Here is a 144,179-nt window from a genome sequence, read left to right on the forward strand (position 1 = left end):
AGTTTCTATTTCATTTATTTATGCTGTGATCTTTCTTATTTTTTTCTTTCTACTAACTTTGGGCTTTATTCTTTCCTAGTTCTTTGAGATGTAAAGTTAGTTTATTTGAGATTTTCCTTGTTTCTTGAGGTAAGCTTGTATCATTATGAACTTCCCTATTAGAACATTTTTTGCTGCATCCCATGGATTGTGAATTGTTATAGTTACATTTTCATTTGTCTCAAGGTATTTTCTGATTTCCTCTTTGATTTTTTTTTTGTTGACCCATTGATTGTTCAGTAGAATGTTGTTTAATTTCTACATATTTGTGATTTTTTTTTTAGTTTTCTGCTTGTAATTTTTTTTAGTTTCATGCCATTGTGATCAGAAAAGATGCTTGATAGGATTTCAGTCTTATTAAACCTATTGAGACTTGTTTTGTGGCCTAACATGTGATCTATCCTGGAGAGTGTTTCATGTGCACTTGAGAAGCATGAGTATTCTGCTGCTTTGGGATTAAATATTCTGTATTTAGCTATTAAGTCCATCTGGTCTAATGTGTGGTTTAGGCCAATGTTTCCTTATTGATGTTCTATCTGGATGATCTATCCGTTGATGTAAGTAGGGTGTTAAAGCACACTACAATTATTGATGCAGACAATTTCTTCCTTTAGATCTGCTAATATTTGTTTTATATGTAGGTGCTCTTATGTTGGGTGCACAAATATAATTTTTATATCCTGGGTTGGGTTGACTGCTTTTTTAACAGGTAATGCCCTTTGTCTTTTATAGTCTTTGTTGTAAAGTCTGTTTTTTCTGGTATAAGTATAGTTACACCAACTTTCTCTTCATTTTTATTACATGGAATATTTATTTAATCTCTTCCCTTTCAGTCTAGGTGTGTCCTTACTTCTGCAGAGTTTCTTTTAAGCAGTATATAGATGAGTCTTGTTTTTTTTAAGTCCACTCAGTTTCTCTGTGTCTTTTGATTAGAGAATTTACATTTAAAGTAATTTTTTTATATTTATTTTATTTTATTTTATTTTTAATGTTTATTTATTTCTGAGACAGAGACAGAGCATGAGTGGGGGAGGGGCAGAAAGGAAGGAAGACACAGAATCAGAAGCAGGCTCCAGGCTCTGAGCTGTCAGCACAGAGCCCAACTCAGGGCTCGAACTCACAAACCATGAGATCATGACCTGAGCTGAAGTCGGTTGCTCAACCGACTGAGCCACCCAGGTGCCCCAAAGTAATTTTTAAATTTTAACTTGTTTTATTTATTTATTTTTTAAATTTACATCCAAATTAGTTAGCATATAGTGCAACAATGATTTCAGGAATAGATTCCTTAGTGCCCCTTACCCATTTAGCCCATCCCTCCTCCCACGACCCCTCCTGTAACCCTCAGTTTGTTCTCCATATTTACGAGTCTCTTTTGTTTTGTCTCCCTCCCTGTTTTTATATTATTTTTGCTTCCCCTCCCTTATGTTCATCTGTTTTGTCTCTTAAAGTCCTCATATGAGTGAAGTCATATGATTTTTGTCTTTCTCTGACTAATTTCACTTAGCCTAATACCCTCTAGTTCCATCCACGTGGTTGCTAATGGCAAGATTTCATTCTTTTTGATTGCTGAGTAATACTCCATGGTATATATATACCACATCTTCTTTATCCATTCATCCATTGATGGACATTTGGTCTCTTTCCATACCTTGGCTATTGTTGATAGTACTGCTATAAACATGGGGGTGCATGTGTCCCTTTGAAACAGCACACCTGTATCCCGTGGATAAATGCCTAGTAGTGCAATTGCTGGGTCGTTGGGTAGTTCTATTTTTAGTTTTTTGAGGAACCTCCTTACTGTTTTCCAGAGTGGCTGCACCAGCCTGCATTCCCAACATTTAAAGTAATTATTGATACGTATGTACTTATTGCCATTTTGTTAATTGCTTTCCAGCTGGTTTTGTATTTCCTGTTTGTTCCTTTTTTCTTCTTTCACTCTTTTTCTCTGTGCTTTAATGACTTTCTTTAGTGTTATGATTAGTTTTTTCCTTTCATTATCTTTTGTGTATCTATAATAGGTTTTTCCTTTATGCTTACCATGTGGTTCACATATAATAATTCACATATAATTATATATATATAAAACAGCATATTTTAAGTCAATAGCAACTTAAATTTTTACATATTCTAAAGCCTCTACATTTTTAGTCCCCTACCATGTTTTATGTTGTTTTTATTAAAAAAATTTTTTTAAGGTTTATTTGTTTTGAGAAAGAGAGAGAGCAAGAGCAGGGAAGGAGCAGAGAGAGAGAGGGAGAGAGAGAGGATCCCAAGCAGGCTCCATGCTGTCAGCATGGAGCCTGATGTGAAGCTCGATCTCACAAACTGAGAAAGTATGACCTGAGCAGAAATCAAGAGTCAGATGCTTAACTGACTAAGCTACCCAGGTGCCCCCTCCCCCATGTTTTATGTTTTTGATGTCATATTTTATATCTTTTTATTTAGTGTATTTGTTAACTAGTTATTATAGTTATGTTTGCTACGTTTATCTTTTAACCTTAATCCTAGCTTTGTAAGTGGTTTGTCTCCTGCTTTTACTATATATTTGCCTTCACCAGTGAGATTTTTATTTTTATATTTTCTTGTTATTAGTGTGTTTTCTTTTCTGCCTAAAGATATCCCTTTAATATTTCTTGTAAAGTTGGTTTAGTGATGATGAGCTCCTTTAGCTTTTGCTTGCATGGAAAAATCTTTATCTCTCCAATTCTGAATGATAGATTTACTGGGTAGAATATTCTTGGTTGGAAGTTCTCTTTTCTTCAGCACTTTGAATATATCATGCCACTCCCTTCTGGCCTGCATAGTTTCTGCTGAAAAATCAGCCAGTAGTCTTAAGGGGTTCCCTTGTACCTAATTTTTTTTTTCTCTTGGTGCATTTAAGACTTTTTATTTAACTTTTGACATTTTAATTATGATGTGTCTGGATGTGGATCTCTTTGGAGTTTTCTGTCCTTTTCTCTCTTCTCCTTTTGGGACTCCTACACTACTAATGTTATTCTGTTTGATGTTGTTCTGTAAGTCTCCTAATCTATCTTCTCTTTTTAAATTTCCATTTTCTTTTTGTGGCTCTGTTTGAGTGAGTTCCATTGCCTTGTCTTCTTGGTGACTGATCCATTTTTCTGCATCATCTAGCCTGCTGTTGAATCCCTATAGTGTATTTTTCAGTTCAGTTATGTTCTTCAGCTCTGTGACTTCTGTTTAGTTCTTTCTTATATTTTCTACCTCTTTGTTGAAGTTCTCACTGTATTCATCCATTCTTCTCCTGAGTTTGGTGAGCATCTTTATGCCTATTACTTTGAATTCTAGCAGGTAGATTACTTGTTTGCATCTCATTAAGGTCTTTTCCTGAGGTTTTGTCTTGTTCTTTTATTTGGAACATACTTTTACTGTTTCCTCTTTTTCCTTGACTCTTCATACTTGTTTCTGAGTATAATGCAAACTAGCTACCTCTCCCAGCCTTGAAGGAGGTATCTTACTTTGAAGGAGATAGGAGGTGAAACTTGTTGTTCAACCTTGCCCTAGATCTTATTTGTCTTTGGAATCTTTGTGATTGCCTAAGTAGACTGATTTATTCTTGAGGGGTTCCAGTTGTTGACGGTGTGCTAAGACCTGTGATCTCAGTCAGCACCCGGGTTCAGGCTGATTGGAAGCCAGATCCTTAGGCAGCAGCTTTTAACATATGTAAATATATATAGTCCTTTGGCACACAATTGTAGACCCTGCTGACCTCTAGGTCAGGCGATCTGGAGGGTTCTCTTGGGTAAGAGTCGTAAAAATCAGGACTTCAGATGAGTGTATAAACTCCTTTCTGGGAAGTACCAGTAAGCTGTGGTGAAGTCAAGGGAGGGTGCAAAGATGGTGATTCCCTGCCTACATTCCCAGGTAGTGCCTCTGTGGTCTGTAGATATCTGACAAACCTAAGGCCTGTCCATCAGGTTAAAGCTACAGAACAAGTAAATAGGGCTTATCTGCAGGCAGTCAGGGGTTGTGTTTTGGTCAGTTTTCTACGTAATGCTCTTGGTATAGTACCTTGCCCTGAAATGTTTTTCTAGTTTTTACAATCCTGTGGTGCCCAGGAACATAAGCCCTTTTGGCCACCAGATTAGCCCCTCTGGTCACCAGAGTCAGGTATTCCACAGGTGCTCCCTGTGTGGAGTGTGTTTACCTGCAGGCTTTAGCAAGGCTTGGGACAAGTGCTGGGAACAGGAAATGCCTGTAGCTTTAGTGAGTGGGGATTCTTTTATTTCTGGTTGACACTAGGGAGATCTGTTGCAGCAGCATCTTCAACTGTCAATCTCAACCCGTAAAGGGCAACGACCATCGATCTTTTCAAAGATGTCAGGCCTCCTCACCAGTGCCTCCGTGAAAGGAGTATCATCAGGGCCATCCATGTAACAATCAGGTGGTGGTTTCTCCAGTCTCATCACAAATCAATTCCAATTCTAAGATCAGCAGGGCAGATAATGGGAGTAAAAGGGTGAGAGAGAAAGCCAAAAAAAATGGTAGATTTTTAAGTGGGCCACTAGACTTTATCCAAAGGGATATTCTAAAGGGACTTCTGAAAGTTTTTTTTTTTTTAAAAAAACTATTGCAAAATAATGTCACACTTAGAGAAAAGTTACAAAAATAGTACAAAAAATTTTCATCTACTTGTTACCCAGATTCCACAAATGTTAACATTTTACTACATTTGCTTTAATCTCTCTCCATATATGTGTACTTACACATGAACACACACTTGTTTTTCTAAACCCTTTGAGAGTAAATTGCCCACATGATGCCATTTTACTACTAAATATTTCAGTGTGTACTTCCTAAAAACAAGGATATTGTCTTTCATAATTACAGTGTAATGATCAAGATCAGGAAATTAAGATTGATACAATATTATCTAATCTCAGATTTTATGCAAATTCTACCAAGTCCTTTTAGTGCTCTTTAGGTCAATAGACAATTTTTTTTTTCTTGTCTGGGAACTAATCCAAGATCACATTGGATTTGTTGGATCATATGGTCATTCTGTTTAACATTTTGAAGAACTGCCAAACTGCTTTCCAAAGTGACTATCGTTTTGCATCCCCACCAACAATGTATAAGGGTTTCAATTTCTCCACAGGCTACTAGCACTTGTAATTTTTCTTTTCTTTTTTTAAACAAAGTTATGGCCAACCTAGTAGATGTTAATGAGTATCTAATTCTGGTTTTGATTTTCATTTCCCTATTGACTAATGACATTGAACATCTTTTCCTGTGCTTGTTGACCATTTTTATATCTTCTTTGAAGAAATGTCTTCAAGTCCTTTGCCCAATTTAAAAAAATTTTTTTTTTTAACGTTTATTTATTTTTGGGATAGAGAGAGACAGAGCATGAACGGGGGAGGGGCAGAGAGAGAGGGAGACACAGAATTGGAAACAGGCTCCAGGCTCTGAGCCATCAGCCCAGAGCCCGACGCGGGGCTCGAACTCCCGGACCGCGAGATCGTGACCTGGCTGAAGTCGGACGCTCAACCGACTGCGCCACCCAGGCGCCCCACCTTTGCCCAATTTTTAATTGGTTGTTTGTCTTTTCTATTTGTAACAGCTCTTTGTTATATTCTGATACTATATTCTTTTTTTTTTCTGATACTGTATTCTTATCAGATATATGATTTGCAAATATTTTCTCCCATTCTGTATATTGTATTTTCACTCTCTTGTGTCCTTTGCTAAACAAAATTTTAAATTTTTGATAAAGCCTGTTAACCCATTTTTCCTTTGCTGCTTATACTTTTCTTATTAGGTCTAAGAAGCCATTGCCAAATCCCAGGTAATGAAGATTTATGTCTATGTTTTCTCCTATGGGTCTTATAGTTTCATGTTTATAATTTAGGTCTTTGATCTATTTTGAGTTAATTTTTATATATGATGTGAGGTAAGGGTCCAACTTTATTCTTTTGCGTCTAAATATCCAGTTCTTCCAGCACTATTTGTTGAAGAGACTGTTCTTACCTCATTGAATGATCTTGGCATTCTTGTTGAAAATCATTTGACCCCAGATTTATGGGTTCATTTCTGGATTCTCATGTCCATTCCATTCATTTATATGCTTATTCTTATGTTAGTACCACACTGTTTTGATTAGCAGCTTTGCATTAATTTTTGAAATCAGGAAGTGAGTCCATCAACCTTGTTTGTTTTTGTTTTTGTTTTTTCTCCAAGATTGTTTTGGCTCTTTGAGGTGCTTTACAATTTAATGTGAATTTTAGGATCAACTTTTCTATTCCTGCAAAAATCTTTCCTTTTGGGAAGGATTGTGTTGAATCTGTAACTTCTTTTGGGAGGTATTGTTATCTTTATAATATTATGTAATGATGAACGTGGAACATCTTTTCATTTATTTAGGTCTTCTTTAATTTCTTTTTGTAGTTTTCAGTGTATAAGCCCAGCACCTCCTTGGTTAAACTGATTCCTAAGTATTTTATTTTATTTTTTCATGCTACTTCACATAGGATTTTTTCTTAATTTCTTTTTTATATAGCTCATTGCCAATGTATAGGGGAAAAAAACGGATCCTGTATTCTGCATCTTTGCTTATTTCACTTATTAGCTCTAAGGTTTTATTTTTCCTGATATTTTAGATGTAATCATGTGCCTGTTGCTTGTATTGCAAAAGGGTATTTAGAAATCAAAATCTGGGTGCTAAGTGTATTCACAACTCCTGTAATATAATTGCTTTTAGCATATCTTAGCAGACACTACTGGAAAGTACATACATACCTGCATATCAATATATAACCCTATTCCTGTCTAGGTCTATGTGTTAAAAAGCATGAGTTCTTACTGATACCTCCAATTTCAACCCTATTAGTGATACTGGAAACTGAGATTCTGCATGTTTCAAGCAGCAGCCTGCATTGTCACAGAAGCCCCAGGGTGGGAATCAAGAGGTATGCTGTGACCAGTTCTGTGACTAGAGTAAGTGGTATAGAGGATTTTGATTTGATACACAAAATGTATTCAATATATTTAGTTTCTGTAATTAACTTTTTCTCTTTGTTTTCTTTTTACCTCTCTGGGCACTCTTTTCTCAGACTTCTTTAACGGAGTGATCCTCTGGGTTTTGTACCAAGCCCCCTCTTTGCCCACGTAGTACATTTTCTAGACTACCTCAGTGACTTTCATGTCTTTGAGTACCCTTTGTGCAATAGCTTCAGTTCATGTCTTCTGTGCTTCAGATCAGCCTATTCAACTGCACACTGAACAGTTGCACTTGTATGTTCTCCTGATGCCGATATGTCAAAGTTAAAATGTCCTAAACTTGTTCACTATGGCCAAATTTACCCTTTGCAACAGGGCTCTCTTCCTTTTGCTCAATGGTTCCTAGTTACTGAAACCAGAAATGGGCATTTCCATAGATTTCTCTCTCTCCCTCATCTACAATCAAGTCTTCTTGATTTGTTCTCCTAAATATCCCAAATCTGTTTATTCATCTTCATCCTCATGATCACTGTCTTAAGCCAGATTAGTGTTATCCCTTACTTGGATTTCAGCATGCTAATTGGCCTCTGAAACCCATTCTTAGCCTTATAGCCATTTAGAAAATGAGTTCTAAGTTCTAGTCCTGGCTGTGCCACTTTCACCTGTATGATCTTGATCAGGTTATTTCATTGCTTTAAGGCTCAGTTTCCTTATCTGTGATATAGAGACAGGAATAGTACTTATTTCAGAGGGCACTTGTGAGAAGTATATGAGGGCATATATGCAAAGTTCTTAGCATATTGGCTGATTCGTAGTAAATGGTCAGTAAATGTTAGCTATTATCATTCTAATCATTCCAGCGTTATTTAAAATCCAGCCTCTGCTATTCCTCCAGTTTCTTCTCTGATTGATTCATTCTACTCAGTTTTTCAGCGTTTCTGGACTTGTTTCAGTTGCTCTAATATCTGATGCTCTCTTCTGCCTCCAGGTCTTTCCTCTGCTCTCTTTTCCTAAAATTCTCTTCTTTATCCTCCTACCTTATTTATCCTTCTTAATTTATGCAACAGTTTCTCTAGGGAATTTTGATTTGGTGTCACTTATTTGTGTCCCAATAACACTCTAACTTCCATTTTCAGGGATCTTATCTCACCACACTGGAGTTAACCTGCTTACTTGTTGGTCTACCAAGCCACTGAGTGTAGGGACCAATTTACCTTGTTCACTATTGCATCTCCAATTCCTAGCCTGGATTTAAAATTCAGTGAATGAAAAGATGATGAATGGGCCACATTACCATTGTCTGTTTTTTTGATCTCCTGCTAGGTAAACTCCTGGTCACAGCTCTGCTTGGCTTCAGGAGTGGGGAGGATTGAAAAGGAAAACTCTCCTTGTATCATATCAGCCATTAGCAATTGCTGCATTGATGGTCCTCCAATTATTAGCTGATCAGTAACTCCCAGGACTGTTCCTTTACACATGAACACGGGGCTACTTTTCCTGTCTTAGCCTCCGGAATTACTCGTATGATGGCCTTTCTTACCTGGGGAACGTCCTTTGACACTATCACCCTATGATGAAATCTGTTATCTCTAACTTTGAGATTACTCTGCTAAATTTGCCTAGAAATATTAGATTGGATGCATATTCAATATTTCACAATTCCATATGTTTTGTCCTGTAAGCGATTTTGTCCATTGGACACATACCTGAGAAGCTAATTATATTGCAGTGCAGTCTGTGAATAGCTACAGACTGGAAGCATGATGGGGTTGGGCAGGTGGGCCTGGAATGGCTTGAACTTGTGGTGGAAGTAGACCTAGATCAGTGAGATGGAACAGAAGGTAAAAGAAGCTTGATTAGAGTTTTCAATCATTTGGTTCTGCTTAGAAGTGGAATTATTTGGTTCCGAGGTGCTGTGCCTGAAGAGCCCACGGAGGCAAGCCCAAAGGCCACTGTCCATACCCCGAGGCCACTGAAGGAGAAATTTGGCTGCCTCTGAGTGGTAGTCTGGGGGGGAACCGGCTTCACAGCTGCAGGTTCCAAGCAGGGGCACATAAACCCGTCCGCGCTGAAATAAGGAAGCCGCTGGGGGGCAGCAAAGGCTCGCAGATTTCTCCTCACGCGCTATTCTTTATTTTGCTGTAGTTTGCCTTTTTTTTTTTTTTTTAACGAATTGCTCTCTCTTAAAATTTAGAGTGATTTTATAATCCGAACGAGACTGTATGAACAGAGACCTCGTTTGTCATTTCCTCTCAGAAATATATTTTTTCCTGCCAGAGTTTACTTTTTCTCTATCGCGTCATTTCCAAGAATCCCAGAGCCTTCCCTTGCCCCAGGAAGGCCAGGTCCAGGCCGATCCGAGGGAGGAGCTGGCGAGGTGGGATGGACAGTGGCAGAGCCGGACGTTCGGCGCAGATCCCGCCCCGGGGAGCCGGACCCGGGAGCATCTGGAGCAGGAGCATACCGGGCCTCGGGAACCCCGCCTCGGGCCGATTTTGCAGCTGCTCCGCACCCCCCTGGCTACTACGGTGGAGACACTGATGTGATGCCCTGGAAAACACCTTTAAGAACATGGCTTTGGTGGGGGAGGAGATTTGGCGAGAGTCACCAAAGCACACCTCGCAGCTCGCGGGCCCCAGAGAAGTTTGTAAATGTGACCCCTGTGTCTCAACACGAAAACAACTTTCTAAGGTTTCACACTTTCCAGGAAAGGGCGGTGGAGACCTGATATGGGCCAAAGGAAGCGTGCGGGGGCCTTTTCGTGGCTCACAAGAGGAGTCAGGCGTAGGTGCGGCAGGTGCTGCGGGCCTGGGAGCGGCGTGCGAGGAGGAGCCCGCAAAGCGCCCTCGCGGGGTCGGGCGGGAGTGCTCCCTGAGGTGACAAGAGGAAGCGGGAGGTGGAGGGTGGAGAGGAGGTCCCGCCCCCACCTCGCTCTCCTCTACGGGAAGTGATGTGGGGCCAGACGGAAAATACCCGCCGAGAACCCAAAAAGGGCCGGCAACGGGTGGACGCGGAGCGCGCGTAAGAGGAGCTGCGTGGGGACAGCGAGGTGGAGCCAGGTGAGCCGGGCGGCTGCGGGTGGTCTGGGAGGCGCTGCTCGGTCCCCGGCGTCCGAGGGGTTCCGATTCAACCCGGAGGGCAGAGCGTGGTAGCCGGCGAGTGGCTGGGTTGGCCCTGGGGCTGGCATTGAAGGCTGCGATTCCTCGTCCCCCTTCGGGGGGTCTGAGCCTGCCGGAAAAGCTGCTTTGCTTCTCGCAGGCGCGCGGCACAGACCCTACGTTGACAGCCGCCGGGGGTGGGGGACAGCTTGGGCGACGTGCTGCCTAGGTGCAGTTCCAGGTTGGCACGGGGCTGAAGTCACCTCCGGGTGGCACCCGGCGCGCTGGCAGGAGAGGAGTAAAGTCCGAGACCTCCTGCGCTGCCCATAGTTCTTCCTCCCTCCTGTTGTTTTCAGTTTGATTACTCAACGTCTTTACACCCTTGTTGGTGAGGGTCTGGGCAGCAAACTGGCTGGGTGCGAGAAGGTTCTCCTGTCAGTCAGACCAAAAGCCCTACCTGGTGACAGGCCCTTGGGTCTTGACTGGTGGTAGGACTGAAGGACAGGTTTTGGTAACTATTGCCAAATCCTTATCTCTCTTCCAGGAGATCACCAATTAAGCAAAGTCAGGCCTGAAATGAAGGAAACCTTGTGAGCCCTTAACTTCATCTTCCCGGACTTTTAGCTCCTGCTGGCCACATGGCCTCAGAATGTTCTGCCTCTGGTTTTCTTCCTTATCTCTTTGGGCTAACAGCTGTTTTTTATGACTCCATGGATTTTCACTTTATCTTTGGCTCATCGCTCAGAGTTGGGGAAGGGGGAGTAGTGTTATGCTATATGATTTCTGTAATTATTGCTGATTTAATTTGTTGGTAGTCCATTGTTACTATCCCCTTCCCTGTTTTCTGCCTTCTTAAAAACTTCTTTAGAGGGAAAACAGTCTGGAAAACTGTTCTGCAGATGATTAGAAATTAAGAAAGGTTAATAAAATGCTGAAAGAACTGGACTGAAGATCATTCTTTATGTTAGTTTTCACCTACTTTCTAACTTTCCTTCCTTCCTTTCTTCCTCTTTCTCTCTCTCTTTCTTTCTTCTTCCCTTTCTTTCTTAAATTACATGGCTTGCCTTGATTTTTAATTTTGATGAAGTATAATTAATTTTCTCTTTTGTCGTTTGTGCTTTTAGTGTCAAACATAAGAAAGAACTTCCGAATCTAAGGTCATGAAGATTTATGCCTGTGTTTTTTTTCCTAAGAGTTTTATATCTTTAGCTCTTACATGTCAATCTTTGATTCATTTTAAGTTTATTTTTGTGTATGGTGTGAGGCAGGGGGTCTAATTTAATCCTTTTGCATGTGGATATCCAATTCTCCCATCACAATTTGTTGAAAATATTATTTTTTTCCCCTTTGCATGGTCTTGGCCCTTCTATTGACAATCAGTTGGCTGTTCATGTGGGGGTTTATTTCTAGAGTCTTAATTCTATTCCATTGATCTATTTGTCTATCCTTATGCTAGTATCATACTATCTTTATTATTGTAGTTATGTAGTAGGTTTTGAGGTTGGGAAGTGTGAGGTCCTCCCATTTTGTTCTTCTTTTTTTGAAATTGTTCTGTCTGTCCTGGGTCTCTTGAATTGTCATATGAATTGTAAGATCAGCTTCTCAATATCGGTATCTTTGGTTTTAGAACAGATTTTAAGGGTTTTGAAGTGTGCCACAATCTCTAGGAACCAGACTCTTGATTTCCCCCTCCCAAATCTGCTTCCACTTGGTCTTTCCCATCTAAGTCAATGACAACTTTACTCTTCTAGATTCTCACACTAAATATTCTGGAGTCACCTGATTCCTTTCTTTTTCTCATTCCCACCTCTAATCCTTCAGTAAATCTCACTGGTTCTACTTTGAGAAAATATAATATATATGGGATAAAAACCATTTCTCACCATTTCCACTGCTTCTACCAAGATCCTATCATTTCTGTCACCTGGATTACTGCAAAAGCCTCCTGCAGGGCCACCCTGCTTTCACCGTCACCACTCTACAGTCAACATAGCAGCCAGAGTTCATTATGCCACTCACTCCTCTGTTCACAACTGTGCAGTGGCCTTTTTTTTTTTTTTTTTATCTCAGAAGAAAAAAAATCCTCATCATGGTCTGCAAGGGTCTGATGTGGTGTGTGGCTTCATCTTCCATTATCCTCCTCTTTGCTTGTTCTGCTTCACCCACACCTTAAGACCTTTGCATTTGCTCTTTCCTCTGCCTGGAATGTTCTTCCTTCAGATGTCTGCATGGCTTTCTCACTCATTTAATCCAAGTCAAAGATCATTTCTTTAGAAAGGCTTTCTTGAACCATCCCATCTAAAATAGCATCCTTCACCCCACCTATCATTTTTTGCCCCCTTACCTTACCTTAGTTTTCTTTTCTTTAGAGTATCTATAGCACTGTCATTACACACACACACACACACACACACACACACACACACACACCTGTTGTTTCCCACTGTTAGAATAGCTTCATGAAGATTATGAATTTGTCTTGTTCTATGGTGTGCATAGCACCTAGAATGGTTTTTTTTTTTTAATTAAAAAAAATTTTTTTTTTCAACATTTATTTATTTTTGGGACAGAGAGAGACAGAGCATGAACGGAGGAGGGGCAGAGAGAGAGGGAGACACAGAATCGGAAACAGGCTCCAGGCTCCGAGCTATCAGCCCAGAGCCTGACGCGGGGCTCAAACTCCCAGACTGTGAGATGGTGACCTGGCTGACCTGGCTGAAGTCGGATGCTTAACCAACTGCGCCACCCAGGCGCCCCGCACCTAGAATGGTTTTTTGGCACATATTAAGCTCTGAAAAAATATGTGTTGAAAGAATGAAAAGGGAATGAGAGACTGAGAAATGGAGATCATTCTACTGTTGCTTCCTCTCTGTTCCTTCACACTTCACCTAAGAGAAGCAATGTCTGTAGTTACTTGAACATCTCCTATGACTCCCCTATTCTATCCTCCTATTCCCCCAAGAGAATAGCTTTGGATTCTTATCACAGTGGCAGTGGGGAGCCCTCTTCTCTGTAGCTGGGCAGACTGTGTGGAGGCATTCAGTACCTGTCTCCAGGGATACCGCTTCTTGTGCTGAATTCAAATTCAAGAAAATGGAATTCATTTCTTGATGAATATTTTGCACTATAGTGAATTAATCCTTCTCTGGCTTCTAACTGAAATTGCAATTCTGAGACACATTTTGGCATTTAATTACCTAGCTACTTTAGACTGGAAACTGTTTATGTATATGTTGTCATACACGTCTTATGGCTAGATTGTAATATCCTGGAGGCAGAGCATGATGACTTCGGCTTACTTTTTGAGTCTTATGCTGCAGGGTATCTTAGATAAAAGAAATGTTCAATAATAAACTCTTGCTGAATGTACCAGTAAGTTAATGAATAAACCTGGATTTATTTTTATCATTGGAAACTTCTAGTCCTTACATTTAATTTTTTTAGCCAATAGCTATAAATATCTTGTTTTAGTTCATCTTATCCTGCTGCTTCTGATAGAGCAATATTGGCTGCAGTTGAACAGGGTTTCCTACTGCCATTTCTCAGTGAGAATTAAATTACTTCGCCTAGAGAGTATGGTAATTAATCTTATGAGTTATTTAAAAATTGAATCAACCTTCAATTATTTAAACTATATCTATATTTGCAAAATATGGAAAAGGATTATTTTTACATATACATGGGATATATATAAATATATTTTCCCTAATAAATTGTGTTTAAAACCTCCCCCCAAAATAAGACAGAGGTTGCATATTTCAAGTCTGAGCCCCTAACTAGATGGGGGGGAAATCCTCTCAAAATGTAAACATACATCAAATTAGCATGAAGTACACTTTAAATGTCTTGGAATTTTATATGTCAATTATACCTCAATAAAGCTAAATTAAAAACAAATGTGAACTCCTTGGAAGCAAGATTGTGTTGCCATTATTAAAACAAGATTGCCTTCTGAAGAGAGTAATTTTTCCCTTTCACTGATTTCGCTTTTTATGCCTTGTGCAGTTTTTGCTTGGATCACATTTATTCTTCTGCCTCTTGATGAGGAAGTTTAAGTTTATGATCTGGTTTCCCTTGAGCTGATTACCTTGGGAGCAGACCTGAGCACTGAATTGGAGGAAGAGATAAAGGCTTTGTAATTAACTTTATGTCCAGAGAGGGAGATATGTGGACCAGTGAGCATCCAGCTTGTTTGGCCTCCTGTCTTGTCATGCAGCACAGAAGGCACACCACATTCTCTTCTTGTATTATTGAGGTCTACTAACACTCATATTTTATTTACTGTTAACTAAAATTTGATGCCTTGCTTACTCAAAAAGAAAGTTGAAAGCTATTTCTCCTTTTATTTATTTTTGTCTCTGTGTGTTACTCTTTAAAAAAAATTTTTTAAATAAAAAAGTGTTTGGCATGGAGCCATACATGGGGCTTGAGCCCCTGACCCTGAGATCAAGGCCTGAGCTAAGATCAAGAATCAGCTGTTTAACCAAATGAGCTACCCAGGCACCCCTCCTTATGTGTTATTCTTGAGAAGGCCTCCCATTTAGTGCCTCAGACACCTCATAAGTACTCACATGTATGGAATCAGACTTTTGTTTCTTAAAATTGAACTTTTGATGTGGGGTTGGAGGTAGGGTGCTAGGTTTAGCAAGTAAAAAAAAAAGAAATTTGCATCTTGAATAAACAACGAATAGTTTCTTACTATAAGTATGTTCCATAAATACTTATACTAAAAAACTTGTTTTTTTTTTTAATGTTTTCATTTATTTTTGAGACAGACAGAGACAGAGCATGAGTAGGGGAGGGGCAGAGAGAGAGGGAAACACAAAATCCGAAGCAGGCTGCAGGCTCTGAGCTGTCAGCACAGAGCCTGATGCCGGGCTTGAACTCCCAGACTGTGAGATCATGACCTGAGCTGAAGTCAGACGCTCAACTGAGTGAGCCACCCAGGTGCCCCCCAAAAACTTGTTTTTATGAAATGCAAATTTAACTGGGTATCTTGTATTTAATCTGGCAATTCTAGTCTGGTAAACCCATGTTTATGTGTAGGAAATGCATTGATCATGATAATGTCCAAAGAATGACTGAGCTATGGCTCGTTCTGGTGACCATACATGTGTTTATCTTAAAGACAGAGAGGGGGTGCCTGGCTGGCTCAGTCGGTGGAGTGTGCGACTATTGATCTCAGGGTTGTGGGTTTGAGCCCCAAGTTGGGGGTAGATTACTTAAAAAAATAAAATCTTTAAGGACAGAGAGGACTCATAAACTCAAGGAGTATAAGAAATGGAAGGAAGTTGAAGAAGATTGAGTTTTACTTTAGTCTTTTGTAATAAGGAAATTCATATCCGCAGACATTAAGTGACTTTGTAAGATCACAGAGTTACTGGCAGAGTCAGGACTGAAATTCCAGGCACAGTGGTTGGTCTACTGCATAATGTCTCCCATAAGATATGTTACTTTGTAAGTTTCTTTCTTTCCTTTTCTTTTCTTTCTTTCTTTCTTTCTTTCTTTCTTTCTTTCTTTCTTCTAGGTTTTCATGTTGACCCTTAATCACTTTTTTTTTTTTTAATTCCAGTATAGTTAACATACAGTGTTATATTAGTTTCAGGTGCACGATTTAGTGATTCAACAATTCCCACCCTTAATCACTTCTGTTGTCACTCTCCCATGATCACTCCCTTATCATGCTGTCCCTTCCAGTCTCCAGATCCAAATGTGGCAGGCACATGAGACACCCTTGTCTTTTCTCTGAGATCCATATGACTGTTGAAAGCCACCATTTGGTTGTATTCCCTGTGACAATGCCAGAAAGCTTGTCATTCAATGTATTTTTATTCCTTTTGAGGTCTTGTTAATATTTTTGTCACTTAAAAATTTTTATTATAAGATATTTTGATGCTTTTTTAAGTCCACAACAACCAAGTGTTGTCTTACTGACAACCTGCTTGCTTTGTAGCCTACTCCTATGAAACCTCTCACCCCCTGGCCTTGTGGCAGAACAAATATGGAAGATATATGGTAAGGACAAATGTATTAGATAGATAGAGGTGACTTACCCTTTAGAGATGTGTTGTTATAAAACACTGGGTTATTTTTTTATTATTTAAAACTTATGTGTACCTATTTAAGAAAGCAGCTTTGAAAATGAACATGCTTCCTCTGCCACTGGAGTGCCATATTTCAGAGCCACTAATCTTGTTTTTTCATGGGTTAATTGATTAATTCATCTAAAGCCTTACCAGCTGCCAGGTCAAAGCATAATAATAAAATTGGTTGCCAAGAGACTGAAAAATCTGTTCATTTTTATTAACTGTAGTTTATCCATCCTACCCTGATCCCACCACATGGTTGGCTGGTCAAATCTTATCTGGGTATGACTGGTTACTTATCTCCTGTGTATTTGTATCATTAAGAACAAAGACAGGGTCTCAGCTAACTAAACTTTATGATAAGGCATTTTTATTCTTGTTATACTAGCCCTAATATGGGGAGGAATAAGACACATAGAAATAGATCATGACTTAAATGTTCTTTTGAGATACCCAAGAATTTAATTTTTTTTATTTTTTTAAAAACTTTTTTGAATGTTTTATTATTTATTTTTGAGAGAGAGACAGAGACAGAGAGACAGAGTGAGAGCGGGAGAGGGGTAGAGAGAGAGAGGGAGACAGAATCCAAAGCAGGCTTCAGGCTCTGAGCTGTCAGTACAGAGCCTGATGTGGGGCTCAAACTCACAAGCTGTGAGATCATGACCTGAGCAGAAGTTGAATGCTTAGTCGACTGAGCCACCCAAGCGCCCCTTAGATATCCAAGAATTTTAAAATTTAATCTATGGTGGTGGTCAGGATTTCTTTGTTTCTTAAAATGTGATTAATTTTCATAATGAATCTCACTACTACAAGGGAATGACTTCAAGAGTGAGTAAAAAGGTCTAGCAGCCCTTGAAAAGATAAGGCATTGTTCCAGTCAGTTACTAGAGACCAAATGTGGCCCAACAAGCTACTGACTGTTCCTGACTAGGCTTCCATTGTCAGGAGCAAGGCCAAGTCTCCATCGCCCTGCTCTGCTTAGGCACAGAAAGCCATGAAGTGGGTTTTGGTGCTTCTTCAGGGAGTGACTCATACCTGTGTTCTGGAACTCCTGTGTGAATGTGGAGGAGCCAACATAGCTGGGAACTAATAGGCTGGGTTTTAGTCTCTAATATGGCTGACAATTTACTATGTGATACTGCACCAGGGGTTCTCAGGGCTGATTTGACCCCCTCCTCCCCTGAGGACTCTTGACAGTGTCTAGAGATAGTTTTGGTTGTCAGAGCTAGGGAGTTACTACTGGCATTTAATGGATAGAGGCACAGGACAGCCCCTCAGGACAAAGGATTGTCCTGCCCAAAATGTTCATGGTGCCAAGGCTGAGAAGCCCTGCCTTAGACAAATCATTGAATCTCCCTGGCCTGCAGTTTCATGACTGACATGTTCTCTCCATCATGTAAAGTTAACTAAGCATGACTCCACCATTGTTGTGTTTGTCACCTCTCCCTTACCCTGATTCTAAGTCATTAAATGTGGAATAGGGCCCAGGTATTGATACTGTTTTTAAAGTCCCCACAAAGGATTCTGATGTGCAATTGGACTGAGAAACCACTGCCCTCAGGGATCACATGGGAGGAGATCCTTGTAGAGGTACCAGGTGGACCGTTTGAGAGGAATGGACCCTGTGGGGACAGCTGTCAGTAGCAAGTCTGCCACATGACTCAGCATAGGTGGAAGCCTGCTAGAAACCCACAGAGAGCATTGTGACTGAAGACTTGGCCTCTAAATTCCTCAGAGACCTGTGCTCTCAGCACCTATGCATGATGAGCTCTCAGCTGACTGAGAGTGTCTGCTCCCCAAATTTCCAGCCGGTAACCATACCCTTGTTTCAGATTTGCCTTGGACATTAGGGTTTTCTAAGGAAAGTATAAGAGTGGACAGTGTCTTCATTAACACCTTCATTAACTGTAGCTTCTCTGAAAGGTTAAAAGTCAACAACAGAAACTCCCTACCCTAAGTCATCAGCCCATTTTGCCACCCAGGTAAGGACACCACATTTATTAAACTTACAGCATCACGTAATTCAAGGGCTAGTAAGCACTCTAGAAACCAGGTAACCTCAGAGATTCAGAAGAGGTTCAGATTGATAACAGAGAAGGTTCTAGAAGACAGGCCTGTCAGCCGTTTCTCCACTGTGTTCTTTCCATGTCCCTATGCTAATCATTCTTGATTGTAACCAGGTGTAAGATGGGCAAGACAAAATTGTGTTGTTTTGTTGTTTAAACGAAATGACTTTCAGATGGAATTTTAACAACCAGTGTCTTTTCCTTGACTGTTCTGAAATATCACCGGAAGTGAAACAAGTATATTATGATTTTTTTAAGTTTATTTTTTTATTTTGAGAGAGCAAGAGAGAGCACGAGCATGGGTGGGGCAGAGAGAGAGGGAGAGAGAGAGAATCCTAAGCAGGCTCTGCACTTTCAGCATGGAGCCCAATGCAGGGCTTGAACCCACGAATGTAAGATCATGACCTGAGCTGAAACCAAGAGTTGGACGTTTAACTGAGTGAGCCACCCAGGTAAATTATGATTTTAACTTAAGTTAAAGCCGTCCAGAAACATATGAGTGCCTGCTATGGGTATGTGCCAGCTTTCAGTTAAAGGCCACCATCATTTCTTCTGTATATGGCTTCTTTTCTGGTCCCATTCTTGCCCCCCACTCCCTGCTCCTGCCACAGCCCATTCCTTGCAAAAAGCTGGTGATCTTTAAAAATCTAAATCAGATCATATCTTCCTTCTCTTTTAAATTTCCCCGCTATTTGCTACTACGGTTGGTATAAGGTTCAAACGTTCTGACCATGGTCTGTAGAGGTCTCCATGATCTGGGCCCTGCTGGACTCCATGACCTCAGCTCATCCCTATGCCTTCATCTTTCAGCCTCATCTTCCTTTCTGTTCCTTGGAAATGCCAAGCACATTCCTTCTTCAGAACGTCTTGCCCTCAATGTGTTTTTCTCCAGATCTTCATGTGACTGTTTCCTTGGCACCATTCAGACTTAATTTCAAATATTACCCCCTCAAAGAGGTGGGTGATGGGGGTGGATGGGTGGCTCAGTCAGTTAAGTGTCCGACTCTTGGTTTCGGCTCAGGTCATGATATCACGGTTAGTGAGATTGAGCCCTGCATTAGGCTGCAGGCTGACGGCGTGGAGCCTGCTTGGGATTCTCTCTCTCCCTCTTTGTCTGCCCCTCACTGGCTCGTGTGTACACACATTCTCTCTCTTTGTCTCAAAATAAATAAACTGAAAAAAAAAAAAGAGGTGGGTGATGACTTTCACCCTGATGACTATTAAAAGTAGCCTCTGGTCACTCACTATCCTATGATTGTGTTATTGTCTTCATGGTATTTATTACTGTTTGAAATTATTTTATCCTTATGTTCACTTATTTATTGTGTCTCTTTGCATGCTAAAATGTTCTCTCAATGAGGACAGGAACTTTGTTTTGTTAACTACTATGTGTTTAACACCTAGAATCATACCTGGTACATGACAGATGCTAAGTTAATGAATGAATGACAGAAAGTAAGCAGTTGGTGTTAGAGAAGATTGCTTTACAGATTCAGTCCTATGAAATTCCTGTATTTCTTACATGTTGGCCTTTATTTTATTTTTTAAACTAAAACTAGAACACTAGTTTATTAATACATGAGAATTGGAATTGTTAAGCAGACTGGATTCTTTGAGAACTAATGTACTTGCTTCCTGTAGTAAAACTCCATGCGGAGCAAATATAATAGAAGAAAGCTACTTGGTAAGCACAGACTCAGGGCACAGGGACTTAGAAATCAAAAATATCTTGCTGGAAGAGGCCTGAAAGATCACCGTGGTAATGGTTCCTCACAACTGGCTGCCTGTGAAGATCACACAGGGGGATTTATTAAAACATACTCACACAAAGCCACACATTTTTCACTCTCTCCTTTGGAAATACTGATTCGTTAGTTTGCAGTCAGGGCTGAGGAATCCATGTGTCCTTTAAAATGCTGCCAAAATTGGGGTTCTTGGGTGGCTAAGTCAGTTAAGCATCTGACTTTCGCTCAGGTCATGATCTCCTGGTTCATGGGTTCAAGCCCTGCATTGGGCTCTGTGCTGACAGCTCAGAGCCTGGGACCTGCTTTGGATTCTGTGTCTCCCTTTCTCTCTGTCCCCCTCCTGCTCACACTCTGTCTGTTTGTCTCAAAAATAAATAAACATGAAACATATGTTAAATGCTGCCAAAATGATGGATGGTATATGACCAGGTTTGGGAGCTAGTGACTGAGCCCACCCCTGTTTCCAGATAAGTAAACTGAGGCTCAGAGAGATCAAGTGCTTTACTCAGGGTCACACATCGGGTGAGCAGGGAGATGGCACTCAAATCTCCCAGGCTTCTCTCCTTGCTGTTCACAAAATATTGCAGCAAAGATTCTCAGGTTCAGAGGCAATATCACTTCAGAAATTGCTGGTTTATTACTTTTTTCTTTATTTACTTGTAACTAAGCAGTCTGGTGTCACACAGGAAATGCATACAGCATAGTTTTCCTTTTTTACCACCAAGTGTCAGATCAATTTGATTTTAGACTCTGGGGCTTCAGAATGACCATCAGAGTGTGGTTCTGGGACCAACACCGTCAGCATGACCTGGAACGTATTAGAAATGCAGATTCTCAGTCCAGACCTACTGGATCTGAAACTCTGGAGGCAGGGCCCACAGTCTGTTATTTTAAAGCCATCCAGAAGATTCTGACACACACTCAAGTTTGAGAACCACTGTCCATAGGTACATTTTGTGGTCCAACCTCTAGTTAAAGCAGCTGGCCTCAGCCTTTTAGTTGGTGACTCTTTAACATCAAGGGCTCAACTAAAACTAGTCATCTGCTTTCTTTGGTGACATTTATTCAAAACAGGGCCTAGTGTTATAAATCTTCATCAGAATGACATACACAAGAAAGGAGGGGGAGCGATTAATTATTGAGCACCTGCTGTGTGTGAGGAACCATGTTTGAGACGATTACTTATCTCATTTAATTCCCACTACCATTCTGCTAGGTCGGTATTATCCTTATTTTACAGATTTGGAATTTGAGGCTGGTAGAGGTTAAACAAGATCTTCCCTACAGGTTGACACAATTATAGTTATAATTGTGCATTTTGCTATCTGTTGTCTCCCTAGAACAGCTGCTCTCAAACTTTATTATAGATAACTGGGAATCCCCTGGGAAGCTTGCATTTATAAATGTAAATTCCCTAGTCTCTTTCTCAGATCCTAATTTAGAGGCCTGGATGGAAGCCAGGACTTTGGATTTGCATGAAGTACTCTAGGTGATTCTGCTATCAGTGGGCTGCAGACCATGCTTGGTGAAATCCTGTCCTGGCTCCAACCCCAGTGGTTGGAACTGGGTGCTCCTCAAGGTTTTGATGAGATTGTGTGGGTCTCCAGTGTTTCATGCACTCACAGGCCTTGGGCACCTTGTTAGGGATGTTGGCAGAATATGAGCATGGGAGGAGGGAGTTTGGGAGCCAGTATAAAGTAGTGTCTTACATTTCTGCTCTACCTCTCACAGGGTTCCCAGCCCATGTTTTGGTTTTGTGTAACTTGATCCTTGCTGTTATCTACCCAAACTGTGCAACTTTTCTCATAGCAACTTCACCCTTGTGTTGATGGGGTGCACAGTTGTGAGCAATTTCCTCCAGGCTGTAATTAATATCTATCGAATAATGAGTTGCTTCAGCTTTTGAGGTCAGAAATGGTGTTTCATCTGTTTGATGATAACATAGATCCCTTATTTTTCAGGGATGGAGTTGGCATATTTAATGAATGAGTTGTCAATCCATTAGGACACTGAGTGATTTGGTTCCATTATGAAGGAAAAAAGTAAGATGCAAATTAAAAAGAATGTCAGGTGTGATGCCTGATGGCTGTCTTGGTGGGGTGGCTTGCTGATTGGTCCATAGGTTTGGAAGCAGCTACTGACATAAATACCCCAGGTCTCCCATAGTATAAAAAAGATGCATGTGTCAAAAGATGGCAAGAACCTCCTAGGACTTTGCCCAGTGGAGAAATTAGCAATATTGAAATACTGAATTTCTCTAATATGTCTTAGTTCCTAAAATAAAATTGTGTAGGGCAAGGGCAGAAGGAAATTCACAAAAGCACACATTTCAGTCTCCTGAGATCTACTGTATATAAGGCAAGTTATTTTTGCCAGTAAGAAAATAACCAAGTTACAGGGTAGGTATCTAAGAATGATTTGCCACTGATATTAGAGTGGATAATAATATGTAACTAGTACAGTAGCTCGAGCTACCACTTATTGAGAGCTTGTTATGTGTCAGGAAGTATACAAACATTCTCTAATTTAATTCTCACCAGACTTTTAAAGTAGATATTATCCTTTATTTTACAGATGATGAAGAAAGCTCAGAAGGATTAGGTAATCTTCTCAGGGCTGGGACTGAGGTGTGCAGGGGTACAAGACTGTCAGTGCTAAAACTAAGATAATCCTGGGGAAACTGAGGTGGTTGGTTACCCTGAGTGTCACCCAGCGCGCTGACCCACAGTTGATAGTTAGGAAGTAAGCCCATAGGGTTCTGAGGGGTCAGACAGATGGCTCATATTGAAACTTGCCGATCTGCCTCACAGAGAGGTTTTCAGGACATTTCTGGGTGCCCAGTTTCCTCCATTTTACATGCAGTTTTAATAAGATTGATTAGTTGGTTTCCAGGTGCCTTGTCAATTAGAAACTGAACACTGGAAGGGGAAGGGGTTATTCTAGAAAGGCATAGGGATTACTATGGTGAGGGACATCTGGCTGAAGGTGGGAGCAAGGAGAATGAAGTATAAATGAGTAAAAGATGAAATCAATGCAGTGGTCAGGAGGCATTTATTACAGGGGCAAACATACCTTAAAAATAGCTATTATTGAGCACTATGTGCTGAACACTAGTTTAAGCACTTATAGGTATCACATAATTCAGTTTTTGCAAAATAATCCCATTATTATCTGTTCCACAGATGAGGAAACTGGGGCACAGAGAGGTCACACAGCCAGTGAGTGGTAAAGCTGAGATTCAAAGTCTCCAGAGCCCAGATCTTCAACATCCTGCTTCATTGTAGGTCCTAGATGCTGAGGAGATAGCACAAGTCGGTGGTGTTTATTGTGATGTCCTGAATTATCTAAGAAAAAAATTAAAGCATGGACATTACATTTTATAGTAGTTCCCCCCCCTTATCTGTGGGGAATATGTTCTAAGACCCCCCCATGGATGCCTGAAACCATGGATAGTACTAAGCCCTATATATACTATGTTTTTTCCTATACATATATACCTGTGATAAAGTTTAATTTATAAATTAGGTACAGTAAGAGATTAACAACAATAAGTAATAATAAAATAGAACAATTATAACAATATACTGAATAGAAGTTATGTGAACATGGTGTCTCTCTCTCAAGATATCTTATTGTGCTGCACTCATCCTTCTTGTGATGATTTGAGATGATAAAATGCCTATACAATGAGATGCAGTGAAGTGAATGACATAGGCTTTGTGATATAGCATTTGGCAACTATTGGCCTACTGACGAATCATTAGGGATCATCTGCTTCTGGGCCATTACGGACCCCACATTCCTGAAGCCCTGGAAAACAAAACCATGGATGGGGTCGGTGTACTACTGTATTTTGTATTAATTAATTTTTTTAAATTTTATCAAGGTTATACATAGACATAGTGCTATGGGCCTGTTACAAAAAAAAACATCAGTTCCTCCCCACCCCCGCCAGCTCATTTCCTGCTCCCCAGAGATGACTGCTTTCAATTCTTGTTAGTAAGATGACTCTTACTGGTAGTTACATCCCTTGTCTCTAAATGACATACTGATATTTCTGTGGTCAGTTTTCAGTTTTAGGCATTATTTAAATGCCTATGCCTAGACACTTTACCATGGAAGAAGAGAATGTTAACTCATTTCCCCACCTCCCTCTACCACACACGCCTGCCTCTACCACACACGTATGCCATTTCCGTCCCTCCTCTCAACAGTTACGAAATAGTTTTAGTCAGATCAGTATGTCCTGGGCTTGTTGTCTTTATCTTTAGGCCTTCCCTCCGGGGCTGGGCAGATTCTCCAGAGAAGAACATTTGAACCACCTGCCTGTGGAAGATGCCTGCATTCTGGAAGTTCCAGCATGTAGGTAGGGGTGGAGGTATATCAGTATTTAGAGGATTAGGACTTAAGTAGACTCCCACTGTTTTTAGCCTTAACTTTACCCTCCCTTTACCACCGGCAGTGTTTCTACAGAATCTGTAATGAGTTCCTTTTTGGCTTTCCCTAGTGGCAGATAAGGGGCCACCTTTCCCAGGTCTGCTGTTCAGTTACCTCTTATCCATTTACTTTCTAGCTTCCACATTTTGTAACTGTTCTTTCCACTCACTTTGTCTTTGTGTCTAAAAGAATAAAACCCAGCTTTTTATCGTTATGTTAATGAGATTTGGGGAGGTAGCAGAACTAAGGTGTGTGTTTAGTGTGCTACTTTATCCTGATGTCAGAAAGTCATTTCAGAAAGCTTTCAATGTAGAGGAGGTAAAAAAAAAGTTTGTGTTGCTCTAATGGGAAGACCAATAGTTCTATAAAAAATGGAAGCTTTACTTGATACTCAAAGTGTATTTCTAGGACTAGAACCATCAGTATTACCTGGGCATCACCTGCGTGCTTGTTAGGGAGAGTCATGGGCCCTACTCAAACTTACTGAATCAAAATTAGCATTTTCACAAAATCTCTGGGAGAGTCCTATGCATTCTGAAGGTTGAGAAGTGCTAATATGAAACTTTACTCAACTCCTACTGTAATTAGGATAAGTTAATTCTAATGAGTTTTAATCTGGGATTTAAAAGTCTTGTTACATTACCTTAATAAATTATTCTCTGAATTCTAGAGGTTGCTGTGAGATAATATAGAGGAGTAAGTTTTCATGAAAATATACCTTTTCTCCCTTAATAAACCATGTCTGTAAATCTGAGTCAATATCAGATGTGAACCAAAAATTCCATGCCATTTGCCACGAGAGATGTCAGACTGGTTATGTTCAGGCTTTTTTAGTTGCCCACAGTTCTTGAGGTTGGTGATAAGATTTTATAGATTGGCTAGGTTGAGTTTTCAGTCACACATCAAGCTGCCAAAGTGAGAGGGTGGCTTCCCCTAGAGGCAAAGGATAGATTAATTAGTTTATGCCCAACATCTGACCCAGTGAAAGTATATGCTCAGCAAGTGACTGTGGGATGAGTGAACTAAAGAAGATACAATTCTTGTCTTCAAGATATTCACCAACCAACACAAAATAAATTGGATGTCACCACACAGGGTTGACCAGCTCTAGGAAAGCATAAGCACAGAGAAGAGGCATCTAACTTAGCATTGCTGGCACAAAGAGGCAAAGGGCTATATGTTTTGATGAACCAAGCTTGGATGGTTTAGAGCAGTGGCTCCCAGTTTAATGTGTATTAGAATCACTTGGTGGGCTTGTTAAAACACAGACCCTCTGGCCATCCTGACAATTTATGATTCAGTAGGCCTGGGGTGGGCCTAAGGATGTGCATTTCTAACCATGTCCCAGGTGATGCTGATGATACTGATTTCACATTTTGAAAACCACAGGTTTTAGAGAATTATAAATAGTTCTTGTGGCTGGAGTCAGGGGGCCAGGAATTGTAGGTGATACTGAAAGCAGAAGTCTAAGAAGTAGGGATTTCATTGTGGAGGTTGTGGGGAGTCATTGACAGGTTTTATAGAGGAGAGTGATGGTTACCCATTTGCAGTTTGGAAAGATCATTTTGGTGTGGTGTGGAGGATGGATCAATGGGGCCAGAAAACCAAGTAAGTGGTTGATCATAGCCATCCAGATGAGAAAAAATAAAAACTTGGAATAAAGGTGGGATGAAGAAAGATCCCTGGGACTTGGTGGCCAGATGGAAGTGGGAGGGGAAGTGAGGGGAGGAGTCTATTCGGACCATCAGATTTCTGGCTGGGTAGGTGTTGGGATTGGTTACTCAAGACACAGTCAGAGAAGGCGGCCTGAAGCAGAGTCTGTGAAAGAAGAGCAAAGGAGGTAAGTTGAAGGAAGGACATGTTGAATTTGAAATGCTAGAAGAAATCTGGGTGGACCCTTCAGTAGACAGTTTTATTTATGAGTTTGGAGGCCAAGAGCGGGAGGCTGGTAAATCATCCAGTCCCATACTTTCTGCCACTTTGATTTGATCTCCTGTGTTGCTTGTTTAGATCAGGCACTGAATTTGTGAAGAAACAGTGTTAGTATAATTTTTAAGGGCCTGGAGAATGCAATACTTTGAAAGATTCTTTCTCAAGAAAACAAATGTTCTAGTCTTTTGACTGGAAGAAAACAGAGTTTGTACTAGTCTTCTTACATTAGAAGAGGTTAATACAGCTGCCTTCTGCTGAAAGGCCAGTGGAATTGGGTTTTAGTAAGCTTGAAAGGAGCAAAATCACTTGACTGGTCTGCAGGCCATATGACAAACAGCTGAGACTAATTAGCTGGATTGTGGGTTTTTACAGAGATGCCTGATTTTGAAAGTTGATGGAGCAGACTGCTTTTCAAAAGATTCTTTTGAAAAACTTTTATAAGTAGACGATTCTGACTTTAATATTTCTTTTTACATCACATAGACAAAAAGTAATCTTTTTGAAGAGGACATGTAATTGGAAGTTGTCTAATTGTTGAAGTTTGGGAACAGCATTTCTAAAGTTTTAGAAGAACACCCAACGATTTATACTCCATCAGGTATAGTTTTGTGTTTATCTTTGTTTTTTGTTTTTTTCTTTTTGGAGAGGTTTTGAAAATTGCCAGGCCAATTTTCCTGTACTTAGAGTATATACAATTTGACATAGAATACCATTGCACATATTAACTTTTTTTTTAAACCGAAGACTTCAAGACACCTGCTAAATTTTGGGGGTGTGGTTTGAAAGTTGCATTTTCCATTACCAGAGAATGGGTATGAATACTGACTGCATTTTTCCTTTTCTGTGCGTCAATAAAGTAACAAAGGTTTTTTTCTCAGTTAATATATTGAATAAGGGAGCTGATTAAGGACTTGAATTTGCTTCCAGAGTCTTGCTCATCCTCTGAGGATTTTATTCACAAACATTCATGCTTATTGGGATTTTGTTGTTAATATTGTTAATAGCTTTAATGGAGGAAAGCTTTATGTAAGGACGTGTTTTTGTATAAGGTATATTTCTTCTGTAAATTAAATTTGCCCCCGAATGTTAATTTTGTTTGATTTGGCAGTGGCATTGTGGTTATGTAAGGAAAGGTCCATATATTTTAGAGATGCTTAGTGATAGTATACAGGAGTGAAAGATCTGGGGACGGGTCTGCTGGGAAGTTGCTTACACAGTTCTCTCTACTTCTGGATATGTACTAGTTTGCAAGGACTGCTGTCACAAAGCACTGCAAACTGGGTGGCTCCAACAGCAGACTCTTATTCTATCAGGTCCAGGTGTCAGCAGGGTTCGTTCCTTCTGAGGGCTGTGAGGAAGAATCTGTTCCAAGCCCCTCCTTGGCTTATTGAAGGCCAAGTCTCCCTGTGTCTCATCTTGTAGCCTTCGCTCTGTGTGTCCTTCTGTGAAGAAGGAACCTGGATACAGACATGCAGGTCATGCAGCTGATTGGTATCAAGGCAGTCTCCTCACCTCCGTTCCAGGGTGCTGACCATCACCTCCTTTTGTTTTCTTTGCTGCAAGTTCAAGCTTTTCTCCTAGCAGTGAATCCAGAGCTCCTATGATCACATATCACCATGGGAAAGAACCTTGATTAAAAGTTGACTTTCTCTGTCTAGATTCTTGAATTATAAATACAAAAAAATAAAAAAATACTTTGGGGAGGAGAGTTTACTCATGAGGCGTCTTATCCATAGAACATCCAGGTTGGATTTAGTACATTCCAAAGGAGTTTATCCCCATCTTGGTTGCTTTCTGTCTCTTACCGCTTTCTCCTTGTCCTTTCCAGTGTTGAGTGACCCAGAAGCCATTAGAATACAAACAACAGTTTTTTTTCTTTTCACTTGCCGCGCCCACAAGACAGGAACTGTGGCAGAAAATGCTGATGAAACCTTGCGGCCTGCAGGATGGCACCATAGCAACCAAGATCTGTGCATGTGTTAGCAGGTCCCAGAACCCAGGGCTGACTCTGCTGATGTTCCAGCTTCTGCCCTCTCCCGACCCTCAGTCCCTGCGAGCTCAAAGAGGAGATGCTTGCCACTTCCCTCTGTTTCTGTTTTCTCTGTTTAGGATTAAAGCTTCCTGAGATATCCGTTCACTTTTGCTTTCATTCCTTTCCTCTTCCCTCTGAACTGGGTTGATTTATAGATAGAGCTCCAGGCATAGCATACCTGATAGCTGATGAGTCATGTAAAGCCCATTAAAAACAAAAGCTGATTTTCACAGAAGCCCTAATTCATTTGTTCTGTCTTTGCAAGAGGACGTCTTCCTGCTTGCTTCTGTGCTCCTGGTGTTGCTGCGGTATGGCTGGGGCCCTGTCCTCTCAGCAGTGGTGGGTTCCTTGAGGGTTGGAGGGTTGGGAGAACGTGAGTGAGATCAGGGTGCTGCTCATGAGATGAGTTTGCATAACTGCTGGTTCTCTGGAGGCAGGAGTCACTTTGCTGAAATACAGATAAAGCTTATCCTTCCAAGAGCTGAGTGCATCAATTTTTGTTTGTTTGTTTGTTTTGTTTTCCCCATTTCATACGCTATTAGGCATCTTTTCTCTCTGATGTAATCTGAGCAGGGAACATTTAGCTTTGAATGCTAGATTGGATGGATCCCTGCTTTCACAAGAAGGAGGAAGTCCAGATTTCTATAAGCTGGCACCTCTGTGCTTTGGTGACTATGGACTGTTGTTGAAAAAATCTCCTTCCTAGTGTCCTTCTTGGTCTCTCTTGATGCTCAGGAATCGTCTTCTCTCTCTTATGGCCTTAGGAAATCAATTCTGTTGATCACTCTAAAATCCATATTGTTAACACTGATTTTTCTTTGGAACCTTACTCTGTTTTCCAAATGCCAATTAAACATTTGTCTAAGGGAAGTCCATCATGTCTAAGGGACATTTAATTGGTCCTCTGCAATGTAGTAGAGTGTGTTTGGGTTCAAATCTTGGCTCCACCGCTTACTGGTTGAGTGACCTTGGAGAAGTTATTTAACCTTTCTGTGTATCAGTCTTCTCATCTGAAAATTAGAGCCCTCATAAGGTTGTTGTGAGGATTAAATGAGTCGGGATTTTAAAGGGCTTAGAAAAGTGGTCAGCGTTAGTTATAATGATCATTTCAAATGTTTTTGCCTGTTTTCGTTAATGATTATAGCATTCATTCTGTTACCAGAGGAAAAGTTTGGGTTCTTTAACTCCTATACCAGTCAATTGAGAAGTGAAACTGATTTTTCTACTTCATAAATATATCTTGAATTAATCCTTGCCTCTTCATTCCCACTGTCACTGACAGAAGTCAAATCCCTACCTCTCCCATCCCCTCCTGACCCTATGTTGTATATTCCCAGTCTCCGTGTGGCTGTCCGAAAGATCTCTCTAAGGCACGCACCTCATGCTCCTCCCCTTCACAAAAGTCTGCAGTGGCTTTCCGTTGCCCAGATGATAACACAGACTCTTTATGTTATGGAAGACTCCTTTCAGGCCTAGGGGGTTGCAGAGTCTGTCCCACCTTTGTAACCTCTGTCTGGGCACCTCCTCCAGTCCCCATGCACTGGTCTAGCCATCCATTTACTTAGGTCCCCTAAGTGCACTATACCCTTCTCCTTATACTTTTGCAAGTACAAATGCCTTCACTCCACTCCCATCCTCTCAGACTGTCTGTCACCTAGGACTTGTTCCCGTCTCATGGCTGTAGGCCTTGTCTGGTTTTGTACTTTGAATGCCAGACAGCCCTTAGCTAATTCCATCAACAGTGATTTGCACCTTTCAGATCGGCATCAATGATCATTTTGTTGATAGTCTCTGATATCTTTAAAGGGTGATGCTTATTTGCCATGTGAAGTCCTTGACCACATCCTTCTGTGAACTGTGTGATTTTTGTCCCTTCACTTGTGTCACTTGTCCCTTTGTGTACCAATTTTAGTTCTTGGCTTGGATGCTGCTCTGCGAAGTTTTCCCGATTGCCCCACGAGGCATTCTGGGCTCTCCTTCTAGCCCTTTCTGCCCCAGCCTCCCACCTACCCAGCATACTGTGCATATTTCTATTACAGTTCTTGTTTCACTGAAACATTGCATCTTGTTCACTGAATGTTTTCTGTTCATTTCCACAGAGTGCTTCTTTTAGACGATTATTCTTCCAGAGCAATGTTTTCAGTCCTTCACATAGTGGTGAGCACATGGCATGTTCTCAGTGCTTGCTTATTAAATGCATGATGTTTAAACTGATGTGCTTATAGGCTGCTGCCTGAATTTAATCATCAGAACCAGGCTCTCCCTCCTCAGTGACTTCAAGCTTTTCTGGTATACCTTTTGATTGTTGCCATAGGCCACTCTACTTACCAAATTTTGAGATTATTAACACCTTTTGGGTTGGTATGTATGTCATTTTTCATTTAATTTCAGTTATATGTAAGGGACATTTTGTGGAGTTTCTTGGGAAGTACTTCCATACCTGACCCAAGTAGTACTACCCTTCCCCATATCCTCCTGTGCTTTGTAATATTTGTCGTTCACATTTGTCAATTGAGCCAAGTTTATTTTTCTCTAAAACACTTAAATGTTCTGTTTAAAAAAAAATAGATTTTGCCCTTGTCTAGTCTTTAATAGTTCTTAAAAATGTGTAAAAACTAAAAGTGATTAAGGGTTTGTAGAAATCACAAAATGAAGACCCACTTTTTTTTTTTTTTAATGCTGTTGTAAAACTTGTTCACTGCTGCAGTGGCTTGGGAGCTCTTTAGAGTCAGGTATAGACTCCAATACTATATATTTTTTGTGATATTTAATGTGCTTTTATTAGAAAAAAGACTCTAGAGCTTTGTTACAGAGTTGCTTGCTGATTTCTATTTCCTTTGCATAAGTGTCCCTTTTCATTTCTAGATATACCTTGTCTAACATCCTTGGTCAAATAGATGCACTTCATGGAGTTAAATGAAAGAGATGTTAGGATAATTGCATAGGCCATCCTAAATGGAGTTTAGAATTTGTAGAATTTAGAAATGTAGTTTCAAAGTGATATGATCACTTATTTACTAGCAGAGGGAGATGGCAGAGTTGGGTAGGGCCTCGAGCATAGCCCGAGGCAAGAAAGGTGAGGAACCTGTTTGATACTCATCTTCAGTCATTTCTCCAAGTATCTGGAAAGAACCTTGTCTTTTTTTTTTTTTTTTTTAACTGTAGCCTCCTGGGTTGTATGTGTATATGGGCAGTGGGGTAGGATGGGGGCAGTGTATGGATGGGGGTCAATAGATCCTTCAGCTTTTTTTTTTCCTCTCTTGTTCTACACCATTGGACTAGAGTGTTCTTCCCCAGAGAATGCTAGCCTTATAGGTACTGTTTAGGACTGCACAGTACTTAGAGAACTTCTGCATCCCAAGTCCCCAAACCACTCATCTACTTCCCAGAAACCTCTCCTAACCCACCTGATCCATATCAGGGTTAAGTGTTAATCTCATGAGATCCTTCCATTATGCCTACGATAGGTAATAACCATACTTGGCATCTTGTTTCAGTCGTCCCTGTCTTCTATTAGATGGTAAACTCTCTGAGGGCAAGTGCTGTACCTGTCTTATTTGCATTTCTATCACCTTGCACAGCATGCAGTGGGTACTCACCTATTAAGGGATTATAGGATTCTTTATTCATTTGTAAAGACAGAACCTGCTCCGACTTTTCTAGAGGTACAAACCCTCTTGATGCAGCCTGGCAAAAAATCAGATTTGCTCACCCCACCTTATTTATTTATTTTTTTGTAATTTAAGAGTGAGTGTAAGAGAATGTGAGAGGGGGAAAGGGGGAGAGAGAGAGAGAGAGAGAGAGAGAGAGAGTGAGTGTGAGTGAGAGAGAATGAATGAATGAGAATATCCCAAGCAGGCTCCATACTCAGGCTGGAGCCCGATTTGGGGCTTGATCCCAGGACCCTGGGATCATGACCTGAGCCAAAATTAAGAGTTAAACACTCAACCGACTGAGCCACCCCAGCTTTAAGCAAGAGGAAATGCCAATATTTTCCCCTCTGTCTCCACATTGTTTGTACTATATCATCATTGGGGCTAGTCTTACTTAGATTCTGAACCACGGTTTTGAGGCATGGCCTGACCCCTCTGACTGATAATGTTGAGTTATAGAACATATATAAGTAGCATTTTGTATTTCTCTAAAATGCCTATTTTTGAAATGTTACCTCTAATTGGTGTGTTATAATGGGGGAGCTTAAGCTCTAGTGCTTAAAATCAATAATAGTTTTGAAAAGAAAATTTGAAAGGTAGCTAATGACTTTCTGATATTTCTGTAGGGAGTGAAACACTATTTCACTTGAAAAACTTTCTATAATAATTACTTCTGTCTCTAAAACACTGCATCTTAAGTAACCTTTTTTTATTTAGCTTCAAAAGAGCAACTTTATATAAATGTAATGTGTTACATTTGAAGATTAGTTTTGGGTAATCACATCAAATACCTGGTACTTACTAGATAGTTCATTTTTTATTCTTTCAAATAAATAAGAGTGACTCTGAGAACTATGGCCTTTCCTGCACCCCTCCCAGGATGGGAATGACCTGGGTAGAGAGTATAAATTTAAAAATCAGGAAGGGGGGCGCCTGGGTGGCGCAGTCGGTTAAGCGTCCGACTTCAGCCAGGTCACGATCCCGCGGTCCGTGAGTTCGAGCCCCGCGTCAGGCTCTGGGCTGATGGCTCAGAGCCTGGAGCCTGTTTCCGATTCTGTGTCTCCCTCTCTCTGCCCCTCCCCTGTTCATGCTCTGTCTCTCTCTCTGTCCCAAAAATAAATAAATGTTGAAAAAAAAAATCAGGAGGGTTAGATAAGAAAAAAAAACAACTAGAAAGATCAAAGTCACAATAAATGCAAAAGCTTGTCAATTACTTGCTTAAAAGAAGCATTACATAATTTTGCATAATTACAAATAAACACCAGATTGAAAGAAGCATTACATAATTTTCCCAATAGATGCCAGAACAAACTTGATAAAACTGATACTCATTTGTAATACTTATTCTTAGAAAATTAGGAATAGATGGACAACTTCCTTATCCTGGTCAAGCATCTACCAAAAATCTATAGCAAATGTAATTATTTATTTATTTATTTATTTTGAGGGAAAGCGCAACAGCACGTGGGAGAAAGGGCAGAGAGAGAAGAAGAGAGAGAATCCTAAGCAGGCTCCCTACAGTTAGCACAGAGACTGATGTGGGGATGGAACCCATGAAGTGTGAGATCATGACCTGAGTCAAAATCAAGAGTTGGATTCTTAACTGACTGAGCCACCCAGGTGCCCCAGAAAATGTTATTCTTAATGGTAAAATGTTAGAATCAAGACAGGACTGTCTATTAAATACTTTGGGACATCCTAACTGGAACATATAGAAGATATATACATTTTTAAAAGATGTCATAATAGTGACAGAAATATAAAGTATCCATAAGTCTGGAGATTTATAAAGTCTTTATGAAGATAATTTATTTATTGATAGCATTTTTAAAAACAAAGAAGGCCTAAATAAATGGGAACAGTAAAATGTACATGCACAGGTATGTTCAATATTGTGAATATGTCAGTCTTCTCAATTTGATCCATATATTTTTCATGCAGTACCAATCAGAATTCCCATAGGGTTTTTGAGGAACTTAGATCAAAGTGTGAGAGGTTAAGAATGTCCACAGTAAGGTGGAGGAGACTGGACCTCCCAGATACTAAGTTGTACAGATGATCCTTGACTTAGGATGCTTGGACTTAGGAGTTTTGATTTTATAATGTGAAAGCGATACACATCCAGTTGAACTGCACTTTGAATATTGAATTTTGATCTTAGGCTAGGGATATGGTAGGAAGCTCTCTTCTGATGCTGGGTAGCCAGAGTGAGCCTCAGCTCCCACTTGGCCACATTCACAAGGGTAAACAACTGATATACTTAAAACCATTCTGTACCCAGATAACCACTCAGTTTTTCACTTTCAGTACAGTATTCAATTACATGAAATATTCAACATTTTATTACAGACTAGGCTTTGTATTAGATGATTTTGCCCAACTGTAGGCTAATGAAAGTGTTCTGAACATGCTTAAGGTAGGCTAGGCTAAACTTTTTTTTTATTTAATTTTTTAAATGTTTATTTTATTTTTGAGAGAGAGAGAGAGAGAGCGAGAGGGAGGGAGGGAGGGAGGGGGAGAGAGAGAGGGAGACATAGGATCCAAAGCAGGCTCCAGGCTCTGAGTTGTCAGCACAGAGCCCAATACGGGGCTCGAACCTATGAACTGTGAGATCATGACCTGAGCCAAAGTCGGACACCCAACTGACTGAGCCACCCAGGCACCCCTAGGCTAATCTTTGAAGTTCAATAGATGAGGTGTATTAAGTGTGTTTGTGATTTGAGATATTTTCAGTTTGCGAGGGGTTTATTAGGATATAACCCTATCATAAGTTGAGGAATACCTGTATAATGAAATCATAGTGATTAAGGCCTTGTGACATTGGCCCAGGGATAGTAAAAATGATCAAGGAACAAAAGAGCCCAGAAACAAGCCCTTATAGAGTGAATCACTAGGGAAAGGATAGTTTTGTTTTGTTTTTTTTTCAGTGAATGGTACTATGACAATTAGATATCCTTCAGGGAAAAATAATGAAATTGGATCCCTACATATACCTTAAAATGTTTTCAACAGATGAGAGACTTAAATGTGAAAGGTAACATGTTTAGGGAAGTAATGTAGAAGAACATCTTTATCACTTTAGGCAAAGAAGGATTTCTTTTGACCAGTTAAAGAGCCATTAAAAAAGTGAAAAGATGAACTACGAACAGGAAGAAGATAGTTGCAACATCTGTAACTGACAAAGGACTACTATCTGGAATATGTGAAGAACTCTTGCAAGTCCATAAGAAGATAACCCAGAGGAAAAATACGGAAAGGACATAAATATGTTTCCAGAAGAAGAAATTGAATGGCCAAGAAATTAAAAAATATGCTCAACTACATTTGCAGTCAGAGAAATGCTAATTTAGATAACAGTATGTTACTATTTTGAAAAGTCTTAGAACAAACAGCAGATCTTGGTGAAGATGTGAAGTTGGGAGTGTAAAACAACTGCATTGGACAATTATTTGGCATTATCTTGTATTCTTGAGCAGGCACATACCCAAGCCCCAGGAGTTTGACTTTTTGGTGTTTACCCTAGAGCAGAGCTTCCTCTCTCATATGCCCTGAATTGGCTGAGATGGGTTGAGATATTTGAAGCCCTCTTCCCCCAGCATGGGTGAGTAGATTCTGGCGTTGCTGGAGCCCCCAAATCTGTTGCCTTTGATCATGAGCATTTGCTCCAGCTTGTCATACAAATAGCAGGGAAAAGGTTGGAAAACACTTTTCTAGACAAACTCTTGCTAGCATGTATCAGGAGATGTGCACACACATATTTATAGCAATACAATATTGTTCCAAATGAGAACAAAAACATGGAGGATATGGTTTAGTTCCGCTAATTCTCATCTGAAAACCCACAGGCATTAAGTAATTAGAGAAGGGTTTTGGCATGTCATTTCTTAACATCAGCGGTAAAAGCGGTAATAATTGCAAGCCAAGTGAGACAGGCAGAGAAAGAAGCTGAAGGAAAATTATGTTTTTTTTCTGGCCAGTATGTGTTTTCATCGACATGTAGTCGGATGAGTGGTATATGATGATGGGCAAGATCTGAGTTTTGAAACTGAGCAGATGCCTTAATGATGGCTCCCCGAAGGAGAGAAAGTGGTGGAGGCAAAGGGACATCCAGCTGTCTTCCCTGATATTTCCCTCTTACTCCCTGCCAGATAAAGTACCATACAACAGGGGCATGATGTCTGCAAACAAAATTTTGTCAGAACAGCAGGGACTGGCCATCATGTTCCATGTAATTTTCTTTGGCTGAGAATCCCTGCTGTGATCCTTGGTCTTAGGTGTTCCCTCTCCTGTGGTGGGTACAGGCCTGGCCTTCTTTTTTGACCCTTCACCATTGGTTCTTCTGCCTCTATACCAAGGACAGACATAAATGTGGGACCATAGGGAATGGAGAGGGTTTTTGGCATTTCTCTGTGGTGCAACTTTCCTAATCCAAATCTCATCATCTTTCCCCTCCAAAAACCTGATCCCCACCACAGAAACCTTATGTCCACTCCAACTTTTTCCCTTCCCCCATTTCAATGGCCTCTTTCTGTCTGCAACACTACTTCACCCACTGTGATTCTTTGGAGTGCTTTGTCTGCTGCTTTCTCTTCAACCCACTGTGGCGCTGCATTATATTTTTAAATTAATGTCTCTTGGGCTCCTTCCATCTCATTCCCACTGCTGGTGCCTCTATCTAGGCTCTCATCTTTAAAGAGTGAGAAGTGATACAAAGGACAGCTGCTACCATGAGTCCATTTATCTTTCTCATTTGTCATGGCGAAACCCTGGACTCTGAACCTAGAATCAGAGAATAGAATGTTTTCTCAGAGACCATGGAGTTGAAACCTCCTTATTTCATATTTGAGGAAACAAGGCCTAGAGAGGGATGGTAGTAGATAGTATTAGAGATAGCCGTAGAGCCAGAACTAGAAACCCATCCACTGACAGGTTAGTCGTTCAGCCCTCTTCAACTTGCCACATTACCTCATAAGCATTCCTTTGAATTCAGTTACTTGTCTTCTGTCTCTCTGACTAAATTTTTAGGTGAAGAATTATTTCTTAGTCTTATTTGTAGTCTTTTCAGTATTTAACAGGGCTTCTCAATACTTGTTAAATTGAAGTCAGACCATGCCCTTGTACCACACATACGGTCTTCCCTATTCCTGACCACCTCACTAAATCCTTCTTGGCTTGGAAGGTATTCAGCTCAGGCCTTGGTTCCTGCTTGAAGCCTTGGTCAGATAGTTTCCCCGCCTTTTCTGACCTCCCAGAGTCTACTTGTCTTGTAAACCACCATCTTACTGTACCTAGCAGTTTATAGTTTATAAAATACATTCATGTAATGTATCCTTTAATACCAACAATAATCTTGCTAGATAAATATTCCCGTATTGAGGAAACAGTCTCGGAGAGGTTATGTGACTTGCCATAGGTCATACAGCAAGGAAGTATGTAACAGAGTTCAGGTCTTCAGACTTTATGCCCTTTGTACTTTTGATGTCCTGTGCTGGGTGGTCTATGTGGCATACTAGACACTTTGCTTCCTGATAATCTTATTTTTCCTATGTTGAAAATGAATTCATTTTATTTCCTCACTCCAATACCAACTTCTTGAGGGGAGTGGCTGGGTCACATATTTCTTTCATGCCATTCATAGTTGCTAGCACAGTACTGGGCAACATAGAAGTTGTTTAAGTATGGTTAAGTTGAAACCAAATACAATTTAATTTACCAAAAAAGACCAGCTTTCACTAGAGTTCCAAGACCCTTTTTGAGTCACCCCTGAATGAAATCAGCAATGAACAGAGGGAACCAGAGGAAGGAAGAGGCTGTTAGAGAAAGCCAGATGGTAGACATAATTAGCAGTTGGGCGACAGCTGGCCTGTTGTCAATCTGGTGATGAGGGGTGGTAGACCACCAATACACAAGACCATCCTCAGGAATTGTGCAATTTTGCTGAAGACTTTAGACACTTTCATGAGAAAGGAGAGAAGTACTTAGAAGTAGCATAATACCCATACAAATTAAGCAGATAGAGCACTCATACATATTGAGAAAATGTTGGTTAAAGAAATATCCAGAGTAGGATGTGGCTTATGAAGACATGTTTCCAGGGTGAGAGTGGAGTGGGTAGAGAAGCATTTGGCTTGGTTTGTGATCATTCCTTTACTACCTGAGGCTGTGAGAAAAGGGACATATAGGTAAGCATGTTTCCTTTAAAACAACTTTCCTTCCCTTTTCCCTTCTATGGCAATCAGTAGGGCCTCACCCCTGAGCCCTGGTGTCAGAAGAGAAGCGAGCTCAAATAATCACACACCATCTGTGCATAGAGATGTGTTGTGATGACTAAATCCATGGATATCTCTGGGACTTTCTCATTTCACATATTCTTGTGCATTTGCCCCATAGATTAGTGAGATGGTTCAGAAATTCCACTACTTGGACAACCTAACTATATTTCTAAACTATATTAATTTTTCTCAAAAGGATCACAAAAATGCACTAACATCACATGCCCCACATTTTGGTTTGGAAATCACACTGCATCTCCTGAGTTCTGTAGCATTTTGCATCTGAATAAAATGTAAAACCTCTTCTGCTAGAATGCATATGAAAGATGTCCAATGTCCTAATGGTAGAAGCCTACACATGTTCTTTTATGAGCTTCTGTCTCTTAAGGGAACATAAAATTAAATCATTTTAGATTAGTAGTAATAGAACTTTAACATCTGTTCCTTCCTGTGTCAAAATGTCCACAGTGTAGAATTACTTAATAGGAGCTGAAGGAATGTGTATGTCAACTACTCAGAGATGCCAGCAATTAAGGGAAATTATTTCAAATCAGAAATTGTAATTTATATGCAGTAGACTCTGAAATGTAAGTATGTAAAACCTTTTCTGTGATATTCATATGTGAATTTTTAAGGTAAGTGCTCATTAAAAATTGATTAATATCATTGGGGTTTATTGTTAGAAGTTTTAGTTTATTTTCAATGCTTGATACCTATACAGCAATTGTATTTTTATGTGATGTGCAAATGTATATGGGAAAGTTCTAATTTAAAAAGGATACCAGGGGCACCTGGGTGGCTTAGTCAGTTAAGTGTCCAAGTTCAGATCATGATCTCATGGTTTGTGAGTTGGAGCTGCAAGTTCAGGCTCCTCTGTCTTTGCTTCCCTTCCTCCCTCCTTCCCTCTTTCTTTCTCTCAAAATAAACTTAAAAAAAAAAAAAGGATACCATTGGTAACACTGTTTTTTGTCTTTTTTTTTTTTTTAATGGAAGCGTAATTCCTGAGGTCTAAACATTCAACTTAAAAACTTTTACAGTCAAACTTGTGGGTATGGGGAAGTTAACTTTATATTTAAAAAGTTGACTTATTAAAATATGATTATGGAATTGTGAGATTGATTGTCATGGTGGCTTATAAAAACTTTTTCTTACTACTTTACAGTTACCTCTCATATATATAGAATCTCATTTCATCATCAACATTTTTAATATCACTTGTTTCTTTAATGTCCTCCAAGCACTCAAAAAAATTTCTAACGTTGCTTATCAATTTCTTAAAAATTCATGGATACATACATTCTCATGGTATTTTGTCATGTGCTTTATGCTCCTCTTGTCTATAATTCTCTTTACCCTACTGACTTGTTCTCTTGCTGATTTACAGTCAACATTTTTATTTTGTGTTAGTAAATTTATATTGAGATTTTTTTTTATCCATTCCTTTTTATTTATTTATTTTTTTAAATTTTTTTTCAACGTTTTTATTTATTTTTGGGACAGAGAGAGACAGAGCATGAACGGGGGAGGGGCAGAGAGAGAGGGAGACACACAATCGGAAACAGGCTCCAGGCTCCGAGCCATCAGCCCAGAGCCCGACGCGGGGCTCGAACTCACGGACCGCGAGATCGTGACCTGGCTGAAGTCGGACGCTTAACCGACTGCGCCACCCAGGCGCCCCTATTTAAACAAGGTCTTTTTAAACATTCCTTTTTAAACAAGGTCTTCTAGATTTTTTTCTGAGTGACCATCTTGCCCACTCACTTTATCCCCAATATATTTAGACTCCTGCCTTAAAATATTATTGAGAAAACAGGGACTTGGTTCCCATAGTGCCCTTATTTTAGGCTTGGCTGATGACAAAGACAGGTATGGCTTTGGGGAACCAAATGATAATCTGGACGCTTGGCCTTCCATATGCCCAATGTAGGAAGAGGAAACTTAGTGAAGGAATCTGGTTGGAACAATTAGGGAGCCTTTGAAATTGGATGGGCTAACAAGAGAGAGCAACCAGATGGAAAAAAATTGCCCTGACTTAGAAGGTAATCTCTCAGGTTTTTGATAAAACAGCAACTACTGAAGGCCTTTTCTAGGTGTTGTCCCTACTGTCTGTAATTAGCTAAAATGTCTCTCCAGTCTCTAGGACTACATGTTCTCCTGAATTCCTGGGACACTCTTCCATAAATCCATAAGCCACTTCTCTCCTTTTTGATCTGTTCCTTACTTTGTTGGTGTTTGACTTTGATGTGACCTTGACCACCTGTCTGGGAACCTCCATTTGTATTTGGCCCCTTGTGTCTTGAATTGGTTCTGTGCCACCTACACATGAGCCTGTGTGCTCTGGTAGGGAGGATAAGAAGTTGTTCTTTTCCCATTTTCCCACCACTCCTTTCTCCTTCCCTGGAACTTTTGAATAGTTTGAAGTAGCAACGTTTTCATGACATAGCCATTAGCTGGAACAAAGCATTTTGTGGATAAAATATAATACTAGCAATTTTTCCTGAATTAATAGAAAAAAAATTAAGTTAGCAGAGAGAATTTTCAGTTTTTCTCTATCACTATTAAAAAGAAACTTTGTGCCTTTTTATGCTACTCTGGTTATAGTTTAGTATAAAGTGGCTTTGGATATAGCACAAAATAATACATTATCAGTTATTTTAAGTTTGCCATTTCATTGTTTCGTTATGTTCCTCAAAACATATCTTGACTTTTTAGGGTTCCACCCCAAGCATAGCTTCTTGAGTCTGTTGAGACTAATCTGGATATATTTTCTGATGGCCTCAGTGTGTCCAGTTAGTCCCATTAGCAAGGGATCACCAAGGTAGCTGGTTATAAACATCCATGTAACAATTCTCATTTTCAAGGACACTGGTACCTGTCCCAAGGTGGGGTGTGACGGGTGCTGCCTTTTGTTCACTTTTGGCCAGTTTGGTGTGGATTTTTCCACGACTTTTTAGACTTAGACACATAGACCTTCATTTCCTGTGAGTGACCCAATGATCATTGTCTCCAAGACTCTATCTTACCTACTTACCTTAATTCTCTCAAGCTTTAGGTACCCCTACTTGGAGTTATTATCAGGGACACCCAGTATATTTTAGGTTTTCCCTCCCAGGTGAGACGAGTCCTAAGAATGTGGTAAGTGGGGGAGATCTGAGAGGTGGCATCTTAAGGAGATGTTCAGTAGAAAAGCCTAGCAGGCCTTACAAAAATGTGTTGTTGATCTAAGGTGTTTAGGCAGACAGGAAGTGTTTGTGTACAAAGGCAAATGAGATGATTCAGTTGGGTGGAAGGTAGAGCTTTCCTCACTGGTTTCCGAATGTGTGCAAAGGGCCCTTGATAGTCCTTGTGGGGGCCACAGGCTTTGGAGGTCAGGTATCATGTTCATCTTATTATCAGAATGGTTCCATTTTCATTGGTTTTGTATATTGGAGTGCCATGTAAGATTTCATTTGAAGAAACTTGCTAAAGACAGTTTGCAACTGGCTGGACCAAAGCAATTTTCTGAGGTAGTGAAAGGTTTACTGCAATGACCTGATGTAGGTTTTCTGAGACCCTGTGCAGGAGTATCCAACAGGCTGTGAAGATACTAATCTGCAATAGACAAGAAGTAACCCAAACTTAGAATAGCTCAATCATATTTATAGAAGTCAAACAAGAAGCTCTCCAAACATAAAATCATCTCTACAGTGATCTGTAATCAAATGTTTTGGTGCAACATATTGTGTTCATTCCTTATTGCTCAATTGACTGTCCTAATGGGATGGAAGCAAACATGCTAAACAGATGTGCCTCAGCCTTGCTGTCGTGTATGGAGAGTGGCTCACATATGCCTCTTTAAATAATTTCACAAGAGGGGCGCCTGGGTGGCGCAGTCGGTTAAGCATCCGACTTCAGCCAGGTCACGATCTCGCGGTCCGTGAGTTCGAGCCCCGCGACGGGCTCTGGGCTGATGGCTCGGAGCCTGGAGCCTGTTTCCGATTGTGTGTCTCCCTCTCTCTCTGCCCCTCCCCCGTTCATGCTCTGTCTCTCTCTGTCCCAAAAATAAATATAAAAACGTTGAAAAAAAAATTAAAAAAAAAATAAATAATTTCACAAGAGTGGACCCAGGGATCTACTCTGAATTTTAAAAAAAGAGAAAGAAAAAGGGGAGAAAAGCCTAGTGCAAATTACAGCCTTCTCCATTAATAACACATTTATAGATATTTCAGGTAACATATATGCTCTAAAGACAGAAGCAAATAACTTAGGCAAGCAGTATAAATGAATAATTTGGATGTCTCTAAATCTGCTGTATAACTTGTGTGACTATATGAGTTTTTATTCCAAATCAAAAAAATAATGATAAAGGTAAAACAGACCTTTGAATAAAAATTTACCAAACTCTTAAAGTACCTCCATGGATCTCAGTGTTCTACATAACACAAAGGCCACAGATTGAATGCCTCATGAATAAGGACTGCAATGCCTTGTTCTTTTTTTTTTTTTTTTTTTTTAAGTTTTTTTTTTTTTTTCAACGTTTATTTATTTTTGGGACAGAGAGAGACAGAGCATGAACGGGGGAGGGGCAGAGAGAGAGGGAGACACAGAATCAGAAACAGGCTCCAGGCTCTGAGCCATCAGCCCAGAGCCCGACGCGGGGCTCGAACTCACAGACCGCAAGATCGTGACCTGGCTGAAGTCGGACGCTTAACCGACTGCGCCACCCAGGCGCCCCAATGCCTTGTTCTTTTATGATGCTTTATATTCATCTTCTTTAAGATATTATCTTGTACTTATTTTATAAGAAAAATCCAGTTTCTTCACACACCTTTCTCAGAAACAGATAAAGTAGTAAAATGTAAATAAAGGTAATATCAGATTGAAAAACATAACTAGCATACAACTAACAGGGTATATAGATCATTTTCAAACAGTCATGGAACATTCATAAAACTTAAGAAATCCCTCAAAATTTGATACTATGCAGAACAATTTTGCTGACCCAAGATGCAATAAAATTAGAAATCAACAGCAGTAGCTAAACAGCCAACTGTGACGAGACAGGTTAATTTAGAAATTGGCTGGATGGTTGCAAGTACATTGTAGTTTCTCGGTCCTTTTGCATAAGTAAATCCAAGGCACACCCCATTCTATAAACAGCTGCTGACAGAAATGCAAACAGTCCTTTCCAAGACTGCACACTGAATGGGTGGAACAAGGAAAGACTTCCTGAGAATCCATAAGAAGTATATCCGATTAGACCTTGTCAATTGGGTGAGTTTCTTTTCTTTCCTTTTGATTCAGCTATTAAAGAATATGATACTTTTTAGGGAGCAATTAAACACATATTCTAAATATATTACTGTAGAAAGTAGACTTGAGAAGGACCCAAAAGACCTATAACTAGCTGTCTGTAACTTACTGACACCCAATGGGCAGGGCTGAGAATCCTCGTGTCATTGTTTGAGTTGTGCTAAACCATCAGGAAATAGCTTGATTTTTCTGAGCCTATTTCAATATTCTTTTTATAATTTTTTATTTAAAAAATCTTTAAAATTGAGGTATAATTGACATTCATTGTATTAGTTTCAGGTATACAGCATAACTTTTCAATTTTTGCATATGTTGCAAAATGATAACCATGGTATGTCTTGTTACCACCTGTCATATATGGTGATAGAATTTTGTGTGATGAGAACTTTTAAGATTTACTCTCTTAGCAAGTTTCAAATATGCAATACAATGTTATTAACTGTATTTACCATGCTGTATGTTACATCCCCATAACTTATTTATTTCATAACTAGACATTTGTATCTTTTGACTTCCTTCACCCATTTTGCCCTCCTCCACTCCCTGCCTCTGGCAGTCACTGATCTATATTCATGAGCTTGGGGTGTTTTTTTTCCCCACATATAACTGACATCATGCAGTATTTGTCTTTCTCTGTCTGACTTATTTCATTTAGTATAATATCCTCAAAGTACATTCATCTTGTCACAAATGGCAAGATTTCCTTTTTTATAGCTGAGTAGTATTCCTTTGTGTGTGTGTTATATTTGTGTGTGTGTGTATTGATATCATTTTATCATTTATCTTTTGACAGATATTTATGTTGTTTCACTATCTTAACTGTTGTAACCAATGCTGCAGTGAACATGGGGTGCATATATCTTTTTGATTTTGTGTTTTTATTTTCTTTTGACAAATACCAGAAGTGGAATTATGGGGTCATATGATTGTTTTATTTTTAATTTTTTGAGGACGCTGTATACCGTTTTGCTCAGTGGTTGCACCAATTTACATTCCCACCAACAGTGTACAAGGGCTTCCTTTTCTTCCTACCTTCATCAACACTTGCTATGTCTTAACTTTTTGATAATAATCATTCTAAGAGGTATGAGGTGATATCTCATTGTGGTTTTGATTAGCATTTTCTTTGATGATTAGTGACGATGGACATCTTTTCATGTACTTGGTGGTCATCTGTATGTCTTCTTTGGCAAATGTCTATTGAGGTCCTTGGCTCATTTTTAAATCAGATTATTTGTTTTGTTTTGTTTTTTGGTGTTTTGTTGTAGGACTTCTTTATATATTTTGCATATTAATCCCTTAACAGGTATATGATTTGCAAAAGTTTTTTTCCCATTTAATATGTTGGCTTTTTATTTTGTTGATAGTTTCCTTAACGGAGCAGCGTTTTTTAAAAGAAGAAAGTTGGTATATGGTAGGAATATTTACAGCTGTTTAAACTCAGGATGGACTTGCCTGTTCATTAACATTATGGGAAAACCAAAACTAGTGCAGTACTGAGAAGAATTTATGTTCCTGAAATGGCTCTATTCCCAGGAATAGATGGGGCAAATCTCTTTTCCTTATTGGAAAAGTAGAAGTCCTTGAAGACACAGCAGCACTTGAGCTTACTGAGAGGGTCCAATACCTTGAAGTTAACATGGCAACTCACTGTGTTATAAGGAAATGTGCATTCATTGACTGGCATTGTTGGTGTAAGGTCAGTTTTTGCACACACAAATTGGTGTTGGGGAAAAGTACCTGAAAATGAGAGAAAGGGGAAAAGAGAGTACAGAGGTCATGGCACAGGGGTAATTATTAGAAACAGGGCTGTTAGAACCCAACATGGGGGGTGGTTGAGGGTGGATGTTAGACTATGGAAAAGAAAACCAGTTATGAAATGATGGAATCCTGTGTGTGTTAATAAGCCACCACGTAACCAAAGAGCATATTCCTGGGGGCTGAGAACAACCAAGCTCTGATGTGGTCAGCAGGGATGAGGATGTGGGGTAGGTAGGACAAAGGAGAAGTGGAACCATATCTGGAACATCTTAGTAACCATTGTAAGCATCTGTGTGCCAAACCAAGGGTTCAGTTTAGCCTTTGGAGTAGGGCATGTGGGATGGGAGCTCCCAACATTCACAGTTCCTGCAAGTGTGTAGGTAAAGTAAATGTCATCACAGAAAAGTTAAAGTATGGTCCCTGTCCTTTAAGAAATCAGTGAAATGTTTTCACTGTACTGTAAAAATCACCCTTATAAACAACATTGAAAATAATATCCTAGTGTGTAATTGGCTGGATCTGGAAGGGCAGAGTGGTATTTATTCTGGGCACACTTTACCTACACGGTGAATAATACAGAGTGCTCACATTCTCATTTTTTAAAAAAAGGCAATTAATGGAGCTCTTCACTTCCCCAGTTATTGTCAACTCAGGGATATTTATCTAACTGTTTTTACTATTTGGACAGTGATCCTCAACAGGTCTTCCTTCTTCTAATTCCTAAATTTTTTCTATCCTAATGTTTTTCTTGGAATGAAAGAAGCATCATTGCTACTTCACAAATTAAAGTTCTTTGCTCCTTGATTTGGCGTGTTTCTCCTGACAGATTAACACCTTTGCTGTGTTGCAGTACATGAAAAACTTGCAGCAGGTGAGAGGCCAGAGAGCCAGGCTGTGCTGGTCAAAGGCCTCACCACACATGTCCCATGTTCTGGGAGGACAAGTATTGGGAGAAACACCACTGACTCCATTTCTAGGTGAAAAATGTAAAGGTGTTGTGTGTTTTGTGACCTTGGAAATGCATATTCCAATATCAAGTCCTGCAAGTCTACATGATTTTTTTATCCTTGTAGTCCTGGTTGGGGTAGCAGTACTGTCATTCGTAGTATTTCTGCCTCTGAGTCCAAGCCCAGAATTTGGTGGCACTCCGACACAGCCAAATGCCATCATTTAGCTTGCGACAGCAGAATTCCTTCTGTCAACCAGTTGACTTGCAGATAGCCCACCTTCCAAGTAGCTGAAGTCACTCCTCCTTTTCTATTTTTGGAAAACATTTTCACTCCATTCTTGGAGAGTTTTATAAAGTTTTCAGTGTCCTTCTTAAGGTATTGTGGAAAAAGTACCAGGCTTAAAGTCGTAAGATCAGTGTTCACGCTTTAATCTGTTGTAATCATACGAGAGCTGTGACCTACTGATAGCTATTAGGCGTTTTGCTACTTATTTTACACAGGTAGGTGGTGGCGTCCTGTTGTTTGAATATAGGAGGCCCTGACTCCAGTGTTTGTTAACATCATCTTCTATGTGCTTTTAAAAAGCAGCCTCTGTGTCGGAGTAGACTTTACAGATTTTTCACTTCTCTCAGATTCTTAATTTCCAGCTTCATGGTGTCATTAAGAAGCACATTTAGCCATGGGTTGGACATTGCAGTGACATATGGTTGTGTCCATTATGTGGCTGCTTTCACATTGTTTGAGATATTACTCAGCAAACCAAACAGCCACTCCTATTGCCATAGTATGGCCTATATTTTACAAACGACATATTCTACAGTGTACCCTTTCCTTGTTACCTTGTATCTCTATAAAACAAGAATTACTTATCACAAACTACAAGTAATATAACACCCAGTGTTTACTTTCCATAAATTCCTATAAACACTCATATTTTGATCCTAAAAGAGATTCAAGCAATAAATAAACTCTTTTAAGTAAATGAATCAATGGTCTCCATAAATTAAAAAAAAAAAAAAAGCCAGAATTTCATTTGAATCATTCCACAATGGTCTTCCAGAAGAACACTCTCCACTTTGAAGAATAATTCCAATGTCCCCTTCTTTCCTAATGTGTCGTTGCTTGTATTTGTTTACTGGGTTATGTTGCTCACATACTGAAATGATGGTAACATTTCAGAAATAGGTCAACGCCTGGATTGAGACTGTTTATTCTTTATTTACCCTAACACTTCTCTTTAATACTCATAAAGAATTTGCAAATGTCTAGAGGAAGATTTTACAAATGAGGAAATGTTTGGATGTCCTGCAAGTTTTTTGAAATGTATATTTAATCTCATGGTATTTGCAGATCACTTTATTTTTTCTTTGGATAACTTGCTATGCTGGAATACTACCATCTGCTATAAGTCAGTCTTTTCACTTTGTTTAAATGAGGAGAATGGAATATTCCTATGTAGCAGGTGCATCTATAAATATTAAGCCAAATGATAAACAAATTTAGATTTTTAGCCAGGGACATCTCCCGTTACTGTTAAGGATGGCTCCATGATATTCTACAAAACACTGTATTGATAGGAATGTATGTATGAATCATAGGTGATAGGTGAATATCTAATGCAGTTTATAATATTCAGAATTTAGATAAAATCAAACTCATCCTTCAATAAAGTGTCAAGGAAGAGCTAGATTCCAATTTCCTTCTGTTTTTCAAAGCTGTTAGATTTCCACTTAGTTCTCTCTACCCGAGATCTTTTCACAAACAAGACCAGCTCCTACTCAAGAGGGCAGAAACCTATCTCCTCATACTTAGACAAGAAATCGAGAAGAGGAAGCCTACGTACAGGGAAGGCAGAGGCTGTCTTCTCTTGTGGAAATGGAGCAGTACACATGTTGTTTCTGTAGTGAGAGTGGATGTGTTTCATTCCAGGATGTAGGAATTGCAGTGGTCTGAGACCGTTGTAGCCAGGGCTTCTTTGGTAAACACAAGTTGACCCCACTCATATCTTGGTACGTCTTAAAATGCTTTTTCTACCCTGCCTCACTCTGTATGATTTCTCTTTCCTTTTTCTGCTGTTTCTATTATGTTTGTGCTTCAGAATGCCAGGAATGGGTCAACAGTGGTTCCATAAACAAAACAAAGTAAGACAAGCCTCCTGATTTTTAACATTAAAATTTGAAAACACTGATAGACTTTACTGTTCTATGCCAGTCATTGGTACGTGAACATTTTTATCTAGATGAATGCTTGGATAAGGGGATATTAATATGTACGACAGAACATGAGGCGATAGAGTTCCCAGAAATGCTGATGTTTTATGCTTTATCAGAAAAACAGTTACATTCATATGCTTCAGTTTCTACATAGAAATCACTTTGGGCAAGACAAGTGGAATCCATAAGCTCTATAGCAATACTGTAATATTTTATTAACCTAAGAAGTTCAAAATCTTTTCCAGTAAAAATTCTGGACATATACCTCATGTTTCTCTTTTAAAAGTTTTCTCTTTATTGGCACACCTAGGTGGCTCAGTCAGTTAAGTGTCCAACTCTTGATACTGGCTCAGGTTGTGATCTTGTGGTTGTGAGATGGAGCCCTGTGTCAGGCTCCATGCAGAGCGTGGAGCCTGCCTGGGATTTTCTCTCTTCCTGTTGCCCTCTTTCTGTCCCTCCCCCCTTTTTCAAAATAAGTATTTTTTTTAAGTTTTCTCTTTATTCTCTATTGAGCTTCACATTTTTCTTCGTTTGGCATCTTTATATGCATGCCACACGTGTGGCTTGTGCACATATCGGCAGGGAAAAAGTACTATGGGGATATGAATTTTGATGTCAATTGTGTTATGTTTAGAAAGGAAGATTAAAATATTCATGAGGATTGGCTTTTTTGAAAAACCATAGAGGTGGGTATAGTCAATAGAAGAATATACTTTAGGATGTGTCTAAAAGTGTAAGATTTCCATGGTGAGTATTGGCTCTCCATTGTGCTCAGGCAACAAGCACAGAAAAGGCAGTCAATAAATATTTGATGAATGAAAGAGAGAGTGAATGAGCCAGAAGTATCCTTACAGAGAACTTAAGGCAGCACTACAGAAAATAATCTTGATTTGAGAGAAGAGTACTAAGCTCGAGACCAAACAAGTTTGTAAGGAAATGAAAAACTTGATGATTTTTATGCTCTTTCCGCTTTGAAACCACAAGAAAGAAAGACCTAAAGAAAGGATTTACAGGAGATGGTACAAGTATCAAGATACTTAATTGCTTGGATTTACTATGACCAATAAGAGGCAGACAAGCCCTCCGTTTCTGACTTCTCTTCTTGAGGGAACCAATCAGAAGGAAGGGCTTTGTGACAGAGACGCAGAAGTACAGGCCTTTTATCCCAACTTCTCTGAGTCTAAGCCTTGGTTATAAAGCAATTCATCTCTATAAGAGCTGGCACCACAGAAAACTTTGGTTCCTGAATCAAAGCAACTGTAACTGAGGTTCCTGGCTTTTAAGGAAGGAAAGGAATACAGAGAGAACAAAAATCATGATATGTTAGAAAAGGATACAGTGCTAGAATTTAGACTAGGGATCTAGCTCAGTCCCACATCTAACCTGCTGGTTGATTTTATATTATTCACTTGTCTTTTCTGAGCTTCATTCAGTTTCCTCTTGTGGAAATTAAAATATTCAACTGACGAACACTCCAACTCTGAAACTGCCAAAAATCACACAGATAAAACTTAGTGTTAGTTTGGAATGCCAAGATAGCTTTTGTGATGGATGAAGACCTCATGAGTGATTGTACCTAAATTGAATGTTTCCTATGATTTTTCTAAAGGTTCAGGTACTGGGTTAAATAAGAATAGATTGTAAAATGACATGCCTTGCTGAAAACTTGATGAGACTATTTGGAATAGTATTGCTAAAGACAAATTTCAATTACTGAACGCTTAACACAGACAAAGCAGTATGCTAAAAGCTTTCTGTAGATAATGTCACTTAATAGCCATTATTATCTCCACTTTATGGTTGAAAGAATGGAGGTTTAAAGAACAAGGAGTCTCACACAAAGAGTCAAAATTTGAACCCAAGCCTACTTCCCATCATATTAAGAAAATATCACTCTTTATGTATTATAACTCTTATACAGACCATTGAGTTTTCTTTAAGGATGATGACCTGATAAAATCATGTATATCTATTTCTGTTTGTGGCACATGGTGATTATTCAACTAATATTATCCTTCCCCCCCCCTTTTTTTTTTTTACTTTCTGTACTAAATATGGGTGATAGAGGGAAAATTTGGCTTTCAAGAAATGGCTGACCTATCTGGAATAGTTTTAGAATGATTCTGCCAAATGATAGGAGATCCTAAGGTTGGAGTCTATGATTGACTTTAATAGGAAGCTTTATGGAGAATTTGGGCTAAGGTTGTGTGTGGGGTGGGGGGTAGGGAGAGAGGGAGAGAGATGGATCTAATTCCTTTGCTCTTAACTAAAACCACTCTCCTATCTTATTCCCTGAAAAACAATTAAAATATGTTTGTTTTTTAAATAAGGAAGAAGACCATTGACTTTCTCTCAGAAGGCAATTATCACCACTTAGTGAATGTTGAGGAAGTGGGTGTTTCTTGCTTTCTATTGTTAATCTGATGAGAGTGAGGGTGGAGAGCCCTGTGAAAAAATATTTGTATAGGGAGGAGAGGTAGAAGTGAACTGAGTAAGAAAGTCTTTTGCAAGTCCCAAATTAGGGTCATTCTTGACTTTTTAGAAGACACTTCCTTGAGGTATTTCAGATTCTACTTCCTGAAGGAGATCTAGAGTTTAAAGAAGTGAAATTTTTGGGTTCAAGTGTTCTTCATACATAGATCCTTATTTTCTTTTTCATTAATTTTTAGGGACATAGTTCTTTCTTACAGTTCTAAGAAAGGAATATTGCCTGCATATTGACTGTTGGAAGCTAGATTGCGATATGATGACGCTAATAGGAGTTAATACTAATACAGGATTTACTCTGTGCCAGACATTGTTCTAAACTCTTCATGTACACATTAGCTCAGTCCCCACAATAACCCTCTGAGATAGGTTTACTGCTTCATCAAATCTAAAATGTGTTGATGGTGCATTTGTGATGTTGCTAGAAGATGCTAATGAAAGGTTTTCACACAATTATCTCCAGTACCACCTCATTTAGTAACAATCGCAAGATGTCGTGGGTTGTAAGACTGTAAAATGTAAGATGCACCCCAATTATAAAGAAATTGAAATAAGAAAGCATATGCATGATAGAATTAATAAAATAAAAATTAATTAAAAAAAATCATTCCTAATTTTAAAACTGCAGAGCCTGAGGCAAAAGGGTTAAATTTTCTAAAGTGAAATGACTGGATTCACATCCAGGTAGTTTGGTTCTAGATTCCATGCTCTTAACCTCTACTTTTTCCTGTCTCTCAACAATGTGCTGGAATTGAGCCCATGTTAGCATGTAGATAGACTGCCCAAGGCCCACTTACTCATCTTCTCATTGGGATATCCATGACAGAATGGTACTGAGATCCTTCTGAGGGAAGAAGTGTGTGTAGTATGTAGCACCTGCCTTTAGGGCTGTGATAAAGATTATAAAATACTTAGTGTGTGGGCTTCCAACCCATTTTTAGCAAGAGCAATGCAATTGGAAAGAGCTTTCATGAACTGGCTTCTGAAGCATCGGTAGTTTGGAATACTGACTGCAAATAGTTTGCACAAAATGTTGTTGGGGTGTTCCGAATGTAAAATTCTGCACTGTATGTTTTCAGCTGAAACTTAATGTTAAGTTTTCTTCATCTGGTGGTAATAAGCATTGGTGAAACACACACATGTGTGTTTGTACTTGTAGTTTCCTAAGCACTAGAATTATCTTCTGCTGAAAGATGGAATGGTTCCATTAATTCTAGGCTTTAACTAAATAACTGCAAACTCAGAGAAGAATCTTGTTACCATCAATATACCCTGCCCAAACCCTGAAAAATCTGTTACCAGTTTGAAGGCCTGCCTCTTTTCCTGAGTCCTTTTATTTCCTTGCAGCTTCCTTCCTTTTTAGAATTCTGGTCTCTGTTAACCCAGACTAGCCTAGTCATTGTGACCAATTTAGGGCACACTTTACATAGCCTCCAAATTTGATGAAGGTTTTCCTCAACTTGAAATCTCTATTTTATTGTTGGATCATGGATCACTGTTTTGCTGCTAGGTCCCTTAGATAAAATGAAGGGTGAGTTCTCAACCAAGGAAGACTCTGGCACTCATCACACCTCTTCCTATTGTTTATCGTATTCTCTGCCAGTGTGCCAATACTCCTTTCTCCCAACCTGTTCTCTATTCTCCAACACATACAATTGAGGTAATTATAAGTAAAAATTTAAGTTTGTTGGTTTAGTCTAAGTGTAAAGCACCAAACCATTGCTTTTTGTGCTTCTGTTTATCATTTTACATTTCTAGCCTTAAACTGTTTGAACATCTGATAAATCAACTTGGACTAGTTTGAGCCAGTTTTTAATCCATCTAAGACCATAAAAAACATTTGATAGATGACATGAACTAATTTACAAGAAGTTTGATAAAATTAGAGCAAGTATGACTTAGTTGGAGAGATTTAACTGATCAGCACTAACTTGATTCAGTAAAATATACTCTGAAACAATCAAACCTAATGTGAACCAGTCAGAACATGCTTGTCCAGGTCAGAACTTATAGAGCTAGGTAAAACTAGTTTGAAGCAGTTTGAGCCATTCAAACCAGACCCAAGTAATGTTCACTAGATATACCTAATTTTAGCCAAAGTGGCTTTAGGTCAGTAAAAAGGTGGACTCTGAACTCAACTCTTTGATTCTGAACTAGAATGAACCATTCAGATTTTTTTGGAACAAGTATGAGCTTATTAGAATGGATTGCAATGTCTGATACAGATTTGAACCTGTTTTTAAGCTAGTCATAACTCTTTTGCAATAGACATATCAATTTACAATGAGTTGAAAATGTTTTAAACCAGCCAAAAAAGATCAGAATTAGTTTGAAAGTGATCTATGTTGTGAACTAGATCTAAGTGATCTAGTTCAGCAAATGACTCTGAACCAGTCAGAAATACTTTCTGCTAGAAATATGTCTTGAGCTGATCAGGGGCAATTTCAGAGATTGTTCTTGGTCTTCAGAGCCAGTCTGATCTGTCCAGAATGGGGTGAAGAGAGTGAGCTAACATCTGCTGTGTACCCAGTGTATGCCAAACACTGTTTGTTCTGGGTGTTCCACAAAGAGCATCCCTTTCAATCCTTAGAACAATAGTGTGAAGGAGTATATATTCTTTTTCACAGAATGGAAACTTGAACCAAGGCTCAGAGACGTCTGAGTAGCTGGCATGTGGGAGACTTGGGATTCAGCCTGGCTCTCCTGGACTTCAGAGGTCATGCGTTTCCTATTAGGCTACCTTATACAGTATCGTACCCAGTTACTGTTAAGCCCAACATGCATTTGTAGAAACTTGAGTAACAAGAATAAGCTTGGAGATAGAGTGGACATTGGACTTAGAGTTAGGAGATGTATATGCTAGACTGTGCAAATGAGTTCATCTCTATGGGTTCTAATTTTCATCCTTTGGAAAACTGAACCCAGAGAGTGAAAGGTCTGGATCTTTATCTGCCTTGTTAATCTGAAAATAATTGCCTAGAGGCATGATCTGAAGAGTGCAAACTATGATTAATAGTGATGGTGGTTTTTATACCTTTAGTTGTGGTATTTGGTTTGTTAATACCTTCATTTATGATGGCTTAGTTTGTGAATAAACTGTTATGTATTGCTGTCAACATGAATAGAAAACGAAACCCACAAAGAGCATTTGTAGACTTATCTGCGTGACTGTTCTCCCATGATAACTAAACACATTAAATTTTGGTGCAGCAGAGGTAGTTTAATCTGTCTTTGAATTCCGTTCAAGTGGATTTAGAGAATTACAGAAGAGTGATGCCATTGATGACAACATTTTCTTCTGTACCTTAAATGACGTAAAAACACAGATATAGAAATGAGCAAACTTTGTTCAAATTAAAAATAAAGAAGTAAGATAGCTGTTATCATTGCAGACTTCGGAGTTGCTTTCTGCTTGGTCATTCATTTTGAGGGGAACCTCTAAAATGATTTAACACTATCTAGACCTGCTTTTCAATTCTTAGCTCTTATTAATGAATCACTGGGAGCCAAATGAGATGCTGTAGTGTGATAAACTATTTGTACCCTATTGGTCATCTTCTGGAGAGGAATTCTGTTATGTACCATTAATACTGGCAACCAACCTGTACATACTGAAGCTATAGCATAGGAAGGTCATCATCTGTGAAGTATCATTCTTTATAGTGTGCAAATAGAATTATGAATGTTAGTGGAGGCTCTGCCCTTATCAGCTGACCAGCCATATCTGAATATGAGGTCACAGTCTTCGCTAAGGCATGATGAGGAAATAAATTGCAGTGGCTCTTGGGGGTCGGCATTCAGGATTTTTGGCCATAAGGTGAGTCATCAAATTGAAGATAGGGTGGGGGAGGCACCCTTGAAAATCAATAAATGTCCTTGCTTAAGCTTTTATGAATTTTATGGATCTATAGAAATAATTCCATAGGAAGCATTGAGAATTGTGGTAAAGTTTCTCGATGTGAGGCTGGGTGAAAGTGCATAATGAGAGGAAAATCAGCATCTAATGTAGGCATTTGATGTGTGTGTATGGGTAAGTATGCATGTTTGAATGGGCAGATAGAGTGGTCAGTGGTAATGGTATAGCTGATTATTTTTCCGATTTTCAGAACGGTTTATTGGTATCATAAATGCAAAGATAAAAAGAAGTAAGCTTTCCCTGGAGGCAGACTACATTTTCAGTTGGACTGGTATTTTGAGTAGTTTGAATCTATTTAGAGAATAAAAACAAATCATGAAGAGTGCTGATTGCAAAGGATAAAAATAACCATATTTAGGTCTTGGTGGTAAAAACAGAATTTTTCTTCTGTAAGGTGGACTTTTGTTTTAGTTACTATTGAAGACCTGAATTGGCAGCATTTCTTGTTCAAATACCAAGGCAAGTATGGGTAGGTGAACCCTTTGTAATGGAACTATGGTCTCTAAACAGTGACTGCCCAAATCTGGAACTCCGTTCCCAAGGGAGAAGTGAATTCTAGCAAAGCCCTGACCTAATTGCAATATATAATAACAATAAAATAAAAGAAGCTGCAAGCCAAATTTTACTTGTGAATTTAGCATTGTCTTTGAAGGAATTAACTATAGTGACATTTGAAAATGAATAGGATAAATGAAATTGCCTAGATGTCCACATAAAAGAGAAAACCCAAGGATCTAGTGCTAGGAGACTCTGAAAAAGAAGGGGGGGGGTGGTTAGAATCACTTGCACTCCTAATTTTTATTATTTCTGTAACATTCTCCTTTCTCCTTTTATAATTTTTGTTTTATAGGATCTGTATGTAAGACTGAGTGGTTGGGGGCGCCTAGGTGGCTCAGTCAGTTAAGTGTCTGACTTTGGCTCAGGTCATGATCTTGCAGTTTGTGAGTTTGAGCCGTCAGGCTCTTGATGAAAGCTCAGAGCCTGGAGCCTGCTTTGGATTCTGTGTCTCCCTCTCTCCCTGCCCCTCCCCTGCTTGTACTCTCTCTCCTCTCAAAAATAAATATTTTAAAAATTAAAAAAAAAAAAGACTTGGTAGTGGTTATCTTCTTGATTTTCATTCGCACTTGGAATTTTTGTCTTGATAGTACTATAATGTGCATGTTAAATTTAAATTAAAATGTTATTTCAGTAGTACCTCATCTAGCAAAATATTAGGTCCTTGGGGGCAGTAATATCTAATCCTCTTCACAGAACCCTTAGGCATGTAGGTGTCACATAGTACTTATTGAGCTGGATATTAAAGTAACTCACTTTATTCATGGAAGATTCTAATATTTCCTAATGGCTTTTTCATAAATATGCATTTGTTTGTATTTTGCAGGTGAACCACTGAGTTCTTCATTATGTCTGATGGAGATTATGATTACCTCATCAAGTTTTTAGCTTTGGGAGACTCTGGAGTGGGGAAAACCAGTGTACTTTACCAGTACACAGATGGCAAATTTAACTCCAAATTTATCACAACAGTGGGCATTGATTTCAGGGAAAAGAGAGTGGTAAGTTCTATATAAAAATATCTGAGTCAACATTTGCCTTTCTGTTTAGTCTACTTGGTAGGAATTAGAAAGACAAAGTTTGGAATATACCAGTAAAGGGTGCATATGAAAATGCATTATGTTCAATCTAGGCAATGTGATTTCGAAGGTTGTGCTGAAAAACAATATAAAACCAAGGAGATAGGCGCCTGGGTGGCTCAGTCAGTTGAGCATCTGGCTCTTGAGTTGGTCTCCAGTCTCGATCCCAGGGTCTTGGGATCTAGCCACATGTCAGGATCTGTGCTGAGCTTGCAGCCTGCTTGAGATTCTCTCTCTCTCTCTCTCTCTCTCTCTCTCTCTCTCTCTCTCTCTCTCTCTCGCCCTCCCTCCCTCCCTCCCCCCCCTCCACCCCTCTCCCACATTCATGCACTCAACCTCTTTCTCTGAAAACAAAACCAAGGAGACAAAAGTGAAGATTTCTTTTAATTTTCTCTTGAACACCCTTTCGGCTTGTGTCTTTCCCTGGACCTTCACAGTTACTTGTCTAACTTTGTTATGAAACCTACAAAGCACCCTGACCCTGATACTCCTGTTTTGTGAGCTATGCTCTTCCCCCTTTGATGTCATTTTTAATGGCCTTTTTCTTAATTCAACCCCGCTAAGTGGCAGAATTCATCACTGCTGCCAGAAGGGTGAGGTTGGAGTTGGAGTGAGAATGCCAGTATTGCGTTTTGATCTGGAAAGTAACCAAGGGAACAGGGAGGTTCCTCAGAACACTGAAGGAGGGGGCTCTTTCATTTAAGGAACCACAGGACTGAAAGTTATTCTGGTGATGGAGAGGAGGGCAGGAAGTCACTGTGTTAGAGTTGCAGAGAGAAGATGGTCTTCTCTGTGAACTACATTTCTTGCTGAAAAATCAACCCTTACCATGAAGCAGGTCCACAAGGAGTCAGGAGATTAATAACAAAGATCTTTCAATGGGGAATATTCTTCCTGGAAAAGATACAAGGTCTCTGTCTTCCAGGGCAAAAGAATTCATTACCTCTTAGTCACCCTAGGTCTTTTTTTCCACTTCTAGAGTCTTAAAGGCCCACTGAGTAAGAACAGGACTTTATAAAAATTTTAGTATTGACATGTAATTGGTAGAATCAGCATGTGTATATGTGATTATATTTATCAATTCCCATTTTATAACCTTGTATTTTAAAAATGACTTTATTGGGGCGCGTGGGTGGCGCAGACGGTTAAGCGTCCGACTTCAGCCAGGTCACGATCTCGCGGTCCGGGAGTTCGAGCCCCGCGTCAGGCTCTGGGCTGATGGCTCAGAGCCTGGAGCCTGTTTCCGATTCTGTGTCTCCCTCTCTCTCTGCCCCTCCCCCGTTCATGCTCTGTCTCTCTCTCTCCCAAAAATAAATAAACGTTAAAAAAAATAAAATAAAAATGACTTTATTGAGATATAATTTACATAACATAAAATTCACTCATTGAAAGTGTACAACTCAGTGTTTTAGTATATTCACATTTGTACAAACCATCACTGCTATCTAATTTTAGAACATTTCACCACCCCAAAAGAAACCTCATACCCTTTAGCAGTCTTTTCCAATTTACCCTCCTTCAGGCATTAATTCATTCACCATAGGTTTTGAGTTAATTTTGTGTATGGTGTGAATAGGGGTCCAACTTCTATTTTTTTGCATATGGGTATCTAGTCCCATTAGCATTTATTGAAAGTTCTTTCTCTTATGTATGTTCTTTCTCTTATGAATGATCTTGGTGCTCTTGTTGAAAATCAGTTGACCATAAATAAAAATACTTATTTGTGGACTGGAAATTCTGTTCCATTCATCTAGATGTCTATCCTTAAGCCAGCACTATCTTGACTACTTCTGCTTTGTAGTACGTTTTGACATTGGGAAGCATGTCAAAGTCTTCCCACTTTGTCCTTATTTTTCAAGATTATTTTGGATACCTTGCAATTACATTTGAATTTTAGGGTCAGCTTATCAATTTCTACAAAGAAGCCAGCTGAGATTTTGGTAGGGATTGCACTGAATCTGCAGATCAATTTGGGGAATATTGGTATCTTAACAATATTACACCTTCTGATCCATGAACATGAGATGTTTTTCCATTTATTTAGATCTTCTTTAATTTCTTTCAACAGTGTTTTGCAGCTTTCAAAGTATGTTTTTTGTTAATATTATTCTTAAGCATTTTACTTTTTTATGCTATTATTTTTAAAAACTATTACTATTTTAATTTTAGAGACAGAGTATGAGTGGGGGAGAGAGGTAGAGGAAGAGAGAGAGAGAATCTTAAGCAGGCCCCACGCTCAGCATGGAGCCCTGACATGGGGCTTGTGCCTGGGATCATGACCTGAGCCAAAATCAAAAGTTGGACGCTCAAAGGATTGTTTTTATGCTATTGTAAATTGAATTAAATTTTAAATTCATTTTGAATTGTTCATTGCCAGTGTATAGAAATACAATTTATTTTGTAAACTGATCTTGTACACTGGGTACTTGTTGAACTTGTTTATTAATTCTAATTGTGTGTGTGTGTGTGTGTGTGTGTGTGTGTGTGTGTGTGTGTGTATTTATTCCTTAGGATATTTTATATACAAGATTGTGTCATCTTCTGTTTTACTTCTTCTTTTCCAATTTGGATAAGTTTTATTTTTTTCTTGCCTAATTACCCTGGCAAGAACCTCAGTAAAATGTTGAATAGAACTGATGAGAGAGAACATCCTCATCTTGTTTTTGATTTCAGGGAGAAAGAAAGCATTCAGACCTTCACCATTACGTATAATGTGAGTTCTTGGGTTTTCCATAGATGCAGTTTTTCTTTTTTTTAATTTTTTTTTTCAACGTTTATTCATTTTTGGGACAGAGAGAGACAGAGCATGAACGGGGGAGGGGCAGAGAGAGAGGGAGACACAGAATCGGAAACAGGCTCCAGGCTCTGAGCCATCAGCCCAGAGCCCGACGCGGGGCTCGAACTCCCGGACCGCGAGATCGTGACCTGGCTGAAGTCAGCCGCTTAACCGACTGCGCCACCCAGGCGCCCCTAGATGCAGTTTTTCAAGTTGAGGACATTCTCTTCTATTTCTAATTTGTTGAGTGTTTTTATCATGAAAGGCGTTGGATGTTTTCAAAGGGTTTTTTTTGTACATATTGAGATGGTCATGTGATTTTTGTTCTTTATACTACTATGGTGTATTGTGTTGTATTGATTTTTGTAAGGCCAATCAACATTGCTGTCCTTGTGATAAATTTCACTGTGTCATGGCATATAATCCTTTTTATATTTTGTTGGATTCTATTTGCTAATATTTCGTGTCTATACTCAGAATGGATGTTGGTCTGTAGTTTTTTGTTTTTGTTTTTGTTTTTTCTCATGATATCTTTGGTTTTGGTATCAGTATAATATTGGCCTTATAAAATGAGTCAAGTATTTGCACCTTTTATCTATTTTGGAAGAGTTTGGGAAAGATTGGTGTTGATTCTCCTCTAAACATTTGGTTAAATTCATCAGTGAAGACATTTGTGCCTGGCCATTCCACAAAAACTCTATTTGTCTCCTTATTAGTTACATGTCTATTTAGATGTTCTATTTCTTCTTGAGTTAATTTCTGGTATTTGTGTTTAAGAATTTCTCAATTATAGATTATCTAATTTTTTGGCATACAATTGTTCATAGTATTACTTTATAATCTTTTTAGAAATGTAAAGTTGGTAGTTTTGTCCTTTGAAAATTTTTCTAATTATTTAAATTTTTATTATTTTTTAGTGTATCTGGAGATACAGAGATCTTTAAAAAACTTTCTGATTTTAAAAGTTTGAGTATTCTATTTTTATTCTTGGTCAATATAGCTAAAGGTTTATGAATTTTGTTGACCTTTTTAAAGAAAAGACAATTCATTTCCACCAATCTTTATGATTTCTTTTCTTCTGTTTGCTTTTGGTTTAGTTTATCTGATTTTTCTAGTTTCTTAAAGTTGAAAGTTATTTATTAGAAATCTTTATTCTTTTTTAATATAGGTGCTTACTGCTAGAAATTTCCCTCTAGGCAATGCTTTAGCTTCATTTGATCATTTTTTGTAGTTGTGCTACAACTACAGTAAAAAAGTATTTTAGTAAAAATACTAAAAGTATTTTTTAGTTTCCCTTGTGTTTCTTCTTTGACATATTGGTTATTTAAGACTGTGTTGTTTATTTTCCACATATTTGTGAATTTTCCAAATTTTGGTTTACTGTTAATGATTGCTAATTTTACCCATTGTGGTTAGAGACACATTTTGTATTATTTGACTTTTGAATTTATTGAGGCTTGTTTTATGATCTAACATATGGCCTGTCCTTGAGAATGTTTTGTGTGTACCTGAGAAGAATGTATGATCTGCAGTTGTTGAGTGAAGCATTCTGTCGATGTCTGTCATGTCTTTGATTTATAGTGTTGTGCAAGTCTTGTATTTCCTTGTTCACCTGCCTACTTGTTCTATCCATTACAAAAAGTAGAGTATTGGAATATCTCAATATTACTGTCGGCTTATTTTTCTCCCTTTTTCTTCATATATGTTCTTAATGGAGTAACCTTTTTATCATTATAAAATGATAAATAACAATTTTTGCTTTAATTTTACTTTTTTCTGATATTAGTATGGCCCCTCAAGCTCTTCTTTTAGTTTTTGTTTGCATGGATTTTTTTTCCCCATCCTTTTGTTTACAGCCTCTTTGTGTCTTTGAATCTAAAGTGTGTCTCTTGTAGACAGTACATTGTTGGATCATGTTTTAAAGTCCATTTTGCCAATCTCTGCCTTTTATTTGCAGTATTTAATCCACTTACATTTAATGTAGTTACTGAAAAAGTAGCATTTATGTTTGCCATTTTGCTACTTGTTTTCTATGTATCTTTTTCTGGTATTTATTTATGTGTTTATGCATTTATGTATTTATTTTTGAGAGAGAGCACAAACAGGGAAGGAGGAGAGAGAGAAGGGGACAGAGGATCCAGAGTGGGCTCTGTGCTGACAGCAGCAAGCCTGATGCGGGGCTCTAACTCATGAACTATGAGATCGTGACCTGAACCCAAGTCAGACACTCAACTGACTGAGCCACCCAGGTGTCCTTGTTTTCTACATGTCTTATTTCTCTTTTTGTTCCTCAATTTCTTCATGACTACTTTATTTTGTGTTCTATATTTACTAGTATACTATTGTAACTCCCTTGCCATTATTTTTACTATATTTTTACTATATTTACTATATTACTATATATTACTATATTTACTATATTTTTACTATATTTACTATATTTACTATATTTACTATATTTACTATATTTACTATATTTACTATATTTACTATATTTACTATATTTTACTATATTTTTACTATATTTTTACTATATTTTACTATATTTTTACTATATTTTACTATTTACTATATTTTACTATATTTTACTATATTTTTTAATAGTTCCACTAAGCATTACAATTATCATCTTAATTTATAACAATCTAGTTTTGATGAATACCAACTTAATTTCAATATTATAATGAAACTGTGCTTATATAGGACTTCATTTCCTACTCCCTCCTCTGCACCGTTATTGTCACACAAATTACAACTTTATATGTTGTGTGCCTATCAACAGGTTTGTACTTATTCATGAAGTTGTACTTAAATCAGATGGAAGAAAAGAATTACAAAAATGCATTTATACTTTCTTTTATATTTATGTAGTTATCTTTCTGGTGCTGTTTGCTTTTTTATGGACTTTATTTGCTGCCTAGTGTCCTTTTATCTTAGCCTGAAGCATTATCTTTATTATTTCTTATAGGGCAAGTATGCTAGTGATGAATATTCTGTTTTTGTGCATCTGGTGATGTCTTAATTAATCATTCAATTTTAAATGAAAGCTTTGTTGCCTATAGAATTATTGGTTGATTAGTCTTTATTCTTTCAGCACTTTAATTATGTCCTCCTACTGCCTTTTGGCCTCTATTGCTTGTATGTGATGAATCACTTTTTACTTGCTGCTTTTAAGATTCTCTCTTTGTCTTTGGATTTTGACAGTTTGATGATGATGTGTCTAGTCAGTCTCTATGAATTTATCCTTCTTGGAGCTCACTGAGTTTCTTGAATGTGAAGACAAATGTTTTTTGTCAAATTTTGGGATGTTTTTGGCTATTATTTCTGCAAATATTTTTTCTGCCTCTGTCTTCTTTTGATATGATTGCTAGTTTGCATATGTTGGTATGTTTGATGGTTCCATAGGTCTCTGTAACTCTGTTCATTTTTCTTTACTCTATTTCCTTTTGTGCCATGGCCTAGATAATCTCAACAGACCTGTCTCTTCAAATCAGTGGTTATTTCTTTTGCCATTTCAAGTCTGCTATTGAGCCCCTCTAGTGAATACTGCACTTCACTTACTGTATTTTTAACTCCAGAATCTCTATTTACTTTTTATAGTATCTATGTCTTTATTGACATTCTGTATTCAATAAGGCATTATTCTCATACTTTATTTCTTTAGATATGATTTCCTTTAGTTCTTTGAACATGTTTATAATAGCTGATTTCAAGTCTATGTCTAGTAAGTTCAACATCTGGCCTTCCTTAGGGATGACTTCTGTTGATTCCTTCACTCCCTTCCCCTGCCCCCCCCCCCCCCCCCCCCCGCCGCCATGTATAAGCCATACTTTCCTGTTTCTTTGTGTGTCTCATAAACATTGTTGAAAACTGGACATTTTAAATGATAAAACCTGGCAATCAAATTCTTCCCCTTTCCTAAGAGGTTCTTGTTTGTGCTCTTTATTTTTGTTGCTGTTGTTCCTACTGTTTATTTAGTGACATCCCGGGACTAATTCTATCCCAGCACTAATTCTAGTGCTGAAGTTAACTGAAATCTCTGTTCAGTTAACTCAGTGATAAGCCAATGAGTGGACAGGTTTCTTTGAACCAGTAAGTCTATCAGCCTTTTCCAACAGATTGTGTATGTGCATGCATGCACCCATTGTGGGACATGTGCCTAATGTTCCTGCAGGCAGTTTACAACTCTGCCTTAGCCTTCATTTCCTGCTTGAGAGAGTCTCAAAGTCAGCCATAGAGAATTGGGTCTTTTCAAGTCTTTTCCAAGCATATGTATGGTCCTATACATGAAAGTGGCCTAGTAGATTCCAAGGAACATTTTGGAGCTTTTCAAGACTCCCTATGGACATCTCATTTCCTGTTTGTTTGTTTGTTTGTTAGATTTAGCCCCAGTTGGTATTGCTGCCTTTGGTAGCTGTGATGTTAAATAATTGCTGCTGATTGTTTTCAACAAATGTCCTAAGGGTAAGGTTATCATCATAGAGCAAGCTTTGAGTCAGGCAAAGTCAAGTGAAGGCCTGGGAATGGAAATTTACAGGTAACTTTCAGACAGTTCTCTGGGGATGAGACTTGGAGAGCTCCAAACCTGTTCTGCCTCCTTTCAGTGGCTACTATGCTAATGGTTTTCACAGCTACCATAGTTATGCATCTGTTGGTTTTCAAAGCTACTAAGGAGCTGGGGAGGGTGGGATGGGAATAAGATAAATTGAAACAGCACAAAGTTTACTGTTTTTACTGATATTCAGCCATTTTTATGGAATAGATTCTTCTTGGGATGTTGCAAGCCTTTGTTAATTCTCAGAGTTTAGAAAAAGTAGATTTTGACATTTTTGGCCAGTGTTTCATTGCTTTAATGGAGGAAGAGATCTTAAGATGTCCTTCCTATAAAATTGCTTTAGAGTACTTTTTAAAGATGGGATAGGGAAAAATCATAGAGAGGTAGTATTTTCTGAAACTAGTGACCTGAGGGAACTTTGAGGAAAGGTGAGTGGATTAATGTTTTGTTTCTTTCTTTAATATTTATTTTTGAGAGAGAGAGAGAGGGAGAGGGAGGGAGAGAGAACACGTGCATGTACAAGTGGGGGAGGGACAGAGAGAGAGAGAGAGAGAGAGAGAGAGAGAGAGAGATGGAGACAGAGGATCCGAAGTGAGCTCTGTGCTGACAGCAGAGAGCCTGATGCGGAGCTCAAACTCAAGAACGGTGAGATCATGACCTTTGCTGAAGTCGGACGCTCAACCAACTAAGCCACCCAAGTTCCCCAGATTATTGTTATTTATACATATTATATGATATTTATATATATTTCATAATATACTTATAAAAATATATAACGTGTATATTTATGTTTTATTACAAATTACTGTATTACCCAAAGATAATTGTTTGGAATAACATACAAACAAGGTTGTATTCCAGAGGGGTTTTTTTGAGTCTAGAAGCTTATGGGAGTTTTACTGAATAGAAAAGTAAGAAGAGTAGTGTTCTCAAAAGTTTTCTTTTTCATTTTGCTATTTTAGGTGTACAGAGCCAATGGGCCAGATGGAGCCATTGGCAGAGGTCAGAGAATCCACCTGCAATTATGGGACACAGCAGGGCAGGAGAGGTATGAGACCTTCAGTTATGTGTTTCTTACTGGAGGAAAGGGAAAACCAGCTATGCTCTTCATACAGTGCCTGAGCAGGAAAAGGCCAGCTGATGGATTGATTTGTACTTAGATAAGACATACTTACAAATTAGCAGGAAATTTATCAATCCGAAATGGTAATGATGTGTCCTTCATACAAGGACAGAAGAAAAATGAATCCTTTTCAAAATAGACCATCTTACTTACGGTCTTTCTTCTTCTTTCTTCTTCTTCTTTCTTTTCCTGCTTTCTCCTCCTCCTCCCTCCTCTCTCTTTCTTCCTCCTCCTTTCTCGTTCTACTCATTTGCTTAGACACTTTCCACCATTTACTTTTGCTATTTACTCAGCCACAAAGACAATTGTAGAATTGCATGCATTATTCTTGATTGTTGAAACCTCATGGAAAATCTGATTGGAATTAACTCATATGGTCAGAGGTTGCTTGATCAAGATAAGTCACATGAAATCTTGATAAAAATTTAAGTTAGCTAGAAGCTGCTGTTTTCTCTAGTTTTCTTGAAGTATTCTTTTGTTTTTTAACTTTTTATTCTGGAAATATTCAACTATATACTAGAAAGGATAGTATAATAAAATCATGTACACATTTCCCAGCTTCAACAGCCATCGATTTGTGGCCTATCTCATTTCATTTATACCTCTACCACTTTTTACCCCCACTCCTAAATTATTTTTAAGCAAATTCCAAATATCAGATTTTTTCATTTATAACTACTTTGGTAGGTATTTCTAAAAGATAAGGACTCTTTTTTTTGTAAAAATGTTCACTAGGAATATTTGAGAAAATTTAAAATATATTAGATGACAAATTCACGTCAGTATTCTTTTCCGTAGAGCCCATGCCTGTCAGTTGCAGGCTTTGCATAAAAGTAAAATGGAAACGGACTTGAAACGGAGAGAGAAAGGATATAGCTGGATAAAACCTTGGAAGAGAGCACCAAGAAAGGCTAGGGACTGAGTCAATAGTACTCCCATCTTGAAGCCAAAGAAATGTTTTTCAGAGTTATTAAACTTCTGTAGAGACTGAAATTAAAAGGTTATGGAACCCATTGCAATGTCAGGTCAAGTTGAACTTTCTCAGGACAAGGAAAACCTACACAGCAGGCACCATTGCTTTTGGCCTAATTAACTGTTAATTGTACTGTGCATTCTTGGTTCAGACTAATGTATCATGAGCTAGTTCTTGTGGTCCCTGTCCAGCAGACTGTTTTTTCAAATCACATGCTCCATTAACACATAAACTTATGTAAGTGATAAATAACTGTAGTATACACTTTTGGAATATCATTATCTTTTTTTTAATTTTTAAAAACTTACACAGATTGTTTTTATTTTATTTATTTTTATTCATTTAACTCCAGCATAGTTAACATACAGTGTTAAATTAGTTTCAGGTATACAATATAGTGATTCAGCAATACACTATACTGAGTTCGATACATTACTCAGTCCTCGTCATGAGAAATGTACTCTTAATTCCTTAATCTATTTCACCCATCTCTTCCCCCACCTCCCCTCAGGTAACGATCAGTTCTCTATAATATTGTTTTTATTTAAATTTTTTAATGTTTATTTATTTTTGAGAGAAACACAGAGACTGCACGAGCAGGGGAGGTACAGAGAGAGAGAGAGGGAGGGAGACAAAGAATCCAAAGTAGGATCCAGGCACTGAGCTGTCAGCACAGAGCCTGTTGCAAGGCTCAGACTCACAAACTGTGAGATCATGACCTGAGCTGAAATTGGCCACTTAACCGACTGAGCCACCCAAGTGCTCCAAGATTGTTTTTATTTTAAAAGAAAATTCCAAATATAATTTTTGGAAAGTATCAGTATGTTTTGAAATATTCTTCCTAGCTCTGGATATCTCTTTACCATATTTTATAAGATACCCAATATCATTGATTATATATATACCTTTATACTGATAAAATGATCTATTATAGCACACTTTGTTAAATCTTGTATAGTTAAGAGGTACCATATGCATGTATAATGTGAAGTTATTAGAAATTATGGCACATTATTAAACACCTAATTTGTTATTGATGAATTATGGGAAGAGCTGAGGGAATTGCTGCCAGTTTTATATTTCAGGAGTGAGGCCATGATTTAGGTGACCAATCTGCTTTTATGTTCCTAGGTTTCGTAGCTTGACAACAGCATTCTTCAGAGATGCTATGGGGTTTCTTCTGCTTTTTGATCTGACAAATGAGCAAAGTTTCCTCAATGTCAGAAACTGGATAAGTAAGTGTTACTGTTTCCCTGTCTCCCACTGCCCACTTCCCATAATAAAATGCCCTCTTATATTCTACTTTTGGTGCAAGTTGTTTTGGAGGAGCTCCTAAGGTTTTACTTTAGGGGCAAAGATAACTAACATTCTGTGCTTTTCCTGGTAATGTTAACTTTGATTTGCTCACTTCTTTTTTTATTTTTTTATAAGTGTTTTAAAGAAATGTTTATTTATTTTGAGAGAGAGCGAGAGCAAGCAGGGGAGAGGCGGGGAGAGGCAGAGAGAGAGAGGGAGAGAGAGAATCCCAAGCAAGCTCTGTCAATGTGGAGCCTGACGGGGGGCTCAAACCCACAAGCTGTGAGATTATGACCGAGCTGAAATCAAGAGCCAGAGGCTTAACGGACTGAGCCACCCAGGCACCCCTTTGCTGGGTACTTCTTATCCTATAGGCACATGGCAGCACTTTGCATGTAATCACTTTGGCTTTTCCACAGAGGGTGCTGTTAGCCCCATTTGATAGATAAGGAGACAGAAGCCCAGAGAAGATAAATCTCTAAGTATCTGCTTGCCTGTCGTATACTGTGAGGACTTGTATCATCCCAGGGCTTAACATATACATCACATAGATATAAATATGTTTTGAAGGCTTTGCAGATCATACCCCCAGCTCCATGTCTCTTCTGTACTCAGAGGTCCCTTTTCTGCTTTTAGGGCCAGAGCATTGGGCAGGAGGATCCCATGATGGAAGACTCTAGAATTACATTTGCAAAAATGGTCACCAGTACTACACACACACACACAAACACACACACACACACACACACACACACACACACACACACACACTCTACATACACACACATATATACACACATATATATATACACATACACACATACATACATACATACACATACACACACACAATGGAGTATTACTCAGCAATCAAAAAGAATGAAATCTTGCCATTTGCAACCACGTGGATGGAACTGGAGGGTATTGTGCTAAGTGAAATTAGTCAGAAAAAGAAAAAAATCACATGACTTCACTCCTATGAGGACTTTAAGAAACAAAACAGGTGAACATAAGGAAAGGGAAACAAAAATAATATAAAAACAGGGAGGGGGACAAAACAAAAGAGACTCATAAACATGGAGAACAAACTGAGGGTTAATGGAGGGGTTGTAGGAGGGGGGGATGGGATAAATGGGTAAGGGGCACTAAGGAATTTATTCCTGAAATCATTGTTGCACTATATGCTAACTAATTTGGATGTAAATTTAAAAAAATAAAAAAACAAGTTAAAATAAAACCAAAACAACAACAACAAAAAAACCTGATCCTTGTACTTAATATTAATGAATAAGATCTCTTGAAAACTATCCTAAATCATTAATATACATTAACACTTTTAGCTCCATTTTCAGACAAGCACAATAAGACAGAAAGATACTGGTTTATCCAAGATTATGTGGCTAGTAAGTGAATGTATAGCTCCTGGGACCATGCTCTTAAGCATGACACCCATGGTTCACAAGTCTATCTCTGACAGTTTCTAGACTAGATTTTCATTATTTCTTACCTGACCTAGTCTAATATCCTAATTTGTTGTCTTAACTCTAGTTTCATCTCCCTCAAATCTACTCTCCACATGGCTGCCAGAGTTATCATTCTAGAAGATAAATATGATCTCATTAAAATGTTTCAATGACTTCCTGTGGCCCATGATAAAGTACCAGATATTTTACATGCATTACAAGATGCTTCAAAATGTGCCACTGGCTGTCATTCTCATCTTCAGCTGATGGCTCACTGATCTTTGCTTCTGTAATTTTACTTTTGTTTTTACCACTGAGTTGCCCTTCTCCTATGTCTCCTGAGGAAGCATCTCCTTATTTTCAGAGTGTTTGCTTAAATGTAAATTTCACGACCCCCATACACTATTATGCATTTCTTCTTTAAATTGCCGTAATAGTTTGTACATATTTTTATTATGATGTATGCTAAATTGCTATACTTGTTAACATGTCTTTCTTACATGAATCTGTTAAACTCTGATTTGTGTATGTCTTTTTAGCACCAAGCATGTTGCCTAGAATACAGTAGAAATTAAATGTGCTTTTTATGTATTGATGGAAGGAAGGAAGCAAGGAACAAATGAACTGATTTCTGGAAATATAAATCAATGTCTTTAATATTGAATATAGCAGAGTTTTAGAGGAGGTTATTAAATATGTTTCTAAATGTTAAAAAATACAACATGACCATTAAATCAGAATACAAAAAAAAAAAAAAAACCTACCATTTAAAAATGACTTGGTGTTTTGGTATTATAAAAGGGTCATTGGCTGTGATTTTGATAGTAGAAAACCTTGTTTTTAAGAACCAGTTTTGAAATAAGTAATTTCTGTGGTGCACTGTGATTTTAAAAGGTTTTTCCCATACTTTGTATCTGGTCCTCACAAGCTCTGGGAGAAGATTCAGGCAGGTGGCGTGTCTTTATTTTAGGATGAGGACTCTGGGCCTTAAATAGTAGTTGACTTCTCTGAGGACATGGAATTTTTGCTTTCAGATCAATAGGCTTTTTAAAATTTTTTCTTTACATTTATTTATTTTTGAGAGACACAGAGAGACAGAGCACAGAGAGAATGAGACGCACAATCCAAAGCAGGCTCCAGACTCCTAGCTGTCAACGCAGAGCCTGACGGGGTGGGGGTGGGGGGGCTGGAACTCACAAACCATGAGATCATGACCTGAGCCCAAGTCAGACGCTTAACCAACTGAGCCACCCAGGCGCCCCAAGTTCAGTAGCCTTTAATGCACTTTCTCAACTAAATTGATCATTACCAGTTGAAGAGCTATTTAATATTTTACGTATAGTTTCCCCACATTTAGTTATGCTTACTGGACTTGACTTTGTTAATGCCCGTGTTGCATACCTCATTATTTCTCTTACAGCTGAATGATGGTGGCTATTTTTAGTCCTTTATTTTCACACCTTGCTTCTCATCTTCTTTTCAGTATCGTTAGAACAAAATCTGGGGCTGCCTGGGTGGCTCGGTTGGGTGAGCATGCGACTTCAGCTCAGGTCATGATCTTGCGGTTAGTGAGTTCAAGCCCCACGTCGGGCTCTGTGCTGACAGCTCAGAACCTGGAGCCTGTTTCAGATTCTGTGTCTCCCTCTCTCTCTGCCTCTGCTCACTGATAGAAATGGAAACTCTGAGACAGATAAATCTTGTCTCTCTGGACTTTTTAGCTAATTAGGTAAATAACAAAGTTATGTGAAATTATGTGTAATGTATGCATGTTATTTTGTTTTCCTTATAGTGTAAAAGAATTCTTACAGGTAAAGAAAACATATACATTTTGAGGATTTCATATCTTCAATGGAAAATATTCCCCCCCTCCCCAGCCCATCTTTAAAAAAAAGAAAGTTATAATGTTCAGGGTCAGAAGTAATAGTATCAAATCTTAATTGGGAATAAAAATGTATTATCTATACATTTTATTTTTCCTCCGTTAGCATTTTGAGTATTACACGGATCAGTCATTTCTTCTTTTTGGGGGGTAGGATACATATCAGAACAAAGGTACTGTTGCATTAAACAGCTGATTCCTAGACTCTGATTAGCCTGGGGAGAGGAGGTCTGTGTCCTCCCTTTGCTTCTCCAGACCTGTACTGGCAGTGCCTTTTCTCTTGACTCCGATTCTCTCCGTGCCCTTTTGGGAAGGGGATACATACAAAGGTGAGCCCTGCTGAATCAGGAGACTGAACAGAGAGCTGAGTCCTCTAAGCCTAAATCTGAAATCTGAAAGGAACCAGGCAGTGTTGGATTCACTCATCTGTCTTCCTGGACCTCAGAGAAAAGCCCTTTCTACCTCCCCCCCCCCCCCCACCCTTTGTTAAACTGGTTGGAGTTCTACTTATTCTTTAAAATCTGGGAAATTATGGCCTCCATGAAATTTTCTGTGATAACTGTAGTTGTATTAAACTTTTTTCCTCTTAGCTTCTATTTTGTACTACTTTGAGGATTTTTAGCATAGTAGGTTGTAGTAGGTTTTTGTGTATTTGCCTTTTTCTTCAGTGAGATTTTTAAAAGAATTGATTACTTTTTATATAAGTAAGTCAGTGTTTGTAGAAAAATCAGGAAGAAATAAAAATCGCCAATAATCACACTTACCAGAGTCTCCAAAATAAACACTATTAAACATCATTACTGGTAATACTCACCTAGCACTTCTAAATGCTTTAAAGATTAACTTAGTGGTTCTCAAATGTGCATCTGGATCACCCAGAGGGCTTATGAAAACATGGATTCTGGGCTCCAGATCCAGCATTCCTGATTCAGTAGATCTGGGGTGGGATCTGAGAATTTGCATTTGTAGTAAGTTCCCTAGTGATGGTGAGGCTGCTGGTCCATGGACCTTTCTTGGAGAATCACTGAATTAACTCATTTAATCCACACCTTAACCCTATGAAGTAAGTACCATTATTATTACCATTTACAGATGGGGAAACAACTTGGTCAGGGTCACACAGCTAGTAAATGGCGGGCCAGGATTCAACCTTAGACACAGTCTGTTCTGAGTTCATGTTTGTAATCATGACACTGGACACATGGGTTAATAGAACACAGAGACTCTCTGGAGACCAGAAAGGTTTCACAGTAGAGGTAACTGAGAGTCAAGTCTTAAAAGAATGGTCAAGATTCCTGGAAGGAAGGTTGTGGCTGGGTATTCAAGCACATGGGGACAGAATGTGTACCAGCCTGGAGGAAAGAAAGAGCATGGCAGTCAGTGGAAACACAGTTTGGTTTTGCCTGTATAGGCCTTGTTGCCTGATTGTCCCTTGAAGGCAAAGGCCAGGGCTCTGAAATTCTGCACCAAGTATCTGGCCTATGTTAATGATCAGTGAATGCTTGCCAACTAGATTTTCTCTTGATAAGATATAATGAACATGACTTGGTAATGAGGAACTAAAATGTCAACACTGTTCTGGTTAACCATGATAAAAATAGGCCATACCAACTTTGAGGTATGTCTTAATGTGAAAGTTTGGGCTGCTTTAATTTTATTATGGGGTGTGACGAATAAGAAATAAGATTTGTTTAATTGCTTTTTAAAATTATGCCTATTTACGGGTTTTCAGGTGAAAAAAAATAAAAGCTGTGGAATAAGAATTATAGTCTCCTGCTTCCTCTTGGTTCTGGTGACAGAATCATTTATTATTTATTCTAAATTTTCTCTCCCTTAATCTTGTATCTTGTTTATTTTAATTGAATCGATTCTGCTTTAGGATAATAGAAAAATGTGAAAAACATTTCAGAGAGAAACAAGCTAGTTTGTATGAAGACCGTTCTCTTAAAAATGTTGTTGCATGGAAAGAAACCATAGGAAAAACAGAGCTTTAAGATTAGCAATAAGTACTAAAATTTTCCTAGTATTTTTCAAATGGCCTTCATCAGAAAGATAGCCTCATGGGTGTATGCCCGTGGTTGCCACATGCACGTACATACTTTTGGAAGGTTAGCAAATTATCCCACTCTTCTCTGATATTTAATAAGGTGAGGTATGAACTTAAGGATAAGTTTTACATATCTGTCCCATCCATTCGGTTTTGTTGCTTAGGTTGTTAATGCTTTTGAAAGCATTATATCATTTCCTTATGTCTCTCTATCCATTTACAGTTTTGAAGCACTTTTGCATATATTTTCCATTGACCGTACACTTATTTTCGTATAATAATTTTTCTTATAGGCCAGCTACAAATGCATGCATATTGTGAAAACCCAGATATAGTGTTATGTGGAAATAAGAGTGATCTAGAAGACCAGAGAGTAGTAAAAGAGGAAGAAGCAAGAGGACTTGCAGAGAAATATGGGTGAGTGTTTCTGTGGAGAAATCTAGAGAAAACATTTCCAATTCAAACATTAGCACATGAATGGGTAATAGAAAATACAAAAGCAAAAAATCAGCACACTCTGATGTAAGCCTTGGGAGGTATAAATACCTACTTTGCATATTAATATTTGAAAACATAGGAAAAACACTGGGTGAGGGCTTTCATTTACTCTTTCAGTACCATTTTCTCAATGTCCTGGTGTTTGAAGAAAGACACATTTGAGTGCAAATGCCCTAATTCCATAAGGCTGCTCCCAAGATGCAAGTAGGAGATGCATGGGATAAGAAAATTATCTCTATTCAGCAAAAAAATTGCAAAGCCAGTTCATGTGCTGCCGTAGAGAGCCCCAGAATACAAGCAGGCCTATTGGCTTTGAAATTTCTATGCTGGGAGAGGAGTGTGAGGGTCCCCTTGGTTTAGGTTGTGGTTTTGTTGTAGAGAATAATCTAAATACTGTCTTCCTTGAGCTCCGGAATAGGATCACAGTAGCAACAGCATTAATTGGCCATGAAAGAAGGGGTTAGCCTCCGCTTGTTAAAAATGTCAGGGCACCTCTACAAAGGAATTTGTGCTCTGCTTTGTTTCTACCTCTAATACAATGAGAACTCAAATGTGTATGCATTAATTACCCTTAATGTAAGCAGGAGGCAGCAAGTGGAGTTGAGAATGAAGGGAGGTTAGAGAGAGAGGTGGTGTGGTGTGCAGGAGATGCTACTGGTCCTGGTTGTTAGGCAGAATCCAAGGAGGCCAGAGGAGGCACTTTCTCTTTTTATCTTGTGACAACTGCTTTGTTCTTCCTTGGATTGATGGAGGACCAGAAAACACTGGAGGATAGGGTTCACATTGGGAAGGGAGTAGAAGGATAGCTTGGCCAGGCGGGAAGAAGCCAGAGTCTGCGGACAGTTTTGAATACCAGATAAGGAGAGTAGACTTAATCTCCTGGGGGACAGGAAGTTGCTGAAAGCCTTTGAACGTGGAGGGATGTGATAAGTACTTGTCTATATCAGTCTAGGGTGGTGGATGGGTGGGGTGAAATGGAGGGAGGAAAGACTAGAGACAGGGTGGGGCAGAGCAGGATTTTAAGTCTTTCTCAATTCTAGGGGTGGGGCTGAGGAGCTGTGTGTATTCCCATCAACTATATTAGCTTACCCTGGCACAGATTTGCAGTAGGGTGTGGAGGTTTTCACTGTAGGATAGATGGTGCTTAACTGTGTTAGAATCACCTGAGGAGTCAGGCACCTGTGTTCGCTCAGTCAGTTAAGTGTCCTGAGTCTTGGTTTTGGCTTAGGTCATGATCTCATGAGTTTGTGAGTTCATTCCCTACATTGGGCTCAGCACTGCTGGCAAAAAGCCTGCTTGGGATCCTTTCTCTCTGCCCTTCCCCTCTTCCTGTGTGCATGTTCTTTCTCTCTCAAAATCTTTATTTAGATACAAAAAAAAAAAAAAATCTGAGGAGCTTTTAACAAATGCTTGTGTCTGGGCCTTACCTCTGAGCTTCTGAAATAATTGTCCTGGAACAGTTTATTAGGCAAGATTCAATCGAAGAAAATTATACCTAAAAAAATTTGTTACAGGGATTTGTGGGAGCTGGTTAAACAGTTTCTGTAAAGTGTTGTTTCTGATGCTGAAGCTTGAAGTCCACAGGACAGGAAGTCAGGAAGGGAAGGTGGGTCTAAGATGAGAGAGAGCACCAGGAAACACCATCTGGGACCCATAATGACACATGAAACCCATGTCAGTACTTGCTGCCTCTGACCTGGATGGTGTGGATAGCTTAGAGAAGCCAGGGACCTTTGGCACAGAGCTAGGCACACTCACTTGGCCCAGGAGCTGGAGAAACTGAGAGGATCTTGGGGAATGTGGAGCAGGTAGAGGTGTGTTTGCTGGTTTATGCCAACGAGATGAGCCAGAAGGTGAGCAACAATGTATGAGAGCTACGGAGTGGCGGCTGCTTTACTTCCACCCCCCAATATCCCCCAAATCTCTCCTGTGATGTACCCTAACTAGAAAGGAAATTCTGGGGAATGTTCAGCCTAACCAAGTTGACCTGTTACAAAACCACCACAGGCAGGGGCCTGGACACTGATGTCTTTTAAAAGCTCTCCACTTGATGGTCATGTTAAAAGTACCTCTGGTGCTATTAACAAATACTCAGATCTGGGCCTCACCTCTGAGCTTCTGACACACTTGGTCTGGAGTAGTGATTCTGAGGTGGAGGCTGGCAGAGCCCCACAGGAGATTCTGATATGCTCATCTATTCTTGAGAGGCACTCCTGTAATGAATGTAGTGCAAAGGAAAGGGGGAGGGCCGGATACCAAGGAGAATACTGAAGTGTCGAAACTGGGACCTGGGAGCTATGTTGCAAGTAGGTGAGGAGGAAGTGAGCGATGAAGCAATGGAAACCATGGACCTAGACCATGCTCTTGAGAAGTATGTGAATGAAGCCAAAAGAGGTAGGGCATCTAGGGGAGCTAGCTAGATCCAACAAGTATGTTCTCAAGTACTGGAGTGGAGCCAGGATTGACTTCTCCCCGCTCTGGGCTTTTTCAGCCTTTTGTTTATTTCCTCTGTTCTGGTTCTCAGGATTCCACATCCTCCCTGGTATCAAAGAGCCCAACATTGCCTTCTGTCTGTAGGGGGAATCTGGGATTGTAGGGAGACAGGGATTGTCTTTCATCTATGTCCAGCTCACAAGCTCTGGGGAGTACTTCATAAGAGGGGCTCAATCTAAGGTTTCTGAATAAAGTTAAAACGAGAGGAGGGATTAGCACATAAGATTATGGAATCTATTGGAGAAGAATGGAAAGGAATGGAAACAAAATTTTCTTAGGAATTAGGAAGCATAAAACGTAGTTCTGTAGGCTTTTTCGCAATTTCAGGAGGAGCTATAATGAAACAGTTTAGTGCATATGCATTTCATAAATTTGACATCTAAGTTTAATGATTATTTTCACAGAATCTTTTTTTCATTTTTAATCCTTAACATTTTCATTGGCTGTACATGTACTAAAGGGCTATGTTGGTCAGTTTATCTCTATGCTAAAAGTCATAAAATAGGGTACAGTTTATGATACATCTTGATATCGTTTGTATATTTGATAAATTTGCATTTTCTGTTCCTATTGTGCTACCTTTTCTCCCCAGTTCCTGAAAATGGATCATTGGCTCACAAATGGTTCTCTTAAATATACATGCATTTGGAGAAAGACTTTGTCTTAGAAAAACTTTGAAAACGTAATAAAGACCATGTTACAGTACAAATATGGAACATAAGTCTGTGTCTGCGAGGACAGTAGATCTGAGAATAAGGATTTCATGGGGCAGCCAAAAATGGAAAGGGTGAATCGAATGCATGATGAAGAATATCAGAAGTTTTATTTTTAGTAGATTAATAATCCATTTACCTGTAATTCCCTATAATATTTAGGTTTGTCTAGAACAAGTGCAAAATAATACTTTCTAGTATGTTATATTGAATAAAATTGTCAATGCAGTCAGAGAAAAGAGTAAAGCAGGTTTGCTCAAACTTGTACTGCTGCCAGTCAAAACAATTACAGTCTACAGTTGCTGAAACACTTTAAAAAATAGCTACAAAGTCAAATATGTTAGAAGAGGAAGCAGAATCCAGTATTGGCAACATTCTCTTTGAGGTGATACTATGGGATTTCAAGCCTTAGTGTAGTGTAGTTCAGAATCACCTGAATGCTGGGTCCCAAGGAGTTTCTTTATTTTATTTTTTAATATATATACATTTTTTTATTTTTGAGAGAGGGAGAGCTAGAGAGAGAGCGAGAGGGAGACAGAGCTTGTGCGTGCGCACGCGCACACACACACACGCACACACACGCGGGGGAGGGGCAGAGAGAACGGGGGACAGAAGGTCCCTAGTGGGCTCTGCATTGACAGCCTGATGCTGGGCTTGGACTCAGGAACTCTGAGGTCATGATGTAAGCTGAAGTCGGATGCTTAACAGACTAAGCCACCCAGGCACCCCCCACAAGGAGTTTCTGTTTCAGTAGATCCGGGGTGGAACTCAGAAATTTGTTTCCGATCCCCGGATGCTGCTCCTGCAGGTGGCTGAAGACAGCACTTTGAGAACCACTGGCGTGGATGTCAAGTTACTATCAGACGTGCATGCTGGTGGATATTTTCCTTGACAGTATAGTTGGACAAATCATTATGCACAGAATGTGAAGCAGTTGTCTACTGTACCATGGATGGGTGAGGGAAATGTGCTCAATGACGCATCATTGGAAAATCCATGTTTTAGAGAGGAATGTTTTTCTTTCACAGTTGATTAAATCAGCTGTGGTATAGACTGGGAAGGGACACTGGGGTTGGTACTGAGAGAGTATCCACCACAAGTGGGCAGGCAAGGACTTTATGAGTAAAAATGGCTGCATCCAAATACCCTCCCAGACGCTTCTTTTTTCACAAGGTTAGTTGGTGGTCATTACAACCCTTTTGTTCGTGATTCAGAGTTGAAAGAAATAGAAAAAAATGTGACTACAAGGAAGGAGTGAAAATTGAGTGTACATATTTCATGTGTCGTACAGAGGAACGGGTAGCAATTTTTTCAAATTGAGTAATAATTGACATATAATATTGTATTAGTTTTAGGTGTACAATGGGATGATTTGATACATGTGTTGCAAAAATGATCACCACAATAAGTTAACATCCATCACCACATATCATTACAATTTTTTTCATCTGATGAGAACTTTTAAGATCTACTTCCTTAAAGGCAGCAAATTTAAGACAACTTTTTCCCCACTGGAGGCTGTGAGCTATTGATGAGAAAGTTGCTCAAGAGTTTCTGGATTAAAGGATGTGTTAAAAACATTTATTTACAACATTATTGAGTACAGGCTATTTCTGGGGTTCAAGTGGCTTAGCTCAGGAGCATACTTAGTGTCCTTTGTGCGTTGAACTAGATGAAATGTGGTATGAATAGCTTGATCTCAAATAATTTGATACTTTGCATACTTCATGACATCCTTCCTTTATACAAGACATAATGATGTATTATTGGGCATGTTTAAAACCACACACATAAGCTGAAACTAAACATGCAAACTTTTTCAGAACCCCACACAACTCATTACAGGATCTAGATTTTATTTGGCACAACCTCCTAGTTTGAAACAGTCCATAAACCAGCCCTTTCTTATACATGGTTGTTCATTTAGCATTCAACAGACTTTGAAAAGTAGTGAGACTAATTATGTAATTTAGTAAAAAGTTTCTCCATAATATCTGGATCCATACTGGAGCCAAATAACTAGAACCATTTGACAGAAGCCTCGAATATACTTGCTTTCATTTTTGACAACCTCTAACTGTAATCTAGGGTCTTCTAGTTTTGTGGAAATAAATAGTAGAATGGAAACCAGCCTGATGTGGATCCTGACCTATGGCATGAGCAGGATCTTGATATCCTGGTGAACAACTGTAAATGATCATAATACCCTCCCTCATTGATTTGAAGTAGTTAGCCATTTTGCTCATTTTATTTATTTTAAAATTTGTGATTAATCTATTTCTTTTAAAAAATATACCAAAATTGGATTCTGCATGCATTCCAAATGACTATTCAGTGGTTATTTTTGGACTGATATCACAGGTAGCTGCACAGGGTTTTTTCACAAGTTTGGTAATACTGCCTCTAGTAATGCTACATTAGCACCACCATGTGGAGAGAAGGGACAATATCACTATTTCTGTGGTTAAAAGGGGAATTGATCCTCTTGAATTTAAGCTAATTTTTAAAATTTTTTGCCTAATAAGTTTTCGGAAAAGCAGAATATTATTCTTAGAGAAGAAAAAACCCATTAGATCATCATTTATTGAGCACTTTTTGGATTCTAGGCTTGTGCTAAGTAAGCCCTTTACATGTATTATCTCAATTTCTCCTTACCGCAATGACCCCATGAACCACGGTTATCCTCTTCACAGATATGGAGAAGTGTTTGGATAATGTAGCCTGAATGCCTTCTAAAAGTGAACATCAAAAAATACGGACATAAAAATAGTACTAACTGCATCCACTAGATTCATCTTTGCCCTTAGGACAAGCAAGACAGTCCAGTTTTCAAATGTGAACTCAAAGGCACATTTCTGTTTCTGGAGCATCACTTATTGTGGAAAGATAGTCTTATTTCAGGGTCTTCTCTGTGGATCTCATTTGCTTCTCTGGCAGCATAACTATCAGAGAGCAGAGAGGAGTGAATTTTAGCAGTCATTTATTCCTGTAGAAACAAAAACCGCATTGCCCCAGAGTCTTCTAAGGAAGACTCTGAATGATTAGTCTAAAGATTAAGGTTGTTAACCAGACTCCTGGTCCCATGACCTGGAGCTTCACAAATGGCAAGAAAATATACTTGACTGAGATGTTGTTGCTTGAATTTGGAATTAAAATTTAAAGTACATCTTATTAAAAGATGTACTATATCAACATGAGTGACTTGAAAGTTTGTAACCTAATTCATATAACTTGAAGTTCTACCAATTAAATATTTAAGTTAGCAACTATATTAGACAATAGCTTACTGATCTGCTAGAGGCATCAATCATTTCTACCTTAGTATTAATCAGTGAAATAAGGTCCAGTTCTCTCTGCATTTGGTGAAGATCACTTGGAATTAGGGATCTCATGAGGACTCAAGGTAGGCAGATGCTTTGGGGCATGAAGAACTCCGGCAAGGACGGGTCTGAGTGAGCCATCCCTGATGTAGGAAGGAAGCATAGCATGGTCCCAGGTACTAGGATTTAGGGTAGTTCTGTAGATCAGGTACATTGTGGATTAAATCAGTAGTTTTAAGATAGTTTGAGAGTTTAATGTTGATAATGCTGCTCAGGTCTCTTAGAGTTATGACTGTCTTATGACTCAGTGACAGTGTTTCTATGGGATGATGTGTTCTTAGTGTTAAACAACAAAATTACAAACAAACTTTTGTAACCTAACCTATTTCTGCCTTAGAAATAAGAAACATTTATCAGTGACACATATATCAAAAATGACACATTTCTTGTGTGTCAGATTATGATATAAATGCTTTAAATGTTAACTCATTTAATCCTTATAAGACAATGCTGATAGTGTTTAGTTTTATGGATGGAGCAAATAAGGCACAGAGTTTAATGGCTTGTCAGGGTTCCATAGTTGGTAAGAGCTTGTACTAGGATTCGAATCCAGGCAGGCTGGCTTCAGAGGTTATGGCTTCTAACCATTGTCAAGGATGTTTGTAACTTCCATGCATAGATTTTATAGTTCTTAAAAGTATTTTCAACTATGATTTTCATGTATGCCTCAAAAATAACTGTGAAGCAATTTTCAGGAGCAAGAGGGAAAAACTGTGGAAAGTAGAAACAGCTTAATAGATTGAGTTGAATTCATTGGAGCTCAGGACCTGAGTTTGAAAGCTATTTACATTGGATTTTGAGGGGATTTCAAAAAATTAGATGTGCATTATGATGACAAGAAAGTTCTTCTGTTCAACCAGTTTTATTTCCCCCTTCTTTGTTTCTTTCCCTCCCTCCCTCCTCCTCCTCCTCCTCCTCCTCCTCCTCCTCCTCCTCATCCTCCTCCTCCTCTCTCTCTTTCTTTTTCTCTTTTTGTATTTCCAATTTCAGCTCATTATTCTTTGGGGGAATAATGAATTTTTCAGTTGCTTTTCCATGAAACAGTATATTTCTGAATGGTGCTAGAATGATTAAGCCTTCTTTTATTTTTTTTAATTTTTTGATGTTTTTATTTATTTTTGAGACAGAGAGAGACAGAGCATGAGCAGGGGAGGGGCAGAGAGAGAGGGAGACACAGAATCTGAAGCAGGCTCCAGGCTCTGAGCTGTCAGCACAGAGCCCGATGTGGGACTCGAACTCACATACTGTGAGATCATGACCTGAGCTGAAGTCGGACGCCCAACCGACTGAGCCACCCAGGTGCCCCAAGCCTTCTTTTAAGTATGAGAAATTTTCTGTAGACATTAAATGATTCTTCATGCTGTAGTTAAGAAAAAGCATGATGAAGAAAATGTGAATATTTAAATTTTGAGAATTCTCAACCTAAATTCCATTCTTACAACAATGGCAGCATCACACACTGTCCCCATGATTCAGCTCAATAACATTAGTGCTCAATAAATAAATATTTGTTGAATCCCCACAAAGGATGCACTCCTCCCACTTGGTCATCAAATATTGCATGTGACCAGGGGAGTGGGAAAGAGAGACGCATTATCTTCATTTTATGGATAAGGCAACAGATGAAGATGGAATTAAGAAGACTGACAGTAACCAAAGATATTGCCAGGCAGGTTTAAAAACACTAAGAGCATGTAATTTTCCCAGCATACTGTTTCCTGATTAAGGTATGTTAGCATCAGGATACAGAGGGGTATGAACCTGGACATGGTTGAATCAGTAGAGCAACTGTGTCTCGTAGTACTCACAGATGGATGGATAAATGCTCATTGGAGAGTTCCTCAACCAGTTTTTAGGAGCTAGCCTGGAGCAGGAGAGAAGTGCAGAGGTCCAGTTGCAAGTCCCATCAGCTCCTACAGGAAGTGTGCAGATAACAAGACAGCCTCATGAGGAATCATATGGAGAAATAGCCTTCTATTCCTATACATGTACCCCCTACTGTACTGCTGCTGCCCTTTTTTTTTTTAATAGAGAGGGGGTACATGCAACATTGCAAGGGCAGTGATGGAGGTGGGGAAGAGGGAGAGGGGGAAGGGAGGGACTGGGGGAGAGGGTCAGAGAAGCCCCTGCAAGGAGCCCATGCAGGCTTGATCTCAGATCTCAGGATGGTGAGATCATGACCTGAGCCAAGGTGAAGAGTTGTCAGATGCTTAGCCAACTGAGCCACCCAGGCGCTTCCCCCCTCCCCCACTATGGCATCTTAGTGACATGAGAAGCAAAGCAGCTGTGAGAAGAACTGGAATCAAGCTGGAATCACGCAGCTGTGGATTCAAATCCTGGCTCTGCTACTTTGTATCTTTATGAAACTTGGAAAATGACTTCACCTTTCTGAGCCTCGGTTTAATCATCTGTGAAATGTGAATAAAAATTTCCAGAGGTTTTTCTCTGTTAGGAATTCAGTGTCAATTATTTTAGTGTCTTCTTTTGATTTTTGATGTAAAAGCACTAGGAAGTTTAAAAATATATATATTTATAAAAGCTCTCAGGTGGAAGCTGCTCCTAGCCAAGAAATAATAAGAGGAACTTAAATTGTAATCAGAGGCACTGATGTGGTATTAACATACTAGGAGAACACAGGAAAACAAAGATATTCTCCAAAAAAAGTAATACTGATGGAGAATTGTAAAGTCCCTATAAATGTAAGGAACATTTAACTAGACTCAATTGCAATACCCACAGAGGTGCTCAAACAACTTTCTTTTGCAGTTGTTATATCTCAGAGCATTTTGGTCAGATTCCTTACTAAATGGTGGAAATGGAATCGATAGTTTGAGGAAATACAGTTTTATCACTGTTTTCATGGCTTTACTAAGAAGCAGGAAGAATTTGGCAGTTGATTAATCCTGTTTCAAGAACTAACTCAAATGTATAAAAGGTGGCCACTGAAAGAAGACTCATTTCTCTGGGCAAAAGACATGAATAGACACTTCTCCAAAGAAGACATCCACATGGCCAACTGACACATGAAAACATGCTCAACATTACTCCTCATCAGGGAAATACAAATCAAAACCACAACGAGATACCACCTCACACCTGTCAGAATGGCTAACAGTAACAACTCAGGCAACAACAGATGTTGGCGAGGATACAGAGAAAGAGGATCTCTTTTGCACTGCTGGTGGGAACGCAAACTGGTGCAGTCACTCTGGAAAACAGTATGGAGGTTCCTCAAAAAATTAAAAATAGAACTACCCTACAACCCAGCAATTGCACTACTAGGTATTTATCCAAGGAATGCAGGTGTGCTATTTCAAAGGGACACATGCACCCCAAAGTTTATAGCAGTACTATCAACAATGGCCAAAGTATGGGAAGAGCCCAAATGTCCGTCGATGGATGGATGGATAAAGAAGATGTGTTGTATATATATAAGGGAATATTACTTGGCAATCAAAAAGAATGAAATATTGCCATTTGCAACTACCTGGATGGAACTAGAGGTTATTATGCTAAACAAAATCATAGAAAGACAAATAGGTGACTTCACTCATATGAGGATTTTAAGTTACAAAACAGATGAACATAAGGGAAGGGACGCAAAAATAATATAAAAACAGGAAGGGGGACAAAACATAAGAGACTCTTAAATATGGAGAACAGAGAGTTACTGGAGGGATTGTGGGAGGAGGGATGGGCTAAATGGATAAGGGGCATTAAGGAATCTACTCCTAAAATCATTGTTGCACTATATGCTAACTAACTTGGATGTAAATTTAAAAAAAAGAAAAAAAGAAGACTCATTTCTCAAGATTATATGAGAAGCAGTCTTAATAGTTTTGAAACTATGTTTTGTGAATTACTTAAAAATTTCACATATATCACAGGTCCTTGGGTAACCAAAGACTGATGTCTTTGAGAAACTCTGAGATGATGCAGAAATCGGAATGTCTTCAAGTTTATGACCAGAGAATACAGGCTAGAATTGACAACTGGCAAAGCCTTTGACAAACACAGCCAGAGAGCGTGCATTTTTCTCTACTGTCAGTGGATGTGCAGCATGCAGTCAAAGGGATTTGTTTTGGAAATCCTCATACAAAGCAGATTAGTTTGGAACCAGTAGAACATAATGGTTGAGTTGGTTTCACTGGAATCAAGCAGCTGTGGATTCAAATCCTGGCTCTTCTACTTTGTATTTTTATGAAACTGGGAAAATTACTTCATCTTTCTGAGCCTCTGTTTAATTATGTGTGAAATGGGGGGTGGGGGACACCTAGGTGGCTCAGTCAGTTGAGTGTCTGACTTTGGCTCAAGTCATGATCTCACAATTCATGGGTTCGAGTCCTGTGTCAGGCTCTGTGCTGACAGCTCAGTCTGGAGCCTGCTTCACGTTCTGTGTCTCCCTCTATCTCTGCCCCTCCCCCACTCGCACTCTGTCTTCTCTCTCTCTGTCTCTCTCAAAAATAAACATAAAAAAAAACTTCACCTTTCTGAGCCTCGGTTTAATCATCTGTGAAATGTGAATAAAAATTTCCAGAGGTTTTTCTCTGTTAGGAATTCAGTGTTAATTATATTATTGTCTTCTTTCGCTTTTTTATGTACTCTGTTGTGGTAAAGCATTTTTATTTTCTTGTATATTTATGCTCCACTTACTTTTGAAGTTGAATTATAAAGGGCAAAGGTCACTTTCTTTTCCCTCCACATGTTTTTACCTGAATTGTCTGTCTTGCAGAATCCCCTACTTTGAAACTAGTGCTGCCAACGGGACAAACATAAACCAAGCAATCGAGATGCTCCTGGACCTGATAATGAAGCGAATGGAACGGTGTGTAGACAAATCCTGGATTCCTGAAGGAGTGGTACGATCCAATGGTCACACCTCCACAGATCACTTGAATGAAGAAAAGGAGAAGGGGATATGTGGCTGTTGAAGAGTCCAGTGAGCTACACAATAACTCAAGGGTCTGTGATCTTCTCTGTGTGTAATACATGGCACAGAGAGAGATGAACCGACGTGTACAAACTGCTTCTCACCATCCCAATTAGAGCTGTCAATTAAAGCATCTGGTTTCAAAATTAATTTGCTGCAGCTTTGTAAATATTTAAGATTCAGCCTGAGAGTTGTGAGAATGTTTCACATTGCCAAAAGTGCCTTATAAAACTTTAGCCCATGACAATAGATCATTCAAGAATTGAGGATTCTGTGGTTACAGAAAAGTACATTTGTTAAGTAGAATGACTAAAGATGCCATCACCTGCCTTAACATACATCAGTCCAGAGTCCAACTCTTAAAATCTTAGGTACAATTATAAAACAATTAATCCAAATTTTAAAAACCATACTTGTACTCTAGGTGACCTTGTAAAATGCCATCTAAACCACTTGAATGTTAACTAAGAATATATACAAATGTCAGTTCAATATCTGTGAGTATTTATATAAATATCTTTAAAATGAATATAGGATAAATTATGGTTATGTCTATAGACTCTGGATAAACTGGATTGACCAGTTATACACTCGCTTTGACTCTTGGTAGGTAAGGAATTGGGGGTGAGGTCAGGGGTGTCTTAATATAGCATGAGCAACTGAAGTGGGGCTTCTAGCTCCCTGCTGTATTCCCACTGCTCTGAAGGGTTGATCGAAGGATCAGAGAATTAGATTTTTATGGCTTTATTTCACTGTGACCTGTGCATTTATATTTGGCTTATGTGCTGGCCACATTTGGACATAGCTGGTGCTTATGCTGAAGTTATTTGTGATAAGTAAACATTTAGCTTCTTTTTCTTCATATTTATAATGTTGGTCTGGCATCCTCAGACAGTAGTTTTAATTAGCTTATGAACTACTAATCTTTTGTCTCACCATCATGCTTTATGTCATTGATATTTGCAATTTGTTTTATTTTTTACATTGGTGGAATTGAAGGAATTAGTTTTTAATTACATAAAATGTTTGTTTGCTATTTGGTAGATAAAAGATGTTTGTATTTAAGCAGTTATACTATAGCTGAATATAAGAAAAATGAAGCTTTCTATAGCCTGTATTTTTTATTGAGATCACAGGCATTTATTGCACTTGCTGGGTCTTGCCAAGCTCATGGATTCCTCTGTAATGCTTAAGAGTCTTCATATCAAATTCAAGGTAGTTTTAAAATATGCCTTATGGCAGGTGTTTATAAAGGTCAATAGGGGAAAATTCTTATTTATTAAATAAAGTGGTTTAAAGAAATTAGATAAAAAGTTCCAAAGAGCTTAGTCGCTATTTAGGAAGAAATATCACTCATTGTAATTTAAACAAAGAATAAAAGTAAATGTATTTTGTGGTGGCAAATGCTTGGAAGAACTGTAATGATAAAAATACAGCGATGATGGAAAGTAATTACTTTTATATGGTAATTTTCAAATAGTTTTTTATTGAGTATCCTGTTTTTTTGCCAGTTCCCTCCCACCACTCCTTTAAAACACCTAGCTGTGGTTAATAAGATATTACATATTTCTAGTCTTGAAACGAAGACTTCTTTTAAATACTGAAGAAGTCATTGAGTCCTGTGCATTTGAACTGTGTTATTTCAGTGAGACGAAGATTCAAACATTACAAGGGCAGGGTCATAATCACAAGCAGTGCCTTTTAAAGTTGCTGTAAGACTTCAGTGAGGTGAATTATAATTGTACTGCTACGTATCAGGCAGCATTTTATATATAGTTAAAAAGAAGACAATATTTGTATGTTTCACTTTTTTCAAGAACCAAATGAGCAATTAGCTACATATCCCATTGGCCTTATCTATAATACACAATTAAACATATACATGATAGAGTGCACATGCAGGAACTATCTTTAATTATTGAAATAAATAACCTGTATTCTCTTGGGAAATCACTTGTTTGAATTTGCTATTGAAGTAACATATTTTTTGCATCAATGTATTTTTCTATTTATAAGATTGTGTAAAAGTGAAGTGTATCTTCAGTGAACTTTGTGCCAATTAAGCTTATAATTAAAAAGTCTAGTCAAGTTTGTGTGTGAATATAATTTCATTTCCTGTCACAGTAAAGTTTCAAAGAAGAAGTTAGAATACTAGAGAAAACTAAATTCAGGGATACAAATTTCATTAGATGTTTGATGAGGAGCCAGCCAAGACAACAGGTTCTGGAGAAGGTAATTCAAGTACATTATCACCAAACATTTATAGAACACCTACAGTGCAGGCAGTGTTGTACTGGCCAGTCTCTGGTGAGCAAAACAAGGATGGTAAGGGCCTGAATTAATATTATACCTGAGAGATGGATTCAAGAGACACCGGGAAGGGGGTATCATCATTGGATATGGAAAGAATATGTGGGGAGATGGACTCTGACCTTATTTTCTGTCATTGTCCCCCTCACTCACTATCCTATGGGCACACTGGTCTCCTTGGAGCAGTCAAGTGTGTTCCTGCTTCAGGAATATTTGCTGTTCCCTTGATCTGGAATAGCTAGTCTTCCACATATCTGCATGACTCTCTCTCCTATCCTTTAAGACGGTTCAAGTGTCACCTTGTGCAAAGGACTTTAGTGACCACTTTCTGTAAAATAGCAGTCACTTGTCCTCATGGCCCCAACCAGATTGTTGCTTTCTTCCTTGTTACCTGCTTTGATTTTATATATGTCACTCAACACCACTTGATTCAGTTACATGTTTGTCTCCATCCATTAAGACATAAACTCCATGACAAATGGGACTCGGGCAGCTTTCTTCAAAATTGTGTTGTCACTACACAGAAAAGGCCCTGGCACATAGTAGGTTATTGGTGGACTGCATAAAGGACTTAAGCAGCGGCAGAAGGGAACAAGTTTTCAAAAAGGAGTCAATGTTCAAAGACAGAGGAGTAGGATTGAAAATAAAAACAGTTTCAAAAATGTTTAGGCTCATCTGTAAGTCTATATTGGTTTGTTATGAGAAATTAGGAAATCTGAGAAGTACATTCTGATCTTTTGGAGTTGATGTCAAGATCACTAACAATCCAAGAAATGTTCCAGAAGGAGTGTTTTGATTGGCATTTTTATAAAATGGAAATTTCTGTATGGTGTTTCCAGGTCTTCTATTTTTAGCAACATTGGTGACTATATAACTGGGAAATTCTTCCACTCTAAAACATTTAAATAATTCTGTATAAAATATAATGAACATATTTTTTCAGAGTATTGTTGTTTTTACTTTATTATTATTTTTTTAATTTTATTTTTTATTTTTTAAAATTTACATCCAAATTAGTTAGCATATGGTGCAACAATGATTTGAGGAGTAGATTCCTTATTGCCCCTTACCCATTTAGCCCATCCCCCCCCCCACAACCCCTCCAGTAACCCTCAGTTTGTTCTCCATACTTATGAGTCTCTTCTGTTTGTCCCCCTCCCTGTTTTTATAAAAAATATGGAATGTTTCACAAATTTGCGTGTTGACTTGCGCAGGGGCTATGCTAATCTTCTCTGTATTGTTCCAATTTTACTATATGTGCTGCTGAAGAGAGCACTAATGAACATATTTTTTTTTTTAAATACAGTGTTGGTCTCTCAAAGTAAGGGAGATATCCTGCAACCTTCCCTTTCCCCCACAAAACAGACAAAAACAATGGCAACAGCAATGGCAGCAACAGAGAGAATTTAGAACAACCTGATATTGAGTGTGGTTTGCTTTTGGTTTTATTTTTGTCAGTATTAGTAGTCAAGGTGCTTGGTTTTTTATTATTACATTTTATTTATTTATTTATTTATTTATTTATTTATTTATTTATTTATATGAAATTTATTGTCAAATTGGTTTTCATACAACATCCAGTGCTCATCCCAACAGGTGCCCTCCTCAGTGCCCATCACCCACTTTCCCCTCCCTCCCAACCCCCATCAACCCTCAGTTTATTCTCAGTTTTTAAGAGTCTCTTAGGGTTTGCCTCCCTCCCTCTCTAACTTTTTTTTTTCTTTCTCTTCCTCTCCTCCGTGGTCTTCTGTTGTTTCTCAGGATCCACGTAAGGTGCTTGGTTTTAATGACTACTTGCCATTAGGAGAGAAAGCCTTGGGTATGGTGGAGGTAGGGCACCGGAATGGAGAATGCCCCATCCCCAAAGACACAGAAAGCCAGGGCCCAGTCTATGTTTTAGTATCTCCTGAAAAATTTATAACCTTTTACACAGGTTTGCGGTTCAAGTTTATCCTATTTTTTGTCTGAGAATGGCTAAGCTAAGAAATTAACATAAAAATGTGATTTTTGGTTGGTAATTCCTTTGGACTACTTGGTAGAAGCAAAGCAAAATCTTTTCAGAGGGAACATCTCCACCCACACTTTACAGGACTCTTACAGAAAACACTCTACTAAGGATGAACTCACAATTATGAATAAAAATCCATTCCTTGCCCACTCCCTCATCCTCAATCATGACCCAGGGTCAGTAAACAAAAAACAGCAATATTTTACACTTAAGGACTTTAAATAATATAGTAATCAGATGTGGACCACAAAGTAAAAATGTTTAAGATAATTACAAACATAAAAGGAATTGAAACATCTGGAAAAAGAAGTCATTATTATAGCTACAATATTGGTCTGAATGAAAAAAATTTCCATTGTGAAAAATGTAGCGATTGATACTGAAAACTTAATGGTCAAAAGTTAAACGGCAAGTTTGACACAGTTGGAGAGAGAATTATTGAACTAGAAACCAGGTCAGAGAAAATTATATAGATTTCAGAGATAAAGTATGAGAGAAGAGATATAGAGGAAAGATAAAAGCTTCAATTTATGTCCAATGGGAATTCTAGAAGAAGAAATTAGAGAAAACAAGAGGCACTGCATGCAAAGAAAAGAGCTGAGGAGTTTTCAGTAATAATAAAATACATCTATTTTCAGATTCAGAAATCATAGGTCTCAAGCTTGATAAATGTAAAGAAGTATTTTAAGATTTTAGCTCAACTTATTGGATGTAGAATACATATCTTTCCTTTCTCATGTTTTCTGTTGTTATAATTTGAAAGAAAAAAAAAAACTTTGGAGACTGGCTACTTGTCCATTCAATCTAATGTGAAACACTGAATATGCTCATAGGTTGAAATGAACAAGTCTCAGATGAAACATTAGGGTGTGGTATTAAGAACATGGATGAGGGATGTGGCCTCTGACATTAAAGGTAAGAAGGGGAAGCTGGGTGACCATGTAAGTGAGAAGGGCAGGAAATTTCTTGTTCAAATAGCAGGATAAAACTGAGAGTTGGGAAGGAATTGTGTAAATAGCTTGTGAGGACTGGTGAGGCTCTTCTATAATTGTTGATGGGAATAAGAGCAGAAGATTAAACAAGGATAAAATAATTTTCAGTCTCTTGGTTGAGAGTGAAGTATTGGGTGGGGGGCGCGTGGGGGGAGGCTGCAATGAATGTTTTGGTACAAACCTTGTAGGGTCAAAAACTCCCCCTCACAACCTGTGGGAGGAATCTCCCAACTGATTGGAAGCAGCCTCCATTAGAGACCTCTCCCTCTGTGCCCCAAGACTGCTTATACACAAAGAAAGGACCCCTCTAGCCTCAGTGCAGTTGCCACCTCTGGGCCATACTGCTCTCCCACCTTAATAAACTGCTGTCCTTAATAAACTGCTTTCCTCTCGCTACATTCCTCCAGGCTATCTTTATTGGAGTGCAGATCCCCAGATAAATATTTCTCGAGGAGAGTCCGAGAACCGAGACCTCCATTCACACAATGCTGACTCTCCCACCAGTAATATAAAGATACTTGTTATGCCAAAAGGTAGGAAACAAATGTCTATCAATAAGCAACCAATTAAAATGATACCTTCATGTAATTGCATATTATACAAAATGGTGAAAAAGAATGTTAAATATTCATTGATAATAGAATATATATTTATGTGTCAGGAACTCTCCTAGGTATTGTTGATGAGGAGTGTGGGGCAAGCTGAGGGCAAAATAAAGGCTAACAGTACCCCTTGTCCGCTGGTGGAATATGTGATATTTCTTGGATACTCCTGGCTACCCAAGAACAAAGGAAAGGGTTTAACTACTTGACATGGTAATGTGGGAAACTAAGGCAAGTGAAAAATTAAATTCCCATTGACAAGTTCTTGAAACAGGCAGAGTGACCTCCCAATAGGAGCTCAGCTGCCTTGATGATGACACTTTGCTAGAGGCAAAAGAGAATCTTAGCTTAACATTATCCCAAGCTTGAGGATCCTGTAAGTCTACTTTAACATATAAAAATTCCTTTGAATTATCTCAACTCCCAAGATACATGCTGGCAATCATACTCCAGGCTTATGCCCCTCTGATACACATCTCCATGGTTCCATGACTCAGGTTTTACTAACCGGTAATAAATGGCATTTCCCTGGCAACAGCTAATCCCTCAAGATTCTGGAAACCCTGTTTCCAAAATACCTTAGAGAGTTACTCTATCCCTAACCTCTTCACAACCTGACGGTATCTAATCAGTTACCTATCACCCCAGTGCAGCCCTTCCTGCACATGGGTCTTGTCCCCATGCTTTAATAAAATCACCTTTTTGCACCAAAGACATCTTCAAGAATTCTTTATTGGCCGTTGTCTCCGGATCACCCCACCATCACCCCAAGACTTCATCATTGTGGGCTATAGCTGTAAACAAAACGACAAAAATCCCTGCCCTCATGGAGCTCTTATTCCAATAGTGGGAGACAGGTAACAACGAGGTGCAGAAAACGGTGAATAGGATACTCATTAGTGTTAAGAAGAAAGAGACACACGCACACAGAAATAAATATGTTTATCTATGCACAGAAAATCTTGAAAAGAAACCAATTGCCACTGTGGAGAAGTCTCGAGGTCTGAGGAGGGAACCTTAGTTTCCTATTAAAATGTTTCTACCACATGCATATTAATTAAAAGGGGGTAGGGAGGAGAAAAGGTTTAAATCACCACAAGTCTTTCAAAAATTTTTGGTAACGTTCTCTGAGCTTCAGAGACTCGACCGCTTGGGTCGTAGCGTTGAGGCCGCAGGTTCTCTCTGCCACAGCGCAAGTACTCTGGGGACGCCAGTCAGTGGCAGGTCTGGGGCAGGCAGTGCCCCAGTGTTAAGGAGTTCCTAAAGACATCCCAGTGTGTGGAGAGTCGGCCAGGGACAAAGAACAAATCACATAAGATAGGAGTAAATGCTGACGTTACAGGGTACGGTAGAGAGGAAAACGACCCGCTGTGAGAACAGGTTTCTATGGCGGCGTACCGCCGCGTTCCACCTCCCACAGTGAAGGCTGCCAAGCCGACTTTGCAGCTCTGCGCCTGCGCAAAACGGCAGCGCTTTTGCTCGCGCTGCCGCTGAGAGGCGCTGTCACGTTCGGACGGCTTCCCAGGGCCCTCAGGGCCGACGCATGCTCACTACTTCCGGGGTCGGGTACTAAAGAGAACCACTTCCTGTGACGGGCTGCGTCACTTCCGCTCGAGTTCGGCGTTTCGTCTGTGAGAGCTCACGCGGTTTCAACATGCGTATTGAGAAGTGTTATTTCTGTTCGGGGCCCATTTACCCCGGCCACGGCATGATGTTTGTCCGCAACGATTGCAAGGTGAGGTCGCCAAGACTGGCGCGCGCTCTGCGACGCTCCCGCGGGCGTGAGGAGCGCCGCTTCAGCGCGTGGTTCCTTTGCACCTGGGGCGTTTGGCTCGCGTTTTCCGCGCTGCCCTCACAAGGGGATGATTTTGTGAGGACCTCCGGCCTCGACCTCCCGCTTGCGGAGTTTCTCCTTCCTGGTGTCCCGAACCGAGTTGGACACCAGGCCACCCTTGACCGAGGCTGGCTGCGGTGAGGTCCCCGAGTTATTTTAGACAGCGCCGGATGTAGTTTGGGGGTGTGTGGGGGCTGTTTTCGTCACTCTTGTACCTGGGTGGAGTTCTTGAATTAAGTAAACTTTGTTGAATGTATGGCCAGTCAAGCATCATTGCTAGGGTCTATGCCCCTAGAGAAGAATAAGAGTTGGGAGTGTCCGTAACACTATAGAAATGCTGCATATGGCCTAGTAGTAGTTATGTATTACGAAGTTGCTGGAGGTGAGTTGGGGAAGGTCGTATTTGAAAAGGCTCAGAAAGACATTTATCTTGGATCTTGAATGTTGCATAAAAAAGTGAGAAGAGGGAATTCTAGGTGGTGGAAGAGTGAACAGTTGAAGAGAGGCACAGCGAAGCAATGTCTTTAGGGAAGTGACTTGTAAATGGTGATCCAGGCCTGGGGTAAGGCTATAAATACACATATATGTAAGTCTACATAAGAAGATACATCTATAAACATAAAATACAAACATAATTATGAGACCTGGTTGTGAAAGACTTTGTGAATAATACATGAATTTGCTTTCTTATATCAGAACGAATCTCTTTCCTCTAACATTATTTCTCAGCATTTGGATCTAGGACTTTATATTTTAACAGGTGACTTTGTTATGCTAAGGAATTACACTTTCTGCTTCATCACCTTGTATCTATTATAGATGGAAGATATTGACGTCATTAATTAGGATCAAGGGGTTTTTGCTGAGAGTGTGGGACCAAAACTAGGTTTGGGAACTTGAAAGAACGTGTAGAAGATTTTGAATACCTGCTCTCAGGAACATGATAAAAAATTTATAGAAACTAACTTAATGATCGTTAGGTTGGCGTTTAATTCAGAGTGGGCAATATGGCTTTGTAGATTATCTGGTCATTATAATTTTACGGTTTTGCCCCGCAGGGCTTATCGGGTGGGTATAGGAATGAGAACAAAAGACCATGGGAGCTATCTAGAGTTGTGTGTTGATTTGGCAGACACAGTGGAAGTTCATGGTGATGAAGTCTGTATTGCTAGCAAGGACAGTATTGAATTGGCTGCGAGCCAGCTTACTCTAGGGAAGACAAGAACAGAGTTGGCTGGGGATATAAGATTCAGAGGCCCTGAAGCACTAAGGAAAATAGAAATCTCGTTCTTTCTGTGTTTATGATGTCCAAATCTGTACCTTCTTTGCTCTGGTCTGAATTTTCCACTGGATAGGGAAATCCTGTTTGTACCAGTGAGGTTACTGAGAGTTCCTAATTCACATCTTTTTTGCTTTCTCATTTAATACTACTGTCCTATGCCTAGACAGTTTTGCTAGAAATGTGAGAGTCATCTTTGAACCTTTTACCTTTTTTTAATCTAGTTACCAAGTCTAGTTACCAAGTCTTAACCTGGCTCTGCAAAGTTTAGTGGTCTTTGCTTTCTTTTTGGCCTCCCACTCTGGTTTCGTATTAGGCACTTGTTACTTTTATAGCTTCCTAATAGGTTTTCTGCCTTTTTTCTCTTAGCTTTTGGGACTGTTCTTCCTTCCTTCCTACATACCTTCATTCCTTCCTTCCTTCCTTCCTTCCTTCCTTCCTTCCTTCCTTCCTCTTTCCTCTCTTCCTTCTTTCCTTCTTTAATGTTTGTGTATTTTTGAGAGAGAGAGAGGTGTGAATGGGGGAGGGGGAGAGAGGAAGACACAGAATCCGAAGCAGGCTCCAGGCTCCGAGATAACAGCACCGAGCCTGATGTGGGGGTCAAACCCATGAGCAGTGAGATCATGACCTGAGCTGAAGTTGGAGGCCCAACCGACTTGAGCCACCCAGGCTCCCTGGGACTGTTTTTCATAGAGACCTCCCCTCTTATGCTTCTTAGGTATTTTCTTAAGGGTACAATTAGTGTTAATATTCCATATTTTTATATACTTTTCAAACATAAAAAATACATGCACCCTTAATGAGTGCTTAATAAGTATTCAGTCAGTGGAGTTTAAGAGTTGAAGAACTTTGAAGCTGAGGTATTAGATCATTTAATCTGCATGTTGAAGACTGAGGATGATAGAGGACTAGCTTAAGAGGGAAACTTGAGCCTATGAAGCTTTGCCTCACAATCCATCCACCACTTACCCACCACTTCCTTTTTTTATATTTCCATTTTACTTACGTATGACCATTGTATATAGTTTTATCCCATTGTTTATGCCCTACCCTGATCTCCATCTCTTCATTGTAAAGTGAGACTTTATTACAGTGCTGTCCTAACCTTCTCAAGATAGAGTATGATGTTTTAATTATTCTTGTATCCCTAGTACCTGGTAATATCAGACACATACTAGATCTTTCTTATTTGTTGGTTGAATTCCCTTCGTAGCTCCATTGATTCCAGTCTTTTCAGGTACTTTATCATGCTTTTCAGTTAACATCTATTAGATACAGAGTTCAAATAGACTTCTCTATGTATAACTTTCCATTGGCTCAGTTTGGAATTGAGGAGATCCAGGACAAGTTCAAACCTCTCATTAGGTGTATCTCAGAAATGGGGACTTGTCTAGGAGTTATCTAGTAGGCATTAAATGTAGGAGGCTTTTACTATAAAAGGCAATAGTCCTTTGGGCTAAAAATACAAAATTACTGATATGAATTCATGGTGGGGTACTCCAGGAGATCCATTGTATTCTTAGATTTCTACTTGCTTTGAAACTTGTTCAATAATACAGGCATGTTTTGACCCATGTCTCTTAGGAGAGGGCTCTCCAGGAGGTACTGACCCAGATCAGATTAAACTAGTATTGGCCTTTTTTTTTTTTTGTTGTTGTTGTTGTTGTTGTTGAGAGGGAGGGAGAGAGGGAGGGCCAGGAGGGGACAGGGAGGAACAGAGGAACACACACACACACACACACACACACACACACACAGAGTGAGAGAGAGAAAGAAAGAATATCCCAGTAGTCACCATGCTCGGTCCCAGTGTGGAACTCCATCACATGACCCTGGGATCCTGACCTGAGCCGAAATCAAGAGTTGAATGCCCAACTGACTGAGCCACCCAGACGACCCTAGTATTGACTATTTCTAAGAAAACTGTGTTCTAGTGTATATAGGGACCTGCTTGAATTTCCCCATAGAACAAAGTGTACATAAAATGAAAAGTATTTTGGTGGGGCGCCTGGGGGGCTCAGTTAGTTAAGCATCCGACTTTGGCTCAGGTCATGATCTCTTGGTTCATGAGTTTGAGCCCCGCTTTGGGCTCTGTGCTGACAGCTTGGAGCCTGGAGCCTGCTTCAGATTCTGTGTCTCCTTCTCTCTTCCTTCCCGGCTTGCACTCTCTCTCTCTCAAAAATAAATAAAGATTAAAAAAAAGAAAAGTATTTTGGCTTGTGATATATATGCAGGTTTGTGATATATACACAAAATTTGAAATGTTTATACTTCATTTTGACCTTTTTAATACTTAATTAGACCTAGAAGATAGGTCACATCTTCTAGGTGTGATGAGTCACCTTAATTTTATTTGCCAAGATCCATATACTCCTAAGTAGTACTTTTGCTTCTCACATTTCCTGTACACATACAAATTGCATTGTGTTTGGAGACATTGCAAAGTAACAAAATATGCATTTTAGACTTATAATGAGTCCTAATTAGCCATTTCACGGGCATATTGAAGCATCATTAAACTTTAAGTTAGCACTGTTAAAGGATAATATCGTCTGGGATGAAGGTGGAGAACTAGAGTATTGAAGAATTGCCTACTATGAATACATATTTTATAAAACAAATCTGTAGCCGTTGTTAGTTGCTTTTTTGAAATTATTTTGTGCTTTTAACAAAAAGGATGGAAAGAACAAAAAGGGATTCACAGGAGTTGTTTGAAACTACCCCCACCTCCTGCATTGAGGTATATAGAAACTGAATTTTGAGAATTATTATTAAGTGGGCAGGGATTTAAATAAGTGACTTTCCTTGCAAATACCATTTTTTATTTAAGATGACTGTAAGGTTTTACTGTTAATCTATAAACATGACTGGTAGTTTTTTTACCATATTATTTTGGGGGCCCTTAGCCTTTAGCTGTGATATTTGATAGTCAGGTTTTAGTCAAAAAATAGTTCAATTTACATTTAATCTTACATGTTTACATGTATTTCTAAGTGGTGTTGTAAGAAGAAATTGTGAGTACAACCATTGTCATTTTTCAGACTTTGCAGTATATTTTGTCTGGGCAGGGGTAACATCCTACGTTAGAAAAAATCGTAATGTTGACTTTCCACTATTTTAACTTTTCTTATAGGTGTTCAGATTCTGTAAATCCAAGTGTCATAAAAACTTTAAAAAGAAGCGCAATCCTCGCAAGGTCAGGTGGACTAAAGCATTCCGTAAAGCAGCTGGTAAAGAGCTTACAGTGGTGAGTATAGTTAGCTTTCAATGGAATTTTCACGGTTTTTAAAATTGAACTTTTACAGGGGAGGGCATATAATTTAATTAACTATAACAAGGCTTCCTGTGATGAGAATTGGTAAGTGATTTATTTGGGTTTGGTTCTGATAATAATCTAATTCTCACATGATCCTAAAAACGATAAATCAGTAGAATTTTGAAAAGGAAAAAAATTCCTAATTCATTTTTTGGACGTGATTTTCCTTGTTCTGAGAAAACCATTTTTTAGCTCCTGCAAACAAAAGGGAAAATCATTTAAATAGATTGAGGTGAAGTTGAAAATTGCTACTCAAGGATTTTGAGACAAAGCCAAGAGATTAATTAAAGGATTCATCACCAACATTAAGGGTTCTGATAAGATTTGTAGTAGACTCATTTATCAGTTTCTGGATTTCCTTACAGGACTTCGAGAACAGAGAAATTAGGTAATGGTGTTGGTAGAAGGAGGAATAGTGGATAGTCAAGGGTGAGAGAATATCATGCATGAGTCAGCCATCATCAGGTTGTTGGTACTGAGTTGGTATAAGGGCTTGGTGAAGCTAGTTCATGTATGACCCATGTAAAGGAGGAGGTGAAAGCTGCTGCATAAGCCTCCTTTGAGGGAGGAAGACCTTTAAACTGTTCCTTCCCTCCTTGTTTGACTTTCCCACCTCTCTACTCCTTAAGGGCAGTGTCTAAGCAATTGCAATGAAGCCTTTTCCTGGCTTCCTTAATACTCCTCGTTTTCCATGAATGAGGAGAATGTATTTTGACAAGATGCAAAGCCAAATCACAATTATTGTCACAAAAATGATTTCTGGTATGGATGAGAATAAACTTAGCACTTCAAATGCAAGTGACAACTGCATGAGTGAAGAAAGGATGCCAGTCACAGTCATCTGCTGGTGACCAGTTACCTTGTCTTTGCTGAGGTTATTGTGACTGAGTAGGTCACGTGTATATAAATAGGTAAATACAGAGTTATGCTGTTCCATGTGCCTATCTCACATAAATTTGAAAACTAAGAAACATACCTATAGTTTTTCTAAGAGAACTATAGCTTTTCTAAAATTGTTTCTCATGTTTTAAGGTAAATAGGATTATTAATTGTCAAAATACCAAGTACATTTAAAGGGCACCTGAAGAATTTCTGGGAGAGAATTATGTCATGCAGAGTAGCACCACATTTATTTGAAGATGTGTAGTTATATAGCTTTATGCTATAACAAAGGTATCTAAGTGTTCATATGCTATATGAAGATGTGTAGTTATATAGCTTTATGCTATAACAAAGGTATGTAAGCATTGAGATATATGAACATACATGATAGGTTTTTAGGTTGAACCATATGAAATTCTCAGTGTTTGACTCATTTTGATCTTTGAAAAGTAGTAATTCATATGGTTCAGCCTCATAGAAAGTTTTCTGCCTGTGAGTCTCATCTAGGAACTGGAAATTAGGGAGGCCTCTTCAGTTTTTTTATAATCTCCTTGATTGTTATATGCCCCTCTGAAGGATGGGGCTAATACCTTCCTCCCGATGTCCTCTTAAGAATCACTTGTATACAGATTGGTATTTTCAGTAGGGCTGTCTTATACATCTGGTGTGAAAAGGAGAAAAAGTATGAAAACTTGGGTTTGCTGGGGCCACCCTGGGGAAATCTTAATATGTGTCCATGGTTTGAAATATGTGTCACATGGTTGGAACCCTTGTGAAAAGGAGAATAAAGTTTTAAGTAATGCTTCCTCTGTATCTCCCTTAAAACCATTATTTTTCCCTCTCTTACAGGATAATTCATTTGAATTTGAAAAACGTAGAAATGAACCTGTTAAATACCAGCGAGAGCTATGGAATAAAACTAGTAAGTCACAAAGGAATACCGGGAATTTTAGAGACTTGTTTGGGATATTACCTTGAATTTAATGTTTTATGTTGCTTAAATGTTTTCATTGATTAGCTTTTATTCTTTATCTTTGTTTTATTAGTTCTGTTGTACTTGCATCTTTTGTTATAAACTGCCCCAAATCCTTTTCAGAATTGGCTGATATATGCATTATAAAAATAATGTAATTATTAGATATGATTTGAAGTGCCTACACAGATATAAAAATACCTAAAAATCTGAGAAAAAATAGAAGTGGAGAATACTTTTTGGGGGTGAGTGTGGCATAGTTAAAATATACACAAAAGTTAACACTTTTTTTTTCATTTATTTTGAGAGAGCGTGCACATGCTGTGTGCACTTGAGTGGGGAAAGGGGCAGAGAGAGAGAGAGAATCCCAAGCAGCCTCTGCACTGTCAGTACAGAGCCTGATGTGGGGCTTGAACTTACGAACTGTGAGATCAAACCTGAGCCAAAATCAAGAGGCAGATGCTTAGCTGAATGAGCCACCCAGGTGCCCCAACCTAACACACTTTATAAGTTTAGATAATTTAGGGATATAAACATTCGGTATACTTTATAAAATGTAATGCTTCTGTAAAATTAAAAAGTGTAGGACCTAAGGTGACAATTACATTTTCTAACAGAACTTCTAAGTGCATGACTTAGGTATAAGTGGAGCTATAGGCTGCTGAAGTTAAAAGCAATGGTAACTAGTCCTTGTCTTTTTTTTTTTCCCTCTTTTTCCTGAAGTAGGCAGAGACTTTAGTGAAAAAAAAACAACCCATATGTAGTAAAACTAAATTCCTTAAGTTAGCTTGTAGATGACCCTTTGCGTATGTTTGAGGTCCTTGTCCCTGACTTTTCTTCTCCCCATGCCTGTCTTACGTGTTTTTTTAGCCATTTATATAGTCTTGGGTGTGGAGGTGATATAGTTGGTTTGTTATTTAGAAGTCTCCAGGGCTTGGGGTCCTGTAGACTTTATCAGTCTTGAATGGATCATAGTCAGGGCATCCTTTTCATCACCTTTTGCCCAGTCACAACACTTCAGGGGAGGAATTGAAAAATTGGGGCCTTTGTAGTAGTATTTGACACTCTCTAAAACTTTATCTTTCTGGACTATGTGAATAATTTAGACTCCAGTTTTGGAATTGCCTTTCCACATAATCTTGGTGTTTTGTTTCTTTTAAATAAGGTCTTTCCCTCTGTTTTGCAATTAGAGGAAGAGTTAATTTCTGGAAAGCAGTTGAATATACTGGGTTTATTTGATAAGGAAATAATGCTGATTTAAACTCAAGGATTTCTAAAGAGATTTATGGGATTCTTTTTTTAAATTGAGGTATAAATGACATAGAACATATTAGTTTCAGGTATACAGTGTAATAATGATTTGATACTTATATATATTGTGAAATGACAAAGTCTAGTTGGTATCCATCACCACGCATTATTACAAATTTTTGGTAAGAATTCTTAAAATGATTCTAAAAGACAAACTTGTCAGAGATGTTATTAGAAGGTCTGAAAGCATTTTTATATCCCAATGAATTTTATTTAATTTTGGACTTTATTTTCTTTGTTACTATTTGAGGATAGCAGCTCCAGATCATTTTTACATATTTTATAACTATTACTTGGTGGAGATTCAGTTTGATGTTGAAACAGGTGAATATTTTAGTCGTCTGTGGATATTCAGTTACTATGACCCTCTGTGCTGGTTTCCTGTTATTAACACTGTTCCTGAAAGATACAATTGTGTATCGTAAGACTTCATGTATTTTAACAATAAGTACTTAGTCTTGCATACAAAGATGGACAGGGCACATATAGTCCCTGCCCTTCTGATGCACTTCACTGAGTATTCCTATTTTATTGTTTCTCTTACACAGTAACTGGTTCGTATGTTATCAGTCACTGCCCCACTTATTTATACATATGTAAATTTTTAAAAAATTTTTTATTTATTTTTGAGACACAGAGACAGAGTGCGAGCAGGGGAGGGGCAGAGAGAGAGGGACATGCAGAATCCGAAACAGGTTCCAGGCTCTGAGCTGTCAGTACAGAACCCACGAATCATGAGATTATGACCTGAGAAAGTCGGACACTTAACCGACTGAGCCACCCAGGCACCCCTACATAAGTAAATTCTATAAGCAGCAGTGCTCTATTGAGGGTCCCCCCCCCCCCCCCCCCCCGCATAGATTCTATTATCCTTTCCTTTTGAGATCCTAAAAGTAGACTTTTCGTAGAAAACTTTGTCAGTAGACAGTATGAGTCTTTTGGAACTTAAAACTATTTCCTACTGCACAGTTAATAAAAACTTTTAGTAGTATTCCAAAAAAATGTTACCCTTCTAAAAGGTTTGTTGATTTCCCACACCCTCAATTTCAGTATCATCAGGTCTGAAGCTAATCTGTTGGCAATTTTATATTCATTGCTTACGTTTTTGAATTGTGGAAAGGTGTGGACTGAGCAACTTTTGTTAAGATGCTGGTGTCCACAGAAACAGCAGGAGAACTTCAAAAACAAGAATCCTAGGAAGAAAAGTTAGTATTTTATCCTTCAGGTCTTTGTGTTGCAGGTCAATTTTAATATCAGGTGTTTCCTGGGGCACCTGGGTGGCTCAGTTGGTTAAGTGTTCGACTTTGGCTCAGGTCATGATCTTGCTGTTCATGAGTCTAGCCCCATGTCAGGCTCTGTGCTGATAGCTCAGAGCCTGGAGGCTGCTTTGGATTCTGTGTCTCTTTCTCTATGCCCTTCCCCTGCTCATTCTCTGTCTCTTGTTCTCTCAAAAAAATAAACATTAAAAAAAATATCAGGTGTTTCTTACATTAAAAATTTTCCAGTCTTCTGCAATATTTGGAAAGGTAGTGTCTTATTCTTTGGAGAGGATTTACCTGCCACTTTTTTGAAAAGTTTACTTATTTTGAGAGAAAGAAAGCACGCATGTGTGTGTAGGGGGAGAGGCAGAGAGAATCCCAAGCAGGCTGTCAGCCCAGAGCCTGAAGTAGGGCTTGTTCTCATGAACCCTGAGATCGTGACCTGAGATGAAATGGAGTTGGACGCTTAGCCGATTGCACCACCCAGGTGCCCCTACCTGCCACTGCTGTTTATTTCCCTTCTGAGTAACTTTAAGGTATAGAAATACTTTTGAGTACCAGAATTTGGCCATATTTTTGTTGAAAGTAAAGAAAGAAAAAAGTTACATATTTAGCATGAACAGATTTAAAGTTGACTTTGTCTTAGATTATTCATGTAGACATTATCTTAATACCAGTGGCTCCATGAGACCTTTGGGGGATCTTGTTAAAATGCAGATTGCTATATAGCATGTCTCGGTGGGACTTAAGATTCTGCATTTCTGACATGCTTTCAGGTGGTATCAATGTTGGCTGGTCCCCAGATTACACTTAAATGATTTTATTTTGACATATTTTTAGACTGAACAGAAAAGCTGCAGAATTCTGATATCCTTCATCTTTGATTCCTCAAATGTTATTAAATTTACCATTCTGTCCTTTATTTTCCTTTTATAATATTTGGAAGTTTTTAAGTTGCATATATAATGTTTTTATCCATAAGTAGTTTAGTAGAAAGAGTATTTCCTGAAAAATAGAACATTCTTGTAAATAACCATAGCATAGTTTTTAAAATTAAGAAATTAACATTGGTACAGTATTATCATTTAATCTTAGACCTGTGGAGGAATAGTACAGGTCATGTCTCTTTGCTCTCTTTGAATTTGAAACAGTTCCCAAGTTTTTATATTTTATGATACTGACAGATTTAAAAAATTTTTTTAATGTTTATTTTTGGGGGAGAGAGAGAAAATGAGTGGGGGAGGGGCAAGAGAGAGGGAGACCTAGAATCTGAAGCAGGTTCTAGGTTCTGAGTTGTCAGCACAGAGCCCAATGTGGGGCTTGAACCCACAAACTGTGAGATCATGACATGAGCTGAAGTTGGATGCTTAACTGAGCCACCCACGTGCACTGATCTCAGTGTTAGATTTGGGTAATGGATGTTTGGCTGGAATACCATAGATGGGATGCTGAGTTCTTATCGTTGTATCCTATTAGGAGCTACCTCCTGCTGTCCATTAGTCTTATTACTGGCTGTGTTAACTTTGATCATTGTTTAAGGTGGCATCTGACAGGTTTTTTCACTATATTTTATCCTTTTTAGTTAAAGTATATTGATGATGTTTTAAGATTACTTGAATATCCTGCTATTCTTCAGATCCACAGAATAGAAGAAGTTAGATTGGGAGTGTGTTGTCCAGTCTGGCGGCCACTGACCACAGGGGCTACACTTAAAATGTGGCTATTCTGAATAGAGATTTGCTGTAAATTAAAAAAAAAAATTTTTTTTTCTTAACATTTATTTTTGAGACAGAGCATGAGCAGGAGAGGGGCAGAGAGATAGAGAGACACAGATTTTGAAGCAGGGTCCCGGCTCTGAGCTATCAGCACAGAGCCTGATGCGGGGCTTGAATTCATGAACTGTGAGATCATGAACTGTGAGATCATTATCGAATCGAAGTGGGATGCTTTTAACTGACTGAGTCACCCAGGTGCCCTGAGATTTGCTGTAAATGTAAAATACATGGTTTTTGAAGACTTTATATGAAAACAAGCATAAAATTCCTCAGTAATTTTTGTATTATGTTGAAATGACAGTATTTTGGATATATTGGATAAAATAAGATACATCACTAGATTTTGACTTTTTAAATGTGGCTGCTAGAAAATGTAAAATTACATGTATGGTTTGTCTTAATCTTAGTGCTAATGTATATTGTAGAGCATAGTTGGATTTAGCCCCTCTACACATTTCCCAAAACTATTGGATTTTAGGGGTTGGGAACATGGCAAATTGATTGGTTCATTCTACCAGTATTCATCATGTGCAGATCATATCCCAGGCACTTAGAGGAAAAAGTAGTATGTATTACCAGAATGGTGCCTTTTTTCTTTTTTTTTTTTTTTTTTTTAAACGGAGAGGACAAGGTAAGAGTGAGATTTGTTGCCCTTAATCCAAATTCTTAAAGTTTGGGCTGGTTTAAAGTAGAAGGAAAATTTAGTAGCAGTAAAGACTTTTGTAAAATAAAAATTAGAGCTGTATTTGTGAAAGATAGCTGACAACACTGTTAACTCTAAGAGTACCTACCTTCTTCAGCTATTTTAGTAGGGATTGTTTGTGCAATGAGGGTTTCATTTAAGCCATTTCTAAGTCAGAATAAAGTGATTATTAAAGCTCTTGCTTGAATGTGCAAAAATATGTAACTCTTATTTTTTGTAGTTGATGCAATGAAGAGAGTTGAAGAGATCAAACAGAAACGCCAAGCTAAATTTATAATGAACAGGTATGAACATGTGTAGAGTAACTCTTGGAAAAATAATTACTAGTAGAAATCTAGAGAAATTTTTTTCACATAACTTCAGAAAACTTGCAAGAATTGTATAAAGAACTCTTGTATATTCTGGTAGCATTTTGCCACATTCACTCTGTCCTTGTCTCTATGTAAGTTGAAGACATGATACCCTTTTTCTGATCTATGTATATATTCTAAAAATAAGAACATGTTCTTAGATACCTATCATATAATTACCCAAATCAGAAAATTAACATTGAATGATATGGTTATATAACCTACAAACCTTATTTAAATTTCACCAGTTCCAGTAGCAACAGAAAACCCTGGATCTTGCATTGCATTTAGTGGTCCTATCTCCTGAAGCTCCTTTAGTTTGGACAGTTTCTCATCTTAAATGACATTGACATTTTTGAAGAATACAGGTCAGTTATATTATAGAATGTTCCTCAGTTTGTGTTTATCTTATTTTTTTCTCATGATTAGATTCAGGTTAGGTACTTTTGGCCAGAGTATCATAGAAATGATGATACATAAGAAGGACACACATAGCAGGAGCCACATATTGTTTCAAGTGATTGATCACTTGGTTAAGGGGGTGTCTGGCAGTTTTTTCCACTTCATTGAAAAGCTCTGCTCTTTCTTTTTGATCAGTACATATCTTAGGGGAAATACATTGACCCTCTGCACAGTTCCTCAAACTGGTTCAGTAATTTTTTCTTTTATTGCCTTTCTCATATAAAGGAGCTTTTCCCTTTTCCAGTTTCAAAATGTATTCCTTTATTTGTTCATGTATCTGTGTGTATTCATTGATTCTTCTGGTATTCAAGGGGTGATAATTCTTTGTCATTATTTTGATGTTGTAAGTGCTCCATATAGGCTACTGGGCATCCCTTCAGGCAGGGTCCCATTTCATTGTGAATTTCCTCATCTTTCTTTGGGTGCTTTCTTGATTGAAGGCTAAGATGTGGCCTCATCTTATACTTCCCTGGCCTGGAATTGGCTATTTCTTTAGAGCAGGGATTTTTTTTTTTTTTTTTTTTTTTTTTTTTTTTTTTAAGAGAGAGGGTCGACATGTGTAAGCAGGGGAGGGGTAGAGAGAGGAGAGCGAGAATCCCAAGCAGGCTCCATGCTATCAATGCAGAGCCCACGCTGGGGTAGATCCCACGAACCATGAGATTAAGAGTAGGACACTTGACAGACAGCCCCCCAGGTGTCCCAGGAGCATTTGTTTTTGATCACATTACTATTTAGTTTGTCATAGAAAAGCATGTGCCGACAGCTTTCTGGCTTTAAAAAAATGTTAAAGTGATATAGAAACAAAAGCTAAATGTTTGAGAACTACTCTGTTAGCATGTTTGTCTCACATACATGTGTTTTGTGTTCTTGTATTACTGATCAGAAAAATGAACACAGAGAATATTTCTTTTGAGGAGAAAAGATCTAGGTACTTTAGCATTTGAGAGGTTTGCACTATATCTGTATAATAGACATTGATGTCTGACATTTAATTCTTCAATCACATTTCTTCATTCACTCAGCAAATATATATTAATCCCCAGTTTATTCCTAAGTACTAGGGATACAGTCAATGAACCAGTGGTAGTGTATGAATTTCTTAAGCTAATTAGGAACTAGAAAATAATTTTGAGTTCTTACTGCTAATTCCTGGCTAAAATTATTTTGATAAATTATGAGTTAATGTCTTTTAAAGAAATTTTAGTAACTAGTTTTGGCTTTTATGTGTTTTGTCCTAGATTAAAGAAAAATAAAGAATTACAGAAAGTTCAGGACATCAAAGAAGTCAAGCAAAACATTCATCTTATCCGGGCCCCTCTTGCCGGTAAGTGCTGTATTACACAGAAGTTCTCTTTCAGTAGAGAAATCAAGAGTCAGGATTGTTGTGGTCTGGTTAAGTGGGTGCTAGTCAACTTTTTATGGGCATTTTTTCATGTAAATACCACATTTATGATATGACTTTATTTATAAAAATATAATTTATTCATTGTATTGCCCAGTTCTAATTTATTGCAAATGGTGTTTTTCTTCCCTTCAGAAAAATCTTGTATTCCATAAGCTAGTCATATTTGAGTATTAATTGAATAGATTTTTGCCTATTTCATACTTTTTATTAAATAGTAGTGTTTATTAGTGGTTTTCCAACTTTGGTTGGTATGGGAATTGTGCAACTTAGGATAAATACAGAGGCCCAGGCCTTTTGAGTCTGAACTTCTGTTCCTTAGCTTTCTGGGTTCTGATACTACTGTTTGTATTAAAACTTTCTCTTTAAGTTTATATAACTTGCCTATAGTCACTCATTTGGGCAGTTGTTTGTGTGCATAGTTTCTTTTGTGGTGCTAGAAAACCAGTCTTCACTCAGCTGGCACCAAATACCATCTGTTATATGATTTACTTATGCAGATTACCTGAAGGGAGAGAAATTTTGGTGAGATTTAGTTCAAGAGTTAATTCCTTTGAATGATTCCATGTCGAAACCTTAGTAAGGTCAAATTCTGTAACTGTATGTTGAATAGATAAGTATTTAACGAATTAATTTTTGTACCAACTTTTATTAAAATAGGCAAAATCTTGGAGCATTTGTTTCACATATAGACGATGTGAACTTACACCCAGAACAACAGTAATGAACTGTTGTTATGTAACTTTTTAGGTAACCCTCTTAGGGTAGGTAAGTACACTATAAAGAACAGAGACCTTGGAGCCAGAGGGCCAGGGTTCAAATTCTCTCTTGAGCTTACTGGGCTTACTGAGTGATCTGGGACAATTTTATCCATCTCTGGGTCTGTGTTCTCTCATATTTAAAATGCATGTTAGGGTGAAATGAATAAATGTGTATGGAATGCTTATTTTATGTATGACATATCATAAGACCTGTGTGGGTTTGGTTACTATTCTTAAATTTCTTAGAATTGGCTATTTTAAACCATCTAAGATAAAATGTTGGTAAGAGTTCTGCAAGGTTACAGTGGATTGATTTTTTTTTTTTAAATTTGTTTTTAAAGGCAAAGGAAAGCAATTGGAAGAAAAAATGGTGCAGAAATTACAACAGGATGTGGACATGGAAGATATTTCTTAAAGATCTCACTATTTCTATAAGTGCATTTGAAAATCTCCTTAGGAGACCAGGAACTTCTAAATGATCTTTTATATTTTACATAAGGTCACTCAAATGAAAGGTATTTAAAAATACATCTCTTCTACGTTGCTCATTGCTGTCTGTAAAATATCAGATATTATGGATGTTAGATTGCATTGCCATTGTTAAACCTTCACTGATACTTACATTTATGTAAGTCATGCAACTTCTCTTTGTAAATACAGAAGTCAAGTGTAGGCACAAAATGTTCCTGCCATTTGGGTAATGGCACTATGCAGTATTTATGGAAGAACTAATGACAAAAATATATTTTACATATCCCTAGCCATAAATTTTCTTTGCAGTAAAATATTAATTTTACTTTATTATTATACAAGGGGGCTTAAAACAAGGAACTAAAATAACCTGTATGTATGATAATTAGCCTTAAGTAATCTTTTATTTTGATTTCAGTATTTGCTTTGGTTTCTTAGAAGAGTATATGAAGCCTAATTATGTTGGAGGTGAGAGCTGAGTAGCTTTTTCCTGAAATGGTACTCTATACTTTCATTTTGGAGAACACTCAATTCTGAGATTCCTGATAGAGCCAGATTTTTTTTTTCCAGTTTAGCAGTGGTTTAAAAGTGGAAGAATCCCAGTGCCTTTTAGGATGTTGTGTGGTTCCATTTAAAAAGCTCCTAATTGTTTTTGGATAATAGAATTTACGGTTTATTATTTGGACCTAAGTTCATATTTTTTGTTTAAAAGCTACTAAAAAACTATTCGTTAGCAGGAAGAAAATAACTCCCACATACTACTGAAGTAGGAAATACAATTAAAGAAAAATATATACTGAATAATGTTTTCATATTTCTACATTTTTTGCAACTTTAAGGATATTAAGTAACTCACTTCACATTTTTAAGGACAGAACTTAGAATAAATTATAATCTTAGGGTTATAAAATTATAAAGTAATGGCTAAATTTTTACTTCAGTATTAGTGAAAAAGTGATCACTGGACAAAGTGTTCAGGACAAAGATCTGAATTCCAGTGTGATTTTTGCCCTTGTGTTATTTGTTAAATATGGGTCATTGGTAGACAACATTATTGATAAAACAATTAGGGGAAATGATATATGAACTCAAAGACATTTGTTAAATTACTTGAAGTTTGTACTCCATACTAGATTTATGTTTGTTTTAATATCAACATGTTTAAGGGGTGCCCAGGTGGATCAGTCGGTTAAGTATCCGACTTCTGCTCAGGTCATGATCTCACAGTTCATGGGTTGAACCCTATGTCAGGCTCTGTGCTTACAGCTCAGAACCTGGAGCCTGCTTCAGATTCTGTGTCTCCCTCTCTCTCTGCCCCTCCCCCACTCATGCTCTGTCTCAAAAATAAATAAACATTAAAAAAATTAAAAAAAAATCAACATGTGTAAGATCACATACTGTCAGATTTCCTACCTTGAGACCACCAATTTGGGAAATTGAGCTGAAAAGAGAAGTGTTTTGTTATTAAACTTTGAGATGCAGTATCAGTTCTTCCTAACTGTCAGGAATTCATAGTATTTTGAGATCCCAGATATCTTTATAAACTGTATGGATGCAGATGCCACCGTTTCCCCCCTTCCCTCCTCTGCAGCTAAGTACGGTTCTGTGACTGAGTTGTCCCTTTAAAATGTTGCCTGAGAAGTGGTATGGTACAGTGCTGTTTCTATTTGTCTGATTGAGACCTCTGCTGGGCAGTTAGTGTAACACAAAAGCATAAAATTTTCCTGACTTTTGCTTCATAGAACTTATGTATTCTTCAATTGTTTAAGGGTAATATAACTTTGGAAGTCATAGAAAAGAATTTGCTTACACATTTGCCTTATAAAACCTTGTAGGATAGCAGAAAAAACTCATTAAGGGACACTTGGCAACTCTTGATGCTGGGGTTGTGAGTTTGAGCTCCACCCTGGGAGTAGAATTTACTTAAACTCATTAAGTCTTACTTCTTAAAAATAGAAAACCTTGAAAGATGTTTATGTTATAGAAATAAGTTCCATAAGGACTGGCCTCTTTCCTAACATTCCACGAAGTAGCACTCTTCTTTTCTAGTTGGAAGGATTTTTAGGTAACTTGCCTTCTTATCACATAGATGGAGTAGGCAGTGTTTTGTAGTCATGGAAGTGCTTATGTGTAGAAGGGATTTATCAGGAGCTTCAGATACTGTCTTAAGTCCCAGTGATTGCTATAAGAGAGGACTGTAGAAGTTACTTGAGTGATGCTCAACCTGTGTGTTGGTTTTTTCATTGAATAAATGGAAATGATAGTATGACTACAGGATTTTTTTATGAGGATCCAGGTAATATATGCAAAATAATCATTTCAAGGCCACTCCCATAATAGGTAGTATTGAATTGTTAGCTGTTAGGATTGGCTTTGTGACCACACAAAACTTACAGGCAATGGGCTTTGCCTTGGGAGAAAGGTAGAGGGTATTAGGGTTTGGGGATAGCTGTCATTAAATTGAGTACAGTGCACTTAGTCCACAAAGCCAGAGTTATGTAGGGCTTAAAATGTTAATTTTAACTTTTAATTTCACCTAGAAAAATCAGTTATTTAGAGCACCTTATTCCCCATTCTGTTACGAAGATTGGGAGGGGGAAATCCATTTCCGATTTGTCAGCTCATGATTTAAACAGTGAATTGTCACCCATAATATCAAGGGTTAATTTATGTAAGACAGTTTATCCCTCCCACCAATCCTTCTTACATTTTAAAAGGAGATTGAAAAAAATCAGACTTTAATTATACAGATGTATAGTATACATTATAATATTGAATGGATACTACCTGGTAAAAATTAGCACAGTAGCCTGCTGAATTAAAAGTGTTCAAAAGATAAGGGGGAAAAGTAAGTATCAAAAAAGAGAAAACAGTTTCAAAGTCTATTTCTTTTGGAAAATTCTTTCTATATTCTTTTTTTTTTTTTTTTTTTTTTTACATATAACAGAATTGAAAATATAACTCACACATTTTGCCCTGCATGTTTTTGTTTTGAGTATCAATTAGCCTTATGTTGATTTGAAATTTTTTGGTCAGTTGAATTTCTTTGTGAAGAAGTGACTTTTTAAGAATATATTCTCATGTTCTGAATGTAAGAATCTCTACTTTCTGGTGCCACTGGTGAGCCTTTGGCTTAAGCTGTCCTGCTCCAAAATTTTCCTTGGCTTTTATAACTTAACTGAATCCATCATACAGGGATTGAAGGTGATATTTGTGCTTCGTAACCTTCCCTAAGGTACCAGTTACTGTATCTCATTCTGTAACCTCTAGTTTTGTGGCTGCCCTTTGATCTTGCTAATAGATTCCTTTTCAACATTTGTGATAAAGTCTTGACTAATAGACATCTCCATCCTGTTCAGCAAATCCAGGCAGCTCATTTTATCATAATCTCCAAGGGTCCAGGGATGGTTTCTATCTTATCCCAGGTGCGTATTAAGTACCTGGTGCCTGGAAGATGCTTGATAATTGTGACTAAGTGGAAAATTAGTGTGTAGCTACATGCAAGGTTTACTGGACGGTTTTTTTGTTTTTTGTTTTTTAAAATAACCAGTAACTTCAAAGATACAAAAGATAAATTACCAGCAGTGAGCTGCATTAAGAAAGGAAGCATTCTCTGACTTCAGCATTAATCAAATCTGTTAGGAAGACTTGCTTAAGAGCAGTGTTTGCCTTAGGTGGCATACCAGATTTTGCTTAGGTCTACTTCTTTAGTGGCGATAGATCAACCTGCATTTCTGGGTTTGGCTGGAGCATTCCCATGTCAGGAAATCCTACGAAGGACTGAACATAAGCTGTTATTGTCATGGCAGTCATAGAGTATAAAAACATAAATAAGGACAATGAATTGGGAAGAATCTATTAATACCTCAAGAGTACTGTTCCAAAGTAATGTTAACCAAACAAAAAATACAAGAGACAGGCTCTTTAGTATTTTGAGGAACTCAGTTTTCTGAATGACAGCTTTTAAATACTTGCTTTAGTCTATTAGAGTAAAGTGCTAATCTGTTTAGTTTGGTGGCAAGCTGTGGACTCTTAGGAACACCAGTGAAAAGTATGCCATTCTAGTCAGTTACTCCACACAGTTGTGTAGTGTGCATCTAATGAGACTTCCATACTTCCTCTTCTGATAGCAAGGAATGCAGTACAGGGAGGGAGTGAACAAGTATTAAAGGCAGTTTACTTGATTCAAAGAATTTGCCATTCAGAAGCATAGTACAACATACTCCTATTTGTTAAATTTTAGGTGTTTACATTGCATGGTTCACTGAGTTTCTCTTCAGCCCTCAGATTCTTCATGCTGCCAAAACACCACAGCTATTAGCTTTTGACTTTGTACTAATACAGTTTCCTCCATTTCTTAGAATATACACAAGAAGAACTACCAGAAAATACATTAGAAGAATAGACAACGGAAATAAAAATTGTGTAGGGAAAAACATCTCAAAGGAGAAAATATGCAGGTCATAACCTCTCAATACCATTGTTCTCACATTTACAAACATGTAGTACTACCTAGTTCCAGAGTTGTGAGAATTCAGTGCCAGTTATTACTGACAGGTACATTGCATTCATCTTAGAATATTCACAACCCTTTAAGTCTGTCCTCATTTTGCAGATGAGGAACCTGAGATTAAGAGAGATTGAATAGTGTGATCCATGTCACTAACAACTAGCAGAGCTTAGAATTAAGCTCAGTCTGACTGAGTCAGTCACCTGCTGGTATTCTGAATAGCATCTAGTATGATGCCTGGCACATGGTTGGCACTCAATATATGTTTACTCATTCAAGGGAAACAAAAAATCTATCAAGTAAGAGAAGGGGTTCTGGAGAACTGGATAGGTTTTTATGAAGTAGTTTAATTTTTTTGTGTGTAGGACTGACAGGTGATCATTTGTCCCAGCTTGAGTGTAATTAAGACAGCAAATCTAATGAAATGTTTTTGAAATTTATTGTCTTAAAGTAAATTAGGATAGTAATGCCTGTAATTACAGTGTAATTTCTAATTATTGAAGGAAATATTCACCTGGCTCTGAAATGTATGCTAATCCTGCTATCTAAAAAATTTGAAATTTTACCAACACCTGCTTTTATTTATGAGCAATTTCAGTGTTCATGAATTAGGCTTTGAAATGTTTGTGTCTGCTGTGTATGAGGCATTGTTTGCCTCATTTAGCAACAAAATAATTAGTTTATGTTATATTTGAGAAATTTGAATCATTGGGAATTGTCTTCATCTAGTTACAGTTTATAGGACTTCGAAAATTTAATAGGTATTTATTCTTCTGCCAGTTCTTAAAATTCTCCAGGACTGTTGGGATTATTGCCAACAGTCCTAGGGACTGAAAGTTGTAATGCTGATAAGCTTCAGGGTTCATTTGAGGTGAGAGGTGGCTTTTGAAGATGCCCAGTAGGCTATTTGAGCTGTCTTAATCGAAAGGGAAAAAAATCTTCAGATCATCTTCTCAAAGTGTACAGCATATATGGTAACATGTCATTCCCACTTTTAAGTGGAATCTCAGAAATAACGTGGATCCTATCAAGTGATTTTACTTCCTTTGGCTAGATGGGAAATCCCCACTAGAGATTAGGCATCCAGGAACGTTTGGGTCAAATCTGTTAAAGGACAGCTATAGTAGCATGCAGAGAGTGGGCCTTAAACTTGTTGTCACATTAGAATTATATGGGCCAGCCATAAAATTAACAATGCCAGAGCCCTGTCCCAGGCCAATTAAATGAGAATCTCTGGGATTAGGCCCAGACATTGGTATTTTTTAAAAAGCTACCAAGTAAGGGTTGACCAATAACAACACCATAGTAGCTTCTTCAACTTTCTTACTTCCATGCACACACAATGTATAGTTACATACAGAGCAGTTACTACTGAAGAAAATCCAGAAACTAGCTAGGTGACTTATACGTTAGCTGAATGAGGAAATGGCCACATTGAAATGAGTAGGAAAGGCTGAGACACATTTCCAGTAAACCTGGTACAAGACCATACAACGAGGAAATAACTCCACAACTCCTATCTTCTCCCTGAGGAGTGAAGGGTTTGGAATGCACATCTGGTGCCCTAACTTTTAAGACGCTCACCCAAGGGACAGGTCCCCACAACACCTAGCACTGAACACCAGTGACACTTGGGTACAAGACTGTAGCAAATAGAAGAGTAGTTACTAGTATGTGAACACTTAACAAAGGCTGCCCTTCCTGGGCCCAGTATAAAGGGAGCAGGCAAAATTACCCATATTCAAATTTTTCATTTTTATTTAATTATTATAGAGAATGAGCTGAGGAGAGGGGTGAGGGAGACTGAGAATCTTAACCAGGATTCACACTCAGTGTGGAACCTGACGTAGGTCTTTATCCCATGAACTTGACTGGGATCATGATGAGCTGAAATCTAGAGTCCATGCTCAACCAACTTATCCACCCAGGTGCCCTCCACTCCATCTCCCCGTTTTTGTTTTTTGTTTTTTTTAACTAAAAGGGGACCCATCTGCATACTTTGAAAACTGCTGACTGCCGGTCAGACTTCTCCTTTAACACACATCTAGGAAACTGGTGGACACCTCTCCTGTTGTCTCCCCACAGCCCAAAGTTGCTAATGTCATTGCAGAAGAAACTTGTACACACATTTGTGCCCCCAGCTTTTGCACTGCTGTCCAAGTGACCTGCCCATGGATCACCTAGTATTGCGACTTGCATTCTCAAGTTTCACAGGCACAGGAGTAGTCACTTGCAGCTATACATACATGTGGGCCCAGAGTAGAGGAAGCAGGCAAAAATGCCCAGTTCCCAATGTCTCCCTGGAAGGGGCTTAACCACATATTGCTCATCTATTGCCTGAGGGTGTGACTTTTTTTTTTTAATTTTTTTTTCCAACGTTTTTTATTTATTTTTGGGACAGAGAGAGACAGAGCATGAACGGGGGAGGGGCAGAGAGAGAGGGAGACACAGAATCGGAAACAGGCTCCAGGCTCCGAGCCATCAGCCCAGAGCCTGACGTGGGGCTCGGACTCCCGGACCGCGAGATCGTGACCTGGCTGAAGTCGGACGCTTAACCGACTGCGCCACCCAGGCTCCCTGAGGGTCTGACTTCTAATCAGCCTGCATCTAAGGAATGACTGAGATCTTCACTCTGGGACACACTGGGATAGGTTCTGGTCCCGCTTCAGCTGGAGGCTACCAACAAGGAAGAAGGGAGCTTGGACAATTAGGAAAGCATCCAAAGTGAGGCTGATAGATGTTCATCTCCTACGTAAGGCTACTCTGTCAACATTGAGAGATGTGGCTATTTTACCTAAGATGCAGAAATCAACATTGTCAACGAAAATGAAAACAGAGAAATATATTTTGAATAATCCTGAAGTAGCTCCTGCTCTGTCTGCCTTATCTTGCAGGCAGCCCTGGCAGAGGCTGGCACTACTCCAAGGGACTCCTGCCTTGGGGAGAGGGAGAACCAGCCTCACACACCTGTGTGCCTGCTATTCCAGCAGCTGAGCCTCCTAGCTGGCTGTGGAGGAAATAAGTCCTGCCATTCAGTGCCCCAGAACTGTGGCAGAGAGGCTAATTGCAGACACGTAGCCTGAATGGCAGCCCAACCTACCTACAAGCCCATGGCCACCTCATTTGGGGCTCTCAACAGCAAAGGGACCAAACCCTGCCCAGTGCCCAAACTGGTGAGTGCACCCACATCAGGCAAACAGGTCCTTGCAGCAGTCTGGGCTGAAGTCAGATGCTTTAGCTACAACACTAGGGAACATGCAGCCCATATAGAAGACATCCCCGGAGTGCTGGTCCTGGTAACCAGGAGGATTGTGCTACTAGGAACCAGAGGACTTCTACACAAGGTCACTACTTTCAAGACCAGGAGACATAGCTGATCTCCCTAATACATAGAAACAGACAAAATGAGACAGGGGATATGTCCCAAATGAAGGAACAAGACAAAGTCACAGCAAGGGAGCCAAATGAATTCTTTTTTTTTTTTTTTTAATTTTTTTTTTCCCAACGTTTATTTATTTTTGGGACAGAGAGAGACAGAGCATGAACGGGGGAGGGGCAGAGAGAGAGGGAGACACAGAATCGGAAACAGGCTCCAGGCTCTGAGCCATCAGCCCAGAGCCTGACTCGGGGCTCGAACTCCCAGACCGCGAGATCGTGACCTGGCTGAAGTCGGACGTTTAACCGACTGCGCCAACCAGGCGCCCCAATGAATTCTTGATATAGCAGATTGCTCATCTCTGTTTCAAAGTAACGGTCATATAGATACTGGACTCAAGAAAACAGATGAGCTCAGTAAGAACTTCAACAAAGAAAATATAAGAAAGAATCAGAAATGAAGAATTCAGTAATGGAAATAAATATACTAGAGGAAATTCAGAGCAGATTAGAGGATACAGAAGAATGGATCAGTGATTTGGTAATGGAAAGCAAACAAGCTGAACAATTAAGAAAATGAGAATAGGTTAAGGTAACTCAGCAACACCACCCTAACAGTAACATTATAGGGACACTAGAAGGGGAAGAGAGAAGGGGAGCAGCAAACTTACTTGAATTAACAGTGGAAAACTAATCTGGGGAAGGAAGCAGATATCCAAATCCAGGTAACAGAGACCCTAAGATTAACCCAAGCATGTCCACACCAAGACATAATAATTAAGATGGCAAAAAGTAATGATAATTTTAAAAGCAGCCTAAGAAAACACAAGAGAAGCCTCATAAGGCTATCAGCTGACTTCTCAGCTCAACTTTCCAGGCTAGAAGATAGTGGCATGATATATTCTAAGGCTTAAAGGAAACAACAACAACAACAACAAATAGGTCAATGGAAAAGGATAGAGAGCCCAGAAATAAACCTACACATATATGGTCAGTTTATGACGAAGCAAAAATACACAATGAGGAAAAAACAGACTTTCAATAAGTGGTGCTGGGGAAACTGGGCAGCTGTATGTAAAAGAATGAAGCCAAACCACTTTCTTATACCATACACCGACCCTCTTCCAAAACAAACAACCCACCCCTCAGAATATTTATGGATATGTCCCCTCAGGCAAAAGAAACAAATGCAAAAGTAAACGATTGAGACTACACCAAAATAAAAAGCTTTCACACAGCAAAGGAAACCATCAACAAAACAAAAAGGGAGCCTCAGTGAATGTAAGTATTTGCAAATGATACCTGACAGTGGATTAATATCCAGAATATATGAAGAATTTAACACCAAAAAAAAAAAAAATCAAATAATCTGATTTAAAAATGGACAGAGTTTCAAGACATTTTCCCAAAGTAGATACAGATGGCCAATGGAAACACGAAAAGAGGTTCAATATCACTAACCATCAGGGAAATGCAAATCAAAACCACAATGAGATACCACCTCTTACAAGTCAGAATAGCTATTATTAAAAAGACAGGACAAAACAAGTGTTGGTGAGGATGTGGGAAAAAAGGAACCCTCATGCACTGTTAGAATGTAAATTGTTGTAAACACTGTGGAAAGCCACATGAAAGTTTCTAAAAAAAATAGCATTAGTATATGATTCAGTAACTTCACTACTAGATATAAACCAAAGAAATTGACAACATTAATTCAAAAGATATATGCACCCCTGTTTATTGCAGCATTATCTACAATAGTCAATATTTGGAAGCAACCCAAATGTTCATTGATAAATGAATCAATAAAGAAGACATGGTATGTGTATACAATGGACCATTGCTCAGTCATAGGCAAGGACGAGATCTTGCCATTATTGACAACATGAATGAACCTAACGAGTGTTATCTAAGAGAAGTAAATTTCAACATCAAAAATGGATTATAGGGGTATGGGGAGTAAAGAATTTTAGAATGTGTTTGAACTTAAGTTGTCAATCTAAAATGGACTTAAAAATTTTTTATGTAATCCTAATAGTCATAGATGCACAAATCCACAAAACAAAAATCTCCATTAGATACAAAAAGTTACATATTTTGATTATGTGTATCTATTAAGTTATTGTGCTTATGGTTATTTTTGTCTTTTAAACATACTAGCTTTATATAGGTAATTATCCCCCACTGCTACATGAGATCTGAATTTTGCTGTGTACTTACCTTTATACATAGATTTATACAGATAGAGATTTATACTTTGATGTTTTCCTGTTAGTAATTAGTACCCTTTCATTTCACCTTAAATAAGTCCCTTTAATATTTCTTATAAGCCTGGCTTAGTGGTAATAAACTGTCAGTTTTTATCTTTTTCTTTATATAGGAAAATCTTTACCTCTCCTTCAGACACATTGGCCTTAAACAACACATTAGATCAGATGGACTTAGAACATTCCATTCAAAAGCAACAGAATATACATTTTTTGTCAAGTGCACATAGAACATTCTACAGGAAATATTATAGGTTATGCCACAAAACAAGTCTTGCTTTTAAAGTTTATTTATTTATTTTGATAGGGAGAGACAGCACAAGTGAGGAGCAGATAGAGAGGGAGAAGGAAAGAGAAAGAATCCCAAGGTTCTACACTGTCAACACAGAGCACAATGAGGGACTCGAATTCACCAATCATGAGATCATGACCTGGGCCAAAGTCAGACACTTAACCAACTGAGCCACCCAGATTCCCCACAAAACAAGTCTTATAAATTTTAGACTGAAATCAGATCAAAAATATATTTTTAAAATTTAAATCGAAGTTAGTGAACATATAGTGTAATGATTTCAGGAATAGAAAGACAAAACATGTTTTCTGACCACAATGGTATGAAACTAGAAATTACAGCAAGTGAACTGGAAAAATTCGTATGTGGAGATTAAATAGCAGGCTACTGAACAATGGATATGCCCAAGAAGAAATCAGAAAGAAAACAAACAAAAATACCAGAGACAAATAAAAACGTAAATACAACATACCAAAACTAATGGAATGCAGCATGAAGCTCTTCTAAGAGAGAAGTTCAATGTGGTAAATCCTATATCATGAAACAACAAAGGTCTCAGATAACCTAACTTTATACCTGAAGGAACCAGAAAAAGAACAAACAAAACCAAAAGTTAGCAGAAGGAAGGAAACAAAGATCAAAGAAAAAATAAATGAAATAGAGATCAGAAAAACAACAAAAGAGGTGAAACAAAGAGCTGGTGTTTTGAAAAGATAACACTGACAAACCTTTAGCTAGACTAAGAAAACACGAGAGAATACACAAACAACATCAGAAATGAAAGATGGCGGTAACACAAACCACTAAATATGAAATATTATAAAAGATACTATAAACAAATATCCACCAAAAAACTGGATAACCTAAAGAAAATGGGTGAGTTTCTAGAAACACACAACCTATGAAAACTGATCATGAAGAAACTGAAAATCTGAACTGACCAATAGTGAGTAAAGAGACTAATTTAGTAATTAAAATCCTGAAACAAGGAAGCCCAGAAACAGATATTTTTACTGCTAAATTCTACCAAACATTTAAAGAATACTAATTTTTCTTAAGCTCTAATAAAAAACGAAGAGGGAACACTCCTAAATTCATTTTATAAGGCCAGCATTATCCTGATACAAAAGCCAACAAGGACACCAGGAGAAAAGAAAATCATAGGCCAATAATTCTAATGATCATAGACATACAAATCCTCAACAAAGTATTAGCAAGCTGAATTCAATAATATATTAAGAGGTTTATATGTTGTGATCAGATGGAATTTATCCCAAGCATGTAGAAATGGTTCATTATCCGTAAATCAGTAAATGCTTACACCACATTACTAAAATGAAGGATTAAGATTGTATGATCATCTCTATAGATTCAGAAAAAGCATTTGGCAAAATTTTACATCCATTTAAGACAAAACTTTCAACAAACTGGGTACAGAGGGCAAGTACCTCAATATAATAAAGGTCATATATGATAAGTGTACAGCTAACAACATACTGAACACTGAAAAGCTAAAAGCTTTTTCTCTAAGATTAGGAACAAGACAGATGTCTGCTGTCACCTCATTTATTCAACATGCTTCTATAAGTCCTAGCCTGTGATTAAGCAAGGCAAAGAAATAAAAGGCATCCAAATTGGAAAGGAAGAATTAAAACTGTCACCATTTTTAGATGACATGGAACATAGGCTCCACCAAAACACTGGTATAATAAATGAATTCAATAAAGTTGCAGAAAACAATTAGTATACAAATTAGTTGTGTTTCTATACACTAATAATGAAGTTATCAGAGAAAGAAAACAATTGCATCAAAAAGGTTAAAGTACCTAAAAATAAACTTAAAATGGATTAAAAACCTGTACACTGAAATCTGTAAGACGTTGAATGAAGAAATTAAAAAGACCTAAGTAAATAGGAAAATATTACCTAGTCATAGATTGGAATAATATTGTTACAATGTTAATTTAACAAAAGCAGTCTATAGATTCAATGCAATCCCTGTCAAAATTCCAATGCATTTTTCCATGGAAATAGAATAAGATATCCTAAAATATTTAATATTTTTTAAAATATTTGGATGATCAAAAAAAATCCTGAGAATAAAGAATAAAGGTAGAGACATTATGCTCTGATTTCAAATTATATTACTAAGTTGTAGTAATCAAAACAGTATGGTATTGACAAAAAAAAAAAAAAAGCCATATAGATCAGTGGAACAGAATAGAGAGCCCAAAAATAAACCTGTGCTTGTGTGATCAATTAATTTTTCACAAAGGAGCCAAGGATATACACTAGGAAAAAGACAGTCTCTTCAATAAATGGTGTTGGGAAAACTTGACAGCCACATTGCAAAAAATGAAACTGGACCATAGTCTTACACTCCATACAAAAATCAACTCAAAATGGATTCAGTGTCTGAACAAGAGATGCAGAAACATACAACTCCTAGAAGAAAACATAGGCGGTAAGCTTCTGGACTTGGTGATGATTTTTTGGATTTGACACCCAAAACAATCACCCAATACTGATTGGTATTATTTTACCAATAATAAAACACACAGGAGTATATCAAAGTATAAATCTCCTGCACAGCAAAGGAAACCATAAGCAAAATGAAAAGGCAACCTATTGAAAGGAAGAAAATACTTGTGTATCATGTATCAGATAAGGGGTTAATATCCAAAATATATAAAGAATTCATACTACTCAATAGAAAAAAAATCTGATTAAGAAATGGGCAGAGGACTTGAATAGACATTTCTCAACAGAAGATATACAGGTGGCCAACAGGAACATGATGAGATGCTCAAATCACTACTCATCATGGAACTGCAGATCACAACTACAATGAGATATCAGTTCACACCAACTGGGATGGCTCTTCTAAAAAAAGAAAAGAGATAATACATGCCAGCAAAGATGTGGAGTAAAGGCAACGGTTGTTGGTAGCAATGTAAATTGGTGCAGCCTCTATGGAAAACATTATGGAGGTTTCTCAAAAAAGTAAAAATAGAGCTATCATGTGATCCAGTAATTCTACTTCTGGGTCTATACCAAAGGAAATAAAGTCATTATGTTGAAGAGATACCTACTCTCATGTTCATTGAAGCATTATTTACAATAGCCATGACATGGAAGCAACCTGAGTGTCCATTGATGGATGATGAAGGAATAAAGAGAATTTATCCATAAAGAAATCCCATAAAGAAAATGTAACCATGTATCTATATACACTGTGTTGTTATTCAGCCATAAAAAGGAGGAAGTATTGACATTTGTGACGACATGGATGGACCTGAAGGACATTATGCTAAGTCAAATTAGCAGACTAAGACAAATATTGCATGGTATTACTTATATGTGGAATCTAATATTAACAGTAAGGGAATACAAAAAGTTTCAACTCCTAGAAACAGAGTAGAAAATTGGTTGCTGGAGTGGGAGTGGGGTGGGAGTGGGGTGGGGTGGAAATAGGGAAAAGTCTGTCAAAAAGTACAAAGTTTCAGTTTTAAGATGAGTAATTTCTGAGAGTCTAATGTAAAACATGGTGACTATAGTTGATAACCCTATTGTTTAATTGAAATTTGCTAGAAGAGTAGTACTTAAAATGTTTTCACACACAAAACAGGATAAATAATTCCATGGTGGGGGGAGTCTTCACAGTGTATACATGTATCAAATCTATTAGGTTGTACCCTTTAAATATATTACAATTTTTGTTAATTATAACTCACCAGCTGTAAAAAACAAAAAAAAAGACTACCAGGTGATTTTAATGTTCTCAAAGTTGAGAACTACCATCTATAACATCTAGGATTCTTTGTTTAGGCAATTAATGCAAAGGTCTCCAAAATAAGAGGTATTTCTTAGCATGATGTTTGTATAAGTTGATCAACAGTTATGTAATTTTTCAAGTACATAAATTTCTTAAGTTTTTACACCAATTAGAGTATAACAACAATCTTTGTTTGTTTGTTTGTTTTTTTACTGAGTTTGATCAATATCCTGTTAGACCAGTGTGACCTTGGAATAAAGCAGTGAAGATGGTGTGGTCCATTTGCCAGGACGTACATATTTTATCTTCTTTAATTCTCCCAATTATGAACATCTTGGCTAGGACTCCTTGAATCTTAAATGAGGCACACACCATATTCTTGCCCTTCTATTTGTGCTTCTGTCATGGTGTAGCTTATCACAAAAAATAAAACTCACCTACTTCAAAGAGAAGGGGATGTAAAAGTGGAGAGAGTTGGGATTTTTATTGTAAATCTTTTTTTAAAATTTATTTTGAGATAGAGCAAGCATGGCCGGGGCAGAGAGAGACGGAGAGAGAATCTCAAGCAGGCTCCGCACTGTCAGCACAGAGCCCAAAGAAGGGCTCAAACCCACCAACCACGACCATGACCTGAACCAAAGTCAGATACTTAATCCATTGAGCCACCAGGCACCTTGAGGCATTTTTATTCTAAGAGAAGTTTATTATACCATCTGTGGGTGGACATAGCTGCAAAATGGACTATTACTTGAAACAGTTTTTATGCTCTCATAACTAGATTTGTTTTTTCTCCAATGGTTTTGGGGTTCAAGATCCACTAATTAGATACGGACAAGTACAGGGTATTAATTCAGATCAACTATTCAATCTTATTTTTGGAATGTTTCCATCACAAGACAAATATATTTAGTTAAAGTAACATTTTCCAAATTTCTTAGTCTTAGGAAAATATTTAAGGAAACCAGTTTGTCTTTTTTTTTTTTTTTTTTCCTTCCCAGGAAGGAAGCTGTATAGTCATGAAGGCAGTGAACAGTCTTCTAAAGAACATCCAGAACTAGGGGGGATTCAATAAATAATTCATTACTTCCCTACCTCCACCAAAAATCTTTTCTCTCCCACTGTAAACTTGCATCTGTAAAGGGTTCAAGTCTTGGACTTTTAATCTGCCTCTTTTTTTTTTTTTTTTTTTAATCTGCCTCTTCTTAATATCCCTCCTTCTCTGAAGCCAAAATACACGTATCACTTATTTGTTATTTAAGGATAAACCTCAAATTTGCTCTTTTTGGACAACGTAATTTTCAAAACTAGTAATTTACATGGTGTTTGAAGTTTTAACTGCCATTCTTTCACTTATCTATTTAAAAAATATTGAGCTAGTACTATGTGCTGGACACTGTTCAGGGCACTGTGTGTGTATTGTAGTGAATAGATGGAAATCAATCCCTATACTCATGAAGTTGGGTGGGAAAAAGTGTCCCAGGTAAAGGCTGACACTCATCTCAAACAAAATGAGGCAAGGGTGTGTCAAAAATTTTTAAATGAAGTTGAAAAAATCAAATTAAAAAACCTGGACCCAAAAATCTTAAGAAATATATTCTAAGGAAATAATTATGTGACAAAATATGTATGTACAAAGATCTTCATCATATTATAGCACAACATTGGAAACAAGGACTAATTGAATCAATTAAAGACCAGTTGAATAAATTATAGTACATCATGTAATAGACTATTCTGAAGCCATTAAAAAGGATGCTACAGAAATGTTTCTAATTACACAGAAAGATGCTTACACTATATTAAGTGAAAGTTGCTGATTTCACAATTTTATGTGATTCTCCTAAAAGTAGTTCTCAACTGGGGGCTACTTGGCCTCTCAGGGAACATTTATCAATGCCTGGAGACACTTGACTGCCATGCTGGGGTGGTGCTGCCAGTATCTGGTGAGTAGAGGCCAAGATCCTGATTAACATCTTACAATGCATAGGACCAGTACCCCCCAACAAAGAATTATATGGTCCCAAATGACAATAGTGCTCAAGTTGAGAAACCGTGCTTTTAATTATATACAGCATTTAAAGAACAAGTACCTTTTGGATAAATAGGGTCATGGATGTTTTTATTTTATTTTATTTTTTTAAAATTTTTTTTCAACGTTTATTTATTTTTGGGACAGAGAGAGACAGAGCATGAATGGGGGAGGGGCAGAGAGAGAGGGAGACACAGAATCGGAAACAGGCTCCAGGCTCCGAGCCATCAGCCCAGAGCCCGACGCGGGGCTCGAACTCGCGGACCGCAAGATCGTGACCTGGCTGAAGTCGGACGCTTAACCGACTGCGCCACCGAGGCGCCTCGGTCATGGATGTTTTTAAATGTTATTTTGTTTCTTTGGATTTTGCTTTCAATGAGAATGTATTAATTTTATAATTAGAAACAAAGTATTCTAAAATGTGATGAAGTTTGGATTTATTATCTCTGCCTGGGGATGCTTTTCTTTAAAAATTAGGGTATTTTTGTTATTTCTAATTGTTCTTCTGGCTTGTGCACACCTGGCTGCCTATATCTGTGAGGCCTTGATTCTGATGGACCCAGGTTATGTTTGGTCCTGGTTTATTCCCATTACAAGGGTTGATGTACTTGCCTGCTTTAATTATGGGCTTTGTCCAGGGAATTTATCTGTTTTGTGTTTTTAATAGCATGTTCTTAGAATCCATGGGTTATGTTCTAAGTAAGTCAGAGGAGTCTGTCATCCCTCAGCACAGGTCCCAGAAAGATGAGGGTGCACAGTGAATGCCTCAACTGTTCATAACTCTACTCTGGCATATCCAATCTAGGCTCATGTCCAGAAAAGCTGGGGTATGGTTAATGGTCTCTTTTTGTTTTAATATATATTTTTTAAGGATCTAAATGGGCTTACTAATTTAGCCACCTCTTTGTTAGCCCACCATGGAAATAAAGATTGACCATAAAATACCTAAGAAATGCTCGAATTTTATCTACAAAGAACCCAGGACCAGTGGCATGCTGGTTTGTGGAAAGGTATTGTGGTCTTTACAGAAACTTTGTCAACATTTCTATTACTTTGTGCATGTTTTATGCACCAGGGAATTAACTGTCTCCATTCTTTTTAATTAGAAGTCATATTACCTTAGCAGGACAAGTATTATCAAGTAGGCAAGGTAGAGCATGTATTTTCTCTTTCACTGGACTCCTTATTTTTCACCTAGAGCCTACATGCTATAAAAAAGCATCTTGAAGTTAGTTTATCGTTCTTGTAACATAACCGCTTATTGAGGGCCTAAGAATGTGTATGCACTTCATTTGATCACATCAAACGTTCTCACCCCCAAATAAAGCATACAATTAATTCATTAGTAGATGATTTGTTTCCATGGTGCCAGTTTTTGATGATTTCATCAATACTTTCACCACAGTTATTTCCCATTTAATCAGTGTTTAAATTGAACTGGAATCAGGCAGAAAAACAACACAGTTTTGTATAATACAGGAGCAAGTGGAAAAGTCATAGGACTTGATCATTAGAAGCCTCATTGTAGAAGCACAGATGGGTTAGGAGATGTTAAAAAAAATGTGTCCAAGAATAAATCCTCTATAAGCACCGTATTAATTCCCAAGGCTTCATGACAATTTTGCATTAGTTACTCTAAGTTTTGTTATACTTTATACAGATCCAGGTAGAAATCCTACAGACTGAGCAACCGTGAAGGCACTTCTTGTCATGCTGCACTTAACTTAAATGATTAGTTTAGAAAGGCGTTTCTTCCTAAATTTGTCTAGGTCCTAAGTTCAATAGTTAGTGATTGTCTCTGTGCTTCTCCAAGCCAGTGTTGTTTAAGTATGGGTTTCCCTTGGGGAAAGATGGGCTACCTTGGAAAACTGATTTTCAGATAGAAGCCTGTCTACAAAAGTTTCTGGATTAAGAATTGTAGTTACTGGGTTTGCTGTCTTAAAACTGCTGAGAGAGAGGATATACATATAGTGTTTTTCAGGTAAGGGACTTCTTGATATGTAGACATTTGTTAACTGACCAAGTTTTTGTCTTAGAATTTTTTTCCTTTTCCTCCTCAAGTCATTGCAAATACCGTTGAAGTCTCCCCTTTCACACGGTCACCCCATTTCCCTCCTTCCATCCCCAGAGAACCACTATTCCCAAGTGGTTTTTACACGTATTTAAACTTTTAAAAGTGGTCTCATACTGAAGGCATCCTATTATATAATACATTTTTGCACTAAACATTTTTATTACATCCATGTTCTGCACACATGTAGATTTAGGTGATTTAAATGATGTATAATATACCATTGAGGAAATATACCACAATTTGTTATCCATTACCCTATTGAGGGAAATTTAAACAAATGTTCACTTTTCATTATTACAAAAAACTTTATCAATTGTTTGTATCATTTTTCTGGGATATGAATTTGAGACTGTCTGACTGTAAAGCCTGTGCTTTCCTCACTATATCTCTCAAGTAGATTGACTCTCAAGTAGATTTCTGTTATAATCCAATTTGATGTGGTAGCACACATTGCTAATGGATTTAATGTCTAAGGCTAAAATGTAGAAGTACGGTAGCCACTAGCCACATGTAGTTACTGGGTCCTTGAAATGTGTCTAGTGCAAATTATGATGTGCTGTAAGTATAAAATACCTACTAGATTTTGATCGAAAACAGAATGTGTAACACCTTGTTAACAAATTTTGGGCATTCCAGTGTTTTGGATACATTAGATACATTGGGTTAATATATACAAATTAATTTCCTCTGTTTTTACTTTATTGACATGGCCTCTAGGAAATTTAATTACATACATGGCTATTGGACAAGTGGTGGTAAGCAATTACTTAGGCTAAAGTGGAATGTGTACTTCTAGGTGCCAGATGGAGGCAGTAGAGAGTTGCTAGGATCAGAATTCCGGGTAGAGTGGCACTGCATAGAGGTTGCTGCGCTGTCAGGCTGAGCAGCTCAGACAGGCAAACTGTCTGCAAAGGGGTTAAATGGAGCCAAAGCCAGTAAAGATCCAGGGGTTAGATTGTGGACCCAGATTGAGAGGGATTGCAGCCAAGTCAATTTAGAGGACACAGAGCTGATTTAAAAATGAAAGCTCTAATATAGCACAGCTTTGAAGTCACAGTTCTACTGGGCACCAGACTCTGTGAACTCAGTCAAGTTATTTGACTTATGCAAGTCTCGGTTCTCACATATGTAAATTGGGGATGATAGCACTTATTTTTTTGGTTGGTCCATGTAAAGAGCTTATCACATACACTGCATGTTTGCTATTGCCATCATCTATTTTGAGTCATTGAGAAAGCATAAGAAATGGTATCTCTTTTTGAAGCAGTAGACTCAGGCTGTAGGTATTACCATACAAAGGTTTAAAATTACCCATATACAGCTCAACATGAAGTTCTCTCATCTGAGAAGTGATACATTACAGTTCTTACTATCTTATCTCTTGCCAGGCAAGAGCCTTAAATTCATTTCTTTTTCTCGCTTGAATCTGGTGTAATGCATACATTTGTTCACCACAGAAGTTTCCCAGTTCTGTGTTAAGCAATCATTAGGGATGCAGAGATTAGTGAAATGTGACTAAAATACTTAAAGTTAGGTGAAAGAGATAGAAGGCTGTTACTTAGCTAGGATACAATGTGATGGGAACCAAAGTTGATTTATAAGAAAGTAATTAATTCCATGTGGAGAGTGCAGAGGGCTTCCATGATGGTGTTGAAAAGTGGAGGACATTATGGAGCTACTCATTATTCTATTCGATAAATTCCCCAGTCTCTCAAGGTTCAGTATCCTTGATCTTTACCAGTGATCTCCATCACCCACCATCAAAATATCACCACAGAGCACATTGCCAATAGAAAATGCTCCATTTTCAAGACCTAAGCTCTGATTTTCTTCACAGCACTGTCCAACCTTGACCAGTCTTCATTCATGCAGTGGTCTCTAATGTGGAATGTGACGATTTGGGGGCTTTGCTTTGCAGTTCAAAGGGGTTCAGAAAGAAAACATTAAAGCTTTTATTTATATTTAGCTTTTAATCAACCTTTTATAATATGTATTTTTTGTGTATTCTTTATAACTACACAATGTATTAGTACAGCAATATAAGTAACAAACACATGCATATTTTGATATTGAGCAAAATTTAGTGATGAGGTATACATCAAAGACATCTATAGACAACTAATGTATTATTCATAATTTGTGTTTTTTTAGTAAAAGAAACCCAACTTACACTAAGGTTATGAAGAGGTCATTTATTGGAGCTCTGAAAAGACCAGGTGTGTAGTTAGCCTCAGTATGTGGGGTCCACGCTGCACTGATATTAGAGTGCCTTCACTGTTTCTCAGCTCTTTGTGTTGGACAAGATGGTAAATACTACATTCACACTATTCCAACTTAATGCCTAGTAGGAAAATACTTTTCTGAGGTAGAGAAAATGCCCAGAGTAGACTGATTGATTCATTTATCAATACAGAAACCAACCAGACCAATCATTGAGGTCAGTGGGAATAGAATATTCTCTCCACGGGAATCACATGGTAAAGGTTTAACCCCATCAAAGGGGAAGGAGAGAGAGCAGTGGGCAAATAGGACACGTGGCAGCCTAGATTAGGGTGAGACTGATTACTTCAGGACAGGTTTCATGCAAAGGGTAACTTTTCCTAAAATTGTAAGCAGCCCTGAGAAACTGAAGTAAGGTGTTGGGCTCATTCCTCATCTGAGGAAAGTTTTATGTTAAATTTACATAAAAATGACCCCAAGTCTAGGCAAACATAGTTTCTAATACCCCCAAGTTACAAAAAGGCAGAGAAATAATTTCTCTTTCTTTAGAGCTGCCAGTGTGCTTTCTCTGAGTGTGTCTTAGGGTGTTAAGTTATAGGCTTTGTGGTTAGAGTGGCTTTGTTTTCACCTTGACTCTACTCCACACTAGCTGTGTATATGCTGGACAAATGTCAGAATCTCTTATCATCTGTACTTTCTTGGCATAATCTTTGTTGGGAAATTAGAGTATGCAGTTTAGTTCCTAGTACTTAATAAATAGGAACTATTATATTGATGCTGATAATGCTATTGTTTTCCTTTTCAAACAGTTTGGCCAGATTGCTATCGTTAAGGATACAGGGCTGATTCATCTTTAGAAATTCCATAAATCCCCATATAGTCTGTTATGTAGTAGATGTTCAATAAATACTGTTGAATGATGAATGAGTTTATGAAGGTAGCTTATTTTGTTTCAAATCATTCCCAAAGGCTCTATTACGAAATGCTGCTCGGACTTTCAGCTCTACCGAGGGAAAAATTATTCTTTCAACAAAAAAACTCTCTCTCAGTGTTTTTCCTCTAGCTTCTGATGTGTGAACCAACATTACAGGGAAACTTTTCATTGTACTGGGATTTCAGCACTGGCATTGTGCTTAAGTGGCTTTGTGCTTAAGTATAGAATTTTTCAGGGATTATTCTACTGCTTTGTAAAAATATTTTGATCTTTTTTCCCCCAACATTAGCACAAAAAACCCCTGAATGAACTGTTGTCATTGACTCTTCATAGGCTTTTCCCCACTATGGAAGGGATAAAAAGGCTGATGTGGCCAGGGATTGTGTGTGCTGCTTGAGAGGATAATTTGGGAATAAGGGTTTTGAGTTTTCTCAGCCCAACTTTGGACTACCATGACATTGGTAGTGTGCAAGCAGTTGCCATGGAAAACAGTTATTTAAAAAGACAGGCTTTTCTTTTGGGAAGTAGTGATGGAGAGTAAAGTGGTGTACATTTGCCCACATACTGTTGAGAAACTCATTTTTGATCACCTTTATTTGCCCCAGAATCTGGCATATTGGAAGCTTTCCACCCACAGGAAAACAAAATGGAAACCTTCCCAAAATACTATCAGAATTCCAGCCTCAGAAAGTTATTATGGAATCATCAGGGCTTTCATCTCAGACCCCAAACTGCATGCTTACCGGAGACAGAACAATGATACTGGAAGGGCTGGCTAACTGCCAAGAGAATGCACCTGTCACCTTGATTTTGAGAGTAAAAAAGACAAATCAAGTTGGTAATTTTCAGGCTAATTATTACTGACCACAACCAAAGTCACTTTGGACTTCTTTTAAAGATCAGAAAGATTCTACTAGGGGCAAGGAAGCTTCTTGATCCAGTACTTACAGATGCAGTCCCTCAGTCCAGGCACTGACCAAGGTGGAAAAGACTGAATAAATTGAAATAATGCAGGTGATGTGACAGTATTCAATATTAGGATTCAAGAGTGATGTCACCAAAATGGTGGTGTAGGAGACCCCAGCCTCTGTTCCCCAACAAGTATCAACAATTAGACAGTTATTCATGAACACCAACAGCTCTGAGAAAGCTCTGGAACCCACTTAAGAAACATTACGAACACAGTACAAAAATTTGAGACTAACTGCAAAAAAGGAGGAAGGACAACAGCTTCATTTTGCCTGCATCACCGTATTCCCTAAGGTGGCATTGCTTAGCACCAAGAGTCAACTTCTCAGCTAGGAAGAGTTCTCCTCCCTTAGAGAGTGAGGGACCAGCTTTCCCAGCCTTTCAAAGGCACCACAAGAAGATCCTGCATTGGTTTTGCCACTCCCAACTGGCAAAATTGAAATGTATAGAGATGGCTAGGAACAAGGAAGAAAAGCAAAAGCTGCATGTACAAGCTACACAGCACGAGTGATGGTGACTCCCAAAGACCTGCTCTGCAGACAAACCTGGTAGCTTTCACCACCAAAGAAACTAATAGCCAGCACAGATGCTATGGACTCCTTGAAGATTTCACTGGCTTTTGTCTCACAGATATTTCCCCTCACTGGTTCCAGCTGCCTGAGTCCCTCTCTACTCTTAACCTCTCCCCTAGCCCTTTCTGGAGTCCAGAAGCTGTAGTGGCAGCCATTCCAGACCTCGGTGGCTGTGTGAGTGCAAGAAGCCAGCCTAGATTCCTGTTAATGTCTCCCCACTGCTGTGTGCACACTCAGGGCTAGCCCTTCTAGCTGTGCACGGGCCTGACCCCCATTATTGTCTTTCAGTGCAGTACACATGTCACAGGGGAGACTGTGCAGCCAGGGGAGAGCACACCAACAGTCATGGTCTCCCAGACACCTGTGGTTTCAGATAAAATGCTATCTTCCATTACTGGATTGCACCACTTCCATTACTAGCTTGCACCTGTACCTAGTCTGTCCAGCTGTACACCTGCATGAGCCTGGCCAGACACCTCATAACTGGTCTCCACTGCCATGCACACATTTTGAGACCCAGCAGCCAGCTGGTTCATGATATCCAGGGCACCTGCAGCTACTAGCATGCCCACATTTGGCCCTAGCCTTTGCTGCCTTCCTTGGCTCCAACTACCATATGTGTGTCTGCAACTTGCCCTTGACACTATATAGGCACCTGCAGTTGGCCTCCGCACTTCAGTGTGTGCACATCACCAGCTCCAGCCACCACTGCTGCCTACTCTTATCCATAGCTGGTGGACCAGGAGGTACCACTGAGGACTCTAATAGCCCTTGCAGCCAGTGCAGACACCAATAATGCTTATAAAACCATGCAATTTTTGATGATCTGCACCCTAGCAGCTTCAGTAGAGGGACAACACACTCCCCCAGACTCAGTGCTGCCACATGCCCCTGCATTTGGTACTCTGCACCACCAGAGCCAGGGTCACAACATGCTCCAGTGTGCCCTTACCCACAGGTCAAAGTCCTCCCTTACAAAAGACTTAGTTGAGAAAATATGGAAGAGATGACTGCTTCAAATGTTCAGACACCTATGCAAAGCTACAGGGTTCAAAAACAATCAGGGAAACAGGACTCCATAAAAAGATTACAGTAAACCTCCACTAACTGGTGCCAAAGAAGTGGAGATCCAGGGTTTTTCTAATAGAGAATTTAAAATAATTATTCTAGATGCTTGAAGAGCTACAAGAGAACACAAATAAACAATTCAATGATATCAGGAATACAAAAACAAAATGAGAAGTTCCACAAAGGGAAACTAAAGTTCCAAACATGAATTTTGGAGCTAAAGAATATAATAACTGAACTGAAAATTCAGTAGAAAGTTTCAACATCATACTTGAAAAGAATTAATCAATGAGCTTGTAAAACAGATGATTTGAAAATATCTATTGAAAACATCCCATCACAGGAGCAAAAAGGAAAAGAAAAAAAAAAAAAAAGAATGAAGGAGTTGTAGACCAAGATGTCAATGTAGAAGGATCCTGAACTCACTTCCTGCCATGGAGATACCAAGTCTATAGTTACATATATAATAGTTTCCTGTAGAAGAAATAAAACTGTGCAACTCCTATATATCAAGTGAATGAGGGGGAAAAAAAAACATTGAAATGAGTAGGAAAGTATGACACAAACTTGCCGTAAACCGCATCCCTGGCGTGGTGACCCACAATTAGGAATGAACTCTTAACTTTGAGACTTTCCCTGAGGAATGAAGTGTTTGAAGTTGGAACCACAACTTTTAATACCTGCAACTGAGAGATAGGCCCCCAAACACCTAGCTTTGAAAGCCAATGGGACTTGTACCCACAAGATTCACAAGGCTATAGTGAACTGAGAACCAGTTCTTAAAGGGCTTGGTCAGGGAACCCCAAAGCCTCAGGCACTAAATGCACACCTCCCCCTACTCTCTGCATCCTTGTATGTCAGAGTGAGCTCCAACAGACACAGAATCTGCTTAAGAAATTGGATCTAGTCAGGAGAAAGGGAGAAACCACAAACGAGCTATAGCACCTCTCTTGGAATATACAAGACATGTTTCTAATAGCCAGCATGATGAATGTAAGAACCAAAGTGTAAAAGCTTTGTTAAGGAGGTGTCTGCTACTTTAAATGCAAGAGCAGCAGCACATAACTATGAACAATATGAAAAATCAAGGAAATGTGTTATCACAAAAAATAACACTCTAGCAACTGAACTCAAAGGCATGGGACAATGTGTTCTAACTTATGAAATCAAAATAGCTATTATGAAAAAATTCACTGAGTTATAAGAAAATCCAAAGGCAATTCAATGAAATCAGGAATAAAATTAATGAACTCAAGGAGTTTTTTACCAAAGGGACTGAAATTTTATGTATATTTATAAATATATAAAATATGCAAATTTATATAAATATATATAAACCCATTAAAACATAAATGTAAAATTTATGTACACACAAACTGCAAAAATTACAGAGCTGAAAAATTCAGTGAATGAGATCAAGAATGCAATATAGAGCATGTGCAGCAGGGCAGACCAGATGCAACAAAAAAGTAACTTGGAGGAAGGAATATAGAACAAATACAGTTGGAAGAAGAAAGGGAACTAAGATTTAAAATAGTGAAGAAAGTCTACAAGAGCCATCAGTTTCCATCAGAATGGGAAAATTCTGAGTAATTGGGGTTCCAGAAGAGAAGATAAAAGAAGAAGGTGACAGTTTATTTAAAGAGATAATAGCTGACAATTTGCCAAACTTGGGGAAGGAAGTGGACATAGAAGTTGATGAAACTAATACAACATCCTATTCAATGCAAAAATTATTCAGGGCAAAAAACCTTCTCCAAGACCATTATATAGGAGCTGTAAAAAATCAATGATAAAGAATGAATTTTAAAGGCAGTCAGAGGAAAAAAAAAAAGTAACCTACAAAGGAACCCAATTAGGATATCGCAGACTTCTCAGTAGAAATTCTACAACTCAGCAGAGAGTGGAGTAACATATTCAAAATGTGGGAAAATAAAAACTGCCAGCTAAGAATACTTTATACAGCGAAGTTATCCTTCTGCTCTGAAAGAGAAATAAAAGGCCTTTCCAGACACAAACCAAGGGAATTCACCACCAGGCTTGCCACGTAAGAAATGCTGAAAGGAGCTCTTTAAGATGCAATGAATACACTCATCAGCCACATGAAAACATGAAAATACACACAATACTGGTAAAGGTGAAAATAGAAAAATGTACCTCTATGTTAGGATGGTGTGTTTATCACTTAACTGTAGTATAAAAGTTAAAGGCAAAAACTAGTAAAAATAACTATAAATTGTTAACAAATACATGACCTAAGAAGAAGTAAATTGTAACAACATTAGTATAAAAGGAAGGAGCAAAAAGTGGAGCCATTCTAGGTCTTCAAAGATATGTTGCTATCACTGTAAAATACAATGTTTTATGTAACTTACAATGTAATGACAAAGCAAAAATCTTATGGTATATCCACAAAAGACAAATCAAGGGGAAACTGAGCATACCACCATGGGAATTAACATATTAAAGTAGGTAGAGACAGAGGGGAAAAAACAGTGGAAATACAAAACAAACACAAATTGACAACACGAAGAAAGCTGGAAAATCTACAAATCTGTGGAAACCATATATTCCTGAACAACCATTGGATCAAAGAAGAAATAAAAAGAAATCAAAACGAATGAAAATAGAAATAAAACTTAAAATAAAACTTAAAAAAACCCAAGTTAAAAAAAATTCTAACTTTACACCTCAAGAACTAGAAAACAAACAAATTGCCCAGAGTTAGAAGGAAGTAAATAATAAAGATCAGAGTAGAAATAAATGAAATAGAGGCCAGGAAAACAATAAAGATCAATGAAAGTAAGAGCTGGCTTATCACAAGATAAAAAAAATTAATAAACCTTTAACAAGAGTAAGAAAAAAGGAGGTGAAGACTCAAAGTCAGAAATGAAAGACGAGAAACAGTAACTCACACTACAGAAACACATAGGATCATAAGAGACAATTAAAAACAATTATGTGTCAATAAAATAGATAATCTACAAGAATCAGGAAGAAATACCAAGCATGAACAGACCAATAATGAGTAACGAAATTAAATTAGTAATCAAAAACTTCCCAACACAGAGAACCCCAGGACCAAATAGATTCACAGGTGAATTCTGCTCAACCTTCAAAAAATAATTGCCAATCCTTGTCAAAATTTTCCAAAAAATTGAAGAGGAGGGAACGCTTCCAAACTCATGAGACCAGATTACACTAATACAAAAGCTAAATAAGAACACTACAAGAAAACTATGGATCAATATCCCTGGCAAACATAGATGCAAAAATTCTCAATAAAATATTAGCAGACTGAACTTAAGGACTCATTAAAAGACCACAGACGAGAGGCAAAATCAACATGGTGGAGTAGAAAGATCCTGAGCTCCTTCCTTCCTCCTACCTGACACACCAAAATCTACAACTACACATAGAACTGTGTTTGACAACAAATTGAAGATTAGCAGCACACATCATACACACCTAAGGATATAAAGAAAAAAATTGTCAAGTCAGGTAGAAGGGGCAAAGGAGTGGTTTAGTCAAGACCCACTCCTCCAGCATGTGATACACAAGTGGGAGGGATAGCACAACCATAGAGGCCCTCCTTGAGGAACAAGCATTCCCAACTCTACATTGAGTTCCACACCTGGGAGTCTTGTACAGGGAAGATGAATCCTCATAATGTCTGTGTTTGAAAACTAATAGGGCTTTTGTTTGAGAGAGCCAGAGGTCAATAGGAAATGGAGACTGCTTTTAAAGGATGTACACACAATCTTACTCTCTCCAAGTCCTGGTGTAGAGACAACAGTTTGAAAATCATCTGGGTTACATGTGAAGAGGATCCAGTGACTAATTTAAGGATGTGGGCTAGAGGGTTAGGGTTCTGTTGGAACATACTCTGGGCATGGAAGCATTGGTGGGCACCTTTGTCACTTCCCTTCTAACTAGCTGGACCAGTGCTAGCAGTACCATTTCTGACACTATCTATTGTGCTTGCACTGCTTACTCTGCCCTGGTTTTCCCATGCAGTACCATGCACACACTGCCCACCTGTCTCAGGGCCCCTCCCACCAGGGAGCTCACTGCCCTGCTATCCTTGCTGGGTGGCCTCTGCCAGTACCAGAGACACTCTCAAGTGCCTCTGGTCTGGAACGGCCAGCTTCACCCACCAGAACACCTGTTATACACACAGCCAGGCCTCACAACAAGCCATGCCAGAGGCCTGCCCTATCCACCATATGCCTACAACTCTTGCAGCCAGGCTTTATAGAAAGTCAAGCCAGGGGCCAGCACTACACACCAGTACCACTGTAACAAAGTTGGGCCTCTCAGGGTGGAATCCATTCCTGCTTATCAGTATAGAGCTATTGTCAGTCACAGGTAGACCATGCAGCCATATTCCCTCTGCTATGGGACAACACTACACATCACTGAGTCTGAAAAATAGCAGCCCAGCCGTAACAGCAGGGTGCATGCAGCTCACACAAGTGCCACTCCTGGGGCACCTAGCTTGGGGGAATGGGGGGTACTATCCTACTGGGCCCCACAGGATACCTTATACATAAAACCACTTCTTTAAGATCAGGAGATGTAACTGATTTACTTAACACATAGAAACAGAGCTACCAAATGAGACAGAGCAATATGCTCCAAACAGAAAGTCCAAGACAAACACAAGAAAAAGAACTAAATAAAATGGAGGTAAGCAAATCAAGAATTCAAAGTAATGGTTATAAAGATGCTCAGAAAAACTCAAGAGACTAAGCACAGTGAGAACTTCATCAAAGAGATAGAAAATATAAAAAGAACCAATCATAGATGAAGAACCCAATAATCGAAATGAAAACTATACTAGAATCAAGCGAAGATTAGGTGATGCAGAAGAAGCCATCAGTGATCTGGAAGATAGGGTAGTGGAAATCACTACCCTGAACATCAAAAAGAAGAATAAGAAAGATGAAGATACTTTAAGAGACCTTTGGACAATATCAAGCGTATTAACATTTATATCGTAAGGGCCCAGAAAGAGAGGAAAAAGGGACAGAAAACTCTTTTGATAAAATAGTGTCTGAAAAGTTCCCTAACCTGGTGGAAGAAACAACTGTTCAAGTGCAGGAAGCACAGAGATCCCAAATACAATGAACCCAATCAGACCCACACCAAGAGACATTATAATCAGAGTGCTAACAGTTAAAGACAACCTGAAAAGTAGCAAAAGAAAAACTGGTTACATACAAGGGAACCCCCTAAGACCTGTTTTTCAGAAGAAAATTTCAGGACAGGAGGGAATGGCATGATATATTCAAAGGGCTGAAAGAAATAAACTTAAAGCAAGAATTCTCTACCTGGGAAGGTTATCATGCAGTATGAAGGAGAGATAAGTAATTTTTCGGACAAATGAAAACTAAAGCAGTTTGTCAACAACAAACCAGCTATACAAGAGATGTTAAAGGGATTTCTTTAAAAGGAAAAGAAAGGCCATAAATAGAAATAAAAAATTATGAGAGAAAAAAAATCTCACTGGCAAAAGATAATGTAGTAAAGGTAGTGGTACACGCACCTACATAGCTGGTATGTAAGTTAAAGAAAAATGTAGCAAAATCATCTAGACTTACAGGTCAAGGCATTCACAAAGTAAGACGTAAAATATGACATCAAAAACAAAACGTTGTGTGTGTGTGTGTGGGGGGGTGGTAAGTAAAAATATTATGCTTTTAGAATATTCTCGAACTGGGGATCAGTTGGTTAAGTATCGGACTCTTGATTTTGGTTCACGTCATGATCTCACAGTTTGTGGGGTCAAGCGCTCTATCTGTGCTGACAGCATGGATCCTGCTTGGGATTCTGTCTCTCCCTCTCTCTCAGCCCCTCCCCTGCTCTTGTGTCCTCTCTTGAAATAAGTAAATAAACATTAAAAAAAAAAAAGAATGTGCTTGAATTTAAGTGACCATCAACTTAACATGGACTGTTAAATACACAGGATGTTATATATGAACCTTATGGTACCACAAATCACAAAGGTACACAAAAAATAAAAAAAATGAGTAAAAATATAACAATAAGGAAAGTCACTAAATTATAAGTCAAGAAAGCAAGAAGAAACCATGGAAAGAAATTGAAGAAGACACAAAGAAATGGAAAAACATTCCATGCTTATGGATAAGAACAAATATTTTTAAACTGTCTATGAAAACAATGTGTCCATTGAATGTAGTCTCTATCAAAATAACACCAGCATTCTTCACAGGTGTAGGACAAACAATTCTAGAATTTGTATGGAACCACAAAGACTCCAAGTAGCCAAAGTCATGTTGAAAAAGAAAACCAAAGCTGGAGGCATCACAATTTAAATCACAGTAATTTAAAGTACTGACCATAAAGATATTTGGCTGAAGAAAAGAATGGAAGAACTCAGTGAGACCTTCAATTAAGAGACAGCATCACACAGCACCTGGGTGGCTCAGTCAAGCATCCAACTTTGGCTCAGGTCATGATCTCACTGTTCCTCAGTTCAAGCCCCATGTCAGGCTCTGTGCTGACAGCTCGGTTTGGAGCCTGTTTCAGATTCTGAGTCTCCCTCTCTCTCTGCCCCTCCCTGACTTGCACTTGGTCTCTCTCTAAAATAAACCCTAAAAAATTTTTAAAAAGAGAGAAAATATTAAAAAGAACCCCTAAGAGTTAAGAATAACTGTAATAAACACACTAGTGGGAATCAATAGATTAGAGGATGCAGAAGAATGGTTCAGCTATCTAGAAGACAGGGTAAGGAAAGGCACACAACTGAAAAGAAAATAGAGAAAAGAATTTTTAAAAATGAGGATAGATTGAGATTTCTTGGGCCATATCAAATGAACATTCACATTATAGGGATTCCTGAAGAACAGAAAGGAAGGTATAGAAAAGTTATTTGAAGAAATAATAACTGAAAATTCCCTAACCTAAGGAGGGAAATATACATGCAAGTCCAGGAAGCACAGAGATTTCCTAAGAAAATGAACCCAAGGTGCTCAACACAATAGCACATGATAATTAAAAATGTTAATAATTAAAATGTGAAAGATTAAAGATAATCTTAAAAAAATTTTTTTAATGTTTATTTTTAAGAGACAGACAGTGTGAGCAGGGTAGGGACAGAGAGGTAGAGGGAGACACACAATCCGAAGCAGGCTCTAGGTTCTGAGCTGTCAGCACAGAGCCTGACACAGGGTTTGAACTCACAGACCGTGAGATCATGACCTGAGCCAAAGTCAGGGACTTAACTGACTGAGTCACCCAGGCATCCCCCAAGAGAGAATCTTAAAAGCAGCAAAAGAGAGACAAAAAGTTACCTATTAGGAAAAACCTGTAAGACTAGAAGCCTATTTTTCAGCAGAAACTTTCCAAGCCAGAAGGAAGGGATACATTCAAATTGCTGAAAGGAAAAACCTACAATCAAGAGTACTCTGCCTGGCAGGCCTGTCACTCAGATTTTAAGGAGAGAAAAAGAGTTTCCCACCAAATAAAAGATAAAGAAGTTTATCACCACTAAACCAGGCTTACAAGAAATATTACAGGGATTTCTTTAAGTGGAAATGGCCATAATTAGACCTAAGGAAACTATGAATAAAAAGATATAAAATTTAACAACATATACATGAAATGTGGAGAAGGGAGTAAAAACGCAAGAGAAGGGGAAGAAGTTTTTTTTTTTTAAGAATGTGTTTGAATTTAAATGATCAAATTATTATAGACTGTTCTTTACTTAGTATGTTATACACAAACCTCATATAACCACAAACCCAAAACCTATGATCAACAAAAAATGAGGAATAAAGCCAAATACAACACTATAGATACTCACTGATCACCAAGAGATCAAGAGAAGAAAGGAACAAAGAACTATAAAAACAACTAGAAAACAAATTTAAAAAAATGGCACTAAGTACATACTTATCAATAAGTACTTTAAATGTAAATGGCCTAAATGCTCCAATCCAAAAGACATGGAGTGGTGGAATGGATAAAAAAAAAAAGACCCATATATGTGCTGCCTGTAAGAAACTCACTGCAGATCTAAAGAGGCATACAGACTCAAAGTGAAGGAATGGAAAAATATTCACCATGCAAAGGCAGCAGAAAAAAAATCTAGGGTAGCAATACTTTGTAGCAGACAAAATAGACTTTTAGACAAAGATTCTAACAATAGACAAAGAAGGGTATTACATAATGATAAGGGGATCAGGCCAACAAGAGGATATAACAATTGCAAATACCTACACACCCAACACTGGAGCACCTAAATATATAAAGCAAATATTAATGGACACAAAAAGAGAAATTGATAGTAATACAATAATAGTAGAGGACTTTAACACTCCATTCACATCAATGGATAGACCATCCAGACAGAAAATCAGTAAGGAAACAAGGTCTTTCAATGACACATTGGACCAAATATTTATGTAACATTCCATCAAAAAACAACAGAATACGCATTATTTTCAAGTGCCATAGAATGTTCTCCACAATAGATCACTTATTAGGCCATAAAACAAGCCTTAATAATTTAAGAAGATTAAAATTGTACCATGCATCTTTTCTGATCACAGTGGTATGAAACAAGAAATAAATCACAAGAAAAAAACTAGAAAATATCTCAGAAACACGTGGAGATTAAACATGGTATTAAGCAACAAAGGGATCAATTAAACAATCAAACATGAAATAAAAAAATACATGTAGACTAATGAAAATGAAACAACATTCTAAAATCTCTGGGACACAGTGAGAGCATTTTTAACAGGGCAGTATATAGGAATACAGGCCTACTTCAACAAACAAAAAGCTTAATCTAACCTTAAACCAAAAGGGACTAGTAAAAGAACAAACAAAGCCCCAGGTGAGTGGGAGAAGGGAAATAATAAAGATCAGAGCAGAATTAAATGATGTAGAGGGAGGGGGCACCTGGGTGGCACAGTCGGTTAAGCGTCCGACTTCAGCCAGGTCACGATCTCGTGGTCCGTGAGTTCGAGCCCCGCGTCAGGCTCTGGGCTGATGGCTCAGAGCCTGGAGCCTGTTTCTGATTCTGTGTCTTCCTCTCTCTCTGCCCCTCCCCCATTCATGCTCTGTCTCTCTCTGTCCCAAAAATAAATAAACGTTGAAAAAAAAATTTAAAAAAAAATTACGTAGAGGGAAAAAAAATAATAAAGAAAGACCAATGAAACCAAGAGCTGGTTCTTTGAAAAGACAAACAGCCAGACTCATCAAGAAAAAAAGAGAAAGACCCTCAAAAATAAAAACAGAAACAAGAAAGAATAACTAACAACCCAGAAATACAAAGGATTATAAGAGAATACTACAAAAAACTGTATGGCAACAAATTGGACAACCTAGAAGACATGGATAGATTCCTAGAAACATCCAATTTCCCAAAACCGAACCAGGAAGAAATATAAGATCTCATCAGACTGATACCAAGTAATGAAATTGAATGTGTAATTTAAAAAAAAAAAAAAAGACCTACCAAAAAATAAAAGTCCAAGACCGGATAGAGTCACATGAGTATTCTATGAGACATTTAAACAAGAGTTAATACCAATTCTTCTCTATTCCAAAAACTAAAGAAGGAAAGCTTCCAAATATATTCCATAAGGCCAGCATTACCCAGATACCAAAAACCAAAGACACTACAAAAGAGAAATTTTTCTTTTCTGATTAAGATAGATGCAAACATTTCTGATGAATATAGATGCAAAAATCCTCAACAAATTAGTAACAAACCATATACAACAATAAGTTAAAAGGATCACTCAGCACTATCAGGTGGGATTTATTCCTGGAGTACAAGGATGGTTCAATATTTGCAAATCAATCATGATGATACACCACATCAACAAAACAAATGATAAAATCATTATCTCAGTATTTTCAGAAAAAGTACTGGACAAGATTCAACATCCATTCATGATAAAAACCCACCAAAATAAGGTTGAGGGAACACCTCAACATAACAAAGGCCATGTATTAAAACCCCACAGCTGACATCATCCTCAATGGTGAAAAACAGAGTTTTTCTAAGGTCAGGAACAAACAGGGATGTCTACCCTCACCACTTATATTCAACATAGTCCTAGAAGTCTTTGCCACAGCAATCAGACAAGGATAAGAAATGAGCCTGGGTGGCTCAGTTGGCTAAGCATCCGACCTCAGCCCAGGTCATGATCTTGTGGTCTGTAAGTTCAAGCCCCACATTGGGCTCTGTTCAGACAGCTCTGTGCTGCTTCTGATTCTGTGTCTCCCTGTCTCTCTGCCCCTTCCCCACTCAGGTGCACATGAGCGTGCTCTTTCTCTCTTTGTGTCTCAAAAGTGAGTAAAAGTTAATAAAATTAAAAAAAAAAAAAAAAGAAAAATAAATGAGACATCCACACCGGTAAAGAACAAGTTAAACTGTCACTATTGTAGATGACATAATACTATACACAGGAAATCCTGAAGACTCCACCAAAAAACTACCAGAAGATATCAAACAATTCATTAAAGTGTCAGGACACAAAATTAATACTTAGAAATCAGTAGCATTTCTATTCACTAATAATCAAGTCACAGAAAGAGAAATTAAGAACACTATTTACTTTTGCACCAAAAAGAATACATAGAAACAAACTTCATCAGAGAGTGAAAGATCTATACTCTGAAAACTATCAAACACTGATTAAATAAATTGAAGATGACAGAAAAAAAATATTCCGTGTTCATAGATTCAGAGAATATTGTCAAAACGCCCACATTTCCCAAAGAAATCTACAGTTTCAATGCAATCCCTATGAAAATACCAATAGCTTTTTTTCCCCATAAAACTAACTAGAACAAGTAATACCAAAATTTGAATGGAACCCAGAGGACTTTTAACAGCCAAAGCAATCCTGAGAAAGAAGAACAAAGCTGGAGATATTACAGTTCCAGATTTCAAGATATACTACAAAGCTGTAGTAATTAAGACACTATAGTATTGGCACAAAAATTAGATGCTTACATCAATGGAGCAAAATAGAGACCCCCCCAGAAATAAAGTCACATTTATATTGTCAATTAATCTATGACAAAGGAGGCAAGAATATACCATGGGGGGAAAGACAGTCTTTTCAATAAATGGATCTGAGGAAACTGGACAGCTACATGGAAAAGAATGAAACTGTACTACTTCCTAACACCATACACAAAAGTAAAACCAAAATGGATTAAAGACCGAAATATGGTATCTGAAAAAATAAAAATCTTAGAAGAGAACACAGACAGTAATTTCTCTGACATCAGCCATAGCAATGTTTTTATAGATAGGTCTCCCAAGACAAGGAAAACAAAAGCACAAATTATTTGTTGGAACAGCAAAGGAAACCATTAAGAAAACTGTAAGAAAACCTACTGAATGGGAGAAGGTATTTCTAAACTACATATCTGATAAAGGGTTAGTATACCAATTATATTCAGAACTTATACAACTCAACACAACCCCGCCCCCCCCCCCCCCCCCCAATCTGATTAAAAAATGGGCAGAGGACTGGAATAGATATTTTCTGAAGACATACAGATGGCCAACAGACACATGAAAAGATGCTCCACATCCCTTATCATCAGGGAAATGGATATCAAAACCACAATGAGCTATTAACCTCACGTCTGTTGTAATGGCTAAAGTAGACAAGAAACAAGTGATGGCGAGCATGTAGACAATAAAGGATCCCTTGTGCATTGTTGGTGGCAATGTAAATTGGTACAGCCACTGTGGAAAATAGTGTGGAAGTTCTCAAAAAATTTAAAAATAAAAATACTGCGAGATGCAATAATTCCACTACTGGGTATTTACCCAGGGAAAATATTAACTCCAAAAGATATATCCATCCCTATATTTATGCAGCATTATTTACAATAGCCAAGACATGGCAACAACCTAAGGGTTCATCATTAGACGAATGGTTAAGGAAAATGTGGTATATACACACATATACACACAATGCAGTATTACACAGCCATAATAAGGATGATATTGTGCTATTTGAGACAACATTGATGGACCTACAGGGTAAGCAAAATAGGTCAGACTGAGTAAGACAATTATCATATGATCCCACTCATAAATGGAATGTAAAAAATGTTTAAGGAGAAAGTAGAATCAGGACTATAAATACACAGAAGAAACCAATGGTTGCTGGGGGCAGGGTTGGGGAAAATGGGTGAAGAGGAGTGGGAGATACAGGTCTCCAGTTATGGAATGAGTAAGTCCCAGGAATAAAAAGCAGAACATAAGGAATACAGTCAAGGATATTGTAATAATGATATAATGGGACAGATGGTAGCTATACTTGTGTTGAACATAGCATAATGTATAAACTTGTTAAATCACTAAGTTGTACATCTGAAACTAATGTAACATTGTATGCCAACTATACTCAAAAAATGTAGCCACCTAAGAGAAGAAATTAAATCTAAACATGTTGCTGTTAAGAAAAAAAATTGTTCAACATATTATCGTCCCTTAGCTGTGCAATTAATCATCAAATGCCTTGCCCTCCTTTTATAGTCTCCTTCAATCTATAATAATTTATAAAACATTACCTTGAGACCAGTGAAAATGCCAACAGTCCAACATCTATGGGGTATAGTAAAAGCAGTTCTAAGTAGGCAGTTTATAGTGATACAAGCCCGCCTCAAGACATAAGAAGAATCTCAAACAATCTAAAC

The 144,179-nt window shown here is 38.3% G+C and overlaps 2 protein-coding genes and 1 non-coding gene across 7 annotated transcripts; 2 read left to right on the plus strand and 1 right to left on the minus strand.

The window, feature by feature from the left end:
• Window positions 1-9,675: 9,675 nt before the first annotated feature.
• On the plus strand, window positions 9,676-86,787 carry RAB27A (RAB27A, member RAS oncogene family). 5 transcript variants are annotated; one of them, XM_047863821.1, is made up of 7 exons: window positions 9,678-10,058; window positions 26,847-26,961; window positions 56,321-56,495; window positions 64,867-64,952; window positions 67,132-67,235; window positions 72,979-73,102; window positions 84,502-86,787. In XM_047863821.1, the coding sequence occupies exons 3-7, from the start codon at window positions 56,343-56,345 to the stop codon at window positions 84,698-84,700; spliced, it is 666 nt and encodes a 221-aa protein (XP_047719777.1). In that variant the 5' UTR covers window positions 9,678-10,058; window positions 26,847-26,961; window positions 56,321-56,342; the 3' UTR covers window positions 84,701-86,787. The 5 variants fall into 5 exon arrangements, with proteins under 5 accessions (XP_047719781.1, XP_047719777.1, XP_047719780.1 ...); XM_047863824.1 differs by lacking the exon at window positions 9,678-10,058 and adding an exon at window positions 16,094-16,112; XM_047863822.1 differs by lacking the exon at window positions 9,678-10,058 and adding an exon at window positions 24,228-24,356.
• A 1,392-nt stretch (window positions 86,788-88,179) lies between these two features.
• Window positions 88,180-88,285, minus strand: LOC125169146 (U6 spliceosomal RNA). Its single transcript, XR_007153479.1, has one exon. It is a non-coding gene; the product is annotated as a U6 spliceosomal RNA (small nuclear RNA).
• A 3,926-nt stretch (window positions 88,286-92,211) lies between these two features.
• Window positions 92,212-108,190, plus strand: RSL24D1 (ribosomal L24 domain containing 1). Its single transcript, XM_047864216.1, has 6 exons — window positions 92,212-92,346; window positions 96,858-96,971; window positions 98,772-98,844; window positions 104,164-104,227; window positions 105,994-106,079; window positions 107,260-108,190. Exons 1-6 carry the CDS (start codon window positions 92,266-92,268, stop codon window positions 107,331-107,333), a joined length of 492 nt encoding a protein of 163 aa, XP_047720172.1. The 5' UTR covers window positions 92,212-92,265; the 3' UTR covers window positions 107,334-108,190.
• Window positions 108,191-144,179: the final 35,989 nt, after the last annotated feature.

This window comes from Prionailurus viverrinus, chromosome B3 (assembly GCF_022837055.1).
Source record: "Prionailurus viverrinus isolate Anna chromosome B3, UM_Priviv_1.0, whole genome shotgun sequence".
Classification (NCBI taxonomy): domain Eukaryota; kingdom Metazoa; phylum Chordata; class Mammalia; order Carnivora; family Felidae; genus Prionailurus; species Prionailurus viverrinus.

Bases quoted from the DNA above. Each gene is read 5' to 3' on its own strand.
- RSL24D1 (XM_047864216.1), top strand. From the start codon at position 92,266: ATGCGTATTGAGAAGTGTTATTTCTGTTCGGGGCCCATTTACCCCGGC. The intron at 96,972-98,771 runs GTGAGTATAGTT...CCTCTCTTACAG, and splicing joins CTGGTAAAGAGCTTACAGTG to GATAATTCATTTGAATTTGA. The intron at 104,228-105,993 runs GTATGAACATGT...GTTTTGTCCTAG, and splicing joins GCTAAATTTATAATGAACAG to ATTAAAGAAAAATAAAGAAT.
- RAB27A (XM_047863825.1), top strand. From the start codon at position 56,343: ATGTCTGATGGAGATTATGATTACCTCATCAAGTTTTTAGCTTTGGGA. The intron at 64,953-67,131 runs GTATGAGACCTT...TTATGTTCCTAG, and splicing joins GACACAGCAGGGCAGGAGAG to GTTTCGTAGCTTGACAACAG. The intron at 73,103-84,501 runs GTGAGTGTTTCT...TCTGTCTTGCAG, and splicing joins GGACTTGCAGAGAAATATGG to AATCCCCTACTTTGAAACTA.